General features: G+C 36.8%; 5 protein-coding genes and 1 long non-coding RNA gene across 8 annotated transcripts; 4 read left to right on the top strand and 2 right to left on the bottom strand.

The window, feature by feature from the left end:
- The first annotated feature begins 1,619 nt into the window (after nt 1–1,619).
- Nucleotides 1,620–15,677, top strand: LOC112043576 (CDK5RAP3-like protein). Its single transcript, XM_024079054.2, has 10 exons — nt 1,620–1,803; nt 1,908–2,036; nt 2,674–2,958; nt 3,377–3,529; nt 3,851–4,078; nt 4,373–4,495; nt 5,119–5,274; nt 13,678–13,871; nt 13,957–14,128; nt 15,132–15,677. Exons 1-10 carry the CDS (start codon nt 1,798–1,800, stop codon nt 15,201–15,203), a joined length of 1,518 nt encoding a protein of 505 aa, XP_023934822.1. The 5' UTR covers nt 1,620–1,797; the 3' UTR covers nt 15,204–15,677.
- Nucleotides 15,678–19,159: 3,482 nt separating this feature from the next.
- Nucleotides 19,160–33,614, bottom strand: LOC112043572 (uncharacterized). 2 transcript variants are annotated; one of them, XR_008251140.1, is made up of 6 exons: nt 33,144–33,614; nt 21,468–21,699; nt 20,686–20,850; nt 20,397–20,529; nt 19,713–20,036; nt 19,160–19,453 (listed from the first exon to the last, which is right to left on the bottom strand). XR_008251140.1 is itself a non-coding variant. In XM_024079051.2 (5 exons), exons 1-5 carry the CDS (start codon nt 33,277–33,279, stop codon nt 19,893–19,895), a joined length of 810 nt encoding a protein of 269 aa, XP_023934819.1. In that variant the 5' UTR covers nt 33,280–33,614; the 3' UTR covers nt 19,160–19,892. The 2 variants fall into 2 exon arrangements, 1 of the variants encoding a protein (XP_023934819.1); XM_024079051.2 differs by having other exon boundaries at nt 19,160–20,036.
- LOC128198423 (uncharacterized) lies at nt 29,373–36,444 on the top strand. The gene is made up of 3 exons (XR_008251141.1): nt 29,373–29,592; nt 35,148–35,357; nt 35,880–36,444. It is a non-coding gene; the product is annotated as an uncharacterized LOC128198423 (long non-coding RNA).
- A 1,037-nt stretch (nt 36,445–37,481) lies between these two features.
- LOC112043573 (uncharacterized) lies at nt 37,482–39,488 on the top strand. The gene is made up of 4 exons (XM_052883993.1): nt 37,482–37,499; nt 37,760–37,996; nt 38,406–38,616; nt 39,251–39,488. Exons 1-4 carry the CDS (start codon nt 37,482–37,484, stop codon nt 39,439–39,441), a joined length of 657 nt encoding a protein of 218 aa, XP_052739953.1. The 3' UTR covers nt 39,442–39,488.
- Nucleotides 39,489–48,932: 9,444 nt separating this feature from the next.
- Nucleotides 48,933–79,997, top strand: LOC112043575 (neuropeptide CCHamide-2). The gene is made up of 6 exons (XM_024079053.2): nt 48,933–49,059; nt 57,381–57,454; nt 74,068–74,135; nt 77,385–77,502; nt 78,280–78,353; nt 78,802–79,997. Exons 2-6 carry the CDS (start codon nt 57,385–57,387, stop codon nt 78,862–78,864), a joined length of 393 nt encoding a protein of 130 aa, XP_023934821.2. The 5' UTR covers nt 48,933–49,059; nt 57,381–57,384; the 3' UTR covers nt 78,865–79,997.
- A 12,997-nt stretch (nt 79,998–92,994) lies between these two features.
- Nucleotides 92,995–112,306, bottom strand: LOC112043528 (neuropeptide CCHamide-1). 2 transcript variants are annotated; one of them, XM_052883907.1, is made up of 6 exons: nt 112,213–112,306; nt 102,645–102,680; nt 95,535–95,626; nt 94,784–94,866; nt 94,344–94,449; nt 92,995–93,823 (listed from the first exon to the last, which is right to left on the bottom strand). In XM_052883907.1, exons 1-6 carry the CDS (start codon nt 112,304–112,306, stop codon nt 93,800–93,802), a joined length of 435 nt encoding a protein of 144 aa, XP_052739867.1. In that variant the 3' UTR covers nt 92,995–93,799. The 2 variants fall into 2 exon arrangements, with proteins under 2 accessions (XP_052739867.1, XP_023934759.2); XM_024078991.2 differs by lacking the exon at nt 112,213–112,306 and adding an exon at nt 111,533–111,659.
- Nucleotides 112,307–123,069: the final 10,763 nt, after the last annotated feature.

The raw sequence follows: 123,069 nt of genomic DNA, 5'->3' as shown, positions 1-123,069 counted from the left end.
CTTCAAAGGCATTAACGACCTCGATATCAGTGTTAACGTTTTTATTATTGTCAATTATTTAGAAATTCATATCACATGGTTTCATTTTGCTTGATTTTTTATTATGTTCCAGATGGTTTGTAAGTTCTTTGTTCTCAGACCCAATTATTCTCTCTTTGATGTAGGCGATTTGGCTGAATTTTGAAATAGAAATAGATTTTACCCTGGATTAACACATAGGCTACCTTTTATCCATGGTTTAACGAGATTTGCGAAAACTGATGATTTTGATGATATGAATGTTTGTTATTTTTTCACGCCCCGACTACAAAACGGAAATAGCTGAAATTTGATATTGAGATATATTATAGCATAGACTAACACATAGGCTACTTTTTATCTCGGAAAAATCCATGGTTCCTGAGAGTTTTTTGAAAAATTTAATTCCACACGGACGAAGTCGCGGGCGTCCGCTAGTTTTACTATAAAGTATTTTGTCAAAGTGATCTTCGGCTTTGAACTATTTTAGTCTTACAAGTAATATTGTGATCTACAATACTTTCAGTGTGACCTTAGTTAGTGTGACCATTTAAATTAGAATAATCGTTAATCATTGATATGACATATCACTCTCAATAAGCTCAATAATCATTATCAAAATCTGACCAAGTGCGTGTTGGGCCACGCGCAATGTAGGGTTCTGTAGAATAAGTTAGCACTTTAATCTTTTATGTAATGCACAAAAATACTGATAACGATAACCCACACCATGGGATAACGACAAAAAATTAATCCTTGTTTGCAAGTAGGAACTCCAAAAAAAATTTTTTCAAGTTTTCTCTTTACTACTTTATAGACGTTATTTATAAACATACCCATATCTTTCAGCTTTCTAGTTAACAGACTCTGAGTTATCTTACTGACAACTTTATTATTTCCGTTGTTAGTTATTTAAGAACGGAATTAGTATGCAATTTTCGATTTCCACTTATGTTTTTTAAGTTGGTTTATATTTATTACTTTAAATAGCAATTGCTCCTTAGCTGTTATAGTTTTCCTTGTAATTTAATTATATTATATCTTACTCTTGTGATTTTTTTTACGAATCCATAAACAACCGTTTAGCCGATAGAGAGTGGGAACATTTGACTTTTTTTATTTTCTACAAGTTACTATGTTGATTCTAACAAAAAATAGCTTCTAATAGCATAATATTTTACAAAACGGATCCATCAATCGAAAAATATAGACAGAAGACCCCTTTTACATTTTAAAAGCCTATCCAACGATACCCCACACTATAAAATAAACGAGTAAAAAAAATAATTCCCACTTTTCAAGTATTTACTAAACGACCATTTCAAATTAATGTACATACTTATAATTTACAGCTTTCTAGTAGTCATAGACTTAGTGCCAAACTACAGACGAACGGATAGACAGATGGACATGGCAAAATTACAAGGGTTCCTTGTAACCACGGTACCCTAAAAATAAGGAAAATAGGAAAAAAAATATCAAAGACAAAGGAGGCTGAACTTGACATAGATATGTAGAATCAAATTATGGTTCCTTGCGTAGAATCATGTTTTATCTTGAGAATCATCTGCTTGACAAATTGACAATTTGACATTGACAAATGACAACAGTCAACAACGAGTACTGACACGTCACGTCACTCAAATACATTGAATTTGAAATAAAATATTTAAAAACAAAGGTTCAATTCAATATTTTGGCAAAAAGACTTTTTAAAATTTACTTTAGTTGTAAGCGAATGAAAATTAATTATATGACTTCTTCTTAGTAAAGCAAAAAATGGACGTAAGTAGAAGCTTTGTGTCTTAAAATACTCATTCAATATATCCAATATGTTTTACACGTTTTACTTGTTACAGTAATAATTTTTTGTTTTGTCATGGTTTCAGGAGAGTAATATTCCCATAGATATCAATATAGGCAAGCTGCAGGACTGGCTGATCAGTCGCCGCCACGTCAACAAGGAATGGCAGAAGAGTGTATTAGCAGTGCGAGAGAAGATCAACAATGCCATTCAGGTGAGCCTTCTTTGGGTTTACTGTACATTCTTCTTGCTATTTAAACAATTTAGTGTATAGATCTAAAGGACAGAAAGCTAGTTGTAATTCTAAAATTGAGAATATTTGTTACAAGAATATTTACTAAAGTATTAGAGAAGGTCTACTATTGCTATAACAGAAAATAGTATAATAATACACCCATGGATGCATACTTTCTGAGTTTTCTCTTATAAGTTTTAAACCTGTATCTGTAAATAAATAAATTGATTGATTGATTGATTGATTGGTTAATTGATTGATTGATTGATCCTCTCCTACTAATATTATGAACACCAAAGTTTGTATGGATGTTTGTTACTCTTTAACGTCGCAACTACTGAGCCGATTTGGCTGAAGTTTGGAATGGAAATAGATTTACTCTGGATTAACATATAGGCTACTTTTAATTTAGGAAAAATCTATGGTTCCTGAGGGATTTGTGAAAAACTAAATTTTACCCAGACAGTTGTGGGCGTCTACTAATAGAGCAATATTTTCGATTTGGCTGCTATTAGTTGATGAAATGTCTTATTCTCTTCACAAGATAGTTGTTGCTGCATCCTAGGCGTACAGCTGTAATAGTAATACTAACAACACAGTTTTTCCCTGCTACTAGGACATGCCGGTGCATGAAGACATAGCAGCCCTGCTCTCAGGCAGCTACATAAACTACTTCCACTGTCTCAAAATCATTGAAATCCTCAAAGAAACCGAAGCAGACACTAAGAACTTATTTGGAAGGTACGGCTCACAGAGGATGAAGGACTGGCAGGACATAGTGAGAAGCTATGAGAAGGACAACCTGTATTTAGCAGAGGCAGCGCAGATATTTGTCAGAAATATCACTTATGAAATACCAGGACTGAAGAAACAGATCGCTAAAGAGGAGCAGATGCAAACTGTGAGTGTATAGAACAATTTATATTTGGCCAATTTAGCTGTGCAGCATGATTGACCCTAAACCTCTTTGTTACCTAAGGATCTGTTTCACCTTCTGATAAGCGTGAGATAGCTTGTTCATACATTTTGTCTTGGTGATTTGACATACAGTAAGAGAGTGACGAAAGTGTCAGACTATCTGATATTCACCAGGAAGTGTTGAAACCTGCTTTCAGCCTCTTTAGATAAGCAAAGTTTCATAGTCAATGTCAAGATATTTATATTATTGTTAGCCTTGTGTCAAACTGTACTGGATATAACACGGTACAGTTCAGTTTCATACACATTTATTAGAATTAAGTTTAAGATTTAATTTAACTTAATTTATGATGGTACTAAAATTTCCAAAAATGTGGAATAATTTCAAATTTTAATTACAGGAATGTGAGAAGAAACGCTTGGATTATTTAAAAAATGAGGCATCTAGTAAATCAGAGTTTCTGACTCTGTGCAAGCAGCTTGGCATCAAGGGAGACAAAATCAAGAGAGAATTAGTGGAGAGACTGCAGGAGTTGCCAGAAATTTATGATAAGGTATGGACTCAGGGTTGAAACTATTTTATAGTATTTTAATAGTTATTTTAAAGTAGTCTATATCATGTTGCACAATAATTTCTTCTATCGTCCAATTAAATTTAGCTTTTTTAAAATCAGTTAAAAATTTCACAGATTACCAAACAGACAGTCAAAAATTTTTTTACGCTTGGTTGTGTTTCAGTTTAGCTAATAGTTATAGGTATATAGTTAATTTAGTTTAATAAATAACTATGTTATTTTGTAAGCACTGACATACTTTAATTTACTTTCTAATATGCATTGCACATTGGTAATAAAATATTGTTATTTTATTCACAGATAGGCAAATCTCTAAAACCAGTCCAGCCTGCGATAGAGCTGTACTCAGCGTTCACCAAGTACATCCTGGGGGAGCAGGCATCCGACCTGCTGCCGCTGCTGCAGTATGTGGTGCTGCATGGCAACACCACAGTGTACCAGTGGAGCTATGGGGAGCCTCCGCTCAGCGTGGAGCCTGACCCCATACACATTGAGCTGGAGGAGGAGGCTCAGGGGGCCGGAGACCAGGTATACTGAATCCATTTCACCAATGACAATTTTTTTTTACACAACCAACTTAATTTATCTAAGCCAACTAATTAATGAGAGTATTAACTGATTAATGAGAAGTGTATTTGATTCAAAGTTAGTTATTTTGTAAGAGTATGAAATAATATCAATTAAAAAGAGTGTTTGTTTTAAACAATAAAAATATAGCAGACTTGCTTTCATAGCTTCCAATTTAGATATGATCTTGATGTTGGTTGGAAAAGATAGCTATTGAACGTAAAGGTTGCCTTTTGTACTTTCCTATTACTTCAGATAGACTTTGGCGACAGCGCGGCCATAGACTTCGGGTCAGCGGATGTGTCCGCCGAGATTGACTTCGGAGACGGCGACGCGGGGGAGATAGACTGGGGGAACGAGGACGCGGTGCCAGACGTGGTAGGAACTGTTTGTCTCTGAACAAGCTTTGTTTAGAGTTATATTCTAACTGACAGACCAACTAGACATTGTTAAATTTGGATTAGCTAGCGGACGCCCGCGCTTTGTTGGAATTTAGTTTTTCACAAATCTCGCGGGATTTTTCCGGGATGAAAAATACCTATGTGTTATTCCAGAGTAAAATCCATTTCCATTTTTTTAGCCAAATCGCTTTAGTAGCCACAGCGTAAAGGAGGAACAAATTTACACACAAACTTTTGTCTTTATAATATTAGTGTGATTGATTGTGATTGTGGCTTAACTTGAGAAATAGGTGAATATCTGGAATATATAAGGTGTGATGCATTTAAAACAAACAATATAAAAAAACGTTTGATGGAAGAACCATTTGATCCTATAATTATGGTGTAGATATTCAGTAATAGGGACTATGCACTGCAAGGCACTGTTTCAGTTGACCTCCTATGAAAATGGACAGACTGACAACATCAACTTTACGTCTAGTGGACATCATCAGCTTACAATGAAGATGTTTATGCAACCTATTTAAATCAACTTTAGCTTTTGTCATCAACGATGGATGTAAAGATGATATACGAGTGCTCTCCCAATACCTGGCGCAGGACGTGTCGGGCGAGCTGGCGGCGCTGTCCCTGGCCGAGAGCGGCATCGTGCTGCAGGCGGCGGGCGCGGCGGGCGGCGCGGCGCGCGGCCGGGACGCGCTCGGCGTGCTCGACTGCGCGCGCACGCGCACGCACTTCCTCGACCAGCTGCTGGAGGTGGGCCGGCTTGGAGCTTCCCTTTCTTTAAATGTTTCATGTCTGCTTGTCTAGAGGAGATCGCTGTTTTCGATAAGCCAGTGATGTTTTAATTAAACACGTTTAAACTACAAAATGTATGTGGTTCTTTCAGAAACAGCTTTAATTAAAACACGACACTGGTTTGGCACCGCCTTCAAACTGATCAGAAGGTAGCACATAGGTAGGATGTTATTTTTTGCTTTTTAGTTAAAGTTATTTTTTGAGTTGGAAGTCGGTTGAATTTTTTTTATTAAAATTTTTATTTTTTTATTTTTAGTGTTAGCATACCTACTGCGTGTGTACAGTCACAACCTATTTAAGTGGAAAGTCAAATCAAATCAAATCAAAATTTGTTTATTGCGAATTCAGGTTACAGTCAGATCTTATTGAAATAAACACCAAATTCCGCCTTGCAGCTTGCAATATCATTATAAAAAACATTATTATTTACAATAATCAATTCACACATTTATTTGTACAGTGATTAATTAATTAGTAGGTACATTGAATATTTTAAAGAATAATTCTAATGATGCCTTTACGTCAATATAATGTCAGTTTATGTCAAAGATAAGTAAAATGATAAATTGCAAAAAAAAAAAAAATTAGTCATTAATATGGTGTATTTGTATAGTAAGACTATAATAAGTCTTGAAATCAATTGAAATTGGTTTATTCATCAAGGTACTCTTTGATGGAGTAGTATGCTTTGTTTATTAAAAAATTCTTTAATTGTTTCTTAAACCTTGCCAAGTTGGAATTATTTTTTATATTAAATGTCAGCTTATTGTAAATATTTATTGATTGGCAAAATACACTTTTCCGAAACTGTGCTGATTTTGCAGCTTCTCCACACAACCTTAGAGGACGTCTTTTATTATTCAAGTTTTTGAAAAGTGATAGGTTAGCATGTACAAATACTGCTGTTTCAAAGATATACAGAGAAGGAAATGTCAAGATTTGTAACTCTTGAAAATGGGGTTTACAACTATCTGTCCAGTGTAGATTCCTTATTGCTCTGATGCATCTTTTCTGAGCTTTAAAAACTCTTTCTCTGTCGACTGAATTACCCCAGAACATTATTCCGTATCTCAGAGTTGATTCGACATATCCAAAATAAGCAATACGCAGTGTTTCAATATTAGCTGATTTGTTTAACTTATACAGCGCGTAGGAAAATTTAAACAATTTCTTACATATATTGTCAACCTGTGTTTTCCAACTAAGATGCCTATCAACAATTATTCCTAAAAACTTAGTCTCACCTGTTTCGCTAACTTGCATACCCTTATGATTGATATTATTTGTTGATATTCCAAATCGATCCCAATTAAAATTCATAATTTTAGTCTTCTCCAAATTAATACTTAAATTATTTTTTACAAGCCAATCAATTACTTGATCTAAGGATGTATTTATATCATCCTCATAAGATAATGTATTATGACGTTCATATAATATTGTACAATCGTCTGCAAAAAGGACCATAGGTTGAGCTATTACTGAAGGGAGGTCATTAATATATATAATAAATAACAATGGGCCTAGAATGCTCCCTTGTGGCACACCATACTTAACACAACGGGATGTTGAGTTATAAGATATCTCTGTTAAGTTATTAGGACATATTCTACTAATTTCAGTAATTTGAGATCTATCAGTGAGATAAGACGTCAAGAGATCTAACACAGTTCCTCGGACACCATATCTATATAATTTATGTAACAAGATATTATGATCCACAAAATCGAAAGCTTTTGTCATATCCATGTACAATGCCGCTATAGGTATTTTTCTATCTATACAAGTCATGACTTTGTTAAGGAGTTCATAAATTGCCATGTTTATTGACTTCTTTTTCCTAAACCCTTTTTGCTCATTCACTAGGATAGCATTTTCTTCGAGGTATTTATAAAGTCGATTATATATTACTTTTTCAAAAACTTTCGCAAATATCGTAATTAAAGCAATGGGTCGATAGCTACTAACATCACTTCTGTTATTTTTTTTAAATAGTGGTTTAATAATTGTGAGTTTTAAGGCCTTCGGAAATTTACCGCCCTGGATACATATGTTTATAATATGACATATAACCTCAGAGATATATAGTGATGACGCCTTTACCACTTTTGTTGTTATACCGTCATAACCTGTGCTTTGCGTATTTTTCAGGGATTTTATTATTTGGAAAACTTCCATAGGTGTGACAGGGTACATAAACATAGATGAGCATTTGTTAAAATTAATATGATTAAAGCTCTCATTAACCGTATTTAATCGTGATTTATTAGAAATATCAATAAAGTAATCATTAAATATTTGAGCTATTTCTGTTGGATTTGTAACTTCTCGATTCATAAAATTAATTTTCTCAATTTGCTTGTCATGAGATGTATACGATTTATTGTTTTTAATAACCCTCCAAGTAGCTAAGCATTTATTTTTTGCATTTGCTATAAAGTAATTATTTTGAGATTTTTTTGTTAGCTGAATAATTTTTTTCAACCTTTTGGCATACATTTTAAATTTACTTTTTGATTGTGTACTAGGATTTTTACGAAAACTCCACAATAAACTTCTTTTTTTACTACTGCATAACTTGATTCCTTTCGTAATCCATTTTGGCTTGTTTTTTAATGAAATCTTAATTTTTATAGTTGGAAAACATAAGTCATAAAATAATTTAAAGAGGTCAAAGAAATAATCAAAGGCATCATTAGGATCATTTGATAAAAACACTTCGTTGTAGGATAAAGCATTAATGCATTCCGTAAATTTTTTTAAATTTTCAGAGCAATAGTCGCGCTTAAAACTGTACCAATTTGTTAAAACCCGAGTCTTTTTTACAGGAATTTTTACAACTTGGGCAGAGTGATCAGATAAAGCAAATTCTCTTACTTCACCTTTGACCTTGTTAATATTATGGAATGCATTATCCAGACAGGTACCACTTGACAACCTTGTCGGTTCATTAAATTCTATATTTAAATTGTAACTGCTCAAAAGTAGTCGGAAAGAATTCGTTATATTATTTACTTTAAGCGTGTCAATATTAAAATCGCCCATAATAATTATCTCTTTGGATTTAAAGCAATATTTGTGTAAGATATTTTGAAATATTTTAAGAAAAGTGTCGATATCTTTACGCAAATTATTCGGTACTCGGTACATACACATAACAATGATTCCATAACCAACAAGCTCAATTGCACAACATTCAAATAAATTACAGATAGAAAATGATTGAACTTCCTCAATGATGTTGTATTTAATCCCACATTTAATAAGGATACAAACTCCACCATTTCTATTTTCACGCATAAAATAAGACGCTATTTGAAAGTTTGGTACATACAAATGTTCTATATCATCTTCAATCATATTGTGTTCAGTTATACATAAAACTCCGATATGTTTATTTTCATCACTTAATTCCGATAAACAAACCCCAAGAATATCCGACTTACTTATTAGGCCATTTATATTTTGATGCATAAAATAAAGACTATTACTTACGAAAAAATTTTATGGCATTATTAGGACTACTGCTACTATCTGATAACTGAACTTCTGAATAATTATTTACATCTTCGGTCTGAGTTTCTTTATTACATTTAAATAGAACTTTATTGGATTGTCTTACACTTTTATATCTCAAAAAATTTTGCTTATAATCTATACATAAGATCTCTTTTAGTAATGACCTAGATAAGTTAAGCGCAAACCTATTTCTGTGAGGAATAAATCTGCTATAGTCCATATCCATATATACCGCTTGATTAAAATTGGCACATATAAACTTTAGTTCACTATTGAGCTTTACAATATTTAAATAATCGTTACGGGGTACTTCAGAAACAATTACATTTGTGTTTTTACATGAAGTAAGCCAGTTTATAACATTGCATTTAAAGTGAAACCTGTTAATACAACTACACAGTCTCTAAAACTCAGTGAAGATATTTCATCCTTCCAAATATTAAGCACCTCATTTGAAGCCGCTCCTGGTTTTATAAAGGCTTTTACCTGATACTTTGATCCCAGATTTTTTTCTAAAATTGCTCTGATATTTTTTCCATATTGGTCACCAATTATTATTATTTTATTTTTCACATTTTTAAATATATCTTCATTAAAATTATCTATAGTAGGGGATATAATGTCATCATTTGAATTGTCATTCTTTTCCGGGGTATGTTTTAACTGACATGTGTTATCTTTTAAATGTTCATTGTCATTTATTCTTTTTATTTCATACGAGTTAGGTTTTACAAGCACACAGTCACTTGCACTGTCATGATTAGATTCGCTTATTACGTCAATATTTATAAAAGGTTTGGACATATCTTTTTTAGGTAACTTATTTAACAATGGCGATAGAAGATCTTGTAATGGCTTGAATTGTTTGGATTTGGTGCCTGCCTTTCTTGTCGGTGTTGAATTGGTGGATCTAAGATCATTATTATGATTTGTACTAAACCCCTTTAACGTTTTGATAACCTTCTGATAGTTTTCTATCTCACTGTTAAGTCGGAAATTTTCAGATAAGAGATTTTGAATTTCTGCGTGTGCAGAATCTAATCTTGAAGCTAAATTTTCATTTTTTTGTCTGAGTTCTGCAACCATCGAGTATTCAGCAGTAGGTGTATTAGACAAGCTCTCGGAAGAATTGTCCAAAAACATTGTTGTGGTCGATGTCAGGTCAATATCCATTGTAGTCATTTCATTTTCTAAATTACTCTTTGCAGGTCTTCGTGTCGTCACATTTTCATTATAATATATTTCACTTTCGTTATTCATTTCTAAAATGTACGTAAGACTTTATAGGAAAAACAGTGTTTTTTTTCCTTATTTATATAATTATATCAGTAGTAAGTGGTATAAAATATATTCGGTAAACTATGTCAAAAATCTTCAATAATATTTTATCATAACGTACGTGTGGCAATACAAGACCGATAGTGTAGACAATGCCTGTATTTAAAAATAATTATCTGTCTTATAACAATCTGTGCATTGCCAATGTCAATGTTGTTTACATCATGCGTCATCTGTCATCTTGCTTAGTGTCAGTGTTGGTAACATGTCACATGACTTGTAAATAAAGAATATTTTACCAAAAGAAAAATATAACTTGTTAAAAAGTGCATTAGTGTGTGTGCAATTTGAAATTTGAAAATCACAACCGTTTTTCAAAACAAAAAATGTTCGTCAATCTGTACCTGAATAATTTCTCACCCAAACAAAACACAAATCGTTGTAACACGGTGTATTTGTTATTATAATTACAGGTATTTAAGTTGGTAACTTTATTTTTTATTACGATTCAAAATTACGACACCACGACAACCAGCTAGTGAAGATTAATAAATTTCCGCACAAATACTTCACAATAAGTTTTGCCAACACTTGTCCGACACTATTATATGTTTACAAATCGATCTGGAAGGTTATATTATAGCACTTTTACATTTAAATATTTAATAAATGAACTTTTTACGGAGAGTGATAATTAGCGCGCAACTAGCGCCCTCCGAAGTGAAAAAAGTTCTTATCAATACAAAATTATCAAGTCCAAACACAAGGTAGCTACTGTGAGCCGTCGAGGAGTTCTCTTCACTGTGCTTCGTCTTCATCACCAGACCCTTAATACAGTCACATTCCATCTAGGTGGAAAGTTCTCATCAATACAAATTTATCAAGTCCAAACACAAGGTAGCTACTGTGAACCGTCGAGGAGTTCTCTTTACTGTCCCTCGTCTTCATCACCAGACCCTTAATACAGTCACAATCCATCTAGGTGGAAAGTTCTCATCAATACAAATTTATCAAGTCCAAACACAAGGTAGCTACTGTGAACCGTCGAGGAGTTCTCTTCACTGTCCCTCGTCTTCATCACCAGACCCTTAATACAGTCACAACCCATATATGTGGAAAGTACTCATCAATACAAATTAATCAAACCCAAACAATAGGTGACTGCTGTAAATCCTTGACGAGTTCCATCGTCTGTGTTTCGGCTCCATCATCAGACCAACTCCAAACCTTCATAAAGTTGTAGTGGTTTAAAATACCTTATAGAAACACTAACAAACGCACTAGCCGTCTCTACAACTTTCGAAAGTTCCCCTCAATTTCTCCAGGATGCCATCATCAGACCCTGACATGAAAAAAATGGGACCACCCTGGAAGTAAACCCTTCAAAACAAAAAAAGAATTTTTAAAATCGGTCCATAATTGACGGAATTATCGCTGGACATACATAAAAAAAAAAAAAAAAACATACATACAGCCGAACATAGAACCTCCTCCTTTTTGGAAGTCGGTTAAAAATAAAAATAGCCTTTATTCTCTGATTGCTAAATATATACAATATACTTAATACTATAATAATATATTATTTAATTTATATACTATAGCAATCAGGTTGTCCTTCGACATAGGCCTCCTCCAGACTTTTCCACTCTACTCGATCTCTGGCCTTTCCTCGCCATCCTTTCGGCAGGTCATCCTCCCATCTCTTATGTGGTCGCCCTTGCCTCCTTTTCCCATCTCTGGGGTACCACTGCATGACCACTTTGGACCATTTTTCTTTCGGGGATCTCAGCACATGTCCCGTCCAGCGCCACTTCAGCCTTTTTATCTTTTTAGAAACATCTGTAACACCAGTGTCTTTCCGGATTTTCTTTAAACTCCACTTGTCCTTTAGCTTTATATGCAACATGCTCCTTTCCATCCCATGTTGGCATACCCTCAGCTTCTGTTGGTGGCTTTTGGTCATACCCCAGGTTTGACATCCATAAGATAATATAGGGAGGATACACATGTTAAATACTTTGCATTTGGTAGGCATTGGAGTGTCTTTGTTTTTCAGAATCTCTTTAAGAGACCAGTAGTGAGCCCAACTATTGTTCACTCTTCTTTGAAGTTCCTTGTCCATTATCATTTTTGGTGAAATTACTTGTCCTAAGTAAACATATTCATTCACATATTCTATTTCTTGTTTGCTTACTACTATGTTTTGTTTTTGTCTATTTGTCATGACCTTTGTTTTGGTAGTGTTCATAGTAAGACCTGCTTTTTGGCTTTCTGTTGCTAGTTCTTCTAGCATATCTTGTAGAGTCTCTGGATCCTCGGCGAACAGCACCAAGTCGTCCGCAAATCTTAGATGAGACAACCTGTATCCATTTATATTAATTCCAAACTCTTCCCAGTATAAGTTTCTGAATATTTCTTCTAAAACAGCTAAGAAGAGTTTCGGAGACAAAGGATCTCCTTGCCGTACTCCTTTATTGATTGTGAATTCTTCTCCAATTCTTTCTAGTTTCACTTTTGCTGTGCTGTTGACATATATATTTCTAATTATTCTTATATACTTATTTTCTATTCCTTGATTGGCAAGGGCTTTATAAATATAGTTGTGAGAAAGTGAGTCGAATGCCTTATTGTAGTCTACAAATGCGATATAGTATGGTTTCTCATACTCATTATATTTTTCAACAACTTGTTTCACTACATGTATGTGGTCTACTGTTGAGAAATCAGCTCTGAAACCCGCCTGTTCTCTTGGTTGTTCTTCGTCTAATCTTTTGGAGAGCCGACTTAAGATGATTTTTGAAAAAAGTTTTATAAATCGTTGACATTAAGCTTATGGGTCTATAGTTGTCAATTTTGTCTTTATCCTCTTTTTTGTGTATTAGTACTATGGTTGACCTTGTCCATTGTTCTGGCACAACTTCTTTGTCCAAAATGTTGTTAAATAGATTCGTCAGCGGTTTAAGTACAATGTCTATTGCTCCTTTCAGCAATTCGCTAGTCACTCCGTCCTCTCCGGGAGCTTTATAGTTTTTATGAGATTGAATGGCTTTTCTTGTTTCGTCTATTAAAATAGGTGGGACCTCTTCCATGTTTGGCCCCTCAATCTCTACTGATAACTCTGATGAGCTATAAAGTTCCCTGTAGAAGTTGGTAGCAATTTTGCTGGTCAATGTTCTATTTGATGTTTCTGTTTCTTTAATTTATTTGATTTTGTTACACTATTTGGGTTTTTGTTATTGTCATGCCTAAGTAGTAGAGGCATCATACATATTACAACAGCGCCCCTTGTGATGTGTACAATCGACCATTCGACGCGGTGTATCTATTATTTTAAATTTGTTTTAGCGATGGGCCGATAGATGGCGCTGTTAGTATTTTGTATCGCGACATTGAGTTGTTCTTACTGAGGGAATTTATATTGTGAAGTTTTTACTAATGAATACGATTTGCATCGGAATGGCCTTTTGCTTTGGGTCGTCTATTACGCTTAGGTGCGAATTTTGTATACATTTATTTTTTGATATGAATGGCACTGTTATAAAGTAGCGTGCGTGTCTGTGGCAGTTGGAGTCGTTCCTCAAGATGCGGCTGTACGAGACGAACGCCGCGCTGGAGAGCCACTCGTTCTCGCTCATCGAGCAGCTGCCGGCCGAGAGCGCGGCGGCCCTGCGCGCCATGCTGGCCGCCGTGCAGGCCGCCGCCGCCGCGCTGCTGGCGCCGGAGATCGCGCACCTGCACAACGTCAAGCACTCGCCGAGGTAATACTCGGGGCCGCACGTGAGTTACGTCTGTACGGTAGGTGTTCACGTGTAATGTGATTCCTCATTTTTGAACGTTGTGCAGATACGTGGACGTGTTGAGCGGCCAGCTGCAGCAGAAGCTGGGCGTGTGCGAGAAGGCGGCGCGGCTAGCGGCGCGCGAGGCGGAGCGCGGCGCGGCGGCGGGCGCGCGCGCGGCCGAGCTGCGCCCGTTGCTGGCGCGCCTGCTGCAGCGCACGCAGCAGCTGCAGGCGGACGTGAGTACGCGCGCGCGCCGCACCGACTGCCGGCTCCCCTGCGCCCGGCGTATACAATCCGCCGCCCGCGAACCCAATTCATTAAGTTCAGAGTCCTGATTTCAGCCGCAAAATGCTCGGTCTGTATCAAACGTGGCCATTGTGGAGGAAGCGCCTGATCCAACCAGTAATTCCAATCGATTTATTTTCTTTCTTTCTTAGAAAAGGCAAGGGTTCAGGGTGAAAAAATCTATTCTGGGGCCAGGAAGACTCGGATCGAGTCAGCCAAATTGGATGTCATTATAGGGGGTAATCGACAAGTGAGGAACCCTCACACCCGCGAACAGAGCAGTCGGCAGGGTTCATTTCTCCAGGAACATGTCTCCACAATAATTTTTTTATGAATTTTGGATCTGTGAGACCGAATTCGCAACAAACTGACCAGGCAACTTCAATTCTACCATCGAGATCATCATTGCCCTAACATGATTAATCAATTAGGTGAGGACAGTGGCTCCGGACAATTCCAGACAATTTAGGGATGGTCAATCTAGAAGGAATCGTAGCCACCTTACCCTTGGCCAGCACCAGGTGCACCGATACCGCACCGTCCACACTGGCGGTGCGAAGATAAACGGCTGCAGCGTACCCTTTCTCGCTCGCATGGCACCGCAAACCCGTGCAAGCTCGCATGGTATCTCCAAGGCGGCAAGAAACGCCTAGAGATGAAATCCGATTCTCAAAGCTTCTGCTGGAAGCATTTTGCCAGGAAAGAATACCTAACCATTCGGTAGAGGTGCGAACAATGGAGAACAAGACGAAACGCTTAGTTCAATTTCGGAGCCAAGGTCGGGCGAGTTGTGTGCCTTCGTAGCAGCCAAATTCAAAATTCAAAAAGCTATTAAAACAAAAAACTAATGACTCCGCACAGGTCTCAGAGTGCTGAGAGAGAAAGCGACGTTTGTCTCTTTCTTTCTCAGTGAATGAATAACAAACTTAACATATAACATAACCTTTGTTACAGATCGAGAAAGAAATCTCCAAGAAGTACAAAGGAAGGCCGGTCAACGTAATTGGTGGAGTCAAGTTCTTATAGAACGACTATAAATAATGTGATATTTAAAAAAATATAAATAAATATTTTTTATTTTTGTTAGTCGCAGAACAAAAAATACTAATTGTGTAAATAATATGTCTGCTAGCTGCTAGCTAACTCCTAACCTCACTTTTTTTATAAACTGTGAGAAAAATATTGATTTAAATATTTTAGTACCTACTAGATACAAGTCACAAGTCTAGACACAAATCTGTTGAGACAGAGATATCTACCGCCATTGTGACGACCATTCTATGTTATTGACGGTATGAATTCGATTTCAATATAATGATAATAAAGATAGGTACTGTATTTTTAACATGTTTAAAAACAAAAACGCTCAAATATGATAATTCTAAAGATGTATTACTTTATGTATTCAGGTACCTACACTGGATTTATTTAGTTAAAAGTATTATACACTATACTACTGGTATTTTTTGTTTTGTTTTTGTAATATATATATTTTAGATATTTTTTACTTTTATTACTATATCTATACTATAATAAAAGAGTAGATGTCTTTATAAACTACTAGCGGACCCGGTCAAGCTTCGCTTTGACTTTGCACTTCTTCTACCCCTACCGCTACCCCTACCCTTCCCCTACTCCCGCCCTTGGTCCTCCTCAATCCGGCGCACTAAACGCATAATCCGTTCTTAGCGGATTTCTACTATCTATAAACAAGTTTCCTGCACAATTTTATCTTTTTACGTAAAACGGTTTTAGAGATTTCTATATGAGTGACCTTCCGGTTATATATGTTTAACAGTTAGTTGAGATGCACCCCGACCCCGTGCCTCGGAGAGTTGTTAAGGCATTAGCCCGGTTATTATTATTATCATTAACGTTTTATAGTGATCGGAGCTTTGTGATTGTCATCATAAGCTCGCCAACTTCGTAACTTCGTGGTATTGGGGAAGCTGGACATGGACGTGGATGGCTCAATGCGAGAACCTGTTTAACACAAACCAAATTTAGTCCACGGTCATTACCGTAATAGTAATAGACAATAAGATAGTGTAGATCTTTAATATTCTGTGCTTATTACAATAACAGATGCATTTATACGGGTAGTCTAATGTTAATTGAAATTTTAATGACTTAGGTAATGGCACCAATTAAATTGCTCCAGTTTTTATTTGACTCTTTAATTATCCATACACGTAAGGGTAGTAAAAATAATATGGATAAGGGTAATAATACGCGGGGTAGTAATAATAATATGGGTAATAATAAAGATAGGGGATGCAAATAGCTTTTATCTGCTGTTTATCGTCTTTTTTGTCGTCTCTCCTGTATTTTCTGCACTCCGCCGGCAGTTGAGGCGGCTGTCCGGAGCTGAGGGCCGCTGCGAACATGAGCAGAGCTAGTATGAAGAGGCCGAGGGAGGGCGTCATCTGAAATAGTTTCGTCTTGTGACTTTTATTATTAACTAGCGGACGCCCGCGACGTCGTCCGCGTTAAATTCAGTTTTTCACAAATCCCGCGGGAACCATGGATTTTTCCGGGGTCAAAAGTAGCTTTGTTCACTCAAATCGCTTTAGTAGCCGCCACAGTAGCCGCAGCTTAAATGAGGAACAAATATACTTACCTACACATTTACACACACACAAACTTTCGCCTTTATAATATTAGTGTGGCTAGCGGACGCCCGCGACGTTGTGCGCGAGATATTCATTTTTTACAAATCACGCGGACCAACGGAACCGGAAAAGTCAATTTCTGGGAAAAAGGAAGCAAACTTCCTCTATTTTTCAGTGAAAGTCTATCTTTTAGTGAAAATCGGTTTAGCCGTTCCAAAGATAGTTTTTCATGCCCATGCATCATGTCTCTTTGGATTATGAGGTTCTACGTTAAGAGTTTTAAATGTGATATGTAATATTGAGCTTTTCTTCTACACAAGACCATCTGTCGCGGATCGGAGTTGACAAGTTGATGCTGTCACACCCTGCCTCGGAGAGCACTTCAATTATGTCTTTGGTGCCAGTCAAAAGTTAGGCTCGTAGGAGATAGGCTTATGGCTACTGCCTTGTCTGATGGAAGACAATGAATCTTAGAAATTGTTTGCCTTCTACGATGGCCGGCTTTGGCTACAGAAAACACTTAACCAAGTGCACACCGTGCGAAGAATTGCTAGATTATAATCGAGAATTTATTTTAAAGTATACATAAAAGTACAAAAGACCTTACCATAACCATTCCTATAAATATAGTTTCAATGTGGTGTATTTTTGGACAGTTCTCTTAGATAGACCAAGATGTTCTGCGTCAATCGATTACCTGTTCATTCCACCGACTTCTCTACAAGACGCGTGCAAATCAATCATCTGATAGTGCGGCGACTAATTGTGTCCACTCTCGCGCGTCACGCTGCAGTCACGCTCGTAAACTGCCCGCCAGTAAAGCCACATTAATTTCTAAATGGTGAAAATATGTAGGTACGTCAGTGACGATAGGTTGGCGACTGCGCGAGAGTTCAAAATCAAAATCAAAAATCATTTATTTCAAGTAGGCTCAGTTTACAAGCACTTTTAACACGTCAGTTGACTATTTGTAAAGATTCTACCACCGGTTCGGAAGGCAGATTCTGCTGAGAAGATACCGGCAAGAAACTCAACAGTTGCTCTTTTGAAAAAGCCATACAGTATTATAATTTACAATTGATAACAATTACTGTTTACATTTCTTATAGTTTTACTTCCTGTGTGAAGGTGGAAGCTGATCCAACGGCCTCCAAGCACCTTTATCATTAAGGAACTTATCAATGTTGTAGTATCCTCGACTGAGTAAAATTCGATATAGGTAGATATGTTATTCTATTTCAGAAAGAACGTTTACTTTTCGGTATTCAAGTTGAGTTATATTTCTCTATCAGCATTTATGGGTAAAACAAATCTGCCCACATTATGATTTTACCAGCGAGGAATTATCCGCCAAGTTATAACCCACCAGTAGTTACGTGACCCACGAAGTTTATTACATTTACCTACTATTTTACACTCATCGTTATAATATATTGATCGTCTTCAGGAAAGTGGGTACTTAGAACCTGTTATCACGTCTGATCTGAGATCTTAGGATCTTAGGGAGATGAGAGATCTTAGGGTTAATAGGCTCAGGACGCTGTGAAGGCTAATTGATGTTTCTTAATTATCTACTTTCATGGGAAATGTCATAGAGATTACATGCCCACGCTGCAGCATACGGGCGTGCTTCGGTTAACGATCTCGGACTTGGCGTAACGACTAATGTGGTGTTAATGTGAACGGATCAGACGGCATATGCGGTTTAGATGGCTTAAAAATTACATTAAGTTAAGATGCCTATTGCGACGAATAATGAGTTCTTTCTATCTATATCTAGATAGGTACTTATTTCAAATTTTGTACATTGAAGATATTTAAAAAAAATTGTTGGAGGGCATAATTATATAATTACCAATTCCACGTGGACGAAGACGCGGGCGTCCGCTAGTTAGTAACAATATAAGAGTAGTAGCTGCGCTACCGCTGGCAATATCCAAGCGTTGGCTCATGTTGTGTGAAAGGATGCTGGATGCATCAAGTGCAGAGGTCCATCATTTTCAAAAAGCTAGCTGATGCAGAAAGAAACAAATACTAAAAAAGTACCTATTAATTATTAACATTATTACATAATTATGTTAACTTCACCGTTAAGCACGAATATCTTGGCCGCTACGCTAGCTCAATGCGGATGGGCGGACTTCACACACCTTAAGAATTAAGAAAATTCTCAGGAATGCAGATTTCCTCACGATGTTTTCCTTCTCCGTTAGAGACACGTGATATTTAAATTCTTAAAATGCACACAACTGAAAAATTGGAGGTGCATGTCCCGGGCCGGATTTGAACCTATGCCCTCCGAATCGAAGGCAGAGGTCATATCCACTGGGCTATACCTACATACCTAGGTATATTAAATTAAATACATACAACTTTCTAATGTTTATTTATTAAATATATTAACCTACCGATATGTGAATAGGTAGGTATTGTACAAAATTACGACTAAGTCGAGTTATTAATATTTATCTATATTATTGTAGTTAATTAGGTAGGTATTTACATAATCCTTATAATTATATTGGTAACTTTTTATTAGATAAGAAGATACTTTAAGCTAATATTCTTATAGTTATTACAAATCCTGCCCCTGGGTAATGGTTGCAACAACACTTATATACACTACACATACTGGCTGCATTTTACTTCAATTGGATATGTATTCTGTGAAATTGGTAAATAACATAAATATTAAAAGTAAAGTACAAATAATTATCTTAATTGCTCTTAAATTATAAAAGGTGAGTATAAATAAATGGCTCTAAGGCCTAGTTCGGACTAAATTAGTCGAGAACGAACGATTTATGGGCGGGAAATTCAAAAATTTCCAAATATCGTTCGTACTCGACTAAAATACTAGTCCGAGCTAGGCATAACGGACAGTAGGTACTACCTTATACTTATAGACTAGTCGTGTTCTTACCTATTTTATTTACATTCCGAACATTGCTGGTCAGTTTCTGAAGGCTCCTTGTGTGGTGAGACTGACTGACTGCAGTCGGTAGCCATGCCACGAGTGGACGAGGTGGATGCGGCTGCCGTACCGGGTAAGGCAGGCGGCACGTGTCTCCCAGCTGATGAGTCCGACACGAGCGAGAGGGAGTCAATAGGACATGAGTATGTTCTGCAGCAGCCGCAGCGGCGAGGAGCGGCACAGCGCCTTGCCGCGCGGGCACGAGTACTTGCGCACGCACATCGCGAAGCGCCGGTCGCACTCGCACAGCTGCCCCGCGCAGCTGTTCACGCCCTGCGGAGTTGGTGCGTCCTTAGCTATGGTTTGCTCTTTAGTGGAAAGACATCACCTATAGCAACACTACCTAGCATGCTTGCTAATATTTTGTCCGGGTTCAGATTCCGAAATATTGATCTTTTTTCCCAAGAAATTATCAGGTAAAATTCTCAGTATAAGTAGATGGAAATTGGTGGTCTGTAACTCTGTCCCTCGAACACGATAACCCATCGTTTTCGATCATTATCAATAACTTCTGATAGTGATTGTTAGAGAGCAAAATAATAGCGCCTTAAGTAGAAAGGTGAAAAGCCTGGCCTATAATGGGAAATACAAATAGACTGCAATAATAATTTGTTTAGTGTGTACAATGAGCACCTTGCGGACCGAGTGGTTTTCCCTGGCGCACAGCGGCTCGCCGTGGTAGCACTTCCAGTAGTAGGGCTGGAAGTACACCGTGTAGAAGGGGCAGTGGAACTTCTCGTAACACTCGTCGTGGATGCGGCAGCAGCTGGAACACAGAGGTGCAAAGTAATGTACCTAGTGGTAATCGATTAGATTCGGGGTACTTCTTTCTTGAATTCTAGAGGCGTAGAGTTTTTTAAAAAAATCACAGGCCGTTTCTATGACAAACACGACAGACATTAGTGATGGGAGCGAGTCTCACTTGTCGATGGGGTCGGTGGGGCGGCCCTCGCCCAGGAAGCCGCAGTAGCAGCCGTAGCCCTTGTAGTCCAGCGGGTCGCAGCCCGTGGCGCACGTCAGCATGTTGTACAGGTGCACCACGCCGCGCTTGCCGCGCTCCGTGCTGTACTGCTGCCCGTCCGGCGATCTGTAACAACCAGATCATCATCAACAACATAATCAAGTATCATACACTTCTGTGAAATTACCGTCAGATATTTCTAGTTCCTCGTTATCAACCCATATACGGCTCACTGCTGAACTCGAGTCTCCTCTCAGAATGAAAGGGTTTAGGCCAATAGTCCACCACGCTGGCCCAATGCGGATTGGCAGACTTCACACACGCAGAGAATTAAGAAATTTTCTGGTGTGCAGGTTTCCTCACGATGTTTTCCTTCACCGTTTGAGAAGCCTAGTTCCTAGTCTTCATAAAGAATTCAGTAGGTATCATCAGCCTGTATAAATGGCTCACTACAGAACCAGGCTTCTCTTATCATAGGAGATGAAATTTGGAGCCGGCACAATGCGGGTGCTGAGGCAGTGAAAATGTTAAACTCTGTAACTATAATTGTGACATGTTAATGATGATCAATAGACCTCTCCAAGGCCCGGGGGTGTAGCATCATCAATTCCCTAACTCCGGGCTGCCATTTAGGCTTATCACTGGACCAACAAGGTAGAGGTGTATCAACCATAATTATATAGTTTATTGTTTTGAATAAATATAAATAAGTTATAGTTTTACTTTCCATTGAGGGTTCTTACCTCACTCCCTTTAGATAATCAGCCTCCGGTATGGACGGTCGGAAAGGATCGCGCGCGAAGCCCACCAGCAGCTGTCCCTGGCCGAGCCCCTGCGTGTTCCGCAGCCGGCCCCCCTCGCCCCTCGGCCCGCTGTGCTGGCTGCTGTTCCTCCTGCCCGCCCTGTGCGTGTACTCCAGCTGCGCGTAGGCGGTGCTGTTGTATATCTGCTCGTACGTGAGGGACCTCGGCCGATCTGAAACGTGGACGTCCATCGGCTGATAATGATAATGATGATGATGACAAAACGTATTCCCATTTCCCAGGTCACAAAAATTAGTAAGAAATGAATAAGTTGGTGTTACAAACAACAGTTTTTCAAATCGATGACATTTTGCGTACCCTAAGTTTAAAATAGTGGAATAATTCTGCCGGGAGAGTAGTTGCGTATAATCGTAGAGCAACAATTACCCGTAGGTACTCCACAAACGACAAGAACTCCCTAAATTACTCACAGTGTAGAATGTACCGATCAATTATTGTTGCTTTGAGCTTCCAAAAAGCCTTGAATGCATTGGAATTTGTACCTACATGTGCAGATCAAAGCTTTCGGATATCGCGTCTAGCTCTCACCGTGCAATCAAGTTGCCGATCATCGATACTAATAAATTCGCGTGTGCTGACGAACTTCAATACCTATTTCGATTAGGAAGACGATGTCGGTGAGGCAAGAAGTCGTTTAGATCTTTAAATAAACATAACTAACATACAGTACACAGTAACGAACAATTATTTGTTAATAAGTGAGTAGGTAGATTTTCTACATTACCTACTATATTTTTTTAAAAACCATTTCATGTTTATAAATACTCGTATGTGTACCTATTCAGAAAATAATATTAAATTTTATAAAGAATATTTTAAAAAATATGCATAATTTTCCCATCATATTTTATCGATCTGATTTTGCGAAAATATATTCATGGTATGCATAACATTCAAATGTTTGTAATAACTAGTTTGGCAATAGTTTTAACACCAATCGATGGGCAATAGGCGCCTGGTTATAATATAATGCGAACTCATAACAAAGATAGGCATTTCACAAATAGAGTCGATCGATTATGTAAAGTAGGAGTAATGTCAAGGCTGCGCTGCGCAGTGTCAGTGTGTAATGGCTGAGAGTGGATTAGGATCGAGGATGGTTGCGACACTGCCGATGACACGGTACACGGTAGCATTGCCGCAGTAGATTTGCGAGCTCGGACGTTTTAGCATACCTATCTATACAACGTTAGTTGTTATTATTTGGTACTTTGAATTAAAACTATTGAACCTAACGTTACCCATTTTATTGTATATTATTCTGAAAATATGGAGAAATACTTTACATAGAAAGACAGATAGATCACGTTAGTTAAGCCTTATTTCTGTTAATTCAATATTATAGACAAAGACATTTTGTAAAGGTTCGAAGATGGTAGACTATTGAAGTTCGGGCGAACTTAGGAGATGCAATGTAGACCTCTTTGTGATAGATAGGTATAGAGATCGTTCAGGAAAGTACTGCTGTCTCCTAATTCTATTGCCAGTTTAATTGCTTTGATCTGAATGGTATCGGAGTAACGCAGGCACGTGAAGTTCAAGGAGAAGCGCAGGGCAGTGCTTGTTACTAACTTACTAATTTGTAACATTGACATTGACATTGATTGTTTTTGACTTTTGTTTTTGGTGGGATTTTCCTTAGTATCAAATGAATCACCAACTTGTACGGTCAACTATTTCTTTAAAATAGATATTGATCTTTGGCGCAGTGTAACAACCCATCATTTCTTGAAACTCAAACGAATTGTAATAGGAGAAATACAAAGAATAAATAAGCTAAGGCATGTGTCTAAGACGAAACTGTCAGCATCTTGGACCATAACTTTATCGTATCATTTATCGTTTATTTCGACTACAATATAATTATGAAACCCATATTAAAATTCGTCGATTAGTCAAAAATAACAGTAGCTACAAAATGTCGTTGTAGGTATATCCTAATGTAAGTTGTTCTTCATCTATAGGGGAAACTAATTCGTGTAAAATATAAACATACTCAACACCAGTTGGATAAATAACTCTTTATAACAAAAGCTCGTCAGATAATTACCGTTCAAGTTAAGATCTGGAGACCTTTGTTCTTATATGCACACAACAATAGAGGAACGTTTAAAATTCTAACATTCATGTTTCATTGAACAGTGATTACACTTAATTGGCGCGAGTCTACGAGAGCCTTCAAATACACAAACATTTATTTGCTTAATAACGTGATTATTAGTGATAAATAATAGAGGTACCTCTACCTACTTAATCAAGCATATCAATTAATCCAAACAAAGAAATTTAAAAATATTTCAATAGAAGATTACAAAGAAGTTAATTATTTCGTTATGCTTTGTTCAAAACAAGGTTATAAGCAACGCCTTATTTTGTACGAAACTTGCAGGATGAAGAGGCATGCTTTAAGTGAGTTTAATTATGGATTTTCTGATTGTTTTTGATAAGCAGAGGCTGGTGTTCAGTTATCCTATCCACAGACATAGAAAACAAATAAAAATGGAAAACAATGATGAGGTCTGGCGACGCTTCTTGTAGACAACGCCGGAAGGACATTCCCATTACTGAATCCTGGTTGAATTACAAACGTTGATATAACATGTGTTGTTTGGATCGACTGATACCCGTACATCATCATTAGGTATCAGCCTATTTCAATGACCCGCTTCAGAGCCAGGCCTTCCTCCGTATAGATGAAGGGTTAAGGAGCAGACATCACATTTTAATTAATAAAAAACAATTAACAATCTACATTCGGCTCACTTTTGGGCACGAGTTTCCTCTCAGAATAAGAGGGCTAATAGTCCACCACACTGGCCCAATGCGGATTGGCAGACTTCACACACGCAGATAATTAAGAAAATTCTTAGGTATGCAGGTTTCCTCACGATGTTTGTCCTTCACCGTTGACTGATACATACTGCAAGTTAATCATGTAAGAATGCCATTTTTTTGTTCTGTATTTTTTCTCATTAAACAAGTTTAAGGCATCCCCGAGAGCTCCGTTAAAGCTATTACTTTTTATTACCTTTTGGTCGTGTAGGTTTAAATAGGAACGAGTTATTATCGCATCTGGCATATACGTGGTGAAGGCCTTGATCCTCACATTGTGCTTGCTAGATGCTTCAAAATTTTATTCCTTTATACTAGCTTAGCTTCATGTTCTTAATGATTGCTCTAATCAAGAGAATAATAAATTGTTTAGACTTAGTTTTTGTATAAAGGGGCTCTAACAGTTGCAATGCGTCAGGAACTTAATTCAAGACAATATCACACAGTCCCACTCCATCAAAATTCTCTTTATTTAGAAGGTTGCGAATGCACTGTCTTTAATTGTATAAAACAAAATAATACACAAACGCAAGCGCAGCCTGTGCGATGTCGTGACGTAACCCGCTGGAGGCAATTTATTCGTGTAACTAGCGGGCGCTGCATCGCTCCGCAAAAATGGTCGCATTTCACGCACTACATGCTGGCGACAATCACTCTAATTGTAGACATTCAATGAGCTACCGGTGAGTGCCGGCGGGTGGGTTTGTCGTTGGATAGATAAGGAATATATAGTAGCAATGATTTGTACATAGCCCTTTTATCCTGTAAATAAAGAAAATTATTTACGAATAAGTACAGGTAGACCAAAGATGAACCACTTTGGTTCATCTTTGGTTATGTCATCACCGACATAACTCAATGAGTCACGAAGTACGAAAGGGTACATAGTTCGAAGAACTTGTGACCATCGTTGGGGTCTCAAGGTGCTGGAATGGCGACCCCGCACTAGAAAATGCAGTGTTGGACGACCCTCCACCAGATGGACGGACGACATTAAGCGAGTCGCAGGGATTCGCTGGATGCAGGCGGCTCAGGATTTTTTTTTATTTTTATTCTTTACAAGTTAGCCCCTGACTACAATCTCACCTGATGGAAAGTGATGATGCAGTCTAACAAGGAAGCGGCCTGACTTGTTAGGAGAAGGATGAAAACCCACACCCATTTTCGTTTTCTACACGTCATCGTACCGGAACGCTAAATCGCTTGGCGGTAGGTACGTCTTTGTCGGTAGGGTGGTAACTAGCCACGGCTGAAGCCTCCCACCAGCCAGACCAAATAAGAAAATCTCAATCGGCCCAGCCAGGGATCGATCCCAGGACCTCCGCTTGGTAAATCCATCGCGCATACCACTAAGCCACGGAGGCTGTCAAATCGCGATGTTTGGAGGTATCGTCCATCGGCTGATATGATGATGATGATGATGACAGGATATTTAACTATTAATCTGTGTGTCTAATGATAGGTATTTACTACGTAGGTATAAATTACTTATGGTAACTTCATTATATCAAATAGATACTCGTATATAATAAGATGCTCGAAAAGGGCAAACGTACAACCAAGAGGGGTAGGATCGTATAAACTGCAATGTCACACAAGTATGCGGAATTAAACCGACTCGTATGATTTGGTAAGAGAAAGTGCACAAAGGCCAATCTGCAGCATCGACCGACCGACCGGCTGACCGCCAACGAAAGTGGTTTCGGTCTTTATTTTTTAGAGATCCCTAACGTAACATTGCAATTGAAAATATTGCACAGTATAAAAAAATATATTTTTTTATAATGTTTGCCTACTCGTAAAATATGACCAATATTCTTCTTCCCATCCAATTAGTTGTAGACATTTTGTTGATAGTACATAAAGTACGATAATTAGTAGTAGCGAGCTACGGACCCGTAACTTCTCGGCGGTGAGTGCGACCTCTTAACTTAGGGGCCCCTTAGTTTTAGTTACTTGTTATATTAGTTAGGTACGTACTGTCTGTAAACTTAAATTTGAATTGATTTTCTTTCTTAGTGATGATTTTGAACACATCATCGTATTTACTATTACTCAAACTGCACAATGCAAGCTTTTAACAATAACATTATACAAGGTTAAATTTTGTTGCTTTAGTTTAAAAAAATATTAAAAAATCAATAACATTTATGATTATTAAATTAAGACGTTAGTAAATTCATAAAATTGGTAGAGATTGAATAAACTGTACTTTTCTATCTATTTTAGTTATCTTGAATGAAATATGCGGAACCAATTGTAGAGTCTGTCACTCGCGTTGTATCGGAATCGTTGTTCTGCGATTTCATGTTGTGTTTGCGGTTCCGCTGTAATAACAATAAAACGCTACTAAATCTACTGCAACGAATATGTAACAAGCAATTATTTGTATCATAACAAAACTTATGTTACAAACTTTATAGTAAACCGGTTGATATTTATCATCATCATCACGTCACCCTGAGGATGTCTAGGCACTGTTGGCACCTTTGTATGAACTTGGAAACACAACGGTCTTGCCTGCGACCAGCAGCTCTCTGTGGTACCTACGTTTGGAAATCGACCAATACTGTACATTGTGGCGCGGTAGCATCACTTCTACACTCAGGGGACCTGTACATTCATCGCACCATTAAACTATTTGCTCCACCCATTGCCACTTCGGCTTTGTTGTGCCGATTTTCTTATTTTTTATTCTACTACTAGAGATACTCGCCGAGTGACTCAAAGCTTTCTTCTTTGGACCACCAAGTGGTGACAAGAATTAGGCTTTATTTAATGGGATATTTAGATACTTTCTATATCTACCTTTCTACCTTTTTATAGGAGAGAGGGTAGGTAGTGGGCCGTCATAATGGGCTGATAATGAACCTGACCTATTTACATATGTGCTACGTTAAGCTTTGTTGATGCATGAAGTAAAAAGTTTCCATTAACATTAATTGGCCAATCATTTGCGCGAAGAACAAAGCGTGTGTTGACCTTGTACCCGCAGTGTGTCACACATCTAATGCTAAGCTGTTCTCACACTTCACTGCAAACGTTTGCACTTCGTGAAGTACGCGTTCGCAAGCTTAGGCTGCGGTCACACGAGGCTATACACGCTTCGACTGACGCCACGACATTGTATGCTATACGATGCTCGTCACTTTTGCCTACACGTGATTCATTTCAGTCAATTTTTGTCTACATAGAATACTATAAGACTTATAATGTACCTAATTTGGTTCTATTTGTAATCAGAATAGACTTGCGCTTGACTACAATCATGCCTGGTGGAAAGCAATGATGAGGTTTAAGTTGGAGCGCGTCTGCTTAGAAGATGCCTATTATATATATAATATACTCTTGCCTTTAAGGTGCACGTCATAAGTGTTAGGATGTTATGATATGTTAATTAATGATAATAATGCGTTTTCACATGCGACTTTAATTATTTGTGTCTTATAAAAATTTCTTATATTGTGAAGTGGACTTTATGCGCTAATTAGGTGCAACACTGCGCTTTAAGGTTTTTGGAGTTGGAGGAATTAAATTAATTCAAGATTACACTTGATTGATGAAGATAATTCGTCGTGAGCTCTAAATATGTATGTCAAGGATCGGCTTTAATACTAATATCTCAAAATTTGAAATAAATTTATCATTGTATCTCATAATAGACAAGTCATTTATTTAGTCTGTGGATATACATAATCACGACGTGTACTTCTCGTTACTTATATTGAGTATTATTTAGTTGCTACTGAACTTTTTATTATAAAGGAAGGCATGTATTTTGTCCTCGCGTACTGCTTATCTTCCTAGCACACCTACGATTCAATCGTTATTTATTTCGAGTATTGTTTTCCTCTCCTGACGATGGCGTGCGAATAGGAGTAAGCATGGTTGTATCATTTCCCCAGATAACTACGTAACGAACACATCTACAACAGCTATTAATTAGCGCGGACTGAATTGCATCTACAAATTATTTTATGAAATAGACCTTTATCGATGCAATTATAGACATACATGGGTATTTTATACATTTCGCAACAACGTCTGCATATCGTTCTGTTAAAAGCTAGCAATTTTTTATGTTGAAACTTTTAATGAACTTTTCGACGCACACGTGTTTCTTATCTTTGCATAGAGAGGTACGACTATAATGTTCCAATCATACTTTACGTCATAATGATGTAAAATAAATTTAAGATCACTGTGAGGCAATTTGCGCACTAATGCAAACGTTTAATCATTGTGTTTTGTTGTTTGTATAGTTTTCTTATTTATTAAATAAAGATTTAGTACTAAATGACTGATTTGTTGTTTCATAATGACAGATCCTTGGATTTACTTTGATCAGCAAAACCACACAATAAAATATAAAGTTGAAAAGAGCAACAGATGGTAGAGTCCCTACAAACCGAGATAGGTAGGTTGAATCTCTCAAACATTACAAAGGTATTTTAATCTAATTTTCATTATAAGTAGGTACCTATACAGACTTTACTTTCGAAAGTATTTGTAATGAAAGCCTACTTTAAACCAATTTGAATTTGAATTATAATATGTGTGTAAGTAGTTGTTGTTCGCACGGCGCATAAGATTCTCCATTGTTCAGTTTGGGCAACTGTCTCTGTTACCGAAACAACAATAGTTACGTATAATAACTAAATGATAATAGCTTATAATCTAGTTATTGTCATAGTGCAATTAAGATTCAAGTTTACATCACAGACGTTAACTCGATCTTTGAGAGAGCTGCGTCTTACAAAACTGTTACATTTGGCAACGTTTGGACACTTTGATCTTCATTATGTTTGTATGTTAAACCATTCATTTACATATTTCTTAACACTACTGTATCTAATATAAACTATGGACTTAGGTAGGAAGGAATTAGTTAACCTATAATTTTGGTGAAGTAATTGAGGTTTTTCTCAACTTAATTTTATAAAAAAACATGAGCAGTCGCAGAGCAAAAATTGTTTTGCAGATATACTTGGGTATCTACCGTGTGGCGATGCGTCAGGTCAACAGTCGGGCATAAATATATTCCGTGCGCAACAGTTACTTTACTTATTTTAATATTTTTTGTGATATCAACTTTAATTGCAGTAGGTTCTTCCCCTGATAAGTTAGTCACAAGAGCTTTAATAAAAATGCCAATTAATAATTTATTAAATTAGTAGTGTCTGTCAAATTAATCGAGAAGCCGAACAGCCCAGTAAGTAGTACGCTTTAACAGTCCGTCGCCGAGATCGAACAAGAGACCTGTTAAATTAGTTCAGCCTGTTAACCGCGGATCTATTGATGGTTATGAATATACCTTTATTTTATATGTTTTTTTAAATAAAAATTACTCATTAAAAATTTATAAAAAATATTGCCCAATAATTAATTTTGATTGCCCAAGCAACCGACGACCTTTCCTAACGGGCTCCAGAATAAAGCACCTTTTCTCATCACTGTTTTCCTGCCTTTTGTATGAGCCCTTCGATCCAACAGTCATGCGAAAGCTTCCTAAGGTGCTCAGCATGTTATTCTTACCTTATAAATGTTATAAACGTAGGTTGTTTACATATCTATCATGTGCTGACTGAGGAAACTATTTGAATAATATGAAAATTATACATTGACCTTGACTTATATGGATATAAGACACATTCATTGCGCGCACGATCTACCTGTGCGCTGTGCAGCTGGGACAGAGAATGCAGGAAGCGAGCGCATCGTAGACTCCGCGCCACGAAACAAGTCCCGTAGACGCGGCGCTAATGTCTTAATGGCGCAAATTGTCATTCGTGGCGGTCTTATCGTCATCTATGTAAGGCGCTGTCAATTTTAGTTCAGTTTTTAGCCGCGGGACTTCTTTCGTGGCGCGGAGTCTACCATGGTGCCTAGCTACCTCAGAGCCGCGGGTCGCCGGCGCATGGTAATCGGCTTATTACTGCTTCTGTCTTACATTTGCATGTGCTATACGTTTATACACTCCATGTGTTGTATACTTCCTTTGGCTATTATATTTTATGAAGGTTCTCGAGATGATTGTATTGATAAAACGCTTTAATGGTTACGGAAACGACACGTCGTATGGTCTTAAGTATGAATATATAATATTATGTACAAGTAAACGCCGGAGACTATATCCGTTTAAGAATTATTTGATTTCTAGGGTTAAACTGTTCTATTCCCGTCTTCAGGATGCAATGTCTCAATACTCGTAGCTATCATCGTCAACACCACTTTCAACCCATATTGGGCTCACTGCTGAGCTCAAGTCTCCTCTCATAATGAGAGGGGTTAGGCCAATAGTCCTCCACGCTGGTCCAATGCGCATTGGCAGACTTCACACACGCAGAGAATTAAGAAAATATAAAGTTGAAAAGGGCAACAGATGGTAGAGTCACTACAAATCGAGGTAATGATAATAAGTACATATGTAGATGAACTTTACTTGTAGCTATGCCGTGTTAAGACTGCTTCAGCGGTTAAGCGTCAAAACTAGACTGATTGATGTGTTCATAAATGCTACACAGTAAAATTATTGAAAAACTGATTTAAAAAACTTGAAATTTTGCAATACAATTCATTTTTAATGACACACTACTCGTACAAAAAATTCATATAAAGTGATGACAATCTTAACCCAAGCGACGTTTTTACGAGATGAACATGATAAACAGACAGACGAGACTACGTTGTTGTCCGTGTTATAAATTATACATTCCTTTATGTATCGTACAAGTAGTAATTATGGAATTCCACAGTGAGATATTTATTGTACGGAAAAGTCTCGATCGTGGTGTTTATCTGGTATTGTATCAAACGTATAAACTTCTACAATTATTATTTATCATCAGTGCCTAACAATTGTGTATCCGTAGCTATTAAAGTAATTTTCTTTCTAAATTATAATAACCCTTTGTGATTGCAGTTAAATGTATGAAACTTAAATATTGCCTTTATAGTTATGTGGTTATACCTGACACTGTCAGTTTTGAGTCTCGTGATTGACTTAAACTTGGAGGTATTGACTTTTCATCCCGTTATTTTCGTATCATCTTCATATTATTATAATCTATATCTAATTTTATAAAGAGATAAATATAATAGGTTCAGTAAATCTCTAGAAAGAAATTCTTTTACCACTGGAAGACCTTTTATTATTCTTGACTACAATCTTACCTGATAGTAAGTGATGATGCAATTTAAGATCCACGCCCCTTTACACGACATCATACCGGAACGCTAAATCGCTTGGCGGTAGGTACGTCTTTGTCGGTAGGGTGGTAACTAGCCTCGGCCGAAGCCTCCCACCAGCCAGCCAAAGACCACTTTAGTAGTAAGTGTCAGGCTATATGTTATCTCTGTATCTCCACGAGAACACTATGCAAGTAAAACCGCGTAGCGGCTGCTAATAACAAATATTTTAACATCTCAAAGATCTTTTTTTGGATTATTTGTTATAAGTATTTTATGAGCTGTCCCGTTTTTCTCCAATTAGTCGGAAAAAGTGTAAAAAATGTGTACGTCAGTGGGCGGCGATCAAATCCACAACTTCTATGTAGAGATCGGCCCTTCACCGTGGTGTTATTGAGGCAAGTTGAAAGATGTTTTACCGGATTACTATAATGTCTTCAAAGCGCTACTCTTAGAAGCTGTGAACTGCCGTAGAACTTGTTCCCGGTTGTATAATGAGCCACAATCGGTCACTTCACCGTGGCATTGATTATGATATAATATTCGCGTTACGTAACGGCACGACCACGAATTTCTCTCAGATTCTTAACCAGTTCACTTGACACTCGACGTTACACTCTACTGATCATACAATTTAATGATTTGCATTTTTATGATTTAGTTAGATATTCGTATGGGTGTTTACCAGGGTCCCTACAGTTAAACCAACTGTGGTTTATGTTGATTACGAGTAAAAGTTTGTTGTCATATTTTTTAAGTAGAACTTCTATTATATGCATGCTTGACTTGGTACTGCGTGAATGCGTTACGAAAAATGTAATCAAGCGACGCGAACGAGCGTTGAGAGGAAACCCTAAAGAAATTTTACTTAAGCCGTATTTTTTTTTATTCAATAACAAGTTAGACTGCGATCTCACATGATGTTAAGTGATGATACAGTTTATGACAGCGGTTTAAGGGACGGGCTTACTTGGAACAGGTACCTACGATTTACTCTACTCACATATTTAATTCGTAATCTGTAATTCGGATAGAACACCTGATCCCAAAGAGGATGAAAAGTGAAGAGGAAGTAGGAAACCATCCCGTCTACATAGAACACCTAGAACACCGCCTCGTGCATACTATGAGTACATAGCATGCCGTCTACCCACGGCATGCTAAGAACACACTATAGTTGAACTGTGCTTGTTAGTTTATCGGCAACCTTACCCTTCAGACTGAAGGCACAGCTAAAGTTTCATTGCTTAACGGAATTTGGCGCTACTTTGTTTCTAGTTTTAGTTAATTTAGTTAGTTGAGTGATTGTTGAGGTTTCAGATGAGTTCTTTCGCAGTACTTATCACATTATCACACTAATACTATAAAGGCGAAAGTTTGTGTATATGTAAGTATGTTTGTTCCTCCTTCACGCTTTAAAATGGAAATAGATTTTACTCTGGATTGCCACATATCTACTTTTCATCCCAAAAAAAACATGGTTCCCGCGGGATTTGTGAAAAACTGGACTCAACGCGGACGAAGTCGCGGGCGTCCGCTTAATTATTTAGTTGTAAATTAGTATTTAGTATTTACCTGCGTCTACGTAGCCCGCGGCACCGAGCAGCGCGCTCGCTATCAGACCCGCATACAGTCGGCGCAGACTGATGGACTTGCTCCTCCTGACACACCACACCGCCGCTGCACAACCGGCGTCATTTGTACACAGCATTACTGATAACGATTGTAACTCTTCCGTTCTCCTTACAATTTGAAATGATACAAATATTTGTTCAAGTTCGCATTTTATATTTTCACTTTATATTATTACATTTTTATAATAATTTTATTTAATGTTGATTGACACAATTTGTACGTAAATAAATTATTTCAATTTTTTTTTTATTTAAATATTTACTGTTATGGTTGTAGTTAGCACTAATTTGTTTCAAGTTAATCACTTTCTTAACAAGTTGTTTATTAAAAATATACGATAATATTGTTTTTTTTAATATGATCGTCCGCGTAAGGCTGCGAGCGCGTGGTGCGCGCGTGTGCGTGTCGGGCGGAGATGCTGATCATTGATCTCCCGCCATTCAACCTTTTGTACTACACACTTTTTTGCATTGCATGCGTTTATACTGCTGGGGCCATATGTGGCTTTGAAAGATCTCAGGTTCGATACCCGCTGAAGGTCACTTTGGAAGTTTAGGTTTATAATTTTGCCAAAAATGTCTTAGTGGCTTCAGGATTATCTGGATTTAAATAAATCAGAAGAACCAGAACTACTTTAACCAGAAAATAGCTTCCCGTCGTAGACTTACCTACCAAATTGCCGTCGCACATGTTAATTATTTATAAAGCTATTTTAATTAAATTCGATGTTGGTTTGAATTGTTTCATCTTAAAACAAGTTTGTTGTTTCATAAAGAATGTCATCTGAAGTAGAAATAATTTTCAGCGGCGCGTACCTACGCGTTTTCAACTCAAGTACAATTTACTATAAGATTAAAATTCAAGCTGCATCGAATTCTTCATTAATTATACTTATTATAATAATGGACAGCGCTAAGCGGTGGCAGCGACCCACTTAGTAAATTGCACCAAAAAAAGTTTCTAGTCTTTTTGTTGTTTTACCAGTTCAGCGAAACGATTCTTCTGAAGTTACGGGTTTTAATATAAATCATCAGCCTATTTTAGCTTCTATCTACTGTGTGAATTAGAAGTAGCTAACAATAAAATTATAAGCCATGTACAATAAAAAATTGTTGAAAAACGGATCTTGTGTTAAGCGCCTTGTAAAAAGGCAACGCAAAGTTACATGCAAATTAAATAGCAACGTCTCAACCTTAGCCTATTCGTATTGCCCTCCGTACTTAACAAACCCTGCTTCCTTATAGAAGAGAAAAGTTGAATCTATAACTGTATCCGTAGAAATATTAATAAACAATTTCAGTGCCTGAGCAATGGTGAATGTAACACTGCGAACATAAGTAATGTACTAATAAAGTTTTATGTGAAGAAAATTACTTTTTCTGACACAATACCGGCGGAGCAATAAAATCGATATAAAATATTGTAATCAGTAACCGAGTGCGTACTTACTACTGTTACTGGGGTTTATATTTATTTAATATATCGGACTTTTTGCTTGACGTTAACATAATAGTCGTATATTATGATGGCACTAACAAACAAATTGTATTGTATTTCAAAGTTATGATCCTACATTTACAGGTATATAGCAGATATTAGAAGAAGGTTTGGTTGTAGGTATTTTATATCTCTTCCCCATTGGCTATTACCTTCAAAAAATGTTTAACAAGGCTTTTGTAATGTGGTTTACAATTTAATTAAAGTTAAAGGTATTTGAAAAAATGAGAATGAAAATTCTGCTTGCGTTGTCAATATGCATATTATACTATTAGTTTAAATGTCGATTTGTAACATGAATTTTCAAACAAAGCCTACTTAAATTTGAAACAAAATAAAAAAACCTATTATTTAATGACTTACACTGTATCGAAAAGTTAAATATCTGGATACTTGGCCACAGTCGAACTTTTCAACTAGAACCTCTATTAATGTGCCTTCTTCCAGGTTCGCAGTATTCCGTTACTCTTAGTATTCCTGCAGACTGTCCACCCTCGCAGGCTGCGTGCCTCGAGCCGAGCGCCATCACTCCCGGCTGAGCTGCGCGGTGATGAGCTAGCGGCGTGGAAGATACCCAACAAGGTGTTCTGTGACGAGATGGAGAGCCGCCTGGACGGCAGGTCGCTGGTGCTGCCGTGGTGGCATCACTACTGCCAGGTCTTAAACATACCAAAAATCATTTCCCATGTTTTTAAATATTCCTGTTCTCCTCCAATTGGAAAAGACAGTTAGAAGTGGGTACGACACTAGTCCAGTGACCGAGGATTAACTCACGACCTCTCCGTGTTGAATCGGCCCCCTTTACAGTAGAGCTATAGAGGTTTTTTCGTTGATGTAGGAACTGCTGAACTATAAAACGTACGATAGCCCTGTCGATATGACATCTGCCTTCGATTCTGAGGGCATAGGTTGGAATCTTGTCTCAAACGGTGAAGCAAAAACATCATGGGGAAACCTGCATACCTGAGAACTTTTTTAATGCTCAACGTGTTTGAAGTGTGCCAGTCCGCATGGGGCCAGTGTGGTGGTCTATTAGCCTAACCCATTTTCTTCTGATAAGAGATTCGTTCTCAGCAGTAAGCCAAATATGGTATGATAACGATGAAGAATGAAAAGTGCAGGCTGATATTTAAGTTCGACCAGGTCAAGTGTCAGTTTACAAGAGTCATGTTATTGCAGGAGCTCAAGGCCAAGCAGAAGCCGTGGACGGAGCACTACCGGCCCAGGCACCGCGCCGCGCTCGACGAGCTGCTGCGGTACCGACGGGGGGAACGTAAACAGGACAGGGTTAAGCTTAGCTGGGCAACAGGCTAGATAACGAAGTTCGAGTACTGTCAAGTATTTTTTAAAACAGAAAAATCAGTTTAGATTTGGGAAGTTCGACTCTGATTATGTGTTTTATTAAAATAAACTATTTGCGCAATGAGGATTTAATAATTTTGAATAAGAGAACATACATAAGCTTTATACTATATTTAGGAAATTTCCCATCGTCATGTCTAGGCAATGGCATATATAAGGAAGTTTGTTCGTTAATATTATTCCAATTACCGATCGAATGCGAGTGGGCTGTTGAGACGGACGTACGACACGGGCGGAGCTCGTACGTCATCTTCTCTTCTTCGTATTCATTTGATTTAATTTGAATATGCACTAGACAACAACTTGTTATTATCGAGGCCGCGGCCCAGTGCTGCTGTCGGTGTCCACTGTCAGGGTGTCCAGGCGAGGGAGCTGTCCTGGCGGCTAGGCGGGTCTGCGACATTTAAAGGTAGGTGGTTAAACAAAGTTGATGTGCAACAAAGGTCAAATTATAACTATTTATTTAATCCTAAAAAGCTTGCTATTCATAATGTCTGAGCATTATAATATACTTATACGTATATTCATGAATGTACAGTCCAGTAAAAAGCTGAAATCAATACATAATGACTAATGTTATCCCCGTTATAAACATCAAAGCTACGTGTAGGAGCTGGCACTCGGTAATCGCTGTGAGGAGTACTCGTACTGCGCGCGCTGTTTCATTAAGCTCCTCTAATTATTGTGTTTTCAAATAAATCGCGCACTCAAGTGTTTGCCGACTGATAGCGCAGTAATCAATGATCCCTTTTATTATCATACTACAACAAGTTATATTATGTTCAGCTGTCCTTCAGGGAATGAGAACATTAATAAATCAAGAACATTATACCATTATAATAAATGCGGAATATCTGCCTGTTTATTGCCTTTTCGAGGCACCAGTTTAAATGATATGAATGAATGGTTTGAATGATAAAAGGAACTTTAGAAACTTTTTTATTTTGTTTTGCACAAAAAGGGGGATTGGCTATTGTTAAACTGTAAAGTGTAATCATTGGGCTAAAAAGGAGAAGACTGATTTAATCTCGTGTACATAGAATCAAATTGCCAAAACTTGTTTTGGGTGATAAAGGCACAATAATAGATTACTTAAAGTTTTTGTCTGTTTCTCTTGTTACGCTAATCTCTGCAACTACTAAATGGTTACATGTTCGACCAATAGTCATGCTTTGGCTCAAAGTCATCCTTTTGTTACAGCTACCAGCATATCTCAAAATAATTAGAGAATTTTATAAACACAAAGACGTATTACAGTACAATCTGTAGTTGTTACACTAATACAACTAGTAGGAGCTACATCACGTGCTGCGAGTGTGTTTAGTAAATACAGTGATGTTTTCACAAGCAATGACGTACAGGTACGATAAGGTTCAGGAAGTGTAACGTTGCACTCATTTGACAAGTGAGGTGGACGTCATGAGAGTGGTAGAAGTGGTGAGTAAGAGATTCACTTACCTTGTGTTGTGTGGTTTTTTATTTGATTAGGCAAAATTAAGTTAATATTTTAACAGCTTCTGTGCCATCTCAACAAACTGTCGCAATTTGAAGCTATCAATCCTCCAATCTGTTTCACAGACTGGAAGACCAATTTTGTACATGTACTCGTACATAGGTAGATTTCGTATATATAGGTTTTACAATGAAATAGTACTTTACTTTACCGTGAAAACATCTTCGTCTAAATTTTCTTACAGATCATCATTATCATCCACGTAACAGGAAGTTTCAGCAAGAAGAAGAACAAAGACCGATCGTCGGAGAGCATAGAGAACATCCTGTACTACAAGGACTGTAACCACAAGCAGCGCGCGCCGCTGGTGCCGCTGGTGCCGCTGGTGCCGCTGGCGAAGAGCCAGCCGCCGCCAGCGCAGCAGGAGTGCAAGATGTGCTGCACCATGTGCTGCGGCAACCAGTGCGTCGATAGCCATCAGGTTAGGACAATAGGTTGTTGAAGTTCTTTACGCATTCTTGCATAACTATTGCATAGGATTCTCATTCATCATTCTCATTGGACGAGACTAAAAAGCACGCTGTCTCACATAGCATTGTGTCTGAAAGAGATAGAATCAGTTATGAGCAGTTAGCAGCTAGTTTACGTGCATACGTCTAGTCGCACACACAAATACCGTGCCGTAGTGTGACAAACTGGAACGACGTTAGACGATGTACGGATTTCAACGTCGCACCGCTGTACCGGTCGGAGTGGGGGGTGTTAGGTTTATTTCCGTTACGAAATTTCTTGATTCGGTCGCCGCACTCAAAGCCCACAAAAGCTATTCAATAGCTTAAAAATACATGTCATAAAAACTATATACGGTTACTGAAAATATATTTTATTAGCTATACACAAGCACCAAAAGAAATTTGCGTACTACAAAAAGTATCTCCTTCAATATTATTACAATACTGTTGGGAACGCTGCACCAGATGCCGCTGGGCAGGCAGGCCGGCAGCCCGCTGCAGCCTGACATGCTGCCGCCTCGAGAGAGGAGGAAGAAGCAAAAGTTCCCGTTTCCAATGCAACCTCTTCTACCTGCCAGGAGAGTTACAGGTAGTTGGGAAAATATTCTGATTAATCATTATTGATAAGCGTATTGGCTAGATGTCAAGTGGGAAGCCAACGCCAACACAAATGGCCGAGTTTCAGTCTGAAAAGTCTAGCTGCCGGTACAATTAGATCACACAAGTTGATCAGGATGCCGTTAACGAGCACCAAGGCATTGTAACATGTATTCCTTGCACGTCCCGCAAAGTGCCCGGTGAAGTTTTGCTCAATATGATAATGGATATCTCCTTATTATCAGAGCTTGTGGCCAAGTTACACATCTATTCTCTTTCAACAAAATGTAACACTTCGAAAACTATAGGTTGGTAACTTCTTTCGTAACACTCCCGATGTTGCGCGCGGCGTGTAGCGATGAATGAAAATCCCACGACTGTTTGACAAAAAACCGACAAACGGTTTCACACCCATGCAGTCTTTCCGCCCGTCGCCCGCATGTCATGGGAGTGTTATCAATAAACTTGCCAGATTATAAAGAACGTATGAGACTGACATATCGCATCGAAAAGTTGATCACGTGAACTATCGATAACGAATGTCATCCTATAATTTTTTTTGGTTCCAGGGCTAGGGCTTGTTTTGTTGACTTTAACTCCTAGTTACTACAAAAAATGTGTTTAAGGTTACCCAGGATTTACGAGAGAAACTATCAAGAGTTTGATCTCCCAAGACGAGGACATCAGGAAGATACTGCGGGACCTGGTGCGGGTGACGATGCAGAAGGCGGACCTGATGCAGATGATGAACGGCAGACAGGCGGCGCAGGCGACGCCAGCACGCGCTGATGATAGTGACCCCGACAACGATTTGTGATGCCTTGCCTCGTCTCATTTATTTTTAATTAAATAATTTAATGTGTATATTGAGAGACTATCAAGTCTACTTGTCATCATCATTATATTATGATATGCCTATTTGTTTGCTAATGATAAAGACCAGAATCGATAACTTAGCTGTTCTTCGAGACGAGGAGTATTAACCGTTAAAAACAATAATCTGATATCATAGTACACATCTTCTCTTATATCTGAGCCCAATTGAGATCTGCGTGGGTTGAGTCCAATTGCCAAGGTTCACTCCACGCAACCTTTTCACTTCGCTTCACGAGATGTATTCCGCAAGGGTTACGGAGCAAATTAAGATTTTAAGTGATCTGTATTTTTAGTACAAAAGATACAAAAATTCGTTTTTCAAGAAATAGCGCATTAAAAGCGCCTGTAAGTGCTTTTTTATCATAACAATCAGTCTATTTGAATGACATATTATAGGATCAGACCACCCTCTTTATAGGAGAGTGGATATGGAGCTTAGACCCACGCGCTACTCTAATGCAGGTTGGCGGGCTTAGGGTGATAGTACTAATTACCATTGAAATCTCTTTAGAGTCAAATCGAGTCCTACATATTTCAAGCATACTTTATACACCTTAAAACAAAGTAATTATGGCTTTTAAAGTGTATACCGATTATATACTTAAAAGTAAAACGTTACTTCAAAGTCGATTCGCTGCTTAATGTTTCATTAAAAGTTATAATTCAATTTGCGGCAGGCTCGCTCGCAGGGAAAAATTGTAACAACTCCGCTTAACAATTAACATGTTTAATTCGAGGCGGGAATTTGGAATATAAATAATGCAAATGGTGGAGCGTCACAAGAACACTAGAAAATAATAATATGAACACAAGCTCATAAAAATACTACCTAGCATGCTAGAAAACCACTTCGTTGTTCTGTATGGTATTTTGTTTCATCATTGGTAACGTAATTTGTAAGAGAACCAGCTGGCCTATTCACTATTTTGGTCTTTTTTTATCAATCTATTAAAGTAAACATCAAATCAATTGAGAAATGTCATCTACTGACTGTATGATATCCACCAGCAAGTACCGGATGACATTTGTTACATAGAATCTCAATTTCGTATATGTCATAGATAAAAAGTTAGTCTGCTGACTGAGTTGAGTTATTGACAATATGTAGGGAAGTATCGAAATTGTGTTAAAATTATATTGATCGTGTGCGGGCATCCTCAGAAAATCGTTTTCTATTTAATATTGAACATCTCCACGGAACCCTCACTTCAGTGCATTGCATCAACTTTTGCGTGCATGGTGTTAGTCCGTCCACGTGTATGATGGACGCAAAAGTTGTTGCAATTAATTTAAATTCATCGCAGTTATGAGCTTAAGCAAATAACGCGCCGGCCGATGAGCACGATCTCTTGATCTGAGTAGATAAATGCCAATCGACAACTTCAATTTTATTAAATTATTATTTAAAATTCAACATTTGAACCAAAAATAAAACACCTATTTAAATAGCACTTAAAATTAATAAGATTAAAATATTTTCTACGGTGTATTTTCCAATTAGACTGAACACTTTATCAATGGAAGTACCCACATAAAAGATTTTGCTAAGCCTAAACTTAAGAACTTATTATTTAACCTTTATAACTTTGCATATATCTTATAAACACAGATTAGTTGTTTCCCGCGGCTGCACCTGCTTAGTCTCGTTTCTCAGGTAATATCAGGATATAAATTATTGTTCGCTTTTTTCTTTTTCCAACACAACTCTGAAAAGTACAACTACGATAAATTATGTTTAGTCTATCTCTGGCCACAATGGACCATACGGGTGCATTAATGGTCAGTGTCGGCGCACGTCTACATTTTATATCGTCTACTAATCACTTCTTGCCGTATGCTCTAATATAAACTTTTTGAACTTGATAAAAAGTGTTTTCAAGATTTACTGGTAATAAAAAAAATCAAAACATAGTCAGAAGACGGAAAACAGAGGAAATATCTTGGTTTGCAATAAACACTTTTTTAATATTTGATCAGTAAAACGTAGCAGGCAGACAGTAATATTAATAATAATTAGCACACACGATTTCATGCAGCAAAATAAAAAAAAAAAAATATACTTAAACAATACACATCACTATCTAGCCCCAAAGTAAGCATACAGAGTAGCTTGTGTTATGGGTACTAAGATAGTTGATATTATAATATTCATGTACATTTATATACTACATATAAATACTTATATAATGTATAAATGCACACAGACACTGGAAAACACTCATGCTCATCACACAAATATTTTCCGTGGATGCAGAAAGCAGGGTCACTATCCACTGCGCCACGCGGCCGTCAAAGCCGTCAGCAAAGTTAATAGAATGGCGACACCGCACCGGACATCGCAGTTAGTCGACCCCGTAATAGGTGGACCGAAGACATTCAATGGATTGCAGTTAGTCACTGTATGCCGGCTCAAGACAGTAATGTTTTGAAGTTTTAACTGGGGACCTAAGTCTAGCCAATCGTCCACTAGCTGATGATGATGATGATGATGATGATGATACAGTAGTCGTGCCCTATTTCATTTTTATCATCATCATAATAAAGTAATCAATTCGCCCTTTCTGGTAGTTTCAGTATTCATGGTTCAATAATTGTTATTTTATCATTGTTTGAAATAAAATATACATTGAACGCTTCAGTAAAGTCCTGTACCTTTACCTTGGAAGCCTACTCACACGTGCTAAAGGATTGTAGCGAAGAAATAGACCCCACAAGAGGTTCAATATTTTAGCCATGCGTGTGTAGTTTACACGAATCTGTTGTATCTTTTTCGCTCGTTAGCGATATAAATAAAAAAATAAACATTATTTATATAGTACGACTGTTATGTATCAACATGAGTCGCTACGAAAATATAACTCTACGTTATTTCAATTTAAAAATATTTGGGCATGTTTCAGAAAAATCGTAATGTATTTTATATAGAAGTTGCGCAGCTGATGTCCAATTAATATATTATTAGTCTTTAGAAAATATTATTATTAAGTAATACTAGCGGATGCCCGCGACTTTGTCCGCATGGAAATCAATGTAAACTTTCAACCCCTATTTCGACACTTTAGGGGTTGAATTAAAAAAATCTTGAATCATATTATATTTTGTATTTTTATGATTTATGAACAAATTTTTAAAACTGTACCTCAACCTATCTCACTCACCCCTTCTATTTTAACTTTAGAGTCAAAAAGTACCCTATGTTTTGCTCCAAGGTCCCATTTACCATTATACTAAAATTCATCTTGATCGATTCAGCCGTTTACCAGTGAAAAAGTAACAGACAGACAGACAGACAAACAGTCTTACTTTCGCATTTATAACATTAAGTATAAATAGTGCGATGATTTATTACTGGTTGTATTTCATGAAATCAACTATTCACCACTACCACCACCACCAACACAAGCCATGTGAACGAGTGTAACTCGTCCTCCTACAACATGGCGTCCTACTGTTGTCAGCTGACACATAGTTTGTTAAGTCTCATGAGCCTGTAAAATTAGCGACGACTCTTGAAAAAATTCTCTTTCCGTATTTGCTGTATGATCCATAATGGGGCCTCAGCAGAGTCCGCCAGAGTGGTGTCTTCAAACCGGAACACAGTAACGGAATGGCAAAATAAGCATAATAGTAATACTTTCGGGATGATTTTTGTCACAAAGAACGGGAGTCCTTTTCATGAAAGAAGTCTCGCGGCTAAAACCTGAACTAAAATTGACAGCGCCTTACACAAATGACAATAAGACCACCATTACTATTTAAGACATTAGTGCCGCGTCTGGATGACTTCTTTCATGAAAAGGATTATACTACCACTCAAATGGCATACGTGTACTTCCACTTAAGGTTAGGTGGTTCTTTCGTCAACTATCGTGTATAAAATACAAGTCTCAGAATCTAGAAAAGTAGGTACCACAGCAGCATTGTCCGGCGAACAAAGCGCACTCGTTTGTCGCGCGACCTGCGCTGACACGTCATTACTGCTACAGACGAGGAAGACATCCGTCTTCAGATACCAGTATGACGTCATGTTCGTACACTTATACAACACTTGGTTGACAGGTCACATTTTATAATAATAATGAATTTCAGCTGTGGCGCATAATTTCACCTCCAGCCATGTATAGTATGATCAAATTAGTGCATGAGCACAGGCGCAGCCTTTATTCCTTCAAGCTCATATCGTGATTGTAAGGTATACTGACGAGACAAGCACGATAGCTTACATATACATATATTGACGGCCTCCGTGGCGCAGTGGTATGCGCGGTGGATTTACAAGACGGAGGTCCTGGGTTCGATCCCCAGCTGGGCCGATTGAAGTTTTCTTAATTGTCACCCTAGCAGCAAAGACGTACCGCCAAGCAATTTGGCGTTCCGATACAATGCCGAGTAGAAACTGAAAGGACTGTGGATTTTCATCCTCCTCCTAACAAGTTAGCCCGCTTCCATCTTAGACTGCATTATCACTTACCATCAGGTGGGATTGTAGTCAAGGGCTAACTTGTAAAAGAATAAAAAAAATACTTGGGCTTGGGTTTGTACTAAAACCGCGGTTTATTGATTTTCTACGAAGTACTACGGCTACTTTTTATTCCGATATTCCTACATAAATGACCTCGCACTAGGGAGAAATTGCGGGGCAAACAGCTAGTAGTAGATTGTCAAAATCTTTGAACAGTAATTTATTATGAAGTACTTGGTTGTAGTTGCTTCAGGCGATGTTTTCTCCGATCAAGTAGTTATTTGAGTTTCGAGTGCCATACTCCACAGAATACTGAAGCTTAACTTTTTGGTTACCGTCGTGTATATATATATGCATGTTATGTTTAAGATAACACGCAGATCATTTTGTTTACACAACAGTGCACGGTTCACTCTACCGCAGATTTATTATCATCAAATGATGAAATATCAGGAAATCATCATCAAATGTTGACTCAACAATATACAATTTACATACAAAATTCCTGAAAAACTTTTGTATCCTCATCATAAAGTAGATTTTTCGTGATTAGTAGTAGTAATAGTAGAACTATTACTGACAGAGCTTGTCCAGGGTCTAACACGATACTTATTTCTGCCGCCAAGCAGCATTGCTAGGTTTCGTCTGTAGGGTATGGTTGTCAGAGAGGTTACAGGCACTTGACACTTAGCACTTACCCTTCGGGTTGATGGACATAGCATACAATTTTTTGTTTATATTTCATCATTATCAACCCATATTCAGCTCACTGCTGAGCTCGAGTCTCCTTTTAGAATTAGAGGGGTTAGGCCAATAGTCCACCACGCTGGCTAAATGCGAATTGGCAGACTCACGATGTTTTTCCTTCACCGTTTGAGACAAGTGATATTTAATTTCTTAAAATGCACACAACTGAAAAGTTGGAGGTGCATACCCCGGACCGGATTCGAACCCACACCCTCCGGAATCGGAGGCAGAGGTCATATCCACTGGGCTATCACGGCTGTTTATATTTACCACTTACTAATAGCTACTTACTTAGAGAAACTGTGCTGTGCTGGGACTTTCTCCTATAGTACGGAGGATACTTGGGTTCTATAGTAAACCTTTATAATAGTATATTAATGGTCAGCTAAAATTATTGGAAACACCTGCTACAGTATGAGATTCGCATTGCGTATATTGTTCTGAAGTCCGTACACTGTGTCGTTTTTTATAAAACGCACCAGTATGTACTCGAGCTTGCAATAGCCACACCTCATTTTATGAGGCTGACAAATTTTAAGCGTTCATAAAATGAGGCTGAATAATTGTTTGTCCACTGTAGGCTCTATATGAGGTATCACAGAACATCAACTCTAAGGTAGAACGTGCTTGCTTAGGACGCTCGTTCACTCGCGCTTTGAAGGTGTTATAACTCTCATTATTTAGTGCTTGTCTCGTAAATCTTAGGGATACTCTTTCGTAGTGGTAGCTAGTTGATAATAAAAATTAACTTAATTTAAAAATTTTTAATTAAACTTATTTATAGTACTTATGAGCATACTTTACGTATGGTTATCCATTATTATTATTTTATAAATCTATGAATGAATTACACCATTCAATATTCAAGACAAGATGTGAAAAATCTATACATAGATTTTAGATAGCTCGGCTAATTTCTATTTTTTCTTTCAGGAACAGGGCAGAACCGCGGGGCTTAGCTAGTCGCTTCATAAATAAGAAATATACCGACCGATAAACTGCTATCCAACATTCATAAATTGCCTATAAGTCCTCATATGTCATATCAGCATACAATCACAAAACAACAGAAAATCAAATATAAAAATAATTTTATTTATCAAACAGGATTTTAAAATTGTCAAAGTTGAAGAACTAGCTACCAGATAGACTGGATAGATTTCTGTTAAGCTTTTATAAGAATTATTTCGGCTCAACCACATTTTCCGAAGTACTGAGTGATAGTTACGAGTAGGTAGATACACTAATATATCACTGGCTGTGGCGTGGGCTGATCTCAATGGAGGTTTTCATCACTCGGACCACTGTAGAACCTTTTCCGAAATAATCTATTATTGCACAGGTAACAACGGTGCTCCCAATTTAGGCATCTGTGGTGTAATGTAGGCCACACTACGCTGTCGTGTAGAACTAATATCGTGTAATCATAACTTGACTGCACTGACCATAATGCATTTGCTTCTGAATGACTAAACGTGGTGGCTCTTTTGGTTCATTTTCTGTCACGTGATTTGGTGACCTTCAAAACAAGAGAACATCCTAGTCAAGTCTGCTTAAACTGAATTATTACATTATATTAACTGTCCAATGTTATTGTAACAGTCATGTTTTTTCGTTGTGTATTTTTCTTTCATTATACAAGCTAATTTATGCTAATACTTGTGCTGAGAGCCAGGTTGATTCTTTGAGTCAGATCTTGTGTCATCGGTCGAGACAACTAGCCGCGGTGTAATGAATCGGAGATTTTTTTGGCACTACGATTCCATGGCCTCCACGGCAAAAAGAATAAATTATTGTAACTTTCAGCCAGAAAAGCATACTTGTGCCACTTATCGGTATCTGCATGTTTTGTGTTTATTTTGGCATACAAGTACTTAATAATTAAATTAAATAAGGGTGCCATTTTTGTATTACATGATTTAATTTTTTTTTTTAATTTTTATCATTTATTTAGTTAATAAATAATAACAAAAAAGCAGGTTAATATAGGCACATGAAAAAGATGCAAAAGCAAATTAAGAATCTACAAACGTTAACGTAAACTGAGAATTCAAGTTTTGTTATTCTGTGACGGTAATGGAACCCGCTACTTTTGGGTTCGTTTCTAGCTGTAGCAGCGCTACGGCGCAAGTATTACCCGGTATATCCGAGACAGAATAATGAATGGGATACATTCACATGATGTAGCAAAAAGCGTCGATACCCTCCTGAGGTTAGGCGCTTTTGTATCGCAATAGATTCTCGTATTGTCTCAATTGGAATACTTGATCATGTGGAACTTACGATACTTTTGTTATTTTTTCATACAAAAGGTATGAAGGTTCGATGGAGAAAATGTAAATACTGCTGATATTACTTGGAACCCTTTCATAGCCTTCACGATTGGATTCATAGTGGAAGCTGCGGTATTTTTGAAAAATCATTTGCCATAATATTCTATAAGTGTTTCCAATATTTTCGTGCCCCTCCAACTAGTCGTATTGACTTACAAGTGGATACGACAAATAATTCAACAGATAATACTAGTAATTACTTATGAATCTATGAGCTTGCGATGTTAAAATCCGGCTCTTATTTTAACCGTGACCGCTATTGAGGTCTGGGCGACGTTTTAAAAACTAAGGAAGGCTTCCTAAGTTTTTAAATCGCTTTTTTTGGTGGAACTGATAAGAAACGTGTGGTACAAGGCTGCCCTGAGTCCGGCAATGAAGCTATGGTCTCCAACCTCGTGTGATGTGTGTACCCCGGCAATCATACCACTCCAGCAAAGTTGCTCGGAGGCAGAAGCAAGTTTAACTAGGCATCATTTAGTATTCCCCTCCCATTCTGAGAAACTCATGCTCATCAGTGAGCCGAATATGGGTTGATAATGACGATGATCATAATACAACCCCCTATATCGATGGTAGATCCCATCCCTCTTGGTTTGGATAAGTTTTTTTCTAAGTAAACCTTCTATCCAGGTACATGCCCAAGTACTTGATGCTATCACTTTGTGGGAGCTGGTTGTCACGTAGGGATACTGGAGTGAAGTTCCTCGGCAAAGAGTGCAGGTTACATGGACTGATTTCGTGGCTTTGATTAATTAACACAATCTTAACATAGGTTCAATAATAAACTTTAAACATTAATAGATATTACGATGTCAGCAATGTTATTAAAAAATGCGATGAATGTTAGACGTACTCAATAGAGTACAGAGTGCGCAAGTTACTCCACAATCAGCGGCCGCTTGTCCGCGCATCGTTGTAGTACCCAATTACGCACACATACTCGTAAACCCACGTATGTAATTAAAAAGCCTCGAACCTCTCGTGAAGTGTTAAAAACAACGGCATAATCAACTGATTGCAACTTTAATAACTTGATGCGAAGTTAGCGAGCGAGCGGGACGGCGCGCTGGGCGGGCGGCGCCTCTCGCTCGCACGACACGGAGCCTCAAATCCGTGCAAATCGTGGTCTGTAGGGCGGGCCGCAGACTTACTCGTTGTAGAGAAATGGCAGTTCGATATTTTTTAATCTAATAATAAGTATATTTTACTTGTAAAATCCATGCTCTATAACCCCTGTATCTCTTGTTGAAATACAACTTGAGAGTACATTTTGAAAATTAGTATTTTTCCGTGACAAAGTATATTCATTGTTACGAGTATATGTGATAGAGGATTTTTTATGGTTTTAATAGTTGCTTCGTTGTCGTCGTCATTATTTACAGTAGCCGGAAATCTGAATCTTAAGAATATTAAATTAATAAATCGATATTGCTAAAATATCATAAATGTCACAAATTACTCGTATATTCAATCATCAATATACAATACAATAATAAAAATTATAACCAAATATATTAAAAATTACTACTTTTTAATTTATTTAAATGATTTATTTATATTACCAGAAGCCCGCGACTTCGTCCGCGTGAAAATCGACGTAAACTTTCAATCCCTATTTAATTCTCTTCTCGTAAGTTTTATACATAATTACACATATACAGTACACTAATCATTTTTCAAAAATATAACTCAAAACATAAACAATTTTTATAAAAAACTTCAACCCGTTTAAGCCCTTTTTTAATCGCTTTGAGTACAATTGAATTTAGGGGAAGAATTTTGAAAAATCTTGAATGACATTATTTTTTAATATTTTTCTGGTAGTAGTTCATACTAATTTACAAAATAACAAAGTTTTTGAATGTATAGTTCCCACGCAATGCCGTGTCTGGACCATAGTAGTGTCTGTGGGCGGCGCTTAAAAGCGCGCGTCCGGCCCGCCGCCGCGCACTTTAAGCTTCGCGCGCGGACCCGTCGCGTCCCGGACACGCCGCGCCGACCGTCGCGACTACTGCACGTAAGTACTACTTAGTGGCAAGTGACAACTAACTAAAGCAAAGGAAATTTAAAAAAAGCCACTATAGTGATTTGTTATTTAATGGAGAAAAACTTTTATAAAGTTCTGGCAAAGTTACTAACAAAACTATGAAAAGTAATATTAATGTCACAATAATTGGAAATTTAACGAATAAAAGTGATTTTTTGATTTCATAATTATTATTTAACACAAGTTAGTAAAAACTTTCAAAATAGTTAAACTAATGAAAAATAAAAGAAAACTGACTTGTAAAACTAAATGACGATGTCTGAATTAAATTCAAATTCACATTCAAAATTTATTTATTTTACGTAAAATTCCTTTTAAAAAGCATCTTTTATTTAGTGACAAGTTTCAGTTTTTACCTACACTAATGAAAATTATACACAAGCCATACGTTCAACGAAGGAAATCCCTCTTGAACGTATAATTAATTCGGTAAATAAATACGGTTCGTTTTGCGGTTTCAGGGAATACTATAAAAGATTTTTAATGTTTGGGCTACTTCTCTCAGGTTTAATGACAATTTTAAAGAAAAAAAAATTATAAAATAAACATGTTGCTTGTCTATCGACGTAATAGGAGTATACTAGGTGCATAATATTTAAAAATATTTTTCAAGTACTATATTAAAAAAATAATATTGAAGTGTTGCTAAAAGAATATATTTAATTATTATAGGAAGTCAGTTTGCGAGGTTAATATTTTTTTTAACTAAAATATAGATGTCGAATACCGTCACAAACACTTAAATTTATTAAAGCTCGAGGATCTTATTTACCGCAGTTAACTTAAATAGCTTTATTGGATATTGAAATTAATGCAATTGTTAATATAAATAGTTTATTACAAGATCTCCCTTAGTTTAAATTAGCCAAGCGTTTTAACTTTTCGGTTCGGTTTCTGTACCAGAAAGCATTTTGTTGTATTTAATATAAATAACTTTCTAAGGTAAAGTAAGTAAAAATATTTTTAAGTTTGGTATTTATTCCACAATTTGTTATGCACTTACAAATAACAATTTGTCACTGCGATGTGTTCACACAAGTTGTGCTCTGCCGGGAATACTTAGCCGCGTCCATTACAAACTTACATTTTAAAATGTTTATCTTAAATTACTTTGCAACGAGACGGTTTGTTAATTTAGTGCTTCCTTTAGTTAACCGTATGTTGCTTCATCTCACTGACATCGCATAGTATGAACCTAAAAGTAAGGTGGTATGAAATGAATATGTTTTTCGAGATCTTCGTTGAACTCTTTTACCTATTTTCGTACAATTAAGCATTACAATCGTTGATGAATGAAATGAAAATGAATGAAATGATGTACACGGTGATTATGAATAGTAAATTTTTGATTTGCAACCGTTTAGTAAATTTTATGGCGATGATAATGACAATATCTACTTGACCGAGAGACATTGCAGAGCCAAATCAAAGTTTTGTAAAATAATAATCAAAACTAAAATACAGTGATTTGTCATTGGATTTTATCTAAATCCACTACATTCTCAGTAGCAGCCTAGAACGCACATTATTGTCACAAAGTCAAATTTTCTTACTGAAGTCTGTCAAAGCCTGCCGGTGGGCACTGGAATCTAATCTCTAGTTTATAATAAATTTGTGTCCAACATACAATCCGCGCAAAAATGTGAGACTTGTATAAAAATATATCTTTAAAAGGTTCCTCAATAGTCATAGTATCACTTGGTTATTATACTCGTACCTTAAAACTTTCAATACGAACCGTCAGAACTAGAAATCGTCTTTAAAAATATTTTTATCGTAGTTTTAGAATCAATAAAGTGGAGAAGGACTTATAAAATGTAACAAATATGAATATAAAGGAATGTAAAGCAGGCAATTACCAAGTGTAAGCAGTACTGTCGGCGTTAGCGCGCACTGCAGCGAGTGGGGGCGGCGACCACTGCTCAGCGAGTGCCATGCATAATACATGCGTCATTTGAATGGTTATTAATAGATAAATACGAATATCTTTATTTCATTACTTATTTTCAGGCAAGTTCTTACGCTATGATTGGCTTTTTCTACGAATATTGTTTATTATATTTTACGTATAGTTTATGTGTATGTTATGTGCTTAAAATACACATAAACTATAGTTAAAATACTACAGAATAATAACATTGGCCATAATTTTATTTTTAACTAGCGGAGCTTTCATATTTTTACGGATAAACTTCCGATTTGATTAAACAAAGCCTTTATTATGGTTCAAACTTCATTTAACGTATCTACATGAAAACCACCAAAAAAAACTTGTTTTGCGTTCAGCATTTTCACTTCATAATATATTATTTCCTATAGGAAATATATTGTTGACTTAGTTCCTACATACTCGTATAAGTGTGCTTTGTCGGACGTCAGGGATTTTTTAAAAAACAGCTAGCCTATTCATTAATTTGGTCTTTAATAACAACCGATTAAAATAAACATCAAATCAACCGAGAAATGTAATCTACCTACTGTATGATATCCACGAACGGTTGTCAGTAGGCACATGGTAGCATTTATTTTAGGTATATAGAATCTCGTTTTTCTCGAATTTCGTTAACGTCAAATAAAACATTTCAATGTTAGTGAATTAGCCTGCAGGTTGCAAACTTCAACCTGCATAGTATGTAAACTCATGAGCTAAATAATAGCTTGCAATAAAGCTAAACGTTACACGCGGCGGGCAATTAAAAAGCTTCATGTTTGAATTAGTGTAACTGGCACGGTGTGTAACTGCTGTTTTGGACACAAATGCAAATGATGGGGATTACAATGAAATACACCTCACGACGTTCCAGAGAGTGGGACAAAAATGCAAGCCGCCATTATTACAATTTTTATTAATATTAACGACCAATTGTTGGGACAGGCTACGCTACCACAGCTGAAAGTTATTTATTTATATATTTACAATGTATGTGCACACAAATAAATGTTTATGAAGTACCTGTGAGGCATGAGACTTTTTTTATAAAAATATAGTCCAAAAAGTTTGCTACGAAAGTACAATTTACAATCATTGTTACCAAAGATACGCGAGGTTATCGTGTTAAAGTCCAATCGAACATCGGTAGATGCGTCAACGACATATATCATGACGAGAGAAAGTCATATTGTCGACAAATAGTCGCGCAATCGAAGGCCTACTTTAAGGGCTTGGCCGGTGAGGTTAGCGGTTGGGGAGTTTGAGTGGTACTAGACTCCCCCTTAAACCCGATATTCCCCCTTACACCTCCGAAGACTGAAGACAAAAGTCTTTGAACAATGTGTGTTGCCAGTGATGACCTATGGTTCCGAGTCTTGGTTGCTCACTATGTGCCTCATAAGAAGGCACAGAGTCACACTGTGGGCGGATGAAACGAGTTATGCTAGGAGTATCTCTGCGTGATCGAGTCAGAAATGAGGAGATCGCGAAGCTTAAGTGGGAATGAGCAGATCACATAGTTCGAAGAGCCGATGGACGTTGGGGTCCCAAGGTGCTAAAATGGCGACCGAGCACTAGAAAACGTACTGTTGGTCGACCTTCCACAAGGCGGAGGCTCAGAATTGTGATGTTTGTAAGTCCCTACAAAAGGTCTATGTCGCCATCGGCTGATATGATGATGATGAGTGCAATAGGTGGGTGGAATCAATCAAGACGCGGAATCACAATCGGTGCGATATTTCCAGTACATTTTCGTTCACTTACGCGGCGGCATGCAATATGAACGTAGCGACGGTGCACAAACGAGATTTGGAGATTGGCAATGTATCGCAGCGCCGCGGGCCGAGGCGTCACTCGCACGCGGCAGAATTAGTAATTTAGTAATTGCTCGTGGTGTTTGCTATCTAAAATGACACATTTTCTCCTTCTGCATCCTGATTTAAGGACCACACTCTATTACATTTACATATTAAATTACATTTCAAAATTCATTCATCATTCACCAGTAGCTTAAACATTTTAAATTACTGGTGACAGAAGCGCTGGCTCCTTTTGCAAACTGACACTTTTTAAATCAACCATTCCAAACAGTATTTCTGTCACCTGCCACTGTTCAACTTAGCTTAAGTTTTGTATTGTCCAAATATATTTGCCATATCTTTTGTTTAATGGCCAATATTCCTGTTCTCCTCCAAATATTTATAAATACTGTTAGTGTGTATGGGGATAATCCACCGGGCGCGTTAAGTGTGCAACCTTCACTATAGAGTTGTGTTTACTTATAACAGTATTGCTGTTCAGATAACACAAACGAAGTTTTTATAAAATATTTGTTTTCTGTTTCATAAGTGTCTTCATTTTCCAAAACAGTCTATTTTGCAACAAACTTATCAAAATGAACTGATTAGTTTAGTGAACTCGCAAATTTCCCACTAAGTTTAATTTAATCATATAACAATTAGCCAGATTGGGTAATGTCATTTAAGTTACTCCATAATGTCGCTTTGCTTGGCTCAAGATGTTGACGATAACGTTACAGGTATATTCTGGACTTCTCATTACATTATGATAAAATCGGATACAATAACGAGAATTATCGATATATATCTTTACTAAATCCGTCGATAAATAATTGAGAGCGGATCTACAGTTACTAACTGTAGATCTTCAATTGACCGACTACTGTCACAAGTACTTTTTTGTGACAGCAGTGCCGAGTTCTACAGACATTCTTTATCCAGATTCGGTGAAGATCATTCTTCTTAATTGGATTTATTCGTAGCTATTCTGTACTTTAATATTGCGGACTTTCTCCTTCACTATTACTCAATAACAGAACATGATAATGAAATATATGGAAAAATATGAAATTTTGTGGATTTTTTATAAAAAAACGTTCAAAAATCAAATAATAAAATGAAATACCTAACCCCACAATTAAGGAGTTATAATACTTTACTCGACGCAGTGCCGGTGTAACCAATACAATACACTTTCTAGTGATCCAGATAAAATTGATTAAAATAAATTGTAGATTTTTTTTATCTCACAAATACTAAATGAACCATTTGTTTTTATCCTTAAAGGTCATTTTATTTGTGTTATAAAATGTGTTTAAATGATTTATTTAATGTCAAGTCCTTGTCCTCGTCTCTCTAAAAAAAGTGTTCTAATGTAGCAGCAACCGGTGGCTATATCCCTCCCTGTAAAACACATTAGTAATTATTAGAAGGAGTATTTGAATACTTTTTATACAGGGCTGTTACAGGGCACAGAACATTTTGTGGGCTTAACATAGTGAAGTATGTTGTGTATAGTAATTTTTGATTAGTAAATAACTTTAGACATTACCACAGTGCGAAAAAGTCATAAAAAGATTAAACCGGCTACCACTAAATCAACCGACACATTTCTTTCCATTTAGATTGTTACAAGTTTTGGTATACGAGCAAAAGTTGAACATTCTATCAACTGGGCTTTAGGGATATCGTACATCGCATGCGTGCGCATTTGATGTGTTCAAACTTTTAAACTTGTTTATTTTGCGATGAAAAATGTTACCCTTCATGTTTTATATGGTAAAAGTTCGCTAACAAGATATCCGTGTTTCTTTGACAGTCAAATAACATTTTACCAATTTAGTCTTGGATTCATTGAAAAAACAAATAGATTACAACAATTTACTTTTATTTTTTTTCTACTCTAAGTCTTGAATAGACGGACAATACATACAGTTCACTTAAGTATATATAACTATAGCTGTACTTTTCTTTAGTTTGCTATTGCTATTGTCAATGTTACCGTATTATAAAAAATCATTAAGACTGTCCACAATGCAAACGACCTTGAAAAATAACTTGTTTATATAGCGACGGGAATCATTGATTGTCTCACCATTTTTGCGGTTTTTCTTTAAGGTAATTAAGAGTTAACAACTTATTTAATTTATTCAAACATTAAAAGCTGACTTTGTTGAAAAAAATAATTATAAGTTTATTTCGAACCGCTGTTAGAGCAAAATATCGAAATCTACTTACTTTAATTTACTCACTTTATTTCTATATGTGTGGAGACAGTAAATTAGTCTCTAATTTTTCGGAGGATTGGTATTTTTGATATTTTTGATTAAAAATATCTAAATTTATTAAATTTATAATACAGCTCCAGATATTCGAATGTAGTATACGCTATATTATATCGTCTTCCTTTTTACATAAAACTATACCCAATAATTTGTGCACGTGTGCATGTGCAAGGAGATAAGACTCATAATACTCGAGTGACTTTAGTGACACTTTTATTATGTGTCTACCGCCGCCCGCCGCCCGCCCTCCGCCGCCAAATGTGCATCTACGAGAATGATATAATAAAGCTATCTACTTGTAGTATGTATATAAAATGATAATCAAATTAAATTACAGCCAAAAAGTTTTTCATCATTCGTTATCGATCAATTAAAATGACAATGGTAATTTTTACCATTTACTCTTTACAACTGTTTTATCTAACAGTCAAAATGCACATAGTTCTTGGCCCCTCGTGCCAGTACTGTGTAACGAGCTTAGTACGTAGCACCTTCACATTTTGTTGCAGCATAACTTAACGGCCCTCTACAGGGCCAGATCTTCCTCTTTATATGACATGGGATAATATAGAGCTTAGACCTCTACCTCTCTAGTCTAATGAGCAAAATTTGTGATTTGAAGTACCAAGTTTACTTAAAACTAAGTACGTTGTGACGGGTGAATGTGTTTACAAACCTAATTGTAATGTTATAATACAATAATATATTTTATTAATTGTTGTTAGTTGTTTTTCGCGCGGTGTAATTGCACATACGATAACGATCCGTTTGTTTAGGACCATAGACAGGTTTGTGTCTATTTGTACGGTTAATTACCATGAACATTACTTGGGTGCCTCATGCGATGCCCCTAATTACGGAGCAGAATGAGCTGAATTATTTAATGGCTAGTAATTGTCATATCTACGAAGCGGTCACCGCAAGCCGTACAATATCTGTATTCCCGGGTGACGTAGCGGTTATTCGACCAGCAAGATTTACACTACTCGTATGAAACGTGGGAAATTCTTCAATAAGAATGATATTTATTTTTCCGTAAAAAGTAGTTTGGGTAACTTGTAATGATTTGTCAGCGGTTATAGTTGACTCTGATTAAGTTTTTACAGTCAGCAGGAGGCCTTGACAGTTTTTGAAGTAGTAAAATTTTACAACAGGGAACTTGTATTTGTATGCTAGTAAAACTTCGATGTATTAGTAAGGTAACAGCACAAACGCGTAAGTTTGTAAGTAAAAGCAAACAAACATGTTATATTATGTAGAGTGACACACGGGGAGACAAGTGACATCGAATCTATCAACCTGTTGCTTAGCTCTCACAGACAGACGGTAACTTATAAACATGTTTCTGCTTTGCTAACGCTCCTTCAGTTCCATACAAACATACGCGTCTGTCTATACATAACAAACGAAGTAAGCCGTTTTAAAAATAGAACATTAGATATAATTGATATGATCGTACTAGAAACTGCTGAACGCGGCCCGTGCGGTAGTCTACGATTCTACTAACCCTACTATAATATTATAAACGCGAAAGTTTGTATGGATGTTTGTTACTCTTTAACACCGCAACTACTTAACCGATTTGGCTGAAATTTGGAATGGAAATAGATTTTAGTCTGTATTAACGCATATACTACTTTTCATTCCGGAAAAATCCACGGTTCCCGAGGGATTTGTGAAAAACTAAATACCACGCGGACGAAGTCGCGGACGTCCGCTAGTAGATCCTAAAAATGTTATTCGAAGTATGCCCTTTGATTTCTAACAGCAACGGCAGGTATTGTAAACTGTGCCAAAATTAATAAAGGAATAATTACAATTATGTTGAATAAAAGAATTCGCTTTCGACGAAGCCCAATAAAGAGCGGCCGAACAAAGCGGTTGTGTTCCCAATATAACTTGTCACACTTTTTGTCCAATTGTTATAGCTTAGTGATTACGTCGTATGGAGCCGAAAGGTTGCCCGTTCGGCGTCATCGGTGGCAGTATCGAAACGGTTAAAATTTTTTATACCTCATATCTTTTCACGACATACTCGTGTCTATCACGACAGAATAACATAATCATAATTGGTTGTTTATTACCCGAGGTCCCTGCGCGATGGTTCTGACCAATAGCGTGTAATAATTGCTAGTGTTTGGCTAATGAAAATAAAACTGAAATTATAAAATTATTATAAGCATCATAATCGTTTGGAGGGCACATAGTGCAGACTACATACATATAGTGTAAGAAGCAAACAGCTCAGTCCCTCAGTAACTCGTGTGCTTGTTGCAGAGTCATGGCGCACAGCATCCTGGCCGCCTCCGTCATCGCCGTCCTCGTCATCTCCGTGGGCGTGGGCGCCAAGCGTGAGTAGCTTCCACACTACTGAACACTGGTCCGTTTCCAGTCAGCGTTGTATCCAGTGATATGTTACATACCGATTCTCTTTCTACAATTGGCGGTACGTCTTTGTCGGTAGGGTGGTAACTAGCCACGGCAGATGCCAATCACAAAATCAAACCGAAGGCAATTCAGTAACTATAAAATCAAAATAACGATTGGGAAATTACGAATTGGGAATCGGACCCAGGACCTCCGTTGAGAACCACAGCAGTACCCTACCGACTGCGTTAGAGAGGTCGTTAAACTAGGTAGCCAGGTTTTAGAAGCGTAGCTATTATTGCTGTTTTCAGTTTTGTACAATCAAAGTCTAATTTGTGCAAACACTTCGCACCGCATGAAATAATTGCAACTAAATTCCTGTGTCCGCAACTAAAAATGTGCTTATTTATTATTCACAAATCGAGTCCGTGAAATTATATTGAACATCCTTTATGAACGCATCGACAGCGTTTAGCGTGATAGCTATTTTAGCTCGCGACTAAAAATATAAAGTACTGCCAACTATTCCTAAAGTATATGCGAGTACATATACACATATCTCGTGTTCTCTATTTTCCTTTATGGGGCTGAGACTTGGACTTTGAGATCTGCTGACTGCAAACGTATTGACGCGGTGTTGGAGAAATGTGGTGTTGGAGGAAAATGCTCCGGATCCCATGGACTTTATTTCGGACCAACGCATCTATACTTACCCAACTCAGTGTCAAAACTAGGCTCTCTACCATCTGCATAAAGTGAATCCTTGAGTACTTCGACACATTGCCAGGAAAGATGGAGATAATCTCAAGAAAGTTATGGTCATTGGCAAAGTGGAAGGAAAGATGCTGCGCTGCCGCATGCGATGCGTTGGTCTGATCAGATCCGCACCTCACTCGACTCCACGGTCTACAATACTCTCCGGGTGGCCGAAGCTAGAACACAATGGTGTGACACAATACAACTGAAAGTCATTGGTGGAGGTGGTCCTCCTCCTTCCTTATCAACCCATATTCGGCTCACTGCTGAGCTCGAGTCTCCTCTCAGAATGAGAGGAATTAGCCAATAGTCCACCACGCTGGCCCAATGCGGATTGGCAGACTTCACACACGCAGAAATTAAGAAAATTCTCTGGTATGCAGGTTTCCTCACCATGTTTTCCTTCACCGTTTGAGACACGTGATATTTAATTTATTAAAATTCACACAACTGAAAAGTTGGAGGTGCATACCCCGGACCGGATTCGAACCCACACCCTCCGGAATCGGAGGCAGAGGTCATATCCACTGGGTTATCACGGCTCACTCACGGAGGTGGTCACTACGCTCATATACGGTGTGATGAACACGACTGAAGGAGGAGGATATATATCATCATAGTTAGTAGCGATGTAGACCGGAATGTTGGCAAATCCACCAAATACGTATTATTCTATAAAAGCCTTTGCAAATAGTCCTTTATTCATATAAACTTAGGAAAGTATTTCCTATAATCTAATATCTTTTAGTTGGAAATGCAAAGTCAAACTGAGCCCCGCCCCGCTCACCCCGCGTCCCCCGCAGGGCATCAGCTGGGGGCGGCGTGTGTGGCACATGTTTACACTTTGTTTATACTTTGTTTGCACTTCGCGGTCACTTTTGCACTTTAAGTTTACCGATTGTACTAGTAGGCGAGACTAATATTTGTTTGTACGTTTTTGCCCTGCTCTTACTAAGTACTTTGCTATGGGGAGCAATGAAATTCCGATAAAAACAATCGAGATTTGTAATATATTTGAGTTAGAATAGTGTATTTGCTAAGTAAAAGGATGCTAGCTTTTGTTATTGTTAATAATTTCGATTTATTTAGCCTATGGTATTAATCAAGTTCCATGCCGGATGATTGTCTCGTTAAAGTGAGCATCATGTTATTATTTTTTCCGTCCAGAACACATTCTATTTAGCACGATATTTGAACAATTAGCATTAATATAGGTAACACGGCATTAATATATTCTGGATGCAAGGAATGTGCGATCCGTATATATTTTTGAAGAGCTAACGGATCTCGTTTGTCAAGTAGCCTATCGATTGGGTTCTAGGTTCAGTTTTCGTGCCTTTGAGAGCACGCTATATCTACAGTCTTGATTCACATCTGATAGTGATCGTTATAAATCAAATATTTTTATTATCAGCCCACCAACCCGCATTATAGCAGTGTGGTGAGTCTAAACTTCAAATCCCATCTTCCATTTTTTTCGATCGATATTTTATAAACTTTAATAAAAAAACGCTATATACACGTGTGATGAAAATTATACTCCGCTAGTTTCTTACAACACTTTATTCCACCTTTTACAATTACAAATTAAATAATAATATCTCTACTGTTCCACTGTTTTACCAAAACCACCTCTCAACACCACACTTCCCCGAAAAATCCATCTTTTTTCTCCCTTCTTACACGGCTCACGCCACCAACCCCTCCAATCTCTCGTTTTGCCGCCAAACGTTCCTATTGGTCTTACAATAAATGGCGCCTTTTGTAACATCCAATCACATCGGACCTGTCATTTTCATTTCACAGACTACAGATTTTATCCACAGAATAAAAATATAGAGAACAAAGACTACTTTTTTATAAAAATCATGACATTCGGCCATCCGCCTTTGTGCAACCTCCCGGTGCACAAAATAGGTAGAAACTATATTATTAATCTGTGAAATGTAATAACTAAGAAATTGCGAATCATAGAATATATTTTAAGCTACTACTTGAAATCCTACTTTACTTAACTAATAACGGTACAGCAGCGTAAAGCACAATGAATATGTTATCTATACCTATTATAAGATAATTAAAACCTTTATGAATCATGACATTCGTAAGATAAAATAGAATATATATTTTTTTTTACATTTAAATCCTACTTATCTACTTAAATTTGTTATAAAATAATTCCTGCCCTAAACAATTAATTACGTAACAGAAGAGTAAATCACAGAACATATTATCTACAAGTAATAATCTTGCAAAAAAAAATCCTACGATATTATATTATTATTATACACTCAATAAAATAAATAAATAATACTTTGACTTGAAAAAAAAAATAATGACATTTTGGTAATCGGTAAAATTTTAGTTTTAACTAATTAATAACCGTTTGAGATTAATGTTGCAATAAAGCTAGTGTGCTATCATCTAGTATTGTTTATTCAAGATTCTGAAACGCCAACATAACCCACGGCCTTATCCTATCTACTGCAACAATAGCCTGAAACGGTTAGCTTCTATTTTATTATAGAATATTGCTAATTTTATATTTATTGTTACCCACGACTTGATCAATTCTATAAGGACCTATGAACTTATTTTTTTGCTATTGCCCTTGTTATAGTAGTTATTTCTAGTTATCTTAATTAAAACACCTACCTCAAACATTGAATAAAATAAATTTTTATTTGCGTAATTTAGGAAATCAATACAAATTTTAAATTTTTCAATGGTATTTGTCTCTCCTAAATGTCCTATGTCATCATGGTTAATATATATTTGAAACTGGGCATCACATTGAACCATAAGACATAACCAAAATTCATTTACCTTTTGAAACAATTTATTGTCCTTGAAAATGAAATTATTTTTAATATCTTTTATTTCATTTCCTCTAAAAACCGACCGTAATTTTGTAAAAACTAGAAAAGCTTTGCGAAGCTTTTCTTGCCATTCATCCCAACTATAATTGACAGAAGGCAAAGCTTCAAACCATTTTTTTGCAAGACCTACCAGCTTTTGGAGTGCAAAATGTACGGTTTGCTTTTGGTTCCAATCATAAATATAAGAACATTTGTTGGCCTTTTTTTATCCATCTACCTACACTTTGCAATCTACTACATGAGTCGAAATCTCGAATTACATTAACGTGATTGTTCTGTAAAATTCTGTTCTTATTGGAGCTGTTCTGCATGGTCATAATAAATTTGAGTACCTCGTCTGTCGTAAAGTGGGATGCCAATGTTGGGCGCTGCTCCGGCTGCATTGCCGATGGGCCCGGTGACTCTACAGGCCCGGATACCTCGAATGGGATCCCTGACTGGCTTGGCTGGACCTCATCGATGATGATTTCCCATTGCGCCTGCGGGAATTCTTTACGCGCTTTGCAAGCATCCTTTGCGTTTGGTCCTGCGCCGTACTATCGCATGACCGGTGCCTTCCATGTTCTCGATAAAAACAAAAAACAATAACCAATGTTAATAGACCGCACAATTTTTAATGTGTGGCGCGGAGACAATGAAGTATCTATAATTGACAGTTACTTGTTTACTTATAATATTTTTATTATATATATATGTTTGTATTCAAGTTATCTAAATCAGCGTAACTAATCGCAGTAAAGTCTTTTCTTTTCTTTTTTTTTTTTTGCTTTAAAATTTACTAATTATACAGATACATAATTTCATTGTAACCAATACTTAAAAGTCCTGTCAGATTCATTAGTGTACCGATTTGATACAGCACGCATTCAATGTATAATAAAATAACTAATCATGGTTCACATAACCACAAAACAACACTGCATTAATAATTATGGTACACATGACCACAGTTTTTGTCACCTTTATTGCACAATAAACGTGGCGTCACCTAAAAAATAGCTCATCTGCAGCACACATAACTGCGTTATTAAACGTGGCTTCACCTAACCAATGCTTATCCGCAGCGCACATAACTGCGTAATTAAACATGGCTTCACCTAACCAAAGCTTATCCGCAGCACACATAACTGCGTTATTAAACGTGGCTTCACCTAACCAATGCTTATCCGCAGCACACATAACTGCGTAATTAAACATGGCTTCACCTAACCAAAGTTTATCCGCAGCACACATAACTGCGTTATTAAACAGGGTTCACCTAACCAATGCTTATCCGCAGCACACATAACTGCGTAATTAAACATGGCTTCATCTAACCAAAGCTTGTCCGCAGCACACATAACTGCGTTATTAAACGTGGCTTCACCTAACCAATGCTTATCCGCAGCACACATAACTGCGTAATTAAACATGGCTTCACCTAACCAAAACTTATCCGCAGCACACATAACTGCGTTATTAAACAGGGTTCACCTAACCAATGCTTATCCGCAGCACACATAACTGCGTAATTAAACATGGCTTCACCTAAACCAAAGCTTATCCGCAGCACACATAACTGCGTTATTAAACAGGGTTCACCTAACCAAAACTTATACGCAGCACACATAACTGCATTATTAAACGTTGCTCACTTATCCGCAGCACACATAACTGCATTTTTAAACGTGATTCACCTAATCAAAACTTATCCGCAGCACACATAACTGCATTATTAAACGTTGCTCACTTATCCGCAGCACACATAACTGCATTTTTAAACGTGATTCACCTAATCAAAACTTATCCGCAGCACACATAACTGCATTATTAAACGTGGTTCACCTAACCAAAACTTATACGCCACACACAACTGCATTATTAAACGTGGCTTACACAGCCATTGAAACTAAATCTTAATAATATGAGTGACTAGGTATAGACTTCTTTAAAATGGAAACTTGATTATATTTTTACACAGTCTCTAAAGGTTACTAACAGCAAACGTCAACTCAACCATTTACAACTATCAATGATTACGGTTCTTAATAAAAAAATATTAAATCAATTTATTGGAAAGTAGTTGACCAAATGAATATTGGTTAATTGAGGGTAGGTACGGTATCAACCTCGAGTTAATAACTAATAAAATCGTACAAATAAACGTGAATCAAAATCTTGATAATTAATAACAGCGATAACTTCGTCGAAACAATTGTTGGCAACAATGTCTATATTGATAATTTGAGGGTAGCAATTAATATTATTCACATCTATAATTAACAAAACTAAACTGGCTGTACGTTATCATAGATTAGCCTAATTTGGCTAGAACTAATAAAAAAATTTAATTTAATGCCGTTATAACTGTTTCATTGCCAAAGCTAGGCATTTTCACACTTTAAGCCGTTTGTTCATAATACGTAGCCCGAAGCTTTTAGTTTTTTATCGCTATTAAGATTAAAATCCTTAATAATCACACCTCTATGCACATTAAGTAACTAAAATGATCAAGAAATAGATTACGTACCTTCAATTGTGGGCCTGCGTGGATTACATCCCACTTCTGAATTGTGATGAAAATTATACTCCGCTAGTTTCTTACAACACTTTATTCCACCTTTTACAATTACAAATTAAATAATAATATCTCTACTGTTCCACTGTTTTACCAAAACCACCTCTCAACACCACACTTCCCCGAAAAATCCATCTTTTTTCTCCCTTCTTACACGGCTCACGCCACCAACCCCTCCAATCTCTCGTTTTGCCGCCAAACGTTCCTATTGGTCTTACAATAAATGGCGCCTTTTGTAACATCCAATCACATCGGACCTGTCATTTTCATTTCACAGACTACAGATTTTATCCACAGAATAAAAATATAGAGAACAAAGACTACTTTTTTATAAAAATCATGACACACGTAATCGAAAAAATAAATTTTCGCGTCGAAGAGAACATTGAATATAGGCTTCAACGTTCTATTTTTGTATTCAATCAGTCCATCATTGATCTTGGATTCTAATTGTAGCTCAAATAAACCTTTCTCCGGATCCCTCCATACAGTGGGAGTTGCAACAATCGAAATGCTCGCATATATTCGTATGATTTGCGTTTCCATTATATTTAGCGCGCAGGTAAAACCGATTGAGCGGCAACCCACAATACATTACCGAGCTAACCACGGAGGGAGGGAGGCAGGGAGTGATCTTTCATACGGTACTCTCAGAGTTTAGATAAGTAATTTTCATTGGAGTGAAAAAGGTCTAATCAAGCCAAATGCGTAACGCGTAGGTTGTATATCGGTTAATATTTGTCCGTTTCCCCCGCAAGGGTTGGCTTCCATTATACTGCGGTTGGATTAAAAAGCAAATTACCAACAGGTTGAGCAAAAACGTTGTTTTATTTGATAATCCGTGGTAAGCCACAACCAACCAGCCTACGTGGTTATGTTCTCGCAAAGCTGCCAACGTCTTGGCTGTAGGCGAATAAGTTTTCTTGAAAGAAACCTTATAACTTTATTTTGTCTTCCTAATTCGGATCTCGGTTTTGGATAGTCAATAGATGCAAAACCCCTGGTTAATTAAAGCGGTTAATATATGATCAAACGAACTTCCAAGTGAAGTTCGATCATTATTATATGAGTTGCATCCTTGGAATATATGATAATTAAACAAAGGTAGTGTCCTTATTTGGTTGGTAACTATGCGCACTATTTTTAAAGAAAATTAAAATAGGAAGTCAAAAAAGTACTTCTTATTACTTGTAATGCCACCTCAGACCTCCATCTTGGATATCTCTCATTATTTAAGAGAAGGTATTGTAACTTGTACAAACTTTCCTGTATTATTTGGGAGAGCTTCTGGGAGGGTGGGTGATCATATATTCCAAGGATGCAACTCATATAATAATGATCGAACTTCACTTGGAAGTTCGTTTGATCATATATTATATTTCCTTGCATCCTTGTTCATATATGATAATTAAACAAAGGTAGATGTTAAGAGCGAAAGGGAGAAAGTTTGGAAAAATCATAAGTTAGTTATAATTATGATTTTTATCATTCATTTCTATTCGAGTTACAATCAAGAACTAAATTTCTTATTACTATCAATCTACCATATAACAATATTAAGATTTTATGTATATGGATCTAGCGGATTCCGCTTTGTCCAAGAAGTGTTTTAGTAAGATCGGGCAAAATAGAGGGATGATCTTGTCCAGTTTGCATTCTTTCACTTGATGGGATCACTTGTATGTTATTAATAGTCTAATCTGTGCCCGAAGGTCTTAAATATCTTTTTTAACAGATATTATCCGACGTTTGGTGTGATATATCAAAAATAGAACAGACTGATCGGTCCCTGGAGCAGCAGCAGACTTTATGATATTTGTTGATATTATTTTGACACTGTTATTATATAACAATTTAAGATTTAACTTTATTAAAGATAGTGTGTGAACCCTGTCTACAGGTGCTAATAAAATTACTAGATTCTTTGGATTCTTCCCAGGAATAATCGGTAACTTGAGGTTCCCAAGTGTTACAATATTTAGGGGTTTTGGTTTATAAGCCCTTCTAAGAATGAGCATTCAACCATTCGACAGTACTTATAATGTCACCTTTAAAGGCTGACAAGTCTGACCGGTAGGGATTGAGATTGCTGTAGTCACACAACTACAACCACTGATAAATTGTCTAATTAAGAAGGTAAGCATGCTTAAAGGATAAACAAGCTTAAAGGGTTCAAAAACGTGGGTGTTATGTATTGATATAGCAATATGCCATAGCTTCAGCGATGTGATAGACTGTTTTATTGTTCTGTCAGCATGCCCAGTATCAGGACAGACACAGAACAGATAGATTCTGGATGAACCAGCCAGTAAAACTCTTACATAAGAGAAGATGATCTTCGAAATATGTTAGTAGAAAATTTTCATGCTGGATTTGAGTAATAAATATCTGAAACTATTAAGGTGGAGTGGAAACCAGAGTTGTGTAGGCCACTATGGAAACCCTAGTATTTCGGTGTAGAATGTATTTCAATGATTCTTCTAGAGTCTTTTAATATCAAACATTAAAGTTTAGGTATGGGATTTCGCATCACATTATGATGCTAATTAGTGAATATCCCGTTGACCGGGAAAGTGTTTTGTGACTTCACAAACAGCTTATTGAATAGGGATCATTCGATATCCGAATTAACTATTGCAGATGAGCGTCGAGGTTTGTATTTGGTATTCGCATATAATGCGAACGCACACTGTCACACAAACCATTTACAAAACAATCAGGATTGAGGTGAGGATATTGTTTGCCCACAAACACTTATTATTGCATTTGTGCAATCTATGCGTAATACTATTGCGCAATTAGTTAATTATTAGTGAATGAACACAAAAAGAAAAAACCCGAAGTAATTTCTATTTACTTTTCTACTTATTATGATAGATCATCACCAGTACCTACTTAGCTACGAGTACTGCACTGGAAGTTCATTTGTGGTCTGTGGTACCCATAACACGGGGTATGCTTTTCGCTTATCTTCTCTTTTTTTTTTTTTTTTTTTGACGGCGAAACTTAAGTTTCTAAGTTTCGTTAACTTCTTAGCACAATTTTAAACTGAAGTTAAATTAATAAGGTACTGTTCATCATGTGTATTGCGAAAACATAGGATGTCGTTTAAGTAACCTGATGACTAAAAAAAATATTTATTTATTTAAATGCATTTTTTTTATTTTTTTTATTGAACCATTTCTTAGTGGAACTTAACGGTGCGAGTTAGTGCGAGTCCCTTTATATACCATAGCTTATCCTATGTAAATACGGATAAACTTCACATAGGGCTATTATGCGGTTCTTATGATATATATTCGCTCAGATACCCGTCCATCACGTGGTATTACCCAAGTTGTTCTTTATTCTTTCATTTTGAAAATAAAGTAAAAATTTTCATTATTATGGTAAAATTATTTTTAATTTACATATTTATTTGGAGGTGCATTGTCACTTTAATATGGGCTATGTGGCAATTATTTACAAATTATTTCAAGCATTTTGAAGACTGAATAATTTTACTACGTAATGGCGCAAAGTAGCAATGTTTGATCGAATACAGTAGTACGTTTTTGTTAGTTGTTTTAACCAACTACTGTAAAAAAAATTGGAACCAACTCGTAACCGTACGAGGTAATGTCTGCTAATAGTGAGTCTGCGCCGGGGCACAGATCTTATGCAAGGCATAGTTCGTTATGGCGATAGCACTGATGCTGAAAAAAGGGCAGCGAAGTATATAGTCTGTCTCCTGTATCCTCCTTGCGCCCTGCTCACCTAACAACAAGGTGGCCGCATGCCAGTTTCCCTGGTAGAAAGTCGTAGGTAGGTCGGCCCTCGAGGTCAGGGTCATCAGAGTTATTTCTAAAGAAAACCGTTTTCTCAATAGCCTTGTTGGCCTTAATCATCACCAATAAGCAAAAAATGACCCATTTCTGGCACATTAATATTAATTGAAAAAAAATATATATATAAAGTAGGACTTAGCAGTTGCATTCTATTTTGAAATTATTAATGGTGAGAGTCACAAAGCAAGCGGCAAGCGTTGCAAACATTGCTTTTGAGGCCTTAACGTTGTCGTGACCTTTTTACCCGACTACGGCGAAGCCAAAAGGAAGGGTAATGATTTTAGGTTTACATGCCTTTTTTGATGGCATTGATGACTATGCACAGTTGTGCTGAAATATACTTTATTTTATTAGGCTTTAATAATTACATCCAGTACAGAAGCAGAAATTTCTGCATTCAGCTTTGAGAATTGCGGACTTAACAATTTGTATAAATTTTCACCTTAATATCCGTGCATCGAATGTGCATCGAACGTGGATGGAGACGTGTATCCGTCTCTATGAAATTGTTTTATTTCTGGGTCTTAATCAGATGATTTAATTGAGGCGGGAGCCTTTGAAAGTTTAGGCTCAGTTAAGTCCTTATTTTATTCAGGGTTGTCGGCCAATATAGGCCTCAGTTTTATATTGTCTGGTACAACTACAAACGATTTCGAGGTTGAATCACGGCAGTATACGTTTACTACGGTATCTTATCTAAATAAGCTATTTTATTTCGAAAAAAAAAATTTTGCGGGTATAAAAATTATTTGTGATTGCAGATGAACGTTACATCTAATTTAGACTGTACGTATTTTCTGCTTAGGTTATGGTTGAAAACTAGATTTTATAAATAAAATGTCAACCCCTGTCTATGTCTTTATAGTTTGGAGCAGGTATTATGGCTAACTTATTAACTCGCAGTTAATCCGAAGGCCCACCATTATCCTTGAAGACTCTCGGTCATTATATTTTAGCATATTATAACCAAACTCCTAGTCAATTGAAATGAATTGCAATAACTTTAAATACCGACAGTTTTGCCCAATGCCTCTTTGTAAATTGGAGTAGGTATTATGGCAAACTTAGAAACTCGCAGTTAATCCGAATGCCCACCACTATCCTTGAAAATTCGCGGTCAGTCCGGATATCTCCTTATATTTTAGAATATTATACCCAAACTCACAGTCAATTGTAATTAATTGCAATAACATTAAATACTGGCAGATTTTCCAATATCTCTTTATAATTTGGAGTAGGTATTATGGCAAACTTAGAAACTCGCAGTTAATCCGTATGCCCACCATTATCCTTGAAGACTCGCAGTCAACCCGGATACCTCCTTAATATCAGTTAACAAATATTCCATCCGTTATCCTTGAAAACTCGCAGTCAACCCGGATACATCGGATATTTTGGAATATTATGAAAAAAGTGAAATATTATGATTAATTCGTTAATCTAGAATTATTTCCTGCAATGAAACACTTCACTATATTTTTATTCACTGGGACTGAAATATCATCGACAAACACTTCACTAACTTTCTTTGTCGGACTATAAAAAATCTAACGAAGATAATTTCTCTTCCGATATTTTTCGAATCTTCACTGATCACTGATTTTACACTTTACCTTTGAAGGCATATGAAAATAAACTATATTAACGAAAAAAACTTCTTTCTTTCTTTCTTTTTTTTTTTTTTTTGTAAGAGACGCGTGCGATAGTTACCGCGCACAAAAAAGGAATGAGAGATATCCAAGATGGAGGTCTGAGGTGGCATTACAAGTAATAAGAAGTACTTTTTTGACTTCCTATTTTAATTTTCTTTAAAAATAGTGCGCATAGTTACCAACCAAATAAGGACACTACCTTTGTTTAATTATCATATATGAACAAGGATGCAAGGAAATATAATTAGTGCTGGATAAAAGTGCTCTGCTAGTAGTTGTAGTGGTGATTGAATTTGTTTGGAGTATTCCCACTCAATGTGTTTCAGTGTTTCAGGAAGTTGCAGTAGGTAACACGAGAATATTTGCGGGGAGACGCAAGCAGGTCTTACATGATGTAAAGAAATTAAATAATTAAACCGGGAATAGGGGAATTGGGATACGTTTGGAGTCGTAACGATAAAAAGAAAACATTATGTTGCTAGAAACATAGAATTATTTTTAATGAAACCGAAGCAGAAACTTTACTTTTTTTTTAGATAATATAGTCGAAGGATTAATACCAGTCAGTACAATGACAAGTGTAACTGACACTGAAGTGGTATTTTACTAGTAAAATACTGACTGGAATTAATGATTGTACTTTATGCATGTCTTTTTGAACATGGCCAATTTTAATAGGTACCTACGATAAGACGATGGAAGACCGAGGGGCGGGGATCGAACCCTATACCTCTCGGAGTTGCTGTGGAGCAGTTGAAGCTCCGAGTACAACTTCCGTTAACGCGTTACCATATTCTCGTATACTAATAGATGTAACTTGTCACCGAGAAATGGGTTGTATAAATAGAAAATAGCTTGCAAGTTAATGATCCAACAGGATAATGTTTATGACTAGCTGAAATATCTGTAAATAACCAAGGACTATCCTAATCCTCCTGGTCCAAACTTTACTAAACTCGCATTGTGTCGAACACTCCCGCACAGAGATAATCAAAGTGTTAAGAACAACGCGGTGAGTGGGCGCGTTATCTTCATCTGCACACTTTGTCGGTTGTCGCGACACTTGCAAACACTTCTCATCACTTGAAGCTCACTTTTGCTTACAAATCTACACAACTTGCTTACTTTTTCGAAGTTTTAGTGTGTTAATAGGAGTCTATTAATTATTATTTTTAACTTCTTTATTTTATTTTCTTATAGCTTACTACGGATGCCCGCGACTTCGTCCGCGTAGATAGTTTACAGACTTCAGTTTTTCACAAATTCTATGTGTTAATCCAGAGTGAAATTTATTTATTGAAAGAGCCCTTTACTTTATTTGATAGTTTTTTATGAAAAGCGTATGCAACTATATTAATTGTATACAGCTAAGTTTCAAATGTTACAAATCTATTTATGTTTAAATTTAAATCTATAAGTAATTTCATATGAACATATTTAGAGCAACTGTTACTGTTAGCGTGCACATGGCTCCGGCGATGATACAAGATAATCAGAAATGAAAAGCCAATTTGCTCACTAACGAAGTTGTGTAGCCCACAGCCTGGCTGCACAATCTTGACCTTGTAAGTTATTCGTGTTGTCTGTACACACGCTTGCATACTGGATGTACCTGGCTTGTGTAACGACTCGCGGCGGAGACTACGTCATTGCCACTAACTTATGACGAGCGATTAAGATCTTTCATTTAGTAGCTTGGAGGTTTATCACACTAGCGATTTGCTTGTGAGTTGATAGTGAATGCAGCGAGTGTACGGTGGAGCATTCCATGTGGGGAAACAGTGACGTAATTAATTCGGACGAGGATATATTGATATGCTATGTTGTTTTGAAAACCCAGGAAACTACCTCAAAATCAGCATTCTTATTACTTTTAACAAGTCAACAATAGACAATGTACTGTTGTGTAGAGTAGAGGTACTACAAAGATGGTCCGCATCAGGTGGAGGCACGTGCGATTCCAGGCAAAAACGTTGCACGATCCCTAAACACTCAGCTTGCATTTGTTTGGATGATTTATTAAATGGTACCTGTTGTCTTCTTTTAAGTTTTTTCCTTCTCGGAAAAACAGTGATCACGTGTACCATCTAAACTTTAAATAACGAAACAATGCTCTTATTCGTCGTGCGTTCGCATAGGTTCGTTAAAGTTAATCCGCAGTCGCCAGTTCACAGCTTTTCCTGTTTCTGCTGCTCTCTGTGCCCCGCGGGATTACTTGGAATGTATTTTTTTCTCCGCCTCGCGTTATGCAGCTTGCAGCTCAAGGAGATTAGCATGTGCGGCGGGCGACATGGATTATCGACAACTCTTTGTGGCGATGTATTTGTAATCGGATTGTAGAAGCGAATCGTGTGCGATGATCGACAGAGCTGTGGCTACTGGTGGTTGTTGACTTTTTAGACAAACGAAAGAAATTCGTATGGATTAACTATAAAAATACTAGAGAAGTCTGCCAATCCACATAGTTCCTAACCTATTATAATTGGCCTAAACCCCTCTCATTTTGAGAGGAGACTCGAGCCGTGAACACGAGCCGAATATCGTTAACGAACTATAAAAACGTCAATGGCTTAGGTTCTTCACATTTTAAATTACTGTAATACTAGTCATGTGCTACTTATGTATAATTATTATTATTATAATAAAACTTGTTGTACGGGAATATTACATCGACGAGTATAAAATAGCGGCGCATCTAGAACAGTAATAAGTCAGGATATCATTTTCCAAAAGGTTATCTGAAATGTCCCGGTGTTTGGTGGCGCGTTCAAAGTCCAGTAACAGGGTTAGATTTGTTTGTGCATCGGCTCAGTCACGAGACGGTGACGAGGTTAGCCCGCCCACTGGCCACTGGCCACTGGCCACTGGCCGGCAAACGCTCCGGCTTCTAGTACACAAACACTGAGGACTTACATTTGCCTTTTTACGAGCGACCGAGCTTGTTGACTGACTCTGTTCACGTGTTCCGCATAGGAAAGAGGACTTCAATCAGAAACTATTACGTACTTCTTAAGCACTAGTCTTTTCTTACAAAGTTTAAGAAATCTTATTTATCTAGAGAAAGAATTGTTGGATTGTTTTTCGATCGTATGTATTTGTATATTATATCTATGTAGGTTTCACTGTATGGCACACTTGTTATTTGATGGATTGCATTATAAGTGAAAACAAAATTAAAGCTCATGTAGGTTTTTGTTTTTTTTTATTTGCTAATTTACTAACTTGTCTTGATAATTACAATGTTTAGAACGAATTTCAACCAGGTTGCTCTATCTTATTAAAGGTTAAATAATAGATATAGGGGCTATGCTCCCTCACCCCGAGGGTACACAGAGGGTACAGTAAGAGTTTTAAAGTTTACTTTCCGTTGGCAGCTGGTTAGCTTAGCTCAGAGTTGAATTTGATCGATGTAAAATGTCATAAGAATTACAATCAAGTGACTGGCACAATTACTAGTCGACTCACTGTCACTGGAAGAAATGTGCCGCGCGCCGTTTGCCTGTGCTCGTAGCCTTCTCATTAGTTGATTTCTTCAAACCTGATATTTTCTATTATTATTTTCAGCGGCCAACAGAGCTCTTTCAGGGAAGTGCTCCGCTGCTCCAGTGGTCAGTGGTAGCTTCTGATCACGAGGACCTGGGTTCGAGCCCTGGGTTCGACTACGAGAAACTAAGTTTTTCCTTCTTCCTAAAAATTTTCTATATCAATTTTCGGGGTCGAGAAGTTGGTGGTGTTACAGGATAGCTTGTTCTAATATGGACACGAAACTTTTATTACATTTAATAATTTTATTTTAAAATATAAAATCATTATATTATCGAAAGTTGTTAAATCGATTAAAAAAATAAGTGTAGGCCGTAAAAAATGACAAACCCAAATTCCTAAAGAATAAACGATTTGACTTCGTTACTCTACGGGATAACAACATTACCACTGGAAGAAGCTCTCCCCCGCCCTTACACCTCGCACCCCGCCCTACGCTCGGGTGATAATGACTTTAATTAATTTAATTATTATTATAAACATGTTGTTTGCCTTTTTAAACACTTTATTTACCTATTCATATATGGAATACCGAGAGCCGTGACAGCCCAGTGGATGCGACTTCTGCCTCCGATTCCGTAGGCTGTAGGTTCGAGTCCGGTCCGGGGCATTCAACTCCATTTTTTCAGTTTTTAAGTTGTGTGCATTTAAAAAAATTAAATATCACGTGTCTCAAAACGGTGAAGGAATAATCATGAGGAAACCTGTATACCAGAGAATTTTCTTAATTATCTATGTGTGTGAAGTCTGCCAATCCACATTGGGCCAGCGTGGTGGACTATTGGCCTAACCCCTCTCATTCTGAGAGGAGACTTGAGCTCAGCAGTGAGCCGAATATGGTTTTATTCTGTACAAGTTAGCCCTTGACTACAATCTCACCTGATGGTAAGTGATAATGATATGGAATACAATAGGTTTCACTGAGGTCACTACTAGATACTTAATTACGTGGTAATCGTAATGGTGGTATCGAAGGGTCGTCTTTTTTATGTTTGTTATCTCATAACTTCGTCATTTAATAACTAATTTTAAAAATTCTTTTTTTGTTTAAAAGAGTGTTCAGATTGGTCCCATTTCATTTTCATGAAAATCAGTTTAGTATATTTGTGTTAAAATCTAAATAACTGAAATACGTCTTTGAAGTCAGTTTCATTTTCATGACAAAAACATTTTGTTTTAAGAACTATTAATAGCTGAATTCTGGATCTATGAAAACTCCCAAAAATACCTTATTTTAAGCTTCACAGTTGTCCACTATACTTAATGGCAGGAGCATGAACTGAATAATATTTAGTATTTTACAAAGTCACCAGCACTGTACCAACGGTAGCACGTTGCACCTGTCGACAATCGCTGGCGCGCTAACGTGCAGTTTGTCCGCAGGCGGGTGCTCCGCGTTCGGCCACTCGTGCTACGGCGGCCACGGCAAGAGGAGCGACTCCTCGCTGCGGGTGAGTGCTGTTTCATCTAATAACTAGTTTGCGGTCGCACCTCATGTTAAGTGACTATGCACAGGAAAATGGAAGTGCGCATACTTGGCCTAAATGTGAAATTACGACACAATATCTCACAAATCATGTTTTGAATTTTATTATTTCTTTGACATGGAACATACTCGTATAGTAAACGTTCCCGCTCCTAAATTTAACAGGCAATATTTATTTTATTTTATTGTATACTCTAATTAGCACTAGCCGCAATCTTATGCGATGGAGCCAGCATATTATGGTTCATCTGGTGTCCAGCAGCAAATCCATCGCTTATAGAAATATACATTGTAGGCTACAAATGATCAGACCATGTCCCATAATGAACAATGAAACATCCATCCCATCATAGTCCCATCAAACAGAAGCCCATGTATTTCCTTCAGATTGGAGCATAACAAAGCTGCTCGTCGGCAATAAGCTCTCACACAAAGGGCGTAAGCTCTGACCGTTGCTTCTGCATTTGTTGACGATTTAAGCTAATTAGCAAATGCATCATTACTGGCTGTAAGCTCCTTCGTGTATAGGCTTGATTTCCGTTGTCCCAAGCGCTTGTGCAAAGTTGCTAAAGTCAATGGTAAGAACGTAAAATGTAACAAAATGAACGAGTGTGAGAATTCGGTTAAGAGTCCTGAAACTATAAGCAGATAGAGCTTTATCTTGACCCGGTTAAATTCAATAACTACATTAAAAACGACGGACGACAAAATATCAAATTAATGAGTAAAATTGTAACATTGGAGTAGTTTTTTTTATAATTAAATTTCCACGTCTTTGTTTAAGCTACGTCAAGCTAAATTTTTACATGATTTACTCCTACAATGATAGAAGAGTCGGCTTAAGAATGACATGGCAGCAGAGCAGTAATAACAAGCCTTCCTACAAGCCTATCCCCTGTGGACGGGTAGTCGACCCTTGCCTAAAAAGTCGAACATTAGCTTTAAAACGAGATGAGAGCTGCTCGGCGTAAAGTAGTGCGTGTAATGAAGCGCTGAGTCGCATCTCCTGAGTCACATCACCTCTGCGATTAATTACTTGTTATAGTCATACTGTTGTGTTGTCGTTGCATTATATAGCGCGTACACAGCTTTACTGCCTCGTTGGTCCGGTGGTTATATGGCTATAAATATATATATTTATAATTACAATAATTAAGAAATTAAATTAAGAATTTAGATATGACATGTTTCAATTAGTGAAGGAAAACATTGTGAGGAAACCTGCATACCGGAAAATTTTCTTAATTCTCTGCGTGTGTGAAGTCTGCCAATCCGCATTGGGCCAACGTGGCCTATTGGTCTAACTGACATCCTGAGAGGAGACTTGTGCTCAATATTGAGCCGAATGTGGGTTGCTAATGATGAATGATGACAATAATAAACAGAGTGTTGTTTTATAACCTTTGGTATCGCAATCTAAGACTTACTAACTTACTCGAAAGTAGTCAAGTTGAAGGTCATCGTCGTTAGCAGCAGCCTTAAATTTAAGAAGGTGGACTTGAATGTGATACGTGTGAGCCCACATTATAAAAAGATTTATCATCATTTAAATTGTCTCGCAATCGAGTCGCTGGACGAAGATGAATTGGTCCGAGCCACACAAAATGAACGTTAAACTTAAACTAATAGTCGATTGACAATATAAAACTTTGAATTTGAATCAAATCAAATGTAGCAGTAATACTGAATACAAAAATAGGTTAGTATCATTCAAAAAACCGGAACAGTTGAACAGTCGTTCAGATGTGAATGAATTTGGTCCAGAAATATAATTCTTAATTGGTTTTTAATTTTATAATCTGGTTTGTCTATTTACGCTAATCGACGAAACAACTTTACGAAAATGGTGGTAGGGATTCGTACATATGTGTTTTGCTCCATACGACAAAATTATGCGTGTGTATAGTCTTTGCTGATGAATAAAGTTTGCAAATAGATTTAAAGATATAAAAATAAAATAAAAAAAAACACGCGGAATAACTTTAGTGTCTATAAATTGAACTTTGAGTTTACTCGTTCAGTTAGTTTACGTTACAATCACAATGCTAATAGTGTCGCAATCAAACCGCCACCTGTCGTATATTCAATTGAAAATACGTGGTATATTCTATTTATTTCAAAAATACACATGGAAAACGACTTCTGAGTTGAAAATTGTCCAGAATGTTTGACTCTTTGTACCGTTAGCGGTGTTGATCCTGTCGTTTCTGTAGCGATAATCTGTTACGATGTTTTGTAATTCAATAGAATTTTTAATTAACAAACGGAATTAGTATGCAATTTTTAATTCAATGGAATGATTCTCTTTGCCTTAATCTCGCTCTCTATCTTACACGATACTGTAGACTGAGAGAGATAGAGACGAATTTGAAACTCGCAATGGTGAGGCATAAAAACCTCGTGACAGGATAGCACTACTACTCACCACTTCGCTACTCGTGTAGCAGGCGCATACAGTTTAATTAATATTCACGCCGCCGTGAATGTCCCGCGTGTGCCGCGACATGATCACACTGGTTATGACTTGGGAGACTCGTAAGCAGATCGTTTCCACTTGATTGAATTTTTAGGAAAAGAAGCCTGCGACACTTCGTAAACCATATTAGAAGTTTCCAAATATCTTCAGATAATGGGGTTCAAAGTAAAAAATAATTATCATATGAAATATCCAGTAGTTAAGTAACTTTTATCACTCTCACATTTCCACAGTGAAATTAGCATTTTTATGCAATACACTTTTATTTAAATTAATACCTTATCCGTATTATTAGTAATGAAACTTATCAATTTTCAGCTATTTTAAATTATGTATTATTCAATATACATAATTTAAAATAGCTTGTTTGTTACTACTCAAATGAAGTTTAACGGTTATTGGCATGAGTCCAATCCGTGGCATTAGTTAGGGAAAACGGGGTTATATTTAATATAATATTCTGATTCTGTATGAAAAATAAGTTATTAATAATGCGTATAATTTTGTACGTTCATAATACTTTATATTCGCATTTTGGCGATTAGTGGCGATGATAACTATAGTTTGGCAACTTCGTTCGTAACACTCCCGATGGTCCGCGCGGGCCGGGGGGCGTGTAGCGATAAATGAAAAATCCACGACTGATGCACCTTACCCCCATACGCACGATTTCACACCCGCGCATTATTTCCTCCCCTCGGCCGCATATGATGGGAGTGTGATCACGTGTGTCCGCAGTCGAGCTCCGAGCTGCTGGGCCAGCCCGGCCAGGCCGAGACGCCGCCGCAGCCGATGTATCCGCAGCCGTACGGGGTGCTGTCCGCGGGGGATGACATCATCCCTGTGAGGGACGGAGGTAACTCACACCTTTTGGATTTGAATTTGAGCCGCAAATACATGCAAACGTCAAAAATTTGTTTGGTTTGTAAGAAGCGGTAACCAAAATATTGATAGGTGATTTTATGTATTATATCAAAATGAGCCCTACGTCTATCGATATAAAGTACATCAATGCCTATATCCTTTTTTGTGTTATAATAAAAGAAGCCTGTATAACAGCGGGTTATTGTTATTCTGAGTATGAAATCTCAAACTTATAAATATTATAAAACGTATAGCAGCTTGAGATCTGCTGTACTTGAGCAGGTCGCATAATACGAAACGGCGTGTCATATACGACGTACGACGTACGCTTTACGACGGCGGGTAATATATTTCCATACAATATTGAGATAATCTGTCCTCCGTGCGATAAGTGACGACGACAATGACCGAAGGCTTTAAGGGAAATGTTTACGAGCGAATAGATTGATTTTACGACTACAGTATATAACGTCGTAGCTGTGGCTGCTACGGCGTAGCCCCGTAGCGCGTAGCTTTGACGTAGACGCACAATAATTTTCCGGCATCTATTCTTGTTGACCAAACAAAGCGCGATTTATGCCGTCAATGCAATGGGCACGCTTTCCAACCGACTTGAAAAAAGTACGTTATCAAACGATCATATTTATGCATAAGCTAGCAGTTAATGATAGATTTGAATATCGTATGTGTGTGTTTTCTGTTATGTGTATTCATGTCTTTTTAGAAGATTAAAATATTTTCAAATCTAATAAAAATCTGTCGTGTGCAGGAGCCTACGACCGGGACGGGCTGCGGGCGCGAGACGCCTTGAAGATGAAGATGCGAAACATTCTCAGATATTGGGTGCGTATACTTTGTAGGTCACTGAAACTTCACGTCACATTACGACTCTTCTCGTCAAGTAATATCTTTATAGATCTAAATTATGGCACTTTTAGTACATAATTCGTTACTTCAATGGTTTGAAGAAATCTATCAAACCAGTAGGGTTTGCCAACAGTTTATATTACGTACGTGATTTTAATAGCAAATTCTTTTTCTGACAGGATTTATAAATGTTGTTTTTACAAAATCATTATTTAAATGGATTAATTTTCATATTAAATAGCATAAACTGTATTGTTTCTTGTAACCGTGTAATACGTGTGTGTGTTAAACGGCGACAATATATTACGTTACTCCTCAATTTTGGAGGTAAAATGCATCAAGTGCACTAACAAAGACAAAGCATTTACACCAATAATATTACTTGTAAGTAAGACTTGTTTAATGAACCAATATTCCGTTTCAGATGGACTACTACCGGCGGTCACGGAGCACTGAGGACGGCCCCTACACCTTCGACGCTCTCTAAACTGTACTCGGTTGCGATACTAACTTATATGTACATTTTGAATACGGTTCGACGAAATACGCTCGGTTATTTGTACTTATCCAAATATCCTCCACATCAACACATACAAGTTAAGTTGTTGTCAACTGGGTTCTGATAACTTGTTAGCTATTTAACATGATGACTTTTGCCTTTAGAGTTTCTATAAATCTTCAATGATCGTGCTTATTTCGTGAACTTCCACTTGACTGTTTTAGATATATAGATATATTTACTTTAACGGTATTTGAAAGTATAATTAATTCGAAGTCCTAAGTCTTTTTAAAAAAATAATTAGTCAATTAAAAATGTTACACGAAAAAAATATTTATATTTTCCATAAAACCGTTTTGTTTTGTTTCAAAAGGCTGGATTCCTTTGTTACTCTTTGTTGCTGAATATAATTAGTGCCTTTTAATTCCTTGAAGCGGTTGATTAAAAAAACCTTATGCTTTTGCTTTGTGTTGTAAAACAAATTACTTACATGCTCGATGTACAATCATAAAATTAACAACCCAAATTTTTTTTTGATTTATATTTATATTTTTGAATGATTTTTATAAATTAACGATGTATAGTCACTTTATATTTAAAATATACAAATAATAAGAATATTTTTATTTTATAAAAACTTTTTTCATAACTATAGGAACATCTTAATAGTTAAATTACAGTGTATTGTAAAATTACAGTAAAATGTATTGTAGTACCACTAAGAAATCAATGAGTGAAAACTCAATACAAATATAACAACCGATTTCCGTTTTAAATATAAATATCTTATTTTAACATTTTAGTACCACTTATTAAATTATTATTTCTGTATGGTCTGTTTTTTAGTTTTAAAAAAATCACCAATAATATGTCGAGCATGTACTGCTATGTACTTTATTTATTCAAAAACTCTGTGGTTAATTTCTCGTTTCATACTTCATCTTCCTATAGAAAAAAAGGTTTATAAAAAGTTGAATTTTGTGATCATTTGTATAAACTTATTACATAATAATCTTAGTAAAGTGTACACAGTAGTGTTGTACCGTCTCTAGTGTACCATCGACTCGTGACATCGTACCGTAGTGAAGCAAAGATTGTGTATTATTATTACTAATAAATGGTTAGATACAATCTCGGTGTAGTGTTTTATTCATTCTCTGTGCCATCTAACGACCAGCTCAATTTTGATTTTGTAGTCTATGAATACGATGGTGTCCCTTTGCCTGTGCATAATATAACCAAATGGGATATTTTGCATGCATGGTATGGTCAGTTATTATTATTAACAGTCTGACATAACATGCTGAATATATATAAGATAAGAATAAGTGAAGGAAGTTTTATATCTCCACTAGGTCAAGATCTAATAAGAAACCTAGTAAGAAAAAAAATCAAAGCAATAATTAGTTTAACAGGACACATTATTTTTTTAATTTTCACTATCGGAAGATTATTTTATTTTGCAAAGGATAGTTGACTGATAACGATTATAACAGATTCTTACATTATCGCCCTACGCTCGCCAGCCCGCATTGTAATAGCTTAGTGGATACAAGCTCTGCCATCAACTATAGTAGTAGTATACTTTAGAGGATAGGCTGGTAATGACTAAGAACATAACCTTAGATTAAGGTTCGTTACACCCTAGCGTTCAGTGGTCATAATGTTTAGTATCGCATTGTGGTCAGTACAGGCGTAATGTGGTCCATCCCGCGAACCATACATTACTGCTGAACGAGCCACGAATGAAATAAAACATGCAACAGTTAGCGGTAATCGCGCTTCGTGTGAACCTGTCATTATCTGAGATGTATGCACATGATTCTGAGCTCATTATGTATTTATACTTGCAGATTGCCGCGACGTCATCTGCGAATATGCATCTGACTATTCTAAATTTAAAGAATTCCGGCATATCCAACAAATAAACATTATTTTTTTGTGTTTGTTTTCACAAATCCTCGAAAATAAATAATAATGTAAACTTAATTTTTTCTCATAAATCAATTAATCCCTATATCTCTGTATTAACCGAATATATCTGAATTAACCGAATAATAACGTCAGACATTAATAAACATTAGCTGTTGTTATGATCAAAGCATCTCTCTCTGTTTGTACGGTATCGACTGACAGTTGAAGGTATGATTGGAGAAGCATTCGTTGTGGAAAATGAGGCAATCAATTTCTAGTTCGGCCGCTTAGCGTTTGCCTGGTCCTGACAGCTAAATTCAGGAGAATAGGGTGTAGTTACGTGTTGTTTGAATTAATAAGCACTTTAACAATAAAAAGGTTTGTTGAGTAATGTTGAGTCAACCGTCTTAATCCCAATAGTCGTTTGACCCAATGGTGGAATATAGGAGTCAGAAATCCTTGAAACGACATGAGAGATGGATTAAAAAAAATACATTAATAGATTTTGTATTTTATAAGCATTGTTAATTTTTCCAGAATATGAGGGAAAACTTTATTTGAAATTATTTGAAATTGTCGGAGTAGTAAGTTTCTAAAATGTGCCGCAGTTAGATTGCATTACCGCTAGAAAACAGTATTGATGCAAAGTTTTTTTTTAATAAATAACACCTACGCAAGAAGTTGAAGTTCAAGGCAGTAGTACAGGTTAGTTCACTAACGCGGCACGTGGCTCACTCGCGGGGGCCGTACTTTGTAATTAACTAATGGACACTCGCCCACTAATGTGCCGAATTACAGCAGTTTACAGCGGACTTCATACTACAGGTACATCACACTACGTTGCCCATAGTTCATCATTAATAGTCTACGCCAGCCACTAGAAGACGTCAGCGACTTTGTCCGCGTGGAAAATAGTTTTTCATAAATCCCTCGGGAACCATGGAATTTTTCGGGATAAAAGTAGCTTATGTGTTAATCCAGACTATAATCTATCTCTACTTCATATTTCAGGTGATTCGGTTCAGTAGCCGAGGCGTGGAAGAGTAACAAACATTCATACCATCAAAATCATCAGGCTTTCGCAAATCTCAGTAATCCATGGATTTTTTTTGGGATAAAAAGTATAATATGTGTAAATCCAGACTAAAATTTATTGCCATTCTAAATTTAAGCCAAATCGCTTCAGTAATAGCGGTTTTAAAGAGTAACAAACATCCAAACAAACATACGTCCCTACAAACTTTCGCGTTTATAATATTAATAGGAAGTAGGATATTAACGACCCACTACAGGGCCAGGCTTGCAGACACAGGTGATACGGAGCCACGTTGCTTTAACGTAAATAACCATCAGATGTTAAGGATAATACCTTGGACGGCTTAATGTGCTGATCGAGACACGGAGCTATAACACTACCAACTTTCAGCTACTGCTACGAAAAATTTTCATTAGGAAAATTACTTTTTATTTTGACAGTCATTGTTGGGAGTCCCTCGAACCTGTTACCTCCCAAAGTCATCACGATCCAAACTTCATAGTTGTGTACCGTACTCACCTCTGGTAGGAGCATGAGCTGACAAACTTTCAGCTTTTTCATAATGAAGAAGATATGACCAATAAAATATTCTCATTCGATTATTTCAACATTAACACTTGTAATCTGTTAAACAACCGAGTGCGCTAATATGAATTAATTAGTTAATCAACGACTGAATCGACAACAATATCACAACAGATTAGACACAGACAGACATACATTACAACAACAGAGCCCCTCGGGTACAGATCTGGAGACAAACACCAGTGTGTCGCGTTATCTACGTATATTGTATTACAATAACGAAATATATTTCCAATTGATTGAACGTCAATAATTGTGATAATGATTACGCCTGAATTCTCATCGTCCTACGTCTTTATTTATCTCTATCAAGATGTTTAAAGGCAGACTGTAATGCCGGGCCTTTCTACTTATGGGACAGGGGATTGGAAGCTTAAACCACCAAACCCCTGTGATTCAATGTGGATGGGTAGGTTTGTGGTGGTAACGTTTGACGCTATATTGATTAATTTCAGATAAAATGTAATACTCGTAACTATCGGGGTCGACGGCTTTACATGCTCCGAGACACGCGGGTGTCACTTCTCTACCTTTTTAAAGCAAAAAAACTCAAATCCAGACCCGAGTTCTTAGTACTTTATAATTCGAAGTTGTTTACGCTAACCACTTTGTGACTAGTGAGGCAAATGCGAGTGCCTCGTGATTATATGGAACTGTGGGAGGTACTTGCTCTTGTCGTGTTAATATATCAATGATATTGTCAATATTATTGCGCGTGTGTGCGCTCCCGTACGGCGTCCCCCCCTCCCCCCGGCGCCCAATTGAGTCCAATCAGAAGTAGCAAGTTGTGCGTAACTCGGGAACAAAACAACTCCTCGTACGTCAAAGGATTGTAATTATAGAGTTTGCGACGTGTAACCTGCTTTATAAACACACACAAACATACTTCCCATAGAAATAATATCTGTTACGACACGACGCGACTGTGTGAGTGAATATATCCATGATGCAAAGAAATCCATAATACTAGTAATATTATAAATGCAAATATAATGTCTGTTGGTATGAACAGTGAACAGATCATGAGGTCCTGGGTTTGACTCATACGAGTAGGTGCGTATTATTTAATTCCTTAGTGTCAAGAAATCAGGAATTTGGAAGGAATGGTGTCACATATGGTTCTGCAGAACCTCGTCTATTATAAAAATACTGTTTTAAAGCATTATTTTTATTTAACCACGTTTATAATTTCCTTTGAGATTAAAGTATTTACCTACTTCATAAGCATGACTAAGCTATTATACTTGAAAGCACATTCGACGTCTGAATGCGCAGCAAATAATGCAGCTATAAACAAAGCACTTTTGACACAATCATTAATTTTTCTAATTACATTTTTCTTACTTAACTTATTGCGACTTTGCATGAAACAATCATAAAGAGGACTTTTAATTTTAAGTAATCAACAAATGATGAGATGAAAAAAAATATAAATGCTATTATATCCTTTATATGTACTTTTTAAATGAATTTAATATTTTTAATTTTTAAAAAGCCGTGATAGCCCATTGGATATTTTTTTTTTTTTTTTTATTATTTACAAGTTAGCCCTTGACTACAATCTCACCTGATGGTAAGTGATGATGTAGTCTAAGATGGAAGCGGACTAACTTGTCAAGGAGGAGGATGAAAATCCACACCCCTTTCGGTTTCTACACGGCATCGTACCGGAACGCTAAATCGCTTGGCGGTACGTCTTTGCCGGTAGGGTGGTAACTAGCCACGGCTGAAGCCTCCCACCAGCCAGACCTGGACAAGTTAAGAAAATCTCAATCTGCCCAGCCGGGAATCGAACCCAGGACCTCCGTCTTGTAAATCCACCGCGCATACCACTGGGCCACGGAGGCCGTCAAAAAATATTATGGCCGTCAATATTATGACCTCTGTCCCCCATTCCGGATGGTGTGGGTTCGAATCCGGTTCTGGGCATGCACCTCCAACTTTTCAGTAGTGTGTATCACGTGTCTCAAACGGTGAAGGAAAACATCGTGAGGAAACCTGCATACCAGACAATGTTCTTAATTCTCTGCGCGTGTGAAGTCCGCCAATCCACATTGGGCCAGCGTGGTGGACTATGGCCTAACCACTCTCATTCTGGGAGGAGACGCGAGCTCAGCAGTGAGACAAATATAGGTTGATAAAGAAATGAATTTCATGATTTTCAGATTCATGAGCTGTTAAAGAGTTTCTAGCGAAGATTTGCCATGAAGCTAAGGCTCCGGTGACTGAAGATACCTGAAAGAAAACCTTCCGAAGCCACCACGATCCATGCTCTACTATTGGCAATGGCAGGAGCATGGCGGTCAAACAGACATGACATAAAGAATGATATATTTGGTTATCGTAGGCACTCGTTCTATAAAGTTTCAGGCTTGTTCGGAAATTGACTAAAAATATTTCCTAAACGTAACCGCTTTTATACAATATCAAAAATTAATAACTGTTTTAAGGTTGGTACTGATTTATTTGTTTAGAAACTTTTGTGGTCAAAAGTGACCTTTAGGAGCGTACTGCGGTTTCCGAAGGTTGTCGACTAACAATCATGACAAAGATAAAATTATTTAGTCTACACAAAAATAGAAACAACTGTTACACGTGCTTGCCGAGCTTTGTACTCTGCGCCGGGAACAGTTGAACAGTGCGGCCGACTGGTATTATGCAAACACCATAAAATTTAGACTACATTCATATTAGTGTTAATAGCTAGAAATCAGATCTGTTGGATGATGGATCCCAGTGGGTAAACAGTACCTTCTCAAGCGCCGAGAGTCTTGCACGGCTTATTTGTTGATACACAGGAAAATATTACTTACGTTTGAATGGGTTGTTAAAAACAAACATGTTGCTTGAAACACTATGAATTACTTGTAGCTGCATAACTGTCAGCTTGATCACTTCTTACTACGTCGTACTTCATAGATCATTTAGCTATGTAATACGTACCGTGTTTCATTGAAACGTTAAGCTAATGCTTTTCGAAGAATCTCAGATTTCCCGTTTATAAAGCCCACGATGGTATTAAGATAGCGAGCGGAGGGATAAGCGGACGTTAGTGTACTTACAATTGGACACTAATAGGCTATATTTGAAACGATGCCACGTAACATGAAAGCGTATTGGCGGAAAGTCAGTAATGACGTCACGAGGCGGATCGCAGGCTGTAGCGGCGCTGCAGGCTGTAGGCCGCGCGGACAGGCGGAACTGAGATGCATGTTCCGGTGTTTACAGCTCGCCCAGGGCTGGCGCGGACAGGTGACTACATTGTCTTCAGTTATCGATTTTATCCTTTTTTAATCATTAACTTATTGTCGCAATTGCCTCGTTGGGCCAGTGTGTACCATAATTATGTAAATTTTGATCATCAGGTCCTTGATTCGATTCTGGGTCGGAACCTCAGCTCGCCATTTAAAAACTAGGTGCACACCGTACCTCCCGGAAAGCAGTTTAAGCCATCGTTGCCGGTTATGAACATTTGTAATTAGGTAGTCATCAGAGAATCCAACACTATCACCCTAAGCGTGCCAACCAGCATTAAAGTGTGGTGGGTCTAAGCTCTATTTTCCATCTCATATGAAGAGTTGCCTGGCGCTATAGTGCGCCATACAAATAAACTGATAAATAATGATTAAGACAATATTTTGCCAAATTTCAAGATTCTAGATGTTGATGGCCAACATTCTCGTAGTATTGTAAATAACAATTCACTGTCAATTTTAAATAATATGACGTTGACTTAGGTAAATATTTTTTTCACAACTCCAAGGGACCTGCTTATTAATAATAATTTATTTAAATAAGTAATAATTTCAACTTGATACGGCTTTCCGACTTTTCCGACACCCTTTTGTCCGTCTGTTGGACTTTCTTTTTCCAACAGACGGACAAAAGGGTGATTTACAATTAAAGGTTCTATTTTTTATTTTGAGAGTCGCAGTGTCGGCCCTGAGCCCTGGCTCAGTATCTGAATAAGGAAATGAGAATCGCTAACGATCTCTTTTTTACGGCCCACGTGACATATACCCGCCGCCCGCCGCCGCTCGCTGCCGCTCATACGGACTGACGGTGTATTACTTACGTTATACGACGGACTAGAAAAGAGGTTTTTGAGGTTCCCTTTTACGAAAGGAAAACCCAAGTACTTATAAAATGACTCCATTGTCTAGCTGTATATTTGTTTGTAATGTACTTTTTATTACAAACAATTGGACTAGAAAAAAGGAGGTTTTTAAGATTTCGTTTTTCGAAAGTAAAACTGGAATCTTTATAAAATCACTCCGTAGTCCGTCGCGCTGTCTGTCAAGACCTTTTCCTCACACGGTGCCGTATTCAGCTAAAATTATTACTCAAGTACTCGGTGTGTAGTCTCTAGAAGCTATAAAAGTCCTTTTAAAAGTTTTGTGGCGGGAAAAACCTGCTAAGTTATTACCTAGTAGCTTTTACCTAGAGCTTTGCTAGTATTTTGTACATTTTCTAATATTTGTAATTTGTAACAAAATTTTCTCTTTAAACGAAATTTGGAGCATTTCTTCTGATAGTGTTAAATCTTTAATGGAAACTTCGCACCGTTACCGGGGGTAGACATGTCCTTATTTGGGTTGGCGGTTATATTATATATAACATACACAATATCATTAGCACCTATAGCTAATGATAATGACTATGTCTATTAGGAACAACAGATTAACATGCCCACTTGAGCACTCGAACTCAGGACATGATTTGGATCTGCATAAGCTAACCACTGGACTAGCGATGAACCCATATGAGCGATAGAGTCATTAAGTGTGATTTGCACACGTATCGCCACGTATCGGCTCCGTGGGCGGCGGAGAGGTGTCGCTGGAGCCGGCGCGTGGTAATTCGTGCACTTCCGGTGCGACGGGAGACATTCAATTTGCACGAGGGCGACACCACAGATGCTCCGTCTATAGAAAAGGCCATTTTTACATTCTGAGCCTGAACTATTTAGTCTCCTAAACATAACACCTAAGTTTCCCATACATTTTACTATCGCTCTGCAAGACACTGAGTAGATTACCATCCCTATGATATTGAAGTCATTAGGACTCTTAGGAATAGACTTAGGAGGACTTATATCTACGCATGACTAAGTTATGAAACTCTCTCCCAGAGTGGATATACATACAGTAAGATATACACACACATACGCACTTGCCTAGATGCCTATTCACTCTTACCTTAAAGATAAGATAAGAGTGAACAGGCATCTGGGCAAGTGCGTGCTACCTCACGCCACATCTACGCTGAGCATCGGGGCACATCGTGGTTAAAAGCGCGAGCATATTTCATATAAAAAAAACATATTATTTCTATCACAAGACAAAAACGCTGATACCTTTGAATTGGTTTATTGAATTTTCAGACACGCAGCATACAGAACTTAAAACACCCCTCCTTTTACGGAATACATCAACACATGGCAAACTTATAATACCCCTCTTTTGTAAGTCAGGCTGAAAATACTTTTTTTAAATATTTGAGTTTTTACCCCATCTAGCACATTTATGTCCGTGTAGCTTGGAGTTAACTGATACTTTTTGCAATCTATATTCGTAATCTGCACTTGATCTCTGCCGCTACGAACGTTATACTTACATTCGAGTATGTCTAAAGCTGGCAGCGTTGCTGTGGGCTGAAGTCTGTGTTGCCAGTCTAATTATATTATAGGCGAATGCTTATTTAATTATACCTTTTCCACTAAACGTTAAGTGTCTAACATACGAGTACAGTGTACATGGGTCTTCGACGTGGCGTTGTGTGCTGGGCGATGGTTATTGTAGTTAAAACTAACCTAAGCTCTTATTTGAACGTGAGTTTTTTTAACAGACGTTAAAAAACGTTCAAATATAGTATGAAGTTAAATGAAGGTCCTTTTCGTCCGAAATTCCTCAGTGCCTGAAGATGAAAGTCTTCGATTAGTGCGTGTTGCCAGTGTTGACCTACGGACCCGAGACTTGGTCGCTGACTATGGGCCTTATTAGGCTCAAAGTCACTCAGCGGGCGATGGACCGAGCTATGTTTGGGATTTCTCTGCGTGATTGAATCAGAATAGACGAGATCCGCTGACGAACCAAAGTCACCGACATAATTCGCGAAGCTGAAGTGGCAATGTGCAGGCCACATAGTTCGAAGAGCCGATGGAAGTTGGGGTCCCAAGGTGCTGGAGTGGCGACCCGGAGAGCGCAGTGTTGGTCACTGGATGCTGGCGGCTCGAGACCGTTTTGTTTGGAAGTCCATGCAAGAGGCCTTTGTCCAGCACTGGACGTCCATCGGCTGACATTGTTGATGAAATGAAGGTCTATTTCCAATGCCCATAATTGAAAATGCAACATTGCTCGAAAAAAAGCATTGTGTTTTAAAAACGCTGTCGTGTGAACATTTACTCGTACCTGGAAATGCATTTGTTGTATTTGAACGTTTTTTTAACGCCCGTTTAAAAAACTCTGGTCACTTTAATTTTAGTAAGTGATAAATAGTTTAGGTAATAAACCCACATACAGTGTACCTTAAACAATAAATAATACCAATAGTATGGTAGTGTATAGGTGTTTTATATCATAACAAAGCATAATATACTGATTGTTTAAAACAGTATTAAAAATACACACGTAATTAATTGCACAATATTCATAAAATGTAGCTACATACTCTTTTATTTTCACCGCAAGAATTTTTGGTTTAAAATATAGTGAGGGCTTAATGAAATAGAAGTTTCTCATTCGTATTCTGTTGTATTTTATTTAACTACAATTTTGCTGTTTTTGTAAGTAATAAGCTTTCAGTATTATTACAAGTTGAGTGTTTGGCTGAAAATTTCTATAACAATATTCCAAAGACAAACACTTTCTTGTTAGTAGGAAAGGATGGGATGGTCAAGTGTCTGAATATTGGAAATATTCGTATATATGTAACCACATTATGAGTATTAAAATACCTGCTATAAAACGGGTACGAGTTTTCATGTTGTTTTTATGATTTTATTTTCTTGGTAAAAAGATATATTTTTAATTTAAGCAGAAGGATAATGAATAATTTATGACGTTAAAATAAGTGTCATCTAATTCGCTAGTTATTTAATACGTTTGTTTTGAAAAATAGTAAATGAGTTGTTTTTCTTGAAACAATGGTTTGAACTAACGCCGTGGTCGGGACAAAGCGCGTAAAATTTAGCGCGCATTCAATCAAAAAATGAATTGGTATTGTTTTGTTATAATTGCTTGCCCCTACTACGATGTTATTACGAGTTTTTAGTTAAATAATAATTTGAAAATAATAAATGTTTACGGCTAACGCCACAATCAGCCCAGTTTACCGGCTCACTACATGTTAAGTACAAGTTACCTCTCCTTAACTTATCTCTTATTTACTTAGTCGAGGTTACTAGACTAGTTACTAGACTAGACCGATAAAGGTGCTTGGAGGCCATTGGATCAGCTTTCACTTTCACACAGGAAGTAAAACTATAAGAAATTGTAATTGTTATCAATTGTAAATTATAATACTGTATGATTATTTTTTTTTCAAAAAGAGCAACTGTTGAGTTTCTTGCCGGTTCTTCTCAGCAGAACCTGCTTTTCGAACCGTTTTGCACATAAAATAGTTAGGTTTGAGTTTTATTATGTATAATATTATGTTAACATCGATAGCGGACTACAGATTTTATGATAGATTGTTAAATAAAACACGAAAGAGGTATGGAAATCAGAAGATCTTCCGCTAAGACGAAAGATTCAAAAATCATATTCATATTAACGCGGACGAAACCCTTGTATAACCTATATACTAGCGGACGCCCGCGACTTCGTCCGCGTGGAATTCAGTTTTTCACAAATCTTGCAGGAACCATGGATTTTCCGGAGTGAAAATCAATTCCAAATTTCAGCCAAATCGCTTCAGTAGCCGCAGCACAAAGGAGGAACAAACATACTTACATACACACACACACATATACAAACTTTCGCCTTTATAATATTAATGTGATAGCAGTTCATGGTTCATGAAGCGGAATGTTTTTGTTTGTGAATGTTTTGTAAAATAGCAACAAGTATCTGAATACAAAGTAAATTAGTTTTATTAATGTTTGCTACAAATAGTATTTTTCACGATATCGAAATGCCGGTGTAGAATCGAGCGATGGTAGGGGTTTCCTCGTGTTGTGTTTCTCGTAGTAATGCATTTTGTTTTTGATTGATTTGGACCTCGGCGGGCGGGCGGGCTTTAATTATTTCCATTTATTTCTTTTTGTGTTTTTTAAGAAATCCGTTTAATTTTTTTGAATTCTAATGCAGCCAACGCTTTAGTTTTAATTAAACTTGGAGGTATTTTCTGTCAGGAAGCTGTTGTCCAAAGCTGCCGGCTTAAGTCAACAGTTTGTATATTTACATATTTATTTTTACCGCTGGTCAATTAAAAAAATGTAATCAAATTAAAACTTAAAATTAATAAATAAAACATACGCGTCGAATTGAGATCCTTTCCTTGAAGTCGGTTAAAAAGACATCGAGTGAATAATTCAGCTTGTACGTATTTAAATGTCAGAGCTTATGTTCAGTTTACTCGCACATCTCTTGTACATGATTGACTGTGTCATCATCATCATCTGCTGACAGACTCCACGGTCCACACGCTGACTGTTGTCCTAAGACGGCTGTTTGTTGTGTCTATTTCTTTGATGTTGGCTACTTGGTAGGTATGGAAATGTGTAGTGTATTTTATACAAATTAAAAAAATAAACAAGTATTATCACGGGCCAGCGGACCCGCACGATTATCCGCAGAGTAGGGCCGAATAGGGCTTCTTACCTTATGGCGGCCCGCGCTAATGGGGCGTGCAAGACATGAGCGGCTCGCTTTGTTACATCTTTCGCACGTGCCTTGGACAGTTTTCTTTTTACACGCTTTATATTAGCTTCACTATGTATGTAAGAAAATCTTGGAACGTTAATTTGATCCACTTCCCGGTCTTCGATTAGGTTGAAATTTTGCACACGCTCTGAGTTCTGATGATAATACATGACTAGCTAAGAAACGTCATTACAAATCGAATACGGCTGCCTACCTAAGATGGCAGACTGGCTGTTTGAAATCCACCCCCATGATATGGATATCAAATGAAAGGGTTTGCTGTTAGGAATACGAAAAAAATAGCTACGTGAGTTAAATGCGATATTTGTAATTTTTTGTGCGTGCTAAAAGCGTGTTTTTTAGTTTTTTTAACTATTTAAAGTTATTTACGTCTGTAATGTGAACCTCGCCTGACATTATGTGAAAGTACACGGTACGACGCGGGCCGTTTTGAACGTAGCATCATACTGAAAAGCTTATTCGTTTAGCGGTATACCTTTGGAAGAAGGTTACCTTACCGTAACCGGGGCCACACCACAAAACTAGTGTAGACTAGTTTTCAAGAAACATACTTTTAATAAGCTAATTATTTAACCAGATCCTTTAGATATTTAGACATCACATTATCATCTCTATATACTTTTATATGGGGGTATACCTGGGTTCCCTGAGCCGACGCTGTAGGCCCGTTGGGCATTCCCCAAGCCAGCAACAAACCTGGTCAGATTTAAAAAGTATATTAATCTGGTTGCGGTTATAACGTTGCAGTGGAACATATTCAAAATATAAGCTGTATAAAAGCGTGTACAATTTTGAATATTATTTATCTAAGTTTGATAGAAAATTGTACCTAAGCTCAAGGGAAGCCTTCATTTAAATGCATACAAGTATAATCATTTTATAACTATTGTTACAAATTAATAAATCGCTGTCGCTTATGGTTTAAGTCATCGTGATATCGGCGAGTGGCCGCAATTAACACTACCTTTACCCTCGGGGCACGCGGTCGCTACAAAGCTTTTAGTGTACACCCACCTTTATGCGCCGCCGCCCGCACTCGCACTCCGCCGTGCGAGTTAATGCGCCCGCTCGCTACTCGCTAATACTAAAGTTTTTTTCAAGGACGCTGAAACTATTCGATATCGGTATAGAATTGAATTGTTATTCATCATGATGATCATAAACATCATCATCTTTTTTGTAATGGCCCTCTGCAGAGTGCACCTCTATGAGAGCCTAGTATTTGTTGCTTTGGCCCATATTATTAGACATTCTTCAATATAAAACTTGAACTTCAAGCAAGTTAAGATGTTTTTTTTTTATAAATGGTAATACACCACTCTAGGTACTCATGTGTTCTTGAGTTAACGTCTAATAATGTGGACTTTAGACCTACCCTGCTTCAATGCAGATTGGCGGGCTTTTGATAATGATCGACTCTATAATGATCAGTCTCTATAACATTCAGATGTTAATGATAAAGATTGGGATCAAAGACGAGCTCTCCGGTTCGGAGGTGACACACAACCAATTACTCCGGGCCGAATCCATCTCGTGCGTTCATGAGATTCTACTTTTATTATTGTATTGTCAATTTCAATACAATTGCAGTGATTTGCAGTTGAATAATTAACCAACAAACATCATCAAGATTATTATCTAATATTTGAGAAATATGAAATCAAAACAGCCCGATACGCCTTATATATTTTAGGCTATTTTTATTTCTCAGATGTGCAACCTTCATTGTGTATAAGTTAGACATCATATTCCACTAGGTTCAACAAGGGATCTATATTTAATATTAATTAATCTAATATGAAGTTAATTTACAGTATACACACTAAATTAAGAAAAATAAAGTGTTCTTAACTTTCGTATACAATTTAAAATAATACAAACTATACGATAAACAGCGTGTAAAGTTTGAATTGCTTTAGAACGTGCGTATTCACAATCAAAATTGTATTACTTCTGTTCGGTCTATGTAATCATTACATCTACATTAAGGCAAAGTAAATAACTATTAAGTAGATATAATTAATCAATCCTGCCATTATGTGCGTAGGTACACTTTCAAAGGATTTCGTTTTTTTTGAAAATATTTTGCGACATCAATAGCACTAATCTGTGTATTTAAAACTCAACTGTGTGATTTTCGAATATCTATTTATCTCTCTCTAACACAATACTGTAGACAGAGAGCGATGGACATGATTTTCAACTGACAAATAAAAAAAAGTTACGGAATAGCACAGGTTCTAAAAGCAAAATATTTTCTTTTTATCTTTTAATATAACAATGAGAAACAAAGAATCAACAAATATCATATATTTAAATATAATACAATAGAATGCGGAGATAAAGTCAGTATTATCATATGTATAGTGAAGTTGTCAGCGATGGCACAGACTTATCCTATATATTACAGGGTCAACTGCAACCCAGCCTTGCAGCTGACCGGCGGAGAGTTGCTTCAGAGGAATCGGTTATGTCGAGTTCAGCGGAGGAGATCATGAGGTGCTTACTTCTCGTCGGATGCTGCTCTCTGCAATACGAAGCACAAGTATGTTACGAGAAGACATGTTTCATGACTTCATGACATTTGCTAAAACAAGAAGTACGGCCAAGAAACTATATGAACACTTTATAGGTATATAGGTAGCTCATAGTTTTAATTCCCTTGTGTTTTTGCTGTGTTGGAGATTTTGGGGCATTTCGTGGTAGACGTAATCAGGGTAGCAACAAGGAAAAGGCGCATTGTAAAAATATATTGTACTAGCTGACACCACGAGGTTTCACCTGCGAGTTTCCCGTTCACGCATGAACACAGGGATAATAGCCATCTTCGATATATGCTATCTAACACTGAAAGAATTTTTCAAATCGGACCAGTAATTTCTGAGATTAGCGCGTTCAAACAAAAAACTCCACAGTTTTAATAATATTAATATAGATATAGATTGTACTAGAACAAACTACGAGTTTGATAAAAGTGATTAATAACTTTATAAGCAGCATGTTTACTCCGAAATCTCATTAACAAATTATAAGCAACAATATTTCACCATGATTTGCCATAGCTTCATTTTGGAAAGAACGTCGTCGTCTATCATTGGCTTTGCTTCGAGACCCTTTGAAGATGGCTCCAGAGGTGCTTCTTCACTATCACTCCTGAAAAAACAAAAAACAATTTTAAAAAATTGGAGTAGGCAGAGTCCTTTTCATGGAAGAAGTCCCGAGGTTGAAAAAATTGACATTGCCTTATACAAATGACAATATGACCCGCATCACCAAATGACGATGTATGCTAATATGATATTAGCGCCGCGTCTGGGGGACTTATGAAAAGGACTTTACTCGTAGTTAAATTAATCGTAAAGTCATATTATAGCTGTCGCCATCTATTGCAAGTTTTCGAATTTTAGAAGTAGCGCCATCTGTCGAGTGACTTTCCAATCGTTACGCTAGATGTTATAATATTACGTAAGAACCACGGAATACTCACATCAACCTGTTTGTCGCAGGCGTGTCCTCTTCCACCCGGTAGATGGCGTCTTCATTTTGACTGGCGAGTTGTTTTGCGCGGTTCTGTGAAAATAAAGAAACATCGCTCACTGAATTACTACATTATATGAAAACCACTATTTTCTAAACAATATTAGTAAATTAACAAGATATTTTTGGATATTATAAAAATATATTGTATTCTAATAGCAGAGTGATTGAACCAAAAGAGCTTTGCAGAGAAGGAGACTTAGAAAGCTAATCAAAAGATTTTTTTTACTCATAGATATTTTCTCTTATTGTAACTAGATTCAATTTCATATTTCGCCATCTTGTCAGAATAAATGTATAATTGGTAGATAGGTTTCGTTTCAATTCCGTATTAATTCAAGTTTACATATAGGTATGCTTACCAGTACTTACTTACTTTACATGAGCCGTGATAGCCCAGTGGATATGACCTCTGCCTCCGATTCCGGAGGGTGTGGGTTCGAATCCGATCCGGGGCAAGCACCTCCAACTTTTCAGTTGTGTGCATTTTAAGAAATTGAATATCACGTGTCTCAATCGGTGAAGGAAAACATCGTGAGGAAACCTGCATACCAGAGAATTATCTTAATTCTCTGCGTGTGTGAACTCTGCCAATCCGCATTGGGCCAGCGTGGAGGACTATTGGCCTAACCCCTCTCATTCTGAGAGGAGACTTGAGCTCAGCAGTGAGCCGAATATGGGTTGATGACGACGATGCTTACCAGTTCGCTGTTGGCGACCATGCGTCTCAGGATCCTGGTGAGGTACCAGTCCGGCGCCGTCGCGGGAGGCTTGCCCGACCGCTTGCCGTGCGCTGCAACCAGGAGATGATTTACATTTGGTGTGGTAGAGCTTGTGACTGAGCTCATCCAGGGAAGTACTACCACTACGCCTATTTAACAATATAGCTGCGCTTCGGTCTGAAGGGCATAGTTGCCGGCGTAATTACGTACACATTTTAATATCTATTATAAGTCTCGGGTTTTTAGCGAAGTGTTTTCATAGTAGGGAAGCCGAAGAGGGGAATTTTGCAGTTACTCGAGCGTGGCAGATAAACATAAGGGACTATACCTTGCACGTTGTAGAGTACCTCCATCAAGTGTGAGTCCTTAATATTTGGTGGGTACGTTTATGGCAACCAAAAAAAAAACTAACTTCAAAAATACTCAACCAGAACGTCAGATAAGAATATAGTAGGTTATTCAACTACTAAAAGGTGTGCATTTCGAAAATCTAGTGATTTGAGCGTAATGTAATGGAATGAGAGGGTCCCAAAGTTATAAAATAAAAAACTTATTTTAGTTCTCGGGTTACGACCGCGATTATTTTTTTACTTATTTTGAAGGAAATAATCTCTACATTAATTGCTAAAATTTTCTGACAATTTCAGTAAGTTCAAGTAACAAAAATTGCTTTTAAAGTATGTAGTTTTTTTTAACCGCTAAAAGCGAAATAAGTAAATAACCATTTATTATTCCTATCATTTACCAAATGCAATCGGTCCCAATGACGCTTTAGTAACTGCAAATTTAGCATCCCGGGCTCCCCTACTATCAGTGCCGGATTATGGTAATTCGATGCTCTAAGCAACCGTACCCTATACCGGTCCCCCTACCCTTATGTGAACTACAATACAACACAGAATATATATCAATCGATGTCTATGTAAATGCGCGGATTTTGAAATTGCTTTAAAATTTGTGTGTTTGTTTCTTCTCAGTTGTCACTAGAAGTAGAGGGTGCCCTAAGCGATTGCTTATATAGCTTATAGGCTAATCCAGGACTGGTGTATCTCTGTTACGCTTGTCGAAGAGATGTGCGCAGAGGTCAATAATTCTCGCTTTACAAACCCTGTGCTTAAAAAAATAAGATAGGTCTTGTACGATAAAATTTAATTATACATTTTCGAGTGGATTTCATAGTCAAAACGAAAAAATGTAGTTTAAAACTAAAACATTATTTACTAGCCCACGCTAAAAAAACCCTATGCTCGCCAACTCACAATAGAACAGCGAGGTGGATCTAAGCACCAAATCCTATACGGCGAGAGGTCAGGCCCTACAGGGCGACAAGCTCAGGACGATGCGTACGCAAGTGCGTATAAAACATCGCTCGAAGACTTCGTCGCCGTAAATGAATGTCGGACGTCTAACTTCATTAGCGCGGGATTAGCGCGCCGCGGCGACGTGTACGCATGTTTAATTACCTGCCCGCCAGTTTGGCTCCTCGGCTTACCCCGTGATACCCGCCGGTATTACAAAGTCATTAGTCTGTTCATTTTATTACAATTTATTAAACGGTTTCCGTCACATTTTTCCATAACGCAATTAGATTAATGAGAATTTGACATTTTAAAAGGTTACAGTTTAAAACATAAGTAAAAACTGGTATTGTATAATTTTCGATTTTGTTTTGTAGTTTTAGCTGCTTAGTTTCATGAACCCTATGTATGATCTGAAACCAACGAAATGGTTCATCGACTACTCGATGAGTGTAGAGTCAGGTGGGCTCTTCTGGGTTGATTTCTATAAAATAATCAGAAAGCGGAGAACATAGAAATGGAAATAAATATTAAATGCAATTTAATATCCGCTGATGAGCAGCAAGTAGCGGGCAGCGGGCAGCGGCAGTCAGCAGCAGATTGATGGCGGGCGGCAGTAAGCGGCACTACGATACTTATCACCACCTGCCGCCTTCCACGCTGCCGCTACTCGCACATGCTAATTACGTGCCTCGAGCCGTGCATTCCATATCTATATTATTGTACTTTCATTGCTGTGGGATATTAGTTTTCATCGACATAAAACGACAACTTATTTATTTACGTTTTAACTGTTACTGCTAAATTTCAGTAAACATGCAGTACATGGTTGTGTTTTTAAGACTACAAGCTATCAATAAGTTAAATGACTTAGCAGACTTAAAAAAAATGCCAGCGAACCATTAAAAACTTGACTTTTTTTCGGAAAATATACAAGGTAATTCTTCGGATCAAGAATTTAGACTTAGCTGCATTTTATAGTTACGAGTATACCTAATAGACCAGCCATACCCAGCATGTGTCCCAACATCATGTGTGTGTTGATGGTAAGTGGCAATGGCCTATCAACACAGGCCACCGTGTGCAAGAAACATCCTACAGTTACAAAACAGCTTTGTTGGCATATAATGGATATGTTTCTTCACTGCTAAGGTATGGAATCATCTTATGGGGAAACTCCGTATTTATAAACACTGTGTTCGTTAAGCAAAAGGCTTGTTTGAGGGCCTTATGTGGCTTGCACACGCTTGACTCATGTAGACCTTTGTTTAAAAGGTTCAATGTTCTCCCTCTGCCTTGTTTGTATATATTAGAAATATTATTACTAGCTAAAAGATATCCTAAATATTTTAAAAGTTACAATGAGTTAAGTGATGTCAGGCGAAGAAGAAAAGATAAGCTAATAATGCCACCAAAAAGGCTTGACATGTTCGCTAAGAGTGTACATTGTAGTGCAATTTCAATATATAACAAACTACCAGATATCTATAAGATTGACAATGTAAATAGTTTCAAGAGTAAGGTTTCTAAAATGCTTATGGATAAATGTTTCTATAACTTAAATGAGTATTTAAATTACAAATTTTAATGATATTCTTTTTTTTTTTTTTTTTTGACGTATGATAAATATTTTGACATAATTTTAATTGACATGTGTGTTTGACATAATTTTAATTGACATTTTAACATTTCACTGGTAATAATTACTTGACTTTGCACTCAATTTAACAAGGTTTAATAATTTTGACAGTATATATTATGACTATTATTTTATTTTATCTGTCACAGTAGTTTTGAGTTACATTTGTCATAATCATTGAATCTTAAAATGTTAAATTGTATAAGCTATTACATATGTTTTCTTTTTTTATTTGTTTGCTTTTAAATTAGGATTATACATAGTCTATTTAAATTTTTCATACACCAAATTATTATGGTAGAGAGTATCAGGGTCTTATTATATTTAAGTAATCTTTGTAAACCTGCTTTCTAATAAATAAATAAATTATTATTATTATTATTATTATTACAAAGAGCTGCCTTGTATCCATAAGCTTGAGGTAGATGGTAAGCCTAAAGGTCATCGGCAACTATAGCCGCCAGCCTAGAACACAACCAGCGGGGTAACTATACCATCTGAGGTCCGTGTTGAGTTCATTGGATGGGGCCTCAGAAAAATTGACACATTGCATTTTTTTAGTATAATAAATTTTTGCCAATGGTGGTTGGCGAACAATAAGCCTAACACTTCTCCGAATGTCGCACAAGCAGACATCAAAACTACGCATTCATGGTGATCTGATTACAATATGGTGGTATTTCTTTTCTTTCGTGATCCAGGACAGATGTTTTGTCTTGACAAAATCTTGTATAAATCATTATCCTCCTCCCGGCAATGTCGGGTACAAGAGTGACGCAGTATATTATAGTTTAATAATGATGCGAGTCGGATTAGCGCGCCCGCGCCCGCGCCGCGATACGCACAGATAACGGCCAATGATAGCTCATTAACGATAACGCAGGCTTACACCGTCCACAGACACGATAACATGAGCACTGAATCATGTCCAATTTATCACTATATTGACATTATTACGATGGTTTGGAGGTTAATCTGCTTAGCCGCGGCGCTAATTGTCTGGGGTTCAGTCCTGGGTCGAGTTACAACGGGTATTTTCGTTAATGGTTTGTAGGGAAACTTCAATTTAAGAATTTCTTTTTTCTCTAAAGTATTTTTTTTTATTTAGTCTCTCAATTATTCCTGCAATCTTTCGTGAGACATTCAGCGGGATTTTAAGTATTTGAATTAAGGCGTGTTTGGTGCAAAATCCAGTGATTTGCCCAAATATAATAATGTAGTGTCTATTTCATGACATCTTGTGGTGCTGGGTCTCTTGAGCCTTTTGAAAGTTGTATCAGGTTTCTTCATCATTAGGTTCCTTGAAAGGTTCTCTAAAGTATAGGTAGCCTTCTTTTCGTGTTTGCCTTGGCATGGCCGTAAAGTGTCCCAGTTGTTATAACTGTTATAGGTATGATTATCCATTGTTGACATAGTCATACACTATCACAGCCTAATCGTTTGTTTTACTGCAAAACTACATTATAGTTATTATAGTGTATAGATTTTTATTTCAACTGCCTCATTGGTCTAGTGGTGGCCTCGAATTTCGTGCTACGTAACAAATATCATCCTCGTACTCGTAAGTATGAGGATGATATTTGTTACGTAGAATCTCAATTTCGTGTATATCAACTAACATACGTCAAAGTTAATGAATTAGCCTACTGGGTAGCTTACTATGTAAGTCGGCATCGGTAATGTTCATTAGCACGTGATAGACACCGGCACCGTTACAAAAGTCAATTATTATTGCAAAGGTTTAAAAAATTAAGAAGCGCCTGTTTTTACGCGTTATTTCTAATAGTAAGTGTCTTATTTTATTATCTAATTTCAAAAATGTACAACCGCATCCCGTCGAGATCCGTTAAAAGTTTTAATGTTATAATTATGCGAAGGTACATTTGAAGTGCTAATGTAATCAGGGATTTATAAATTTTCCCTTTGTAATCCATATATTTCCCTATGTTTGAAACCTTCGAAATAACAAAACGGGTTTTGGCACAAATGCCAGGAGCGAGCAGGAAAATAATGTTACTGAAAGCACAGAAACAACGCGTCCGAATGAACTTTTCCGAATGAAGTATTGTAAGTAAGTATTGTATCTTATGCTTAAGTCCTCTAATACCCAGAAATCCCCGTTATATAACAATAAATGTAGGCTTTACATCGCGTATTGTTTAACAGATAATATTCAAGTTTAATTCTAAATTATCATTTTTATTTTCATCTAATATCGTCTAATATGGAAAGATTTTTCTAGTAAGTTGATGCAATTTTGTATTTTTATTAACTTGTAAGTAAAGTATCTTTTGCGCTACCGTATCTGTATGTGGGCCGCGGCGGGTAGGTAGTAGTGGGTAGGCAGGGGCAGATTGGATGCCGTTCAATGTATTCTTGAAGCTAAATATTACTGCGAATATTTTCTATTAATTTGACCACTGCGATGTTATTACTGGAGCTATGAACCTTCTATAGAAAACGGCTTGCAATAGCCAGACATGCCTCATTGTATCATTGTTTTCAAAAGAGCAACTGTTGAGTTTCTTGCCGGCATCTTCTCAGCAGAACCTGCCTTCCAAACCGGTGGTAGAATCTTTACAAATAGTCAACTGACGTGTCAAAAGTGCTTGTAAATTGAAGCTACGTGAAATAAATGAATTTTAATTTGATTTGATTTTGATTTGATATGAAGTGTGTCAGGCGGCAGCTCATGCTCCTACCGCAAGTAGCCATGCATGCAGTTTGTACCACGATGGTTTTGAAAGGCAGAATTCAAGCGTCCAGATCCTCTTCTGTCTGTACTGTTAAAAATATATTTTTTTGTCATTTTATACGATATGACGAGAAATTATTTCACAAGACACAAACCCTCAGTTTCGAGCCTTTGCGAGACCTTTTAAAGTTCTGTTTAAAAAGTCTTCAACATGTTTTTCGAGGAATTGCGGCCAACTCAAGTGACTGGCGACTGGAGACATGATTTTTCATGTTATGCCCAGAAAATATAAAACAAAACACGCTTACAACAAACTGATCAGTTTGGATCGTGCCGCGTTTCAAGAACCAGCTCATGACTAAGGGTCTCGTGTGGATTCGATACTAGTCGGGCATACTCTGACGTTCTATCGATTGAGTTTTAGCCGTTGGCCGAGGTTGAGGGTCTTGGACCCTTGAAATCTGCTACATTTTCCCTATTGCAAACTTTCCTTCATAACAAGCGGTATGTGCGGCTAACGCAAGCGCTGGTTCTTTGTACTCAGAAGCATAGCACTAGCCTACGTAACGTAAACGTGAAGTTATTGATATCTTTGACTCATATTTGTATAACGTTAAAGCATAAAGAACATCCATACTATACTAATACAGAGGACCATATTATTAGTCATAAGGTTTACAAACGTTCGACCATATCTAGTTGTTTATAGTTTTAGATAACAATCTTTTGTTATTGTTTTTTTGTTCAGATTCGTGGAATAAATAACACGCGTGAATTCATTCTCAGAACGATTTAGAATCATTGTGACATACGCGCCGGACACGACGAACGGGGCAATGTAACTTCGGAACGAAGTACCAGCGATATAAGTGGACAATAGTGGACTCGGCTGCTACGGCTTACGTTTAGAAGTGTGTATTGGAACTCGGATTAAAGAGTGGAATAAAGTCTCATACGAGTCACCAGGTGTTTCATTCCAAATCCACGAACCCTAGTACGTGACAAATATTATACAGCCTATAGAACATCCATACAATACGTTACAGCCTATAGCTCATACAAGTTTTGGTATCACTGTAATTGCAACTTGAACAAGAACATTTGTAACACTTACGACTGCATCCACGCTCGTGGGTTCGACAACGCTATGCTTACTTTAGCACAAACTATGCTTATTTTAGGGCTAGATAGTGATTAGTGTATTGTTTAAAAAACACCCCGATTTTCCTTTGGTCAAAGTAACGGGCGCCCGTTAGTTTAAAGAAAACTTTATAACGTCGATTCGACTAGTTTTGACTTATTTTCACCGGAAACCGTGAACAATATTCTTATATATTATCTCGAAGCACAGCGATGTTTGGCGGTAATGCATCCCCTCACGAGCTCAAAAACAGTTACACTACTACAATTAATTTGACAAAATTCAAAGTTTTCTGTATATATGTGTGTGTACTCACCTCCCCAGCAGGAGTGCCCGTAACTTAAACAGGAACCTGCAATGAAAGCAATCGTTGTTACTATTACACGTTATTTGTCACTAAGGAGTGTTTTAAGATAATAACATCAATATTATTACAATGCTTTTTTATCGAAAACCTGATGATAGATAAAAAAGCTGATAACTAACTATTTGTTATCTAATCAATAAAGCTAAAGGAATGAAGAAACAATCACAATTTCTTGAGACTGGCTTTAGATATTTATTTTGCAGTAGAATGAAAGCGATTGCAAACATATAAATCAACAATTAGTACTCGTAAATAACTCAACAGTTTAATAATAATAATAATAATAATTTATTTACTTCAGGTTATACACCCATTTAAAATATACATAAATAAGTACAGATAATAATTAAATATAACAATTAAATAATAAATCTATAGAAATTTCTGAGAGCAAACATAGTTTAGTTCGTTAACACCTACCTATCACTTACCATCAGGTGAGAATGTAGGAAAGGGCTAACTTGAAGAAAATACTAAATAATTAAAATGTACTTTAAATGTATTTACTGGAATAAACGTAAAATAAAAATCGACAATAAAGAAATAAATAAGTAAAATAAAATACGTTGAAGTGTAAGTTGTAAAATAAAAAAAAAATATCCACGCACAACGGCCAATCACATGGCTAAGTGCGGAAACGACCCAGAAGAATGAAGAAGTTGTAAAATATTAGGAGCCTTTATTCTGGCGAAAATATCTTACGTAGCTGACACCACGCCATTTCACCTGCGTGGTTCCCGTTCACGTATGAATACGAAGAATATTATACAGCCTTCCTCGATAAATGGGCTATCTAACAGTAAAAAAAAATTCAAATCAAACAAGTAGTTCCTGAGACTAGCGCGTTCAAGCAAATAAACTAACAAACAAACTCTTCAGATTTGTAATATTAGTATACATATAGATAATGCAACTCTTATATTTACAGGCCCGGAAGTAGTAGTATTAGGTCCCGCAGATGTTTGTGGCGGAGAAGGTGTTACAAGCTATGGGAACGCCGTCACACGCCTCAGATGTTACATCGTCTATTCAGAGGATAAATGAGGAAACTTATTACGCACAAAGTTCAAAATATTCGAGATAATTTATTAATTTATTTTATTGTTAGCCATTTGTTTACTAGAATATTTAAAGTCAAAACTTTGTAGCAATCATTAGTTATTGTATTTCCACTAGCCCCACACTTTCACTCGCACATAAAAACTATGTAGCCTTATATACCTCTAAGGTGTCAGTTAAGTAAGGTCTACCTGGTACTCCTCACGAGTTGGGCTATGACATATATGAAGATTTTTTACAATCCGACTTGTAGTTTTTGAAAATACCTCATGCTTGATACCTAATGGGCTTAAGATTATTCCGCTGCCGTTGGTCGATGTTTTGTCTAGTTCTCTTCATGAGACATATCGTTGGTGGCTTGCTAGGCCTACTTTTTAATATTAGTATAGATTAGCACTTTGTACAATAGAGGTAATGAGAACTGAATCATCCCTTTGATTTTAAAAAGATTCCTTATTAACTTTTATCAAGGCTCCATAAATGCAAGACGATGACGTATATCTGTGTACATCTGCCTTTACCGGAGTATCTCAGGTCAACTTAGTTACAGCTATGAGAGGGTTATGAGTGCATTATGTGGACACTCCTCTAATGCACCCGATGCGATCAACTGTTTATGGCTTATAGTGGCGCGCGCCCACCGGCCGCGCTCTTTGTATCACTTCGTTGTTGAAAGTAACACAACTGATACCCAACCATTTAATATTATTTAAATTACACTTTAATCTATTACATGCTGAATAAATTGTGGTTGTGGTTAGTGTAGTTATTTAGATAAGTTAGTTTAAAATTCATATTGTGTTCTTTTAATAAATAAAAGCTGTAAATACAAGATTCATTAATAAAAGGTCAGACGACATTGTCCAGACTAATGTGACTTATCTAAGAAATAAAGAACCGTTCTGCTGTTGTTTTGTTTTCAATAGCATATTAAATTACAATTGTTCTCTATAGCTGCAGTTTCATCACGCAACCGAGTCTCGTTACATAATACATCGCCGTATACTCCTTCGACTACACACATACTGGTTGTACAATGTCAAAACTACAATAATTGCTTGACGTACTTTTAACCGCGTGAAACTTCCGGCGGTTAAGTGAGTACTAGTTAAGTGTTAAGCTTAAGTTCAACTAAGTAAAGTTTACCGTAGTGACAGCGAGCTAAGTCGCTAATGGTGGTAAGAAGAGCTATTTTATGACGTCACGGGATCCGAGACATATTATCACCTGCGCACACTTTATTATCTCTGGTGTATAAGATATTGTGTAAAACAATTCATAAGGATGACCTCGAGGCATTACTTTCAGATCAAATAAAAAAATAAACTGGGGTTGATGAACCATTCATTGCATCATCTAATCATAATAACATCTAGTGCAATAATGTAATTTACTATTGCTGGTTTGACATTTTATTATTAATTTAAATTAACATTGTGAAATGACGTAACAATGTATACTTTAATGCTGTACTTTTGTAATATTAAATTTGCAAACAGGGCTTTATTCCAGTGCAACTTTTTAAAAGTTTCATCCTACTAATATTATAAACGCGAAAGTTTGTATGGATGTTTGTTACTCTTTAACGGCGCAACTACTAAACCTATTTAGTTGAAATTTGAAATGGAAATAGATTTTACTCTGGATTAACACATAGGCTACTTTTCATCCCGGAAAAATGCATGGTTCCTCAGGGATTTGTGAAAACTATATTCTCGCGGACGAAGTTGCGGGCGTTCGCTAGTTACTTCAGACGTTAGTTGTTCAGACGATTTCTCTATTAATACATTTATAAAAGACATTATGCTACATTTATAAGAGACACAAGTTAAAAAATGCATTATAATTATTAACTATACGCAAATATTTAAGTTAAGTAACACAGTTAAGTTTAGTATAGACGTATTTAAACTCCAAGCAAATGAAATTTATTCAGACGATAACATATTGAATCCTCCGCCGGTGGTGGCGCGTGGCTTTGTATTTAAGTTGGAATTAAGTTTATAAAGACAACACGAGCACAAACCGGATTTGTGCCCGCCTCAGCGATTTGCGTGTGGGACATTTTATTGTGATCATAATATGAATATTGCAACACTTTGCCGCGAGGGAAATGCTTTATTTGTTTCAGCTCTTTGAGTCTATTTGTTTTGCAGTTAAGTCATATTTTAGATGATACGAAAGGATTTTAGGCGTTATTATATTCTACGCTAAAACTTGTATATCCGTGGAAATAATCGTGATACGTGAAAAGAAGAATTTTGGAATAATAAAATACATTTATGTCACAAAAGCGCGTAATTGTGAATTAATTATTGTGATAGTCAGCTCAAAAATAATGTAAAGCCTTGACAGTGTCCGGGCGCCGGGAGCGGGCCGCTTCTGCGATACCGAACAAAGCTCCTGTTTATATGAAAAACACGATTTTCCGACAATTATACTGCATGTTGTAGACATGCACGGTGCGTCTGAGAGCCGGCGGCCGTGAATTCTATTAAGTTTCAGCACTGTGACATCGATTGTTTCCATGACGACTTAGTAGACAAGTAGATTATAATTTTGGATTCCTATTTAAACATATATATTTATATTATATTATTATATATATTATATATTTGTCGCCGAGTGAGTTATTTGATCGGTTAGCAAAATCTACGTTAATTATTGTGACAATATTAGAATCAGGTTTTCATGTAATTGAGAATATGGTCGATGCCCCGTTATATTTATATATATTTAAACATATAAGTTCACATTCGAATAATACATGTTATAGGCGAAAAGTTCGTCAACGAGAGTTTACATTTTGCCACTAGTTCTCTGACTATTTTAAATGCCTGGTTGCATTTTGTTGAATGATAATTTCCTAACTCGCCCAGAGTACTGAAAATTCAGAGACGCGAGACTACGCACGAGCTACGCTGATGCTACGGGGCGCTACGGTCGTGCGGTACGGTGCTACAAAATTGGATTTGCCGTTTTAGGAACCATGTTGAGAATTGTTTTTAAAAATAGCCGCCCGAAAAAATGTCACGATTCGACCGTACGCCGAAACGATTTATTGCTACTTTTTGCTCAATGTACTATGTATGTTTGATTTTTAGAGTCATAATTAATATGATAAACACCAAATAATCTATCGAAAATCCGATTGATGTATTTAGATATAGCTGTTGCTGTGTAAATTCATAGAATAAATGATAAATAAATGCTTGAATTTTTATTATAGCCAATCGTACAATAGAGAAACAACAAATTATAACTGGCGCTCGAGACGTAGTGTATTTTATATTACAATGTAATATTTACAGCGAAGCGCATGCGAGTGTTCGGCACAGTCACGCTCTACGAGTATCTGCTCAGCGCTTTGTATTTACTTGTTACAAGTCATGAGATCACAGCATCCATACTGATTTTTTGTATTGTAACAGGTAAATATAGGTATATTTGTATGTTTAAATGTCTCAAAATATTATAAATGTGCTTGTCACGACAACTATTAATAAATTGCATTTTGCTATCTACTTATTTCTGTTGAAAATATTTGTGTTACTAAGTAATCTACTTTGAAATATTCATTTGACTAAAATTATTGCAAACTTTTGTAGCAAGCCTTCTCTGTACATGTAAACTAAAAAATTGTGTAACACACTGAACTAATTTATCAGTTAGAAAATTTTGTATGAACCAATAAGGTCTAAAAGATTGTCTAAAAGGTCTAAAAATTGTCTAAAAGACTGAGTTATATTGCGCAAAAAAGTGAAAAGATTTCAGTTGAACCAAGACAAGTTATTCAGCTATACCGGCTGGCCTGCCGTTGTCGTGGTCACTGCAACAATAAAGTGCACTACAGCGCTACGGAACTACGTGCAGTGGTCGTGCATGGTCGTGCTCGTGGGCGTGCAAGCGTGACGTCATACCTCCGCGCTGACTGCGCCAGCCGTTCACTTTCTGTATGAGATTGGCCGGCTTGCTACCTCTACTGTTAATTCTCTGCTCTGTGGACAGACAACACGGTTAGATCGCACGAAGTGGAGCCACTTGAGCGACTGGGAAGACTTTACTAAACGCATAGATGTGACATAGTGTCTCGCTCGCGCTTCAATGGTTAAACGTTTCTTACAAAAAATTTAAATTGATATAAAAGTAATGCAAGCCAACGGAAAATTGTATAAGAAGAATGGTTATATATACGCTTTTAAAATAATTCATGAAATTGAAGTATATAATAGTAATTTAATAAATTACCAATGTTTTAAAAACATGTGGATACATGTTTTATAATTTATATGTTTCTTTTACATCAGTTCGATAAAAAAATGAAAAAGCATTGGGATTGATATTTGTATACACCACGCGTCGAGGCGCGTGATCTCGCAATAGCTCGTGGAGAGCAACTCCCACCACCATCAATTAACTGCAGCAGGAATGGTTTGAGTGATACAACGCCACAGGGAGCTGCTATTAGTTGACGGACAGACAGACAATTGTATGATCTGCTGTATAAGCTACAGAACAAAATAAATACCTATTAAGAGTTCATGGTAAAGGTAAATTTTAAACAACAAAATAATTGATAAATATGTAAAATCATTGTTACAGGAAGTGCAGAATTTAATTTGAATTAATGTAAAAGAAATAAAATATGAAATAAGGGGTAATATAACTTCATGATTTGTATTGGATAGAAGCAGGCGTTACTTTGCAATTGCACGTTGTAGAGTCAACATCTTCTGTAGATGCTCCGGTTTCGGGGTGAAACGTACGTAGAGAGTATTTTGTCGGACCTGGGTGACGTTGTCGCATGGGTTCGTCGACTTTTTGCGGATGATAGCAAAATAAATAAATCATTATATAATTCATGATTTGTTATCATCTTTAATTACATAAACAAATGTAAACTAGTAAAAAAAATCGAAAACCTGAAAGCATACAAGTTAGTAACAGGGAATCCGGGAGTAAGTAGGCCGGTCGATTTCAATAATTTTGAGAGTTGATAAACATAGCCGTAATGGAACCATACAACATACTAAAAATATCAGAAATACATCCTGTTTTGAAAACTTTTGTGCTGATTTTCACCGGGTTAATATCCAGAGCCACTCAAAAATCTGATATAAATCTAATAATATCTAAATTACTAAATTTTGACAAAAAGTTTATAAGTTGTATAGCTTGTAAAACGCATATACCTACTTAAAATTTCTTTGCAGGCAGAATATGAATTTCGATATTATTAATATTGATTATGAATATAAAACGTAAAAATAAGTAACACAACAGGTGTGTTAGTCTGTGCGTGCGTGCGCGGACCTGCCCCAACAACAACTACCAGGAAGTGCACGACCTTAGTTCATTAATTAATAAAGCCTCAATTACTGCGCTAACTGCCGCTAACTGCCGCTCGCCGCGCTAATGTTTGTGTATGCACTTGAACATTGTTATCTAGTATTTAGTTACGAGTTTATATCTTCAAGTATTTCTCTAAAGACACCTGTGTTTAGCAGCTTGTAAAACAATCAAATTTTTTAAGATTAACCAATGTTGTACCTTAAACTAATCGATAAAATTATAAAACTTTAATTTATATGTTTAATTAATTTCACATCAAATGATATTTTAGTTTTATTAAGATGGTATTTTGATATTCCTCCATGTTCCGTACAGAACTTTATGATTTTATTTGTATACATCGGAAAGTGGTCGGCTTGGGCTAGTGCAGGATGTGGGTAACACCGCATATTATAAAGTAGTAACGGCTAGATGGGCGCGTTTATGATGTCGCCTGTGTGCCGAGCGGACGGCAAACAGCAAACAGCGCGCTCGCTGATTACTTGTCTGCGACGCGACGCCGGCTATTAGTTGCGCCGCGACGGACATGTTCGCTCTCATCAAACAACTCTACATTACTCTTTAACTTAACCGTTAGAAGACAATTTTACTAATCAAAAACTTACACACAAAAAATTCACAAATAATCCACATAATTTAAAAGAGTTTATGTCTCTTACGACACGATTAAGACAGTATCACCGTAATTACCCGACTGCATGAAGAGTTATTTTTTTGCACGAATCTCGTATGTGTGTATGTAAGTATGTAATATTCCTTATTACCTCATACCATCCTAACCGCTGAACGGATTTAAATAACCAAGGTATTTTAGATAGATTTGTCTTGATAACCTAAGTGTTCTTAGACAGGTTCTTTAGTCTATTTAGACTGTTTTCAAATTGCTTTATACACTTCTGGTTACAACTTGTTTATTGTCTTTCCCTCTAACAAAAGTTTTGTATATTTCTCAGCGAAAATCATCTATTCTCAAAGTAGTTATTAGGTCTGACTCCCAAGGGATATTAATAAAATAGTTTAAGCTAAGCTAGTAGGTGTGAGCACGTAGTTCTAAACATTTTATGGAATCACAAAAATGACCGAAAGTGTCGAAGTTGTGTGCTCGGGGTCTGCGGACTGCTCGACTGTTGACTACTCGACAACTATCACAAGTTTGCGAGAAACACGTCCTCACAAACAGTGAGGACGTGCGTGTTTCTGTTTAAGAAACATAAACAGTTTATTTATTGACTCTGATGCTTAATCTAATTTAGAGTTAATATTAGTCTTTATGTTAAATCAGTAACTTGTCAGTCAAACAAAGAAAAGTTATCTTATCTTGATTAAATTTCAATCTTACTTTGTATCTCTCTAATACAAGCGCTGATGATATTTATAAATATTGTCGCGTTCTTTCAGAGAAGTTCTTTCCTTAGAAATGTTGTACCGCATCGTTAATATTCGCAGTGACTGTCAATGTAACGCAACGCAACACATGCCTGTCTCCGCCTCACGGTAAATGACGATGCAATCTGACTGTGACTGCTTATAATAAATAATATAATATGTGTATGAGAGTGTGAACTATATTGAATCGCTCATGTGTTTCATGAAATCAAGAATAATTAGAAAAAAGTAGATAATAGCATTTCATTGGCTTGACATGTGTCCAAAAATATTAAATTTTGCAACGTTTGTTTTTATAATTAAATATGAATAGTATATAAATTAAAGTCCACGTGGAGCTATGGTTCAAGAAACTTAACAAAATCGTCATAATCATATTTATATCCACACAATGACTATTATGTCCGATACATTTACAAAATTAGCCGTCGTTAGTGAAATGACTCATCAGATAACAGAGAGAATAATATTATGTTACTTACTGAAATACTTCATGATTTATTTGAGAAGGGAAAACCATAAGTTAAATTTTAGTATTTTATGCATACACACTATAAGTGTTTTAATATTCGCTTCAATGAATCTTTTTTGTAGTTTTCATATTATTATGTTCAGCTCAGTTTCCATTTTATTTATATTTTAAGAGTAGTTTGCAGTAGTAGTAGGATGATAAGTACCTTACTTTTTTATAATCTCATCTCATCTCATTATTAAACTGATCATCAATTTTTTATTTATTTTCCAATTGAGTTATTTTATGTGAAGTTGAATGCAATAAATAGGTTAAAAATATAAGAATAGACACAGGCGATTATATAGCTTTTTGCGAAGTGAAGCTCGCAACATTTGGTCTACGTCGATTGCGAAAATAATAAACGTCTTAAGATGTTTGCACACTACCGTGATAGCCACGCTGTATCGGCCCTGTGCCACGCTGTGGCGCACTTTACCAGCGCACCGACGCGCTGCCGCTGTGCGCGCCGTGGATGACTGTACATCGAGTGCGTCGCTCGCTGTATCGCCTGTGAGCAGTCAGTCACCTGTGGCGCACTCCACCAGGCACGCGACCAGGATCAGCGCCAGCACGCCGCACACGCCCGCGCTGCCCGTCGACGAGTGCGCTTTGCTCTGCATCGTGTGCGTCGCTCGCTGTATCGCCTGTGAGCAGTCAGTCACCTGTGGCGCACTCCACCAGGCACGCGACCAGCACCAGCGCCAGCACGCCGCGCACGCCCGCGCTGCCCGTCGACGAATGCGCTTTGCTCTGCATCGTGTGTGTCGCTCGCTGTATCGCCTGTGAGCAGTCAGTCACCTGTGGCGCACTCCACCAGGCACGCGACCAGCACCAGCGCCAGCACGCCGCGCACGCCCGCGCTGCCCGTCGACGAGTGCGCTTTGCTCTGCATCGTGTGTGTCGCTCGCTGTATCGCCTGTGAGCAGTCAGTCACCTGTGGCGCACTAAACCAGGCACGCGACCAGCACCAGCGCCAGCACGCCGCGCACGCCCGCGCTGCCCGCCGACGAGTGCGCTTTGCTCTGCATCGTGTGCGTCGCTCGCTGTATCGCCTGTGAGCAGTCAGTCACCTGTGGCGCACTCCACCAGGCACGCGACCAGCACCAGCGCCAGCACGCCGCGCACGCCCGCGCTGCCCGCCGACGAGTGCGCTTTGCTCTGCATCGTGTGCGTCGCTCGCTGTATCGCCTGTGAGCAGTCAGTCACCTGTGGCGCACTCCACCAGGCACGCGACCAGCACCAGCGCCAGCACGCCGCGCACGCCCGCCCTGCCCGTCGACGAGTGCGCTTTGCTCTGCATCGTGTGTGTCGGTCGCTGTCAATAAAAAAATGCTTTAGACCTGTTATACTACCGTAAAGACAAATACACAATAAAAAGTTGGAGTATTCGATCTTCATCTACTGTGGTAACCAGCCATAGTTGAAGGGAAAGAACAATGTGGGTCATATTTGAATTGAAATTTCGTTTAATCAGTAAAATTATGTTTATTAAATCGTCACAAATATCGTACTTTTTATTTTTATCGTTATTTATTTTTAAACAAAACTTAAAAAAAACTTTAATTGTGAGTCAACAGTGGTGGAGAAAGAAACGAAAAGAAAGAGATTATAATAACCGGCAGGCAATTTTATAAGAATCTTGAAGAACTAAAATTCATAAATACACTATTTTTATGTTCGAGTATGACGTCAGTCTACGTTAATCATGAAAGTAGATATGACGGTTCCAAAATTAAAAAAAAATATTGATTGATTTCGGCTAAGCTACGAACGAGTAGTAAAATTATTCGTTTAATCACATGAAATCTGAAGTTATGAAAGCAAAATAGCCAGTTCTGAAATTTATTTATTCCGATGTTGTTACAAGTAAATCAGTTTTGTTATTTCAACATAAATAGTTATAATGATTGACATAGATTTGATCGAGTTACACGAGTTGGCCCTTGTATTGTTATTGGATAGCAATTAATTGTTCCCGCAGCTTACTGTTGTTGGCTACAGCCAAATGAACTTCACTTCTGAACAATAACTACTGAATAACATTAAGTGTTGTGATTTTGTTGAAGAGAGTTTGTGTTCAGTGGAAACAATTATAAATAATAACAATAATAAACTGCTGGCCGATTTCATTTATTATTGTAATCTATTTCAGGAGACGAAGCCTGATCTTGTGATGAACAGCTATCTGATTATTTAACGCAAAATAAATAAAACTTATTTCTACAATATCAACTTCGTGAATATTTATGTTGTAATTATTTAGTTAAATGTGAACAGTTTCTATACAATCTAGTAGTATTTTGTAAAAAAACTGTAAATTTTGTCTAATTGTACCCGTGTGTTTACTTGGACTTTGAATTTCTTTTCTTTTAGCTTTATGGTAAATTAAATAAAGTTGACGAAATAAGCAAATGGATCACCTGGTCATAAAAAATTTTTAGTAGTAGAGCTTTTTTGAAAGATTTTGCTCGTGAAAGTATAATGCTATCAAAACATAAAGGTGATCATGGGAGCCAAATTCAATACAACAAATGTCTTGTCGTTATCTATTTTGCCAACAAAAGAAATAATATCTAAGTGGGTGCCAAATTCTATAGATTATAGAACTTGAATACATTAAAGCTCAATATTTGACTGGCTGCGGTATCAATTTATTCTAGTATTTCAGATCACGCATTTTGAATACATATATCAAATTGTACATACGTGTACGTAGCACACATGTACCTCGCGTGTAGTGGTGGAGCTTTCGGCTCTTTTGTGCGTAATCCCATTAGCTTGAGTGCAGCCCGCGAGTGAGTGTCTGCGTGTCTGTGTATTTGTGTGTTTGTGTACAGTGAGACGACACTCCGATACGAGATATGTAAGACGCTTCGTTGCTATTGTAAATGCCTTCGACGCTGTTAATATTATTGTTCTTGTAGGTTCCTATTTCCGAATGGGATATATTTTTTTGTTTTGTTAAAAAAAATATAGTAGTAATTTGAACATGACCGTCCTCGTCCTATCCTCTTTCTCGTCCAACTCCGATAAAATTTTCCCAAGCTTTCGATTTAATTGTAACATGCTTAGAGTGAGACTCAAACATACAAACGTTATTCTTATTTCAATATCGAGAAATTCTTATTCCAATATCACATTCAGAAATTACAAGCTTATAATATAAAGACACAATTTTAAAACTCCGAGAAACAACATTTTATTTTATAGTTAAATGTTTTACTTTTATCAAGATTTTGTTAGGTTAACTTTAGCAGTTAATCGTAACCGCGAGTAAGAACTACCTACTAATAACTAAACGATAAAAGTTGACTTTCTATCTGCGAGTGCATCAGGGGGTGTAGGCGACTCTAGCACCTAACTTGTAACAATTTAATGAGTTAATAAATATACTCGCAGATAAAAAACTACTTTCCGGGCTGTGTCACATTACGAGTGAAGTAGTACAGACACATTCATTTATTTCATTTTATTTTTTAATTTTTAGATTGTTACTACCTACACTTGTAGTATAAAACGATTTAAGTTACCAAATTTCACAGTTTTAGATTAACGGGAAGTATTCTTACTATGAATTTTAATTCTCTTGAGAGAGTGGAAATTCTGTTTCCTGGGGCATAAATAGCCATATACTTTTTGAACTTATTTTAAAAGTTTAATTTGTTCACAGTTTCAAGAGACTGTATGCCGGAGTATCTATATGGTTTTATTTTCAACTCGATACCTCCACCCATCCTCGGGATAAGGGGTGTTAATAGATAGACCGACGACAATGTAATCCTACAAGGGGTCCTTTTTTACCTTTTGAGATACCGGATCCCTAAAAAAGGGTCAATAAATTTTAACTTTAAACCATTAGGTACAGTGCAAAATGATGGATGCATATTATATTTAAAAATATATTAAACGAAACTATTGTGTAGCGTCATCAAACGGTAGTGGAAGTAAGTGCGCGGTATTGTCCTACTTCTCTAAGATCTCACGAATGCAGCTCTTTTTCAGTTAATGTTTCACAAAACGGAGATACGAGCCGCGACCCGCACACACACGCACGGGACGAGCGGAAGCGTAATAATTAATCCGTGCTGTAATATTGCAGTTGTTAACAAAAGTTTTATATTTTATTTAGTGTAGAGTATTTTTAAGAATGGAGAACTAGTAGTTTTGTGGTGATATCAGTATTTTTTATGTAGTCGATATTTTTTTATATACTAGACCGTTACTAGACGTTTCCAATGTCTTATTATATAAAACGTTATTGAGATATTTTATATTCTATATTCTATATTTACGCAAGTCAATTTATGGAGAAATACACTGAGAAGTTAGATAATGAAAAAAAATGGCGAATATTTTGTATATTAAGTGCATCATTATGTAATAATATAGCAGTACTTTTTATTTTATAATGAAGCTTATAATCTTTTTCATAAAATTTAAGCTCGTGTTCATCAACACGTCCTATATCTTTTAGTTTTTGTAGATGGACACTTCAATACAATAATATTATATTTAGTTCTGAGATTTATTCTGATTTAAAGTTATTCGAGTAATAAATAAATCGCTAGTTCCCACGTTTTAAGCGTAAGCGCCGCATGTTCGTACAACACAACAGGTGTCCCTTGGCGCCGACAGCTCGCGGGCTCTACAGTTCGCTTTATTCAAGTTTTTACAACAATTGAATTCATGAAGCTCAGCTACATTGTGACTACTGGCGGCTGCTCTCGGCTGCTCTCGGCAGGTGAGGAGCTTCACTCTATTGTGCTTTTATTACCGATTGATTAATGGCTTCCTGATTTATGACGTCAAATATTTCAACAAGTGGATTTTTATTTAAAAAGGTGTCGATGACTAACGCTAATATTGTCGAGTAGCTGCTGCCTCGTCATTCAGTCCCGTCTTATATTCATATTTTAAATTAAATTTCATAACATTTTATTTTCTACTTAAATCTGAAGTAATGACGACAGTCGCTAACTTTAAAACTCAGATTCAAAATTTATTTATTTAAAGTAGGTTTTGTTAAGAAGCACTTTTAAAACGTCACGTTCTTTTTTTGTCTTTTTGTAGCGACTAGTGACTCTACCACTTAACTGGTTAGAAAAATCGGTTTAAAATGAATACTGTGTTCAGCACTGTATTATGAATGCAACATAGATTTTTTCGAAAATATAACATTTTACGTGTTCTGAGGCATTAGAAATAGAAAAGTTCCTACTAATTCTATGTATTCATAAGAACTTCAATATAATACGTTAAAAATTTGTAGATAGTTTTTAAATACATTATTATTTAGAAATACCGCCAGTAATTTCTGTATAATATTATTATAAAGAGAATCACACAAAGAGACGAAACGGTTTTATGTTATTAGGTTTTGTGCCCGGAAGGTAATCGCACACTGCCATTACAGTAGTCGAACACTTTACCGTTGTTTCAGTATTTAAATGTAAACTACATTTAAATTATAATTAAATAGTCTTTGATCCACTGTGGCGGTCGAAATTGGCTCACAATACATTTATACATAAATATAAACTTAAGCTGTCATCATGATTATGATTATGTTTGATATTTATCCAGATGAATAATAAAGACGGAGACTTTGGATAATAAAGACAAATAAGAGTGGTGACGTCATAATATAATAATTAAATGTCATTATATGTGTATATGCTGTTAATTATGCATGTATGTTTTTTGTTTTGTTATTTATTCATTTTTAGTACTTAAAAGAATTTGATATAATGGAGAAATATAAATATTTTGTAAGGTTTATCGATACAATTAATGTTTTATCATACGTTATATGAATGTTGGTCGCCCTCCCGGTAGTAGAACAAGTTGCCGAATTTGAGGATTATGGAGTCCTCCCCCTCTCTTCGGACTTTAGACAATCCTATAATATCTCAGCGCAACTTGCTTACTACTTCTGCCTACTCGATTATCTTTTTGTCAGTCCTAATGGTGCATACGTTACAAATTGCCAGGTCTAGTCATCAGAGTTGGCAGCGGAATCTCAGCTGGAGATTCTTGACACCCCTTGCACCGCCCGCCCACCTTGACCCCGCACCAGAAAGCGAAGTGTTAATCAACACCCACTAGATGTACCTAAAACAGCAAGCGGGTAGCAGGGAGCCGCTGAAAAGTGGCTAGTAAATGTATGAAAAGTAAAAAAAAAGGTTAGTGGCGGTTAAAGACCGTGGTGTTTGGGAGTCTACGGAAGATGCCTATGTCCAGCAGTGGACGTCCATGTCCATATTACGATGATGATATGAATGAATTGAATTTGCAAGTTGCGAGAGAGAGAGAGAGAAAGTCCTGTGGCAGTGTGCGAAGAAAGGTAAACGCTGAGCCACGCACAAGTTTATCTCTTTATTGTCCTTATAGACAGGATTATTTTGCTTTATCCGTGTACCGTGTACCACGTACCAGGGAGCAGTATCGGGGAATGTATCGGGGACGAACTAATGGTCCGGGAACAGTATAGGTACGGCAATCAGCGAATTATCCGCATCCACTGCCCTCAGGACTACGGTGCGTATCGGTGACGTAGTTTCCAATGGATAGCTGTCTGATAGTAGCAGTGATGGATACCTTAACCTTAATCTGTTCTTGATAAATATTTTCAATATTTCACTAGAATTTTTATGCAACTTTTTAGCCCGGTTAGTTTCATGGCTCGTTAAATCTAGTTCTTATTAAAAGGTGTTAAATCCAATCTAACGATTAAACACCGTTGGACCGTTTGAAACACATTTGGTACACCGTTTACCATATTGCGCTGTTTGACAAACAGTTGTCTATATATGAACAATGAACATGTGAAGTTAGCACAACACACACTAATTGTGTTAGTTTGATTTGTTCGCTAATTCTAATTGATTACTCGGAACAGGTGTTTGCCGACATCTGCTGTATGTATAATAGTTAATATTTCATTAAATAACTTGATTACGTCGAATATTGAGTTGAGTTAAAAACTAATGTTTGAAGTATTTATTCTGTCAAGTTGCCGTTAAACTATAAAAAATGTTCGTATATGAAAAATGTTATAAATTAAATTTGGAAAAATCTAATTATTATTCTGTTAGTATCTGACCCGGTAAACATTGTTTTATGATACATAAATTTACAGTTATAATTATAAAGAGGGTGAAGGTGGTAGGTTAAAAATACTTTACAACCCACTTTCTTATCTAGCAAATATACAAAAGGCAAAAGGCAAGGGGCAAGCTTACAACAAAGTTGACATTTATTTTGAAGTCAATTTCAGTGAAATCCTCCTCAATAGTATCTCTAATAGAGACATAATCGCTCCACCGTCACCGCGAGGTGTGTGAGGTGTGTGTTGTGAGTTGTGAGTTGTGAGGGTAGTTGTAACTTAATTACGCAAATGGCGAGTGTGCGCGTGTTTTTGCTCACTTCTGACAACAATACGTGCGGCGGTTGGTTAACAATTATGTCGTTACACTCCGGTGGCATTCATGTCGCGATGAGCTTCTATTGCGACGTTTTAGAAAAATAAACGTAAGCTTTATCTGCAAGGGATCTATTAATAATAATTATTTTATTCATGAGTACACAGATACACACTCGTAAGCTCGTATAAAAAAATTCTATGGCACTGCAGATAAATTTGAAATGTCCTCAATATTAACATAATATATTGATACAAAATAAATAATTAAGTGTTACAGTGTAAGAAATTAATTAAATATAATATTTAAGTAAAACATGTCAGTAATAGAAAACTCAAGATAGATAATAATTTTAGATGTAATACTGTCTGATAAAAGGACTTTTATTATATTATTATATTAAACTCGCTGGTATTGCTACCCGCATCATAATCACGATCATAATCACGTAAAGATTCGATTTTCTATTTCTTACTACATTGTTATTTCAGAACAAAACAAAATTTCACTGCTCCGTTTTCCTACTATTAAGAAGAGAATTAAATCCAGGTTGCGTTTGGTTAAGACACTATCCGTCAGATCTGCTAGTAATGAAAAAAAAAACAAATTAAATGACGCGTCAAAAGCTTTATTTAATTATTAATTTTTATTCAATCATTAATTTTAATCAACTTCATTGTAAGTTGACTGTTTGACATTGATATAATAATTAAAGCTTAGTTACTACCAACACAACATGCAGGCACTGCTGGTGGAACTAAGTTCGTAGCCACATAATGATGTGAACTTTTTGATACTTACTACGACTTTAGTGAAATACTTAGTACACAGTACATACAACACAAATAATTATTGTGATATTTACGATAAAATATCGATCAAGTTTGCTTTAAAAGTACATATTAATTTAACATGTTTTATATAACGTGTGTTTAATGTGTGACGACTCACGTACTGACCGCGTAGCACTACTAGTAATCTTTATAATTAAAATCTCACTTTTAGATTTCATATAATTAATAGTCTTTTAATTATTATTTTGATTTATTTTTTAAGTTAGACAGCTATTTCACATGGTATAGAGCGGCTCAGCAGTAGCGGTAGTGCGTTAATTTATTAGGCGTTTGTAATTTGTTTTAATTACGTATTTAACCATCACTTTTTACGGACACGCTTGTCCAAAATATGGTTATTTACTTTTATTCTACAGGTGTTCGAGTTGTTTAACACAAATAATTATTCGTGACATAACCAGAAAGCTAGAAAAGTAATAAGCCTCGGCCGAAACCCATATTATAGTTGTCTAAATGAATTCTAGCCAAGAATCGAACCATGCTAGGTTCGATTCTTGGCTAGAAAGCGCCGTTCGTATTCGAATCGCACATACATTAGAGCACTCTTGCGGTGTGTCTGTGTGTAATCTTGACAATCTTTTTTAACTACTTGCACAGAAGTTAGTAAACTTCACGTTTTTTCTTATTTTACAAAACAACATAAATTCTCATATTTGAATAATAATGCAAATACTTAAATAATAAAGTAACTTGAAAATACTCGTAATAATAAACAGCTAATAGGAAGTTACAGTTTTCTGAGTAATTCTTAGCAATTTCAAATAAATTTCAAAACAATTGTTAGCCATGCAAACATCGTGTCAGCAGAAATGCACTCGTATTGTAATGAATTCGTTGGAACTAATTAATGCAATTGTTAATTTGTTACTTGCAATCGCACAAGTGCAGCCAACTTCAGATTTTTTTATTTGATAAACCGATGCAATTCAGAAACTGACTAGGTTAAAAATTATTGATAAAATTTTCAAGTGGATTTAATTTGATATATATTTTTCTTTTTTATTCATTCATATTGATTTATTGTTGCACATATTTTAAATTCAATATATATGCTTGGATCACGTGAGCTTCCACCTTCATATAGGAAGTAAAAGCTAAATAAATTGTGATGTGTTTAAAGTAAATGTAATAATATTAATGTATGTTTTTATTAAAGCGCAACTGTTAGGCTTATTACTGGCCCTTCTCAACAGATTTGGTCTTCTGGTGCTAAAGTACTAGTCTAGTCACTAGTCACTACAAATGGATAGATCTGACGTTTTAAAATTGCTTGTAAGCTAAGCTTACTTGAAATAAAATTAATTTTGAATTAGAGTTTAAGCATTGTAAATAACATCAAAATGAATTATATTGCAAATAACAATAATTAATGAATGTTATGCCGATGTTCAACAAATTGAAAATGAAATATAAAATTATATTACTCATATTTTTATCACAGGAGAAATTAGTAACATCCTCGTTAATGAAAAAAGAAACGACAAATTTATTTTTTTGTATTTTCTAAATAAAATAAATACCTGTCTATTTTTTTTTGCCAATTGCGTGTAAAGCGATCAGTGTGAAATTTTAGCTAGTCTTTATATTATTTTATAAATAGTAGGAATCAAAGCTGTATAAATTATATTATGGAACAAACACAATATACTAAGTTAATAAAACTTTCACACGCCTTTTTTTAAATGCCAGTTATAGAAATTAAGTAAAAAATCAAATTAAAAAAAAATATTTCGGTAAAAGTTACATTCCAGTAATTTTTTAATTTGATAGCAGTGTATTTTATTGCTACTAGTAAATGTGATGGTAGACGATGGTGACTTGAGTACAGTGACGGTCGCGTGTGGTGGTGTGTGGTAGTGGACAGTAGGTATTAAGGAAGTCACTTACTGCTGTCGCCGCTCACAGGTGTGTGCAGCAGCCAGCAGAGCCGCCCGTCTTATATACGCGCCGCGCGCCGCGCCCGCCGCACACTGCCGACACGGCGCCTACTCAATCACATTTGTTATTCTATAATTAATATAGTAATTATAATAATTAATATCAGCTGATGGACGTCACTGCTGGACATAGCCCTGTGTAAGGACTTGCAAAAACTATGGAATTAAAATTTTTTTTGACGTTTCTTCCAAGACGTTTGTATATAATATGTGGATGTAAATCTATCAATTTATTACTTTAAAGTCATGATTTTTTCCAAAATAGATTATTTAAGGGTATAAAATATAGTTAATTTAAAGGTTATTCAGTATAAAAGATAGAATATAATACAACAACAGTAATTAAAATTCTAAGGCGTCCTTATCTTTGTTTTCTGATAGGTATCTGTGTTTTCTGTAAACTAATTATAAAATTCCTGAACTTGATCCTCCATAAACAAAATTTTCACTGTTGGCGTAACTTATATCCTATCATTGGGTATTATACAGTTTATGGCAAAACAGAACAGATATCTTTCATTGCAATTGTGACGTTAATATGTACTCGTAAAAATAATAAGTTTAGTATACTGGTTATTAATTTTTTATAAGTATTTTTATAAAGTAAATTATCTTAAAATTTCGTTAGAATATAGTATGATTAACGAGTATAGACTCTGTAGCGAAACTCGTAATATATACATATTATTAAACATGGTTCATAAAATTGTGGAGTGTGCGGCGTATTTTTTGGTCGCGTGTGGGCCGGCGACATACTTGATAGAAATTTGCCGTAACTTCACAACTTTGCTCCTTCGAGACTCGATTCAGATAGTTAGATTAAAAAAAAAACTGGTAGGCGTAAAAACTAAACACTAATTAGTATTTCTCAATGTTGTACAAGCTACGCCTCTACTGATAAGATGTCTCTGCCATTCAAAACTTAGTCTGTAGATTGTGAGCCGGTAGACCGAGAGCTTGCCCCTTTTTCCTAAAAAAACCTGGCTACCATCTTTGGCTTTTGCTCCTGGCTTCCTAGACGGTAGCCAATTATGGAGTTTGAGTAGTGGTGGTTTTGAAAGCTTTCGAGACTCCAGATTCTCAATATTGTATAAATAATAAGTATCAACATATTATTAACAGAACTTCGTGGTATCACCCGCGTGGTTCCCATTCCCGAAGGAAATCGGTGATAAAATATATGTAGTCTGTGTTACTCTCTAATAATGTAGTTCTAGGTTATTACCAGATACTTGTGCACTACCTATCACCTGTAGATCATTGATCATCGACAGTCATTTCGAGTCGAGTAAAAAGTCCAGGTTTCTTATTTTTTTTTATGAAAAATTCAAATTATACTTATTCTTCATAATCATCAACCGATGGATGTCCATTGCTGCATCTATAAAATCTCTTGCATGGACAGCCAAACACCAAGTCTCGAGCCGCCGCGGCCAGCGGCACGGTACAGCCTACCCCCCGGTCCCGGCACCGTATCGCCACTTTATACTCGTATAAATAATACTCGCTTTCTCCCTCTACATTGATAAACTTCTTCTGCGTATCTATGTTGTGTTCTTTCCTCAACAAGGTCTGGCAGACTAACCATTTCCAAGCTTAGTCAGATCCGTTTGATTTTTTTGGCATGGATTTGATTGGCATTACACATTATATTATAAATATCAATCAATATATAATAAAATAAAATAGTTTTATGTATCAAGTGTATTAGTTTAAAGTCTTCAGTGTGTTGTACTAACACTTTGTTAGTACAACACTCTGATGACTTTCTATTATATTCTATAATAATTATTAAAATTATTATTCATTAACCAATTAGATTCAACCATTTTAAAACTTCGACGCTGGAAA

The sequence above is a fragment of the Bicyclus anynana genome, chromosome 10, assembly GCF_947172395.1.
Source record: "Bicyclus anynana chromosome 10, ilBicAnyn1.1, whole genome shotgun sequence".
Lineage (NCBI taxonomy): Eukaryota > Metazoa > Arthropoda > Insecta > Lepidoptera > Nymphalidae > Bicyclus > Bicyclus anynana.
The sequence above is the reverse complement of the archived record's forward strand: the minus strand, read 5'-3'. Positions and strand labels throughout refer to the sequence as shown.

What these genes read in the sequence shown, in the direction of transcription:
- LOC112043576 (XM_024079054.2), top strand. An exon ending in AGGACGCGGTGCCAGACGTG is followed by an intron (nt 4,496 to 5,118) that starts GTAGGAACTGTT and finishes TACCTGGCGCAG; the next exon opens with GACGTGTCGGGCGAGCTGGC. An exon ending in CGCAGCAGCTGCAGGCGGAC is followed by an intron (nt 14,129 to 15,131) that starts GTGAGTACGCGC and finishes CCTTTGTTACAG; the next exon opens with ATCGAGAAAGAAATCTCCAA.
- LOC112043572 (XM_024079051.2), bottom strand. Translation starts at nt 33,279, where the DNA reads ATGCTGTGTACAAATGACGCCGGTTGTGCAGCGGCGGTGTGGTGTGTC. An exon ending in CGCGGGCTACGTAGACGCAG is followed by an intron (nt 21,700 to 33,143) that starts GTAAATACTAAA and finishes TCCACGTTTCAG; the next exon opens with ATCGGCCGAGGTCCCTCACG. An exon ending in GATTATCTAAAGGGAGTGAG is followed by an intron (nt 20,851 to 21,467) that starts GTAAGAACCCTC and finishes TGGTTGTTACAG; the next exon opens with ATCGCCGGACGGGCAGCAGT.
- LOC112043573 (XM_052883993.1), top strand. An exon ending in AGTGCGTCGATAGCCATCAG is followed by an intron (nt 37,997 to 38,405) that starts GTTAGGACAATA and finishes ATATTTTATTAG; the next exon opens with CTATACACAAGCACCAAAAG. An exon ending in ACCTGCCAGGAGAGTTACAG is followed by an intron (nt 38,617 to 39,250) that starts GTAGTTGGGAAA and finishes AATGTGTTTAAG; the next exon opens with GTTACCCAGGATTTACGAGA.
- LOC112043575 (XM_024079053.2), top strand. Translation starts at nt 57,385, where the DNA reads ATGGCGCACAGCATCCTGGCCGCCTCCGTCATCGCCGTCCTCGTCATC. An exon ending in CGTGGGCGTGGGCGCCAAGC is followed by an intron (nt 57,455 to 74,067) that starts GTGAGTAGCTTC and finishes GTTTGTCCGCAG; the next exon opens with GCGGGTGCTCCGCGTTCGGC. An exon ending in GAAACATTCTCAGATATTGG is followed by an intron (nt 78,354 to 78,801) that starts GTGCGTATACTT and finishes ATTCCGTTTCAG; the next exon opens with ATGGACTACTACCGGCGGTC.
- LOC112043528 (XM_052883907.1), bottom strand. Translation starts at nt 112,306, where the DNA reads ATGCAGAGCAAAGCGCACTCGTCGACGGGCAGGGCGGGCGTGCGCGGC. An exon ending in TGGTCGCCAACAGCGAACTG is followed by an intron (nt 94,867 to 95,534) that starts GTAAGCATCGTC and finishes TTATTTTCACAG; the next exon opens with AACCGCGCAAAACAACTCGC. An exon ending in CCTGCGACAAACAGGTTGAT is followed by an intron (nt 94,450 to 94,783) that starts GTGAGTATTCCG and finishes TTGTTTTTTCAG; the next exon opens with GAGTGATAGTGAAGAAGCAC.